The 143,809-nt window shown below is 43.9% G+C and overlaps 5 protein-coding genes across 11 annotated transcripts; 3 read left to right on the top strand and 2 right to left on the bottom strand.

The window, feature by feature from the left end:
- The first annotated feature begins 3,581 nt into the window (after nt 1–3,581).
- On the top strand, nt 3,582–19,435 carry LOC118221034 (poly [ADP-ribose] polymerase tankyrase-2). Of its 2 annotated transcripts, XM_035405624.1 has the most exons (27): nt 3,582–4,304; nt 4,707–4,931; nt 5,236–5,331; nt 5,461–5,497; nt 6,237–6,312; nt 6,873–6,967; nt 7,120–7,186; nt 7,444–7,630; nt 7,741–7,862; nt 8,285–8,376; nt 8,502–8,580; nt 9,000–9,171; nt 9,409–9,488; nt 9,710–9,855; nt 10,181–10,346; nt 10,680–10,899; nt 11,346–11,455; nt 12,239–12,427; nt 13,343–13,583; nt 14,073–14,155; nt 14,346–14,466; nt 14,863–14,960; nt 15,646–15,720; nt 16,333–16,438; nt 16,734–16,920; nt 17,665–17,821; nt 18,224–19,435. In XM_035405624.1, exons 1-27 carry the CDS (start codon nt 4,091–4,093, stop codon nt 18,284–18,286), a joined length of 3,504 nt encoding a protein of 1,167 aa, XP_035261515.1. In that variant the 5' UTR covers nt 3,582–4,090; the 3' UTR covers nt 18,287–19,435. The 2 variants fall into 2 exon arrangements, with proteins under 2 accessions (XP_035261515.1, XP_035261516.1); XM_035405625.1 differs by lacking the exon at nt 12,239–12,427 and having other exon boundaries at nt 3,584–4,304.
- A 28,282-nt stretch (nt 19,436–47,717) lies between these two features.
- LOC118220097 (D(5)-like dopamine receptor) lies at nt 47,718–50,545 on the bottom strand. Its single transcript, XM_035403713.1, has one exon. It carries the CDS (start codon nt 50,076–50,078, stop codon nt 48,732–48,734), a length of 1,347 nt encoding a protein of 448 aa, XP_035259604.1. The 5' UTR covers nt 50,079–50,545; the 3' UTR covers nt 47,718–48,731.
- Nucleotides 50,546–53,961: 3,416 nt separating this feature from the next.
- On the top strand, nt 53,962–75,634 carry tbc1d12b (TBC1 domain family, member 12b). 6 transcript variants are annotated; one of them, XM_035406351.1, is made up of 14 exons: nt 53,962–55,589; nt 61,387–61,495; nt 64,192–64,248; nt 67,077–67,198; nt 67,729–67,811; nt 68,951–69,068; nt 69,169–69,275; nt 69,808–69,888; nt 70,822–70,916; nt 71,019–71,090; nt 71,476–71,604; nt 71,804–71,913; nt 72,428–72,686; nt 74,057–75,634. In XM_035406351.1, exons 1-14 carry the CDS (start codon nt 54,244–54,246, stop codon nt 74,120–74,122), a joined length of 2,754 nt encoding a protein of 917 aa, XP_035262242.1. In that variant the 5' UTR covers nt 53,962–54,243; the 3' UTR covers nt 74,123–75,634. The 6 variants fall into 6 exon arrangements, with proteins under 6 accessions (XP_035262242.1, XP_035262241.1, XP_035262240.1 ...); XM_035406350.1 differs by having other exon boundaries at nt 64,189–64,248; XM_035406349.1 differs by having other exon boundaries at nt 61,372–61,495.
- A 619-nt stretch (nt 75,635–76,253) lies between these two features.
- On the top strand, nt 76,254–84,840 carry noc3l (NOC3-like DNA replication regulator). The gene is made up of 21 exons (XM_035406354.1): nt 76,254–76,421; nt 76,985–77,189; nt 77,294–77,420; nt 77,768–77,925; nt 78,037–78,102; nt 78,362–78,489; nt 78,967–79,128; nt 79,226–79,319; nt 79,618–79,793; nt 80,175–80,303; nt 80,512–80,643; nt 80,762–80,842; nt 81,134–81,234; nt 81,349–81,421; nt 81,592–81,655; nt 81,745–81,816; nt 82,265–82,446; nt 82,831–82,959; nt 83,300–83,397; nt 84,431–84,515; nt 84,622–84,840. Exons 1-21 carry the CDS (start codon nt 76,413–76,415, stop codon nt 84,748–84,750), a joined length of 2,400 nt encoding a protein of 799 aa, XP_035262245.1. The 5' UTR covers nt 76,254–76,412; the 3' UTR covers nt 84,751–84,840.
- A 4,044-nt stretch (nt 84,841–88,884) lies between these two features.
- Nucleotides 88,885–135,073, bottom strand: plce1 (phospholipase C, epsilon 1). The gene is made up of 35 exons (XM_035407221.1): nt 135,026–135,073; nt 128,906–129,173; nt 119,208–119,524; nt 113,588–113,733; nt 112,121–112,379; nt 111,519–111,727; nt 109,441–109,482; nt 108,302–108,935; nt 107,754–107,915; nt 107,542–107,659; nt 106,932–107,094; nt 106,087–106,209; nt 105,780–105,916; nt 105,326–105,564; nt 105,132–105,193; nt 104,824–104,989; nt 104,317–104,424; nt 104,075–104,191; nt 103,719–103,877; nt 103,431–103,560; nt 102,785–102,826; nt 100,521–100,642; nt 100,266–100,383; nt 99,679–99,810; nt 98,596–98,889; nt 97,331–97,494; nt 96,426–96,687; nt 95,583–95,701; nt 94,802–94,930; nt 94,058–94,252; nt 93,109–93,270; nt 91,642–91,686; nt 90,315–90,533; nt 89,826–89,940; nt 88,885–89,119 (listed from the first exon to the last, which is right to left on the bottom strand). The coding sequence occupies exons 1-35, from the start codon at nt 135,071–135,073 to the stop codon at nt 88,959–88,961; spliced, it is 5,886 nt and encodes a 1,961-aa protein (XP_035263112.1). The 3' UTR covers nt 88,885–88,958.
- Nucleotides 135,074–143,809: the final 8,736 nt, after the last annotated feature.

Genomic DNA, 143,809 nt, shown 5'->3' with positions numbered 1-143,809 from the left:
ATTGCAATTATATATTGTTCTATTTTATATACAATATATTTTGTAAATAAATTTAAAAAAACTTTTTTTAAATCATTTTTTTGTTGTGATACTGGTGGTTTGGCATGATAATCTATGTCCTGAAATGCTCACCAATTGATTAAATAAATGTAGAAAGCATATGAGCTTCACTGCTCTTAAACCGAGTTTCCTTTATCCCCCAGTAGCCAGTTGACAGAGTTCCAGACACGTACACTCACCGCTGTTGAATGCACTGAGAGCTGGCAGTCAGGAGAGGAGAACTCAAGTGCTGATTGGTCAAGCTGAGCATACTTCCCAGCAGGAAGTGCACTGACAGTCTGCATGCCTGTGTCACCAGATAAATGAAACATACTTCCCTTTAACCTAAGGCCTGTCTCTATGGCAATAATATGCAGTTAAACCTGTGAATAAGTTTTTCATTCTGTGAAATTTTAGGTGTAAATGGCTGTGGGGAAATGTGCAGCTGCAACAGGTGGTGCTGCCCGGAGCAGGAATGTAACTCCATTCAAGTTTGGCACAATTGAACTACTTTCATGTTTTGTGTACAATTTCATAATACAGTAACATAATAACTTATATTATATTACATCATAATAAGTAGGAAAAAATGAACGGACAATATCACATTGTGTAATACAGAAGATACATGTCTGTAAATGAATGTTTTTTAAGAGTAATAACTCACATATTCTTGAAGATTAAGTATATTCAAACAAGTTGGTTGCATAGATATAGCAGTCATAAGGATATTGTGAATGTTTTTCATTCGAAAATGTGTTTAATAGTATTTATTAATCTTTAAAGTTGTTTTCAGCATCTTATCATGCAAAATCTTTCTCGGGGGGGTCAATGCTGCCAAATGTTATAAACAATTTCCTTAGTGTGAAAGAACAATGTAAGGCGGATACAGCCTATATTGGCTTTGGTTCAGATATGTAATTTGAAGAGACTCAACCATCTCCATGTAACCTAAGGTAACTCCAGTTAACTCACAAAGTTGGTTTTAAAATGATTATCCAAATAGACTCTTGTTCCTTTGAATCAAGAATATTGTGTGAAATGTCCTAAAAGCCAATACAGAGCTGATGCCATAATATCAATGTGTTTCCTATTGTCATATCCTTGCAGTTTTAACTTCTTTTGATATTTTGGTGGTAAAATGTGCTTGATAGATCAGCTTTTAATAAAGACATTCAATGCGCAAATAGTTACACATGCAAGCACAAACACACATGCAAGCAAACACACAGTCTGTACATTTCTGTTAACACATGATCCAGGTCTGCGTCATGTATTTAACGGTATTAAAGAATGCCTGATTTGTCCAGTGTATTTTTAATGAGTTGTTGTGACATGGGCCAGAACATATGGAGCAAGTTGGCGCCTGCAGTGAGAATTCCACTCTGCTTAACTTGGCAGCTAGCCTGCCTGCGAGCGAGACCAACAAATATGGAAGTTTCAACCTTGAGATGAGTGGAAAGTTCCCAAAAGCATTTTGGATGTTGTAGTTCGCAAACAACAACAATTTAGTGTGTGATGAAAAACATCCCCTAAAATGACAAACTGTGTATTGTATGTACGTAGGAAGTTAAGTTAACTTTCAGAAATGAGTACAACCTTTGCACACCAAGCATTTGTAAACGTAGTTTGCTAACCTTTCAGTCACTAGACCTTTGTCCGACTACTACACAGTGTACACTGGATATAAAAACTATAGATAAAGAATTATGTTCCACCCATGAGTAAATAATTAAGCATGTGAATATAAATTAAATATTATAAGAGGCCACATTACTAAAGATGTGCACAAAGGTATTATAGTCAGTGTACAATTAGTATCAAATGCTTTGAAAGTGCTGTCTATATAGATTACATGTTGCCCAAATGACAATAATTGTCAATATGTCCAGTAATTATAAAGAAATGTGTACCTCAAGACTATTTTCTCAAAATTGTCTTAGAGATTGGAGTAATGAGCAACTGAAAAATGCATATCATTATGTAGATTACAGTCTGGAGAACTCACAACTAAACAGCAATTTAAAGTACAATTAAAGAAGATAACATTTCAAATCTACATGCCATAATTGAAACAGTCCATGCAAATATGTGCTAAAAACAGTTCAGAATATACCAACTCCAAGTACAATTTCACCTTTGACTACTTCAAAAATGAAATCAAACATAATCAAGATGATAAACATCATAAAATATAAGGACTGAAGTTAATGCCGTACATACACACCCTTTTGGCAAGCTTTGACCGCACTGTAAGTACAAACATGCATATGTTTGTTGCATTTTTCACAATAGGCACCTGTGGCTATAAAACCATGTTATAAATACAAACCCATAGGTAGCAGGAAACCTTTCCAGCTGTTAGTTGACTGAACATGCAATATATACAGGGGAAATGAGCCCAAGAGATTGCCATGAATGTTGGGACTGAAAGGAATTTCTTTTTTTATTTCACTGAGCTTAGACAGAAGTTTCTGGCAGGTCATCTGCTCTGCTACTGCACGGACGGATTGCATGATCAGAATCATGATGCAAAGGGGATACTGTTGGAACCTTTTTTTAAACAAGCTGCCTCTCAAAATATCCATTGAGGTTCTCCTCATTGGTGCGCTTTGGACTGAAAACAAGGGGGTGTGTACAAGGTGAAACTGACCATGACCAATCGTAGCCTTTCCTAGGTGGCATACAATAACTTTAGGGATGGCACGGTTGGGCACCACATACTCGCGCCAAACTGTGGTAGACCTGACATTGGCAAGCTGTGTTGGCGGGAAATGCGGTCAAAATTGCGTTGTGAAGGGACAGCTACAAAAATAGACTCACCTTAGAAATAAAATAGAAATGTGCCACGGAGAACAAGGTTACAGTGATAAGCTCCAAAACTGCAGTTTACCTTGGTATTTGTAGTTTTCATTAACATTTTGTACTGCAAAAAAAAATTAGCTACATGCCAGTGTCATATGTATATGTCTAAAATATACAATTAGGAAAAAATGAAAGTCTAATTAAACTTTTAATAATAAGTCATCTATATTTATTAAATAAATATAAATTGATTTATGTTGAGCAATTATTTTGAAGTAGCTCTACATAAATAAAGCAATACTTTATTTAATAAATATAGTTGACTGATGAAAAGCATAAAACAAAGTAATATTTCTAATTGTTACGAGGAGAAATATTTTCTCACTGAATTAATAGTCATACACGTCTTTACCGCCACCTGGTGTCCCAATAATCCTAACACAATTCTCAGACTATTTCCGCAACTTTTATATGTCATTAGACACTGTGCCAATTCTTCGAGCACTTCCATTGACTTTTTGTTAGTATTGATAAAAAAATTGCATTGCTCGTGATGATGATCAACATAAGTTTAATTTTCTGTATTCCATATTATTATGAATTCCTTAAAATGTTGCGTGCAGCTTTGGAGACGCCTGGATTTTTCAGATAGGCAGCTCATGACGTTCAGAAGAGCATAAAGGGACAATGCCGACCAGCATCATGTGATTAGCGAAAATACACGAGTATGTCCGATGTCTCAAAACACCGCCTCTCCTCGCTCGCAGATGGACAAGCTTTGCAGCAAAATAACCACGTGATATGAAACATATCACAATCCATCACACGGACGCTCAGGTAGGGCCTCAGATGGCTACTGCTGTTTGTGGCGAATTTGCAGTCGGTACATGATATACAGTTTTGACAAATCGTATAATGTCGTTTGCAATCTATAAATCTCTATGCACGTAATAAGTGCATAATTAAATGTTTTAGAGATTAGGTCGAATAAATAGCTGTATCTGATGTGCAGACTGGTTAACAAGCTCTCTATTTAAGGTGCTAACCATTTACATGGGGCCGTGTCGGTAGTTGTAGCCAGTTAGCTAGCCGTGCCAGGTAGGTTGCCCAGACGTCATCAGAGTAGAATTTTCGCCATGGTTTTTAAAGATCGGAGGTAAATCTGGAGACATTATTTCCTGGGCCAATTGCCACGGCTCTTGGTGTCCACTTAGCGCTCAAGATAGAAAATAGATTAAGTCCGCTGATGTCCGCCCGAAGATGCTCGGGGGTCTCGGGTGTGGGTGGAGGCGCCGTGTCTCCAGGAATTGAAGTAACCGGGGCAGGGGAGCCGACGAGGGAACTCTTCGAGGCCTGCAGGAACGGCGATTTGGAGCGAGTGAAGAAGCTGATCACCCCGGAGAATGTAAACAGCAGAGACACGGCTGGGAGGAAATCGACTCCTCTGCATTTCGCTGCAGGTAAGGCCTCTTGGTAAACAACCATTGCACTAGCGGCGGACATACAGTAACGTTTCTGTGTTAGATTGCTGTCTTGCTAACAGTAACAGTATAGTCTTTACATACCTACTGGAACGGGGTTAGCAAATAAACGAATTGTATTCATAGCATTATCTTGGTAGCAAGAGGGAGTACCCGAACAAAACTGGTAGTAAAATAGGAAGCGTTCTCTATGGCAATTTAGGGTAGGGGGATAATCCTAACAACTGTTTGCTAAATTAGCCAGATATCTTGTGGTCTTTCTAAAGATAGCTAATTGGACTAGCTATGTGTCATGACTTCCTGTTGCATGTGAAAGCACTGTGACCACCCGACTATGCTCTGCCAGGCATGTCACGGTGATAGGTGTGTTGTACTTCTCAGGCTTTGGCCGTAGGGATGTGGTGGACTACCTGCTGCAGAACGGGGCGAACGTGCATGCCCGGGATGACGGAGGGCTCATCTCCCTGCACAACGCCTGTTCATTCGGCCACGCTGAGGTGGTAAACCTGCTCCTCCACCACGGGGCTGACGCCAACTCCAGGGACAACTGGAACTACACTCCGCTTCACGAAGCTGCCATCAAGGGCAAGATCGACGTCTGCATAGGTGAATTGTCTCTCTAAGTGGGCTAAAAGTGTTGGTATTTGTGTAACCTCGTTCAAAGATTCAGCGTTGTACAGCCATAACGCCTTTTCCCCACAGCTGCTAGAAATTAATCAGTGCTTATCTTAGACTCGTCACTTAAATTGTATTAAAGCTTAAAAAACGGATATCTGTGCAGTTTGAAAAGTTGATGTGGTGGAACGGCAAATTACATTTCAGCTACCGCAAATCTGCGTATCTGGGTTTTTGGCATCAATGTTTCTCTGGGACATTGGATTGAGTCAGTCTGTTTTAATTCCTCGTGTAGTGCTGCTGCAGCATGGGGCCGAGCCAACAATCCGAAACACAGACGGAAGAACCGCTCTGGACCTGGCTGAGCCCGCCACAAAATCTGTGCTGACGGGTGAGTCAAGCAGCTGTTGGCTAAATAGGCATTTCTTTATTTTGGATGGTTCACGATGCGTTGTTACAATAATTGATTTTGAATGTTATTATCAATGCATGTAATATGTGAATGTATTTCCTCACACAGGTGAATACAGAAAAGATGACCTCCTTGAGAGTGCAAGGTACACCAAATCCTAAGTTCTGCAACTGTGTGAAGGGTACATCCAGTGGTGTTGAAACAACAGGCTGTTCACGTGTTTACTAACAGACTTGGTCACTTAAAGAGTCCCTTAACGATTCACTGTCCGGCTGACTGAGTAGCTCTAGCATTAATGAGAATGGCTTGCTGCAAAAAATATGAAATATGACGTACATAGTGTTTACAGAAGGTGAAGGGTGCTCAGTCAATTCTCGAGCACCCTGCTGTCCTCATCTACTGAGTTTTTTTAACAGTGGTACTTTATTACATAGTATGCAGGCTTATCGGGTTATGGGTACATCCTGTTGAATAGCTTCAGTGGCCTGATTACTGGTGGTTAAAATGTGGATAATTTATGTTTGATTGTAATTAACTTTGGCATTTGGTGTAACCTTTAAAAAAATACCGATAACAAACTTTTAAGGTATTGAAAATGCAATTGAAAGTGGCATGCTACAGTCATTAATTCTGTGTTTAGTCAAAGCAATTAGCTGTGTTTGAAAGCAAAATAATATTTTAAAGTAGTTTGCATCTCATTACTGGAGACTCTTTCAACCCTCACGTTTACTTTTCAAAAATGGTGCTGACAGGAGTAATTATTCCACTCCATTTTTAAATGTAAGTGCAGAAACATAATGCTTAATTTAGACGGACAATGCTGAGAGTATGAATATCAGTACTGGGAATGCTCCATTCTTCTAATGCTTATTTTCTCATTTCAGGAGTGGGAATGAAGAAAAATTGATGGCCCTTCTTACGCCCCTAAATGTTAACTGTCACGCCAGTGATGGAAGGAAGGTAATTGCCTAAATAAGCTCAATCATACAGTAGTTAAGATATTAGCTCAGCTTGCGTGTAGCTATCTCTTAAATAAATGTGTATGCTAACTTTATCGCAGCATTATAGCCGCAGTGTGTTTAAGTTGTCCCTGCTAGTTGCTATGGGGTTTGCTCACATCAAATATTTAATGTTGGAAAATCTGATATAGGCTTGCTGTGTCTTAGTAAACATTTGTATGTCTGCAACTTGTTTGTGATTTAAACTGTGCCCTGAAGTGGCATTGCGCTGAATGTTGTACTGACCAAAAGCAAGCTCTTCATCATTATTGTTTATTTGCTTGGTTGATACCCACATCACAGGCAGCTTACAGTTATTGTTTTACGCATCATCCATTTATTTTTTTTAAACTAAGCAATTCAAGTGCTACACTGACACTAACGCCTACAAGACCAGAGCCCCACCGCAACCTTCTCGGTGCTGGATTTAGTGGGACAGATAAGCGTGTAGTTTGAGGAAGGGCTGCGGCGAGCCTGTATTTGTGTGGAACGTCAGTCTGTCGTCTCCCCCGTGTTTTTCAGTCCACCCCGCTGCATCTGGCCGCCGGCTACAACCGGGTGAAGACGGTGCAGCTGCTGCTGCAGCATGGAGCCGACGTGCACGCCAAAGACAAAGGGTGAGAGAGAGAGGGAGATAAAGAGAGAGATAGAGAGAGAGAGAGGAGGAGAGAGAGAGAGAGGCCCTCTGTGCTGTGCTTGTGCTCGTCCTGTTCTCCTTTACCGCTCCCCCTTTCACCCTCCCGCCCGTAACGCCCTGCTTTCCTTTCAGTGACCTGGTGCCCCTGCACAACGCCTGCTCCTACGGACATTACGAAGTGACCGAGTTACTCGTGAAGGTGTGTTGTTATCTTTCTATGCTCAAGACTGCTAGGTCTGCACAAATGTGTTATTTGCCAGAGCCACCAGATTGTTAAACAATGCCGCTGTTCAGATTAGTATTTCATTTGCTTTTAATGATTAACACTGATTATTATACTTTTTGGTGGCATATGCTGTGTTTAACAGAATTTGATTTATTATTCCAAGGAGCAAGAAATCCCAAGTCCTATCTCTGTCTTACCAAGTATAGTATCTCTCTCTCTCTCTCTCTCAGCATGGAGCCTGCGTCAACGCCATGGACCTGTGGCAGTTCACCCCGCTGCACGAGGCCTCCTCCAAGAACCGGGTGGAGGTGTGCTCCCTGTTGCTCAGCTACGGCGCCGACCCCACCTTCCTCAACTGCCACAACAAGAGCGCCATCGACCTGGCGCCCACCGCGCCGCTGAAGGAGCGCCTGGCATGTGAGCGCCGTCCCCCCGGAGGCCCCGCTTCGGCGACAGGCCCGCAGCCGCCGCTGCCGCCGCCAAGGGCCGCCCTCACTCCTCCTCACCCTCCGCTCTCTCTTTCACAGACGAGTTCAGGGGCCACGCCCTGCTGCAGGCCGCGAGAGAGGCGGACCTCGCGCGCATGAAGAAGCACCTCTCCCTGGAGACCATCAGCTTCAGGCACCCGCACACCCACGAGACCGCACTGGTAACCTGTCGCCCTGCGTATCTACTGCGGCTCATGGGTGTTGGTTTCAAGATGGATCTGTAAACTGTATATTTGTAAACGTGTTTTAAAAAAATTATGTTTTTTGGATATTTTCATATTGAGTATAAATATGAAATATGCCATTGTCAGCATTCAGTCCATTTGCTTGTAATTTCTGGAGTAGGATGACTCATTTCAGAAATTTCTGAGCTTATTTTTAAAATTTATTTACTTTCTATGACTTCTTGATAGAAAAATACGGACTGTCCATGCATACCGATTAAATGGTTCCCTCTCACAAAATGAACGGTTGTACAGGCTAAAGGCGTAAAGATTCCTGTTTGAGCTTCTGTGCACTGCGGGATGCTGTCACTTGGTTAAATTGGATTTTTGTGTGGGCTGCTTCCCCGTTCTCTCTGCAGCACTGCGCGGCCACGTCTCCTTACCCTAAGAGGAAACAAGTGTGCGAGTTACTGCTGAGGAAAGGAGCCAATGTGAACGAGAAGACCAAAGAGTACGTAGCGCCACGCTAGCCAGAACACAGCTGTGAAAAGAGTTCATACGTTTTACCTTCGGCTCGTGTTTTTCATTAAGCGGCGCATGCGAAAATTTTTGCTACATTTTCTCTCGATTTTTCAGCTTCTTGACGCCCCTGCACCTGGCTTCCGAGAAGTCCCACAACAACGTCATCGAAGTGCTGGTGAAGCACGAGGCCAAAGTAAGTGCAGTCCAAACGGAGGGGTGGTTTGGGGCCTCACATCTGTAACCTCACATCTGTTTGTTTCCGAGCCTTTCTCCTTCTGCGGCACTTCCCAAATTTATAGGATCTCATAGCACACCGCTCTCAAAAGCAAGCGACGTAGTGACGTGTCAACAGTAGGCCCAAATGTTCTTTCCGGGTTCTAATAGAACCATATCTATTTTACTGACATTTATTTTGGCTTTTGTGAATAGGATTTGTTCATTTTTCTTCATTGAATTCTTGAATTCATTGTTCAAGTTTTAAAAATCTTTTGAAATTTATTTGAACTAAAACGATTTTTCACACCGCACGCCTGGCCTCACCTGATGGCGCAGCGGTTGGGCAACGCTGCTGTAGAGCGAGTGTCTGAGTGTCCCTCGCCTCGTCCCCCGCAGGTGAACGCCCTGGACAACCTGGGCCAGACGGCCCTGCACCGGGCGGCCCACTGCGGCCACCTCCAGACCTGCCGGCTCCTCCTGAGCTCGGGCTGCGACCCCCTCATCACGTCCCTGCAGGGCTTCTCCCCCTCGCAGCTGGGCAACGAGAGCGTCCAGGAGATCCTGCAGCGTAAGGAGCGCGTAGCGCTGTGCTACTCATTTAGTCCCAAAATTACATTCGGTATTATGTAAAGTAGGCCCCCTTCAGCAATGTAAGGAAACTTTAAAATGAAAGATCTTTATTTCCCCCCCCGCACATAAGATACAGGGTGTCAGACGGGGTGTGACGGCTGTTAATGCTTGAAAGCACTTCTCTGGCCCTCGCCGGCTCTGATTGCCGACGACGCGCATGTTTTATTCATGGCAGAGGGAGCGTTCGCCAGGAACTCGGACACCGATCGGCAGCTGCTGGAGGCCTCGAAATCTGGAGACTTGGACATCGTCAAGGTAATCAGGAGGAGGGACGCGGCTCCGCGGCTCTCGGCGTTACTCTGCATAATTAATCCGACCCCCGCGCGCATTCTGAAGGGCCAGATTAGCCCGCGAGTCCTTCCGTCGCGCCGCGCGAATGCGAGGATGAGCCGCACTACAGGAGCCGAGACGCGGAGTGGGCTCGCTGATTGAAGTGTTGAGTCTGTCGACCGTTCGCCCGGTGTCTCTTGTTTCAGCGGCTGTGCACGCTCCAGAACGTCAACTGCAGGGATGTGGAGGGGCGACAGTCCACCCCCCTGCATTTCGCGGCGGGGTACAACCGCGTGGCGGTGGTGGAGTTCCTGCTTCAGCACGGCGCGGACGTCCACGCTAAGGACAAAGGGTGAGGCTCCACCCCCCTCCCCCCACCCCCCGTATCCAGTTGGACACACAGCTGGGCTTTGCTCAGACGTTCACTGAAGCTTATTTATAAAGAAGAACTGACTGACATAAAGCTGTCATAGTAATATGAAGGCTTGGATTCCATGAAAAATGGAAAGATATTGTTCTTGTGTTATTGTATTGTTTTTCCTCCACAAACGTTGTTCAGCGGGTCAATTGGCGATTGCTGAACTTGTCAAAACATTTTGTGAAAGGGGAAAAATGATGCAAGATGAAAAAACCGTTTTGTTAAAGTAAACGTTAAGCCAACCCCTCCGCCCCCACAGCGGCCTGGTCCCCTTGCACAACGCCTGCTCCTACGGTCACTACGAGGTGGCGGAGCTGCTGGTCATTCACGGCGCCGTGGTCAACGTGGCGGACCTGTGGAAGTTCACCCCCCTGCACGAGGCCGCCGCCAAGGGGAAATACGAGATCTGCAAACTGCTGCTGCAGGTACGGCGGTCATGCCCTCCGGAAGCGCCTGGTGTGGGTTTAGTCCAGGTAGTGCTGACGGCTGAGGGCTTTGTAACTCCAGATCCTGGGCCTGGATCAATACTGTCTGTAAGAGTATTTCCCCCCCGAGAGATTCACTATGGACACTGCATTGTGTTCATTATTATTATATAAATTGCATAGCTTTGTACAAAATTGCTTTAGCCCCCATGTGATTCAATGAACTACAAAGTTGGCTGGGTGGACCGGGCACCTGCTAGGCTAACTAAGTGAAGCCGTTAGCTCGCAGTAGCAGCCGGTGAGGGCATCGCTTCACCATTTTTTCGCCCGCAGCACGGCGCCGACCCGACCAAAAAGAACCGGGACGGGAACACCCCGCTGGACCTGGTGAAGGACGGGGACACGGACATCCAGGACCTGCTGAGGGGCGACGCGGCGCTGCTGGACGCCGCCAAAAAGGGCTGCCTGGCCCGCGTCAAGAAGCTGTGCCGGCCCGACAACGTCAACTGCAGGGACACGCAGGGCCGTCACTCCACCCCGCTGCACCTGGCAGGTCAGCGCGCCCCGCCGCCCGCGGTTACCACGGCGATTCGCGCTGGTCGCCCAACCCGGCCTGCAGCTTTCTTAAAGGGCCCCTCGGTCATTCTTTGAGAAAATACTACCAAAAGGGAAATGTTAGCTTAAAGAAAAACAACCTTAAGTATGAATTCAGGCATGCAATGCCATATACTGGGTCAGTGATTGTCCAACTAAACTTCACCTGGGGCTTATATCCACCAAGGTCTCTATATAAGATTATCTATCAATGAATATGAGTGATACACATAAGCTGAAGTGTTTATTCACAACAGTCCAAACTTAACCGGTGCTTAAATTGATTGCTAAGCACGCTACAGTGCAATGTATAAGGCCAGACAGAGTGCATTCTTTCATTTTATGTTGATTAAAAAGATGCAGAACTGATTGTCGTTTAACGCGCTGTCCCTTCCCGTGTCCCAGCCGGCTATAACAACCTGGAGGTGGCGGAGTACCTGCTGCAGCACGGAGCGGAGGTCAACTCGCAGGACAAGGGGGGCCTCATCCCCCTGCACAACGCCGCCTCGTACGGGGTGAGTCCCCGTAACCCCGGGAAACGCTTCCTGGGTCACGGTCGCTACGGTAACTCCAGATACCCCGATGTGATTAGGGAGAGCAGGTTCGGAAGCTTCAGAGAGTCGTCGGTTGGGAAGACGAGCTCCGGCTCGCGTGGCGAGGGAAGGGTTAAGGATGGAGATGGAAGGAGAAGCGCGAGGACGGTAGATTGCCGCGTTCGTTTCGTGCGTCCCCCGAGGGCCCTTGAGCGGCGAGCGGGCAATCACGACCGCGGCCTTTCAGAGCCGCCCGCCGCTCCCGAAGCGGCCGATTGCGCTTCGCGCAGGACGCACGTCTCCGCCGCTCGCCTCGCGCCGCTCGTTCAGATTGCGGAGGGCCGGCGCGCGATGCTCCGCGGGGGCGGGGATTTTTACGTGGCCGGAATTTCGAGAAGGAGGGCCGGCTCTCCACGTTAGGAAGGTAGGTATTCGGGCTCCTTTCCTCTCTCCAGTCGCAGTGCTGTTTAACCCTTTCCCTTCCCGGTCACCCTGGGCGATGTGGAAAGCGTGTCTTTGGCGTGTTTTCACCTGCTGCTGTGCTTTTGACGGGCCTTTGCACATGGCACCATCGTGAATGCTTGCTGGCCGTTGGAGATGGGTGGGGGTGGTGGGGGGGGGGGGGGGTGAGCTTGGGAGCAGGGGAAAGGGTTAGTTGGGGTGGGGGGTGGGGGGTGGGGGGAGGTGGGGAAAGAAGCGTCTGGTGACTCTTGAGAAAGGAGCAGCCAACCGAGAGCAAGCGGCGTGCGTGTGTCTCGTTTCCAGCATGTGGACGTGGCGGCTTTGCTCATCAAGTACGACGCATGCGTGAACGCCACCGATAAGTGGGCGTTCACCCCGCTGCACGAGGCCGCCCAGAAGGGAAGGACCCAGCTGTGCGCCCTTCTGCTGGCGCACGGGGCCGACCCCACCCTCCGAAACCAGGAGGGCCAGTCGCCGCTGGACCTAGTGACGGTATCCATGTCCTCTCGGTGTTCTCACAGCCCCCCTCCTCCCCCCACCCCCCACCCCCCAGTCACTGTTCACCCCCTCCGCCGGATCAGGGGACGGCCTGTTCCCCACCCCCACCCCCACTCCCGCTCACAGCCAGCCGTATCAGTCCCATCGCGCGGGTGGCGGATGCATTAAACCGCTCGGCTCACGCCGCCCACGCACTGCGGCTGCGGGCGCGCTTAGCATTCAGGCTGCTGTGGATGCACTGGAACACCGCGGTCAGACTGCAGGCTGTGTCTCTGATAATACCAGTGTGTCAATAATACCAAAGAAATTATGCGCCTGCAGTTCAGTTAAGGTAATATGTTAATGGATTTACGTCTCTAAACACATTACTTTTCAGATTTTTAAGTTGACATTGTTTTCTCTGTTAAACAAATATTATGCTAATATGCTACCAATTTTACCATTATAGTAATAGTATTGCTTTAAGGTAGTTAATTGTGATTTTATCCTGTTAAAATGCTGTATGCTTGCATTCAGGTATTGAGGTAACTCCAGAGCTCTTCTCTGTGGGTGTAGCCGATGTGGTTTAATGCATCTCTGTGCCCGTTTCACGCCTCCATTCTGCTCGACATCAGCAGCCTCCGGACTGTCACATCCAGCTGAATGCGGCTTATGGCCTTTAGATGAATGCAGGGGGGATGCTGGGAATTGTAGTCCTCTAGGCCTGCTGTGGAGGTTTTTCCGCTGCTTGACGTCATGTTGCACCAGCGCATGCCAGACGCGCCCGGCTGCGTTCGGGCGTGAGGGTTTCGCACGGCATCCCGGGCGACCCCGGAGCCGGTGCATGTGACCGTCCTCCCGTCTCCGCGGAGCTCGGGTTTCCACGGCGCCGGAGGTGACGTGTCGCCTTTCTCTCCCTGCGTCTTCCAGGCCGACGACGTCCGCGCCTTGCTGACCGCGGCCATGCCCCCCTCCGCGCTGCCCTCCTGCTACAAGCCGCAGGTCATCAGCGTCTCCGCCTCCACGGGCGTGGCCCCCTCCGCCCTTTCGGCCGGCCCCGCCCCCCTGCCCTCCTCCAGCGCCATCGACAGCCAGGCGGGGGGCTTTCCGGAGCTCCTCCCCCTCCTCGCACCGTCTGGGGCCGAGGGGCCAGTCGACAAGAAAGAAGAGGGTGAGTTTCCCTCGACGCTCACTGTCACACTCCTTTTTAACCTTATGAAGAGGAGGTTTTTAGGAATGTGTTTTTCAAAGTTCTATGCCAGTGTTCTAGAACTGTAGTCAGTTACAAGTAGTGATTGTTACATCAGCAGTAGGAGGTTCAGTTAAGAACATTCTAATTCCATATTTGTGATCTTACACCATGAGGAGCTCACTTCAGGACCCCTGCTAGTTTTCATAACCACCTCAGTCAAACAGCCTTTCCAAAATGTGTTCAGGCTTGAAATACGGATGTCTGAAATGCTGCTTCCTGTCTTGATTGTGTTTTGACTGAGGTGGATACCATTTAGCTGCATGGGTGCAAAAGCAATGGTATGCCCAAGAGGTGTTCTCTGCAAAGGGCTATAAAACAGCACACTCACGGTCCCTCTGGACCATCGTTAATGTATGACTAGAGCAGTGTAACTCCAGTTTGACGCAAAGTTTATTTCTCTCTTCTCAGTTCCAGGGGTTGACTTGAGTATCAGTCAGTTCCTCCACAACCTGGGCCTGGAGCACCTTTTAGAGATCTTTGAACGAGAGCAAGTGAGTCTATATTTCAACCGCCCCTCTTTTCACGTGCAGTCATTTGTTAAAATCTGTCGGACATATCTGCGTACGCCATCTTTATTTATTTTTTATTTCTTGAGTAACCTGAATTCCTGGTATCCCATGTGGGAAAAGCTGTAGCGTGTGTAAGGAATGGGAAACTGACAGCTGAATTCTCTGTGTTCAGATCACCCTGGACGTGCTGGTGGAGATGGGACACAAAGAGCTGAAGGAGATCGGCATCAACGCCTACGGGCACCGGCACAAAATCATCAAGGGGGTGGAAAGGCTGATCGCGGGACCGCAAAGTACTAATCACAAAAAACACTAAATAATGCCGTCTTCACTTGCTGTACAAAGCACAAAATGCACCAATAATACCTTCACTTGCAAACTGTCGGTGATGATGGAGTTTTGCCTTTGGTTGCTTTTTGTGTTGTTAATAATGATATTCTGAGTTATTTCGCAAATAAAACTCTGTGATTCTTAAAAGCTAGGCTTTTGTTACTACCCATTTTCGAACTCTGAAATTCAAAGGGCACAAAGTTTTTAATAGATATATTTTTATGAGTTAGTGTAGCATGCTGGATTTGCTCTTTCGTCACATGATTTTTTTTTCACTTTTACACACCTGTAAATATATTGGGATGCGTGAAGGCCACACCTCTTTAAGCAACCATGTCCTCACATTCGATGTGCTGCAGGTCTGAACCCTTACCTAACTCTGAACACCGCTAACAGTGGAACCATTCTGATCGACCTGGCCACAGACGACAAGGAGTTCCAGTCCGTGGAAGAAGAGGTACTACCTCACCACTCCGAATCCACGATCGCTTGATCCATGATTTAGATTCACCAGCGTTTATGAACATTATCTTTGAAATAGCATATTATCTTTGAAATATCAGATAATATGCTGTTATTTTCAGCGTACTTGTGAAGTTGGAGAAGGAGGGCGTTCTTGACATTGATTGTAATAGTCTAGAACAGCGTATTTTCATATGGTAGTCTTTTAAGTCGATGGGTGTTTTTGGCCACTTTCCAAAACTGTTAAAGAGAATTTTGTTAAACCACTCCACAAGTATACCTGGAGCCCTGTTGGGCTCCTGGAAAGACTGGTATATTTGAAATGGTATAATCTTTGTGACACCGCATTTATTTTCCTGTGAGGGTTTATCTCTGAATAACTTGGTGACTTTGCCCGAGGGCACTGCGATGATGAGGAGCATATTCATCTTCAAGCCTCCACCTGCTCATCAGAGTAGATCCATCACCTGGAGCCACTAGACCATGGGTGACACAGACAGCCAAAATGCTGAGCATTTAGCTCCCTGTGGGAACATGCAAACCTATGTGGGATTTACCCCTGTGGCCAATATAACACCTGCGAATGCATGCCTTCCTTATGCCTGGCAGAAAATGCCTTTACTGCAGTAGAGCGTTGGTGGAAAAGGAGATTTTAAAATGTGTCTGTTTTTTTTTTACAGATGCAGAGCACCATCCGAGAGCACAGAGATGGCGGCCATGCGGGGGGTGTTTTTAACAGATACAACATTTTAAAGGTGTGTGGATTATTTTATTGTCAGATTTTTTTTTTTTTGCCTTGGCTTGAGTAGTAAATACACAAATGAATAGCCATATCACTTTCATACGCTGCTGTTGCCTTTTAAACTTGCCCTTTGCTCGGTGTATAGTTTGTATCTATATCACGTTCGGCCTCGTGTCACTGTGGAGCCACTGGGACCGCCTAAGAGGACCCCGCGCCATGCTGTACTGTAGACCTGAATGAGCGTGCTGTTCAAACAAAAAGCAGGAACTTGCCATAAAGAACTAATTCAAGTTCTGCTTTTTCACTGTTCTCAGAAGTTGCTTGCCAAAGTCGAGGGAGTTAGTTTTTACACAACCTGTTTAACCTGCCAAGCTTGTTTCCTGTAACTCCCAGTTGCTCTGAAGCATGAATGACCACAGGCCTATTTCCTATGGATGACCTCTTTAATCGTATCGTGGTCATACCATTTATTTATTTTTTTTTTCTAAAATTCATCGAACACACACATGCATGGGTGTAGTAGTATGGTAATTATATGCATTATTTCATAATTAAATGCCTCCAATTCAAAATTCTTCTGTCAAAATTTGCACTGAATGTGTAGTTTTTCTACCTTAATTTTCAGATACAGAAAGTGTGCAATAAGAAGATGTGGGAAAGATATACTCATCGCAGGAAGGAAGTATCTGAAGAGAATCATAATCATTCCAACGAGCGAATGCTGTTCCATGGTAAGAGTGTGTCCGCCAGTGGAGAAAGCCAGCTTCCATGTCTGGAGAACCAGTGGATCCAGAGTTTATTTCTGCCTTGACATTTCTGCCAATGTTTCTGAGCCTTGACAAAGGAATCGGCCTCAATCGTGGTTGCGCGTTGGTTTCCAAAAGTAAATAACGTACAATGTTACGTGAGGACTGGTCTGGCCCTTGTTTTCCTTCCTCTCTTACAATTTTGCTGGCTGTAATTTTTTTGTACATTAAAAGTTTTGTGCGATTCCAGAGCTGGTCTTAGCGAATCCCTGGCTTGCAGGTTCTCCGTTCGTGAACGCCATCATCCACAAGGGTTTCGACGAGAGGCACGCGTACATAGGAGGCATGTTCGGAGCCGGGATCTACTTCGCGGAGAACTCCTCGAAGAGCAATCAGTACGTCTACGGGATAGGAGGGGGCACGGGGTGCCCCCTGCACAAAGACCGCTCCTGCTACGTCTGCCAGAGGTTAGCCACGCCTCCTTTCTCTCTATTGGTCCACAGAACTGTGTTTGAATGCTTATTTATGTACCGTATTTATTGTTCCGTTTCAGATAACTGAAAATATTATTGACATTTTTGTATTGCTTTATTGATTGATTTGGAACAAGATGTTCCAGATTATGTAATATGAGTAATAATATAAGAATTTTAACTCCTGTCTCATCCAGGACAAGGTAACTAAACTTGGATGCTTAACTCAAATGAGTTTGCAGAGAACTGTGTTTTCATAATTTCCTAAGTTCTAAAAAATAAGTTTTAAATTATTCAGAAAAAAATTTCAAAGCCATTAAGCTGTTTCAAAAGAGGATAGAGGGTAAGTAAAGTTCTAAGACATGCGAAAGAACGCCCTACATATCAGGCATTCCTGCAGAACATTCTTAAAAGGCTTCATTTTGGCCATGAAAGGATTCTTTTGACTCCCTCAATGCCAAAAAAGGGAAGGAGATGCAAGAAATACAGGGCGGAAATTTAGTCCTGTGACAAGTACATGGCATGCGCATTTTCCTCTTATTTCCTTGCTATTGGATGAGAGGAGAAGTGAAAGGATCTACAGAGGCACAATGAGCCCAAAAGCTGTAAAGCACACCCTATACCCTGTTTTCTCCAGTCGTAATGCTGAGAGCACCAAGTTGCCTTGGCGTTGAGTCATTTTTCCAGGGCAGGAGAACTTGGTGTCACTGGCTCTTTGCTGTTTTGCCGTGACTGCAGGCACCTGCTGTTTTGCCGCGTGACCCTCGGAAAGTCCTTCCTCCAGTTCAGCGCCATGAAGATGGCCCACTCCCCGCCCGGGCACCACTCCGTCACTGGCAGGCCCAGCGTCAACGGACTGGCCCTGGCGGAGTACGTCATCTACAGAGGAGAACAGGTACTGGCGCCACACCGGTCACATGACCTACCGCTGTGGGGCGACATGGCTCAGGAGGTAAGAGCGGTTGTCTGGCAGTCGGAGGGTTGCCGGTTCGATCCCCCACCCTGGGTGTGTCGACGTGTCCCTGAGCAAGTTGGTGTGTGAGTGTGTGTGTGAATGGGCGAACGAGAGGCATCAATTGTAAAGCGCTTTGGATAAAAGCGCTATATAAATGCAGTCCATCCATTTACTGTGCATCTATGTGTGATTCTCAAGACATATTATGCTTCATCTGGTGACAGCTGTCACATAATGTATAGCGACTCTCTCTCTTTCACAAGGAATGAAAGTGCCGGATATGAAAGATAAGGGTGGTATTGATGGTTCTGCCATTATTTATGTTTGTGCCTTCCTTTCCAGGCCTATCCAGAATATTTGATAACGTATCAAATAATTCGACCTGAGGGGGCTGCAGATGGATAAATTCAGAGGTCAAAGGTCAGCAATCAGCTCTGGACCAACCCTGTTCAGTTTGTCACATGAGCATTATGAGATGGAACCACGGCTGTAGTTATTGCATGTGGAGATATTTATACAGTGTATAAAGTTTCTCTTTTCAATCATTTTTTTTTTTTTTTTAACTGTTTATGATTCCTTCCCCTTTCCAATTTGGCTGTATATGGAACTGCGTGATTTAATGATTTTGTGATTTTTATTTATTGTTTATTTTGTTGGCTTGTTCTAATGTCCATATTTGGAAAAGAGTGTTGTTTGCACCGTATTTGACTTCTAATTCTGTAATGGGAAAGCTGGTGGAGAGCAAAGCACAGCTAAGATTTGAATTATTTATTTTATGAAGCTGTTGTGTATATATATTTTTTGTACTAGCATGTTAATTTATTTGCCTTTGTATTATAAGAATAATACATCTTAATGTTAACTGAACAGAGTAATTTCTCCTCTGAATCAGCAGTTGAAAAGAATGAATCCCTTTTCAGCAATTGCTGAGATGAAATAGCCAGCTGTGCTGTGTTTGGTGCAGGGTCTCTCTGTGTTTGTAACCGTGGTATTTTCATTCATAATTAGATGAGGAGTGGAGAGAGAAAACAGACAGCACTCTGTTGAATGTCTTATCAGTCTGTTACGGTAACCAAGGTGATCTTATCTGCAGAAATTTGCTTGGTGAATAAGCATTGTAAATGTTTCAGAACACAGGAAAAAAAGTTAAAAAGAAATGCCTCAGACATTTTTTTCAGATTGACCCATGAAAAAAATTTGTTTTAAGTTAACAAGCTTGGAAATTGATTTTTTTATATACAGTACACTCATTTGAAGGTTGAGTTGTCTGCAGTGCAAATAATGTAGCTAACTGGTATGTGACTGACTTTTGTTATGGAAGATATTGTTGGATGCACTGTTTTGAGTTTGTCAGAAATAACGTGAACTTGACTATGGTATCATTGCAGAATGTTTCTGAAGCACTTGTTCTTTGTGCATGGTATTCCTGTCATGTTCAATCTTGTGATGTCATATATGGAAAGTATCTGTTTAACACTACTTCAGTATCGTGGTAAATTTATGGGAAATTCTCTTCAACCCCTGTGGCAACCAAATAAAAGAAATAATATATTATTTTGGTATGTATTTTTTTGTTTTGCCTCAGATATGAAAATACCGTTACTGCTGTTTGATGCTGTCTTATGATTTAAACAGACATTTCAAAAGACTTCCAAGGAACATAAATGTGTAGTTGGAAAGGCATTACTGGCCATAGTATTTTGAAGTTGAAAAAACAGAAGTTTACAGGGTACACCAAAGCTGCGGTCAGTGAAAAAATTTGACCCTACTTTGAGATGTAAGAATTCTGCTGAAATCCTGGAGGGTAAACCAGTTTCTGCTAACCTGGTTTGTATATTGTAAGAAAAAATAAGGTTCCGGACGAGAAAATCTTGGTCTTCGTAGAAACTGTCTTTATTGGCAAAATATGGCAGCAACAGAAAATACACGTAGCATGTACTCTGGGAGCATCGAAGTCAAAATGCACCCCGACTGTCTGTCTTGGCCTTCTTTTAAGCTGTTAGTTGTGATTTGATTAGTGGTACCAGTGATGATTGGTGAGTGAGATGATTAGTTTCTGTCAAGAGTCACACAATGCCTTAGCAACTCTGCTTTGTTAATCACTCCCGAGTCAGTTTCATTCACCTTTCTCCCTCTCCTGGCTGATTGTATCAATATGGCACTGTCAGTCTTTACAGTGATACTGAAGTCTTGTGAGCTGTGAACTAAGGCTTTCTTTCATCAGTGGGCCCAAGTATTGCGTTTTGGCACAACCTCTGTATTGAAGATTTGTAGTTGAACTAAAAATCTTACATATCCCCCCTTTGATGGTTTATTTGCGAACATGGACCATCACTCATTTGGATACTCTTGCGGTTAGTCCAGCAGTATGGTTTCTTGGTATGGCATAGAGCATCCTTTACTCACATGCCTCTCCGGGTACCCTCCCAGCGGGTCGCTCTCAACTGCTGATGGCCTCTGGGTGATGCCCTCATCTCGGGATACACCCCTCGCCATTGGACTATTACTGTGCCTCACACGCCTAGGTCCCATGAAAGCTTTTGCTGCCTTGTCCCAGTCACAGACCAACCACACTGTGACTTCTAATCCATTACTGACTTACAACCAGGAGAGAGAGAGAGGTAACCAAACCCGACCATGAAAGTATTCAACAAGCATAAGAAACCAATACATGTGTGAAGAAGTGGGTGTTTTGAAATGATATTTGTTGAGAGGAGATATGTGTGCTTTAAGAAAAACCTGGTGTGATGCGAATGGTGTATGATAATGCTTGCTGTGTGACAATCAGTGTAATGAGTGGTGGGGGAAAAGATGCATTTAAAACAAAAAAACAAAATGGGTGAAGGAAAAAAAAATGGACATTTGGCCAGACAGTACAGGGTGGTCATAACAGTGAAACAATGATAATGAATAAACATTGCTTTCTATGCAGTGTTGTAGATACCTGCCTTTTTTTTTTTTTTTTTTTTTTTTAATATTGATATCAATATCAATAACAAAAATAATAAAAATAATAATAAATTTTTTTTTTTTTTTTTTTTTTTTTTTTTAAATCAATAAGGTGTTTTATTTTTTTTTTTTTTTTATGATATCAATATCAATAACAAAAATAATAAAAATAATAATACTTTTTTTTTTTTTTTTTTTTTTTTTTTGGTAATTGAAATGATGATGGTGTCTTTGTACATAAATATCTGACAAGAGATTGCCTAAACCAACCAAGGTGCTTGTCTAAGACTACCACTTGAGTGAATGGTAACCTGTCGTTTCAGGATAGCACACATACAATACATTATTATGCTCTGACATAGGATGAGCAGGAAACAGATACTGACAGCTATTTTGAATGAAATTTCCCAACCAAATCCTGAGTATGCAATGTCTAAATCACCATCGTGCATTTGATAGATTAATGCCTCATCCTTTGCCTGTAACTCCTGTTGCACTTTAATGATATGGCTATCCTTTCTCTGCATCAAGGACATAAGTAAATTGTCCAGCTGAGGGAGTGCAAAATCAAATTCAGGGATGTCTTCAACAAATCCTAGTTCTTCCTCTGGTTTGGCATAAATTGTTTGCTGTGATGTATTAACATATGGGAAGAGGTAGTTTCCTATGGACCAAGATGTGCGGGGTGTAATACAAAATGATGTGGAATTGATTGGACAGGATTGCAAACTGTCATTGACATTGATGGAGAAGTGTCTGTGTGTAGTGGTAATGCATGCCTTTTGTCCGATCATAACTACTCTGGTTAGATTATTTGGGATATGAGTCAGATGTATCTCGCAGATTGTCTGGTCTGTCTGGGCTAATCCACAAAGTGGCTGTTTTCCTAGAGCATCGCATTCACAAAAGAAACCAAACGTAGTTTTATCGCAACAACCAGTATTCAAAGCTCTCCATTCCCCTGATTTCAGTTGCGCGATAAGCCTGGGTAGGTCTTTCCTTTCTTTAAGAACATTGTCCTGCAACACTCCTATGTTATCTACCTGAACGATTTTCTTAAACACTTGTTCTGGCTGAAAAATGGGTATGGAAACTGTCAAGGTCATTGCATACATCTGTCTCATGTGACACCCAAACTGATTAAGACTATTCCCCGCAGAACAGGCCCATGATTTATCATGTATGTTGTTAAAAACAGTTTCGTTCCACCATTTCAGGATCTGCATTGGTGGGATCCTTTCAGTGGATTTGGAAGGTTTCTCCCCTTGGGGAGAGAAAGGTAAATGAATTCCTTCCATCAAGGGGCCATAGTCGAGAGGGCTGTAAAATCCTGCAGGAAGAGGATGCGAAGAAACTTTGCTCATTTGTAGAAGGTAGCTGTAAGGGATGGGCAATTTGCATCTTCCCACATTGTTCAGGAAGGTCTTTAAGTTGTCCACCTTTGTTTTGAAACAATTTTTCAGGCCAAACCATTTCATGATTACTTCCTCTGTAAAAAGCGTTGATGGCATTCTCCCTGCTAACACTTCTTGTAGAATATGTGAAATCTCTTGTTGCCTAATGGATGAAAATTGTGCACAGTATAGTTCTTTTTGCATGCGGTTAAAAGCTTTCCTGGTCTTCTGAGTGATAATTGATAGTGCAGTTGCAATGGTATGGATGTTGTTTACCGTCGTCTTCTCCTCCATCAGTCCTTCCTGCAAGTACGCATCTGTTTGGAGAACTTGTGAACCAATTAATTCCTTCAATTTTCCCTCATTCTTCCTTAAAAGTTGACTGTCCATCCAGTTAGACACTCCCAACCCAGCTCCAGTTGCGCTAAGTGCACTGTCCATGAACCCCAATAATTTCCGCCCTACTGGGGTTCCCGTTGAATGTGGAGTTTGGGGCCCCTCTGCCTGTTTTTCCATTGATGACCTGGTTGCCACCGCACCATGGTACTTCAGAAACGCCGTTGTCAATAGGTCCTTGTAGATGTCAGCCACACTCTCTCCTTTGCACAGCTCATCAACATCTGGAGACCACGCTGTCAGGTTCACCAGGACTGGTACATGGACCCACTGGACGTTGTTGATCAGGATTCCAGGATATGGTCTTGTCACTATGCCTGACTGGGGAGCGGGTTGCTGTTCTGGGCATTCCTGGAGCATCGCCACTGTCATCGGCAATATCAACATTAGGACACTCCCTCGCATCTTCGTTCTTTTCCTATCTTCCTGCTTGATCTGAAAAAAATAAAAGTGTACACAAAAATCAGTGCCCACCCCCCCAACATTTAGACAGACACAAACATGACGTGCGATCAGTTATTCTCTGTTCTTTTGTAGAATTTTAACTGATCCACATGAAACCATTTGTTTGTGGTTCGTCGTGCTGTTGCCTTGTACTGGACTTTATATACAGTTTCTCCACATTTGTCAATGACTGTGTATGGGCCCTTCCAGTTAGCTGACCATGGCCCAGCATGATGGTAATTCTTTACCATTACCTCATCTCCCGGCTCAAATTTTTGCTCACTGACATGTTGGTCATAATACATTTTGTTGTATTTCTGAATCGAGCCAATCTGTTGAGCCGCTTGCTGGTACATAGCAGGTAAAGAAGAACAGAGGTTTTTCAGAAAGGTTTCAGTCGCCCATCCCTCTATCATGGGTCTCGGCACCTCTAGTAGCAGATGTTCTGGCATTCGCATTCCCCTCCCTGTCATCAATTCATGGGGGCTGTATCCTGTGCTTTTGTGAACAACCCCTCGCACAGACATCAAAATACTAGGGAGATTTTGAGCCCAATTGGTGCCATTTTCCAATACCATTTTTCTCAATGCGGTTTTGAGTGTTCTGTTTGTTCGTTCAACCCCGCCTGAAGACTGTGGATGGTGAGCTATGTGTAGTTGGTGCTTTATCCCAAGTAGTTTTGCCAAGTCTGTATGAATTTTTCCTGTGAAATGCGTGCCTCTGTCACTTTCCAGGCTAAGTGGCAGACCCCATCTACAGTAGACTTGTTCCCATAATACCCGGGCTGTGGCGGATGCGGTATCGGACTTAATTGGGAACGCCTCTATCCATTTAGTGAATGTATCTATTATGATGAGAATGTACCTGTAGCCTCCTCTAGCTGCAGGGAGTGGACCTACATAATCAATCTGCAAATTTGTCCACGGTCCTTCGGCTAGACACGTGGGCCTCAGTCGCCCTTTCCTTTTCACTGGTGATGGATTAATCTGGGCACAGGTTAAACAATTTGTGCAATAATCTTTCACATTTTTGTCAACGTCTGGCCACCAAAACATGTTTTTTAATCGGTCTTTTGTTTTTTCTATACCTAAGTGCCCCCCCTGATTGTGGATATGATACAAAATATCATTCCGCAATTCTGTGGGTGGGATCCATACTGGAATGTCATTTCCAGTGTACAACAGCATGCAATCATGGACCAGGAGTTGTGCATCAAACAGAGTCAATGGGCCCTCCAAAATTGCCTCCCCATTCTGTTTCTGCTTGATTGCTTCCCGCAAAACTGGATCCCGTTGCTGCGCAACCTTAAGGTCTGTCGGTTCCCTGACGTTTACCACAGCAACTAGTTCTGGTTCCGGTTCCAGAACATGGAATGGTCTCCCTGCTACAGCTGCTTTCTTTGCTAGCTCGTCCACAGCTAAATTACCATCTCCATGTTGGCTTACTCCTTTCTTCTGATGGGCTTTCACCTTTAATAGAGCAACCTTATGTGTACAGGACTTGGCTGCTGTCCACAAAGCCTGTATGGGTCCGACCTGTTTTAAAGGTTGGCCATCAGCGCTGGTGAAGCCCCTTTTCTGCCAAATGGGTAAATACTCAGTGAGAGAGTTAACAACAAATGCAGAGTCTGAAAAGATGTTTAAGTCTGAATCTGGAAAAACTGAAAAGGTCTGTAGGACTGCTGAAATTTCTGCTTTCTGAGCTGAGAAATGAGATGGACATCTGTAAAGGAAATCCCCATTGTCCGAATGAATCGCAAAGCCAGTATGATACTGACCATCCTGCCAATATCGGGACCCGTCCACATATACATCAATGGCTCCTTCTATAGCGCACACTTCAAAGACACTGTCCAGAGGCTGGACAGGTTTAGTGTCACAAGTGTGAGGGTCACCTTCATAGAGAAGTGTACGGGGTAACATGCATGAAGATTTGTACACAGTTTTCAAATTTTTGGAACCCAGATCCAAAGTCCATCGTGCTAATCTTGAATTAGATACTCCTTTCACTTTGCCATTCAAAAGAAGCTGAAGGGGTGTATGGGGAGTATGGAGTGTCACTTCATTAAAGCCGTAAATGTACTCGAAATGGGACATTCCCCAATGAACTGCCAAAAGGTGCCTGTTACATGAGTCAAATGCTTTCTCAACCGGAGAGAGCACACGGGAGGCATATGCAATGGGCCGCAGATTCTCCTGAACTTCCTGCAACAGAACTGCTGATAGAGCTTCCTCAGTGGCTGCGGTCTGCAAAATAAATGGCTGTGATCTGTCTGGATTACGCAATGCAGGAGCTTTAATTAGCGCATCTTTCAATTTTTCAAATGCCGTTTGATGTTCTGGACCCCAATCCAAAGCATCAGACTTTTTCTTTTTCCCCGAAAGTAAGGAGTTAAGCGGTCTGGCAATATCAGCAAAGCCTTCAATAAAGTCCCTACAAAATCCGACTATCCCCAAAAATGATCTTAAAGCTGTGACTGAAACTGGAACTGGAAGTCGCTGAATAATCTCTACCTTGTGTGGATCAGGAGTGCGCCCCCCTTTGGTAATTTTAATGCCCAAATAAGTTACTTCCGATTTGAGAAGTTGCGCTTTCTTGGGATTCAATTTGATTCCTGCTTCTTCAAGGAGGTGAAGCAGTTCTGCAAGTAAACTGACATGCTCCTCCCTTGTTGCAGTCTGCAACAATAGGTCATCAACATACTGAATGAGACATTCTGGTCTAGAAAAAGCACCTAGCACATTTGCCAAACACTGGTGGAATAATGTCGGTGAGTTAGCAAAACCTTGTGGAAGCACATTCCAAGTGTATTGGGTATTTTTAAATTTGAATGCAAATTTGTATTGGCAATCAGGATGCAGTGGGATGGACCAGAAACCATTGGAGACATCTAGGGCAGAATAATAGTTAGCTTCTGGGAGAAGGGATGCTAGAACATCAGGTGTGGCAGCTACCACAGGCGCACATGTGGGGGTGCACTTGTTGAGTTCCCTATAGTCAATACATAAACGCCATGAGTTATCCGGTTTACGTACAGGCCATATAGGAGCTAGGCATGGAGATAAGCACGGCCTAATGATACCTTGTTCAAGTAGGGAGTCAATTGCACTCTGCACATAGGGGTTTGCTTCATTCGGGTAGCTGTACTGTCTGAGAGGGGGTGGGTCCCGCCCCAGCACATTCACCTCTATGACACCCGGATCAATGCGACCACAATCATGCTTGCTTTTAGCGAAAGCCCCTCTGTGTTGTCCTAACAGGTCTGATAGCTGGGTATCATCATGTGACAACAAGCTATCCAAATCATAATCCTCTGCCTTCTTAATAGCAAACACCGCATGCACATCAGAAATTTCGACTAAATCATCCCCACTCTGAGTATTGCGCCAAATACAATTATTGCCATAATCGATTATGTATCCCCGCCTCTTCATTATGTCTGATCCCAAAATATTGCGAGCATCACCAGTTGTACTGAACCAAGCCTTAGCATTAAAAGAATCACTGCCAATTCGAAAAGCCAAACTGTCCGACTGAGAAGCAATAGACACTGTACCATCAAAACCTTCCAGAGTAATTGTATTCGTGGGATTGCGAGGGTGACTATCTGAGTGTATAATTGACAAGGAAGCACCAGAATCCACTAGCCAACTGTTGCATCGGCCTCCAACAGCAACATTTACAATTGGCCTACCATAGGTATCTCGTTCCAAAGGTGCAATGTGGTTCACGGAGGCCTGGAACCCCTATGCTGAAGCATTAGCACATTTCGATCCCATCCCCTTATTAGCTGCGCGCAATTCAGCGTTTTCGGCGCTCAGTTTTTGTAAAACCGACTGCATTTCACTGAGCTGTTTGCTAATCTCCGAATATGGAGATGTTCTTTTTAATGTTGAGTTGCATTCCCTGGCAATATGTCCTTCCTTTCCACAAGCATAACATAAAATTACCCCGTTTGGGTTAAACAAGGGGGGCCTTTCACCCCTCGCTTGTCTCACATCCTCCGGCACATAACCTTCATTTTTCCACGACACCGATTTACGAGTATGATTTGGGCGTGATGTGGTCTCGGCCAGTGCAGCCACTGGTTGCTTTCTAGATTGGTTAATGCTGAGATTCATGTTATATAGCTGTGTCATTTTTGCTACGATATCTGCGTATGCGGCATGCGAATCTATATGTAGCGCCAAAGCCCTCCGAGTATTCGAATCGCTTTGTGCAATCAATGCGGATTTGAATGCGGGATCCTGTTGTGTTAAACCAGCGATGCCACTATAAGACGAAAAGGCTTCCCATAGGCGCGCCGCATATGCGGCCGGGTGTTCAGAAGGACACATCACTACTTCCCTTATCTTTTCCCAATCCACAGCACGAGTGCCCAAAATGTCCAACAACCCCGTTTTTCTGCGTTGTTGGTTGGCCTCCCGATTTTGTATGTCCAGTGGAAGCGCACTAGCAAGAGCATGGGGTAAACAAGCAGACAAAATGACACATGCATCAACATCAGTCAATCTATGTAGGCCGACCATACGTTCCAAATTCGCAAGAAACTCTACCGGATCTCGCTTTGAGGGAACAAATGCACCAATACTTTTTACGAGAGCCTCAATCTCGCTCGGAGACAGCGGCTTTACAGTGGTTGTAGTGGTTACTCTGTTTCCCCCTTCCCCCGGTATAATAGTAGTGGTCTCGTGAACTGGCGCTACGGGGAATTTTAGGGTACGTAACGAACTGCCATCCCCCACCAGAGGTAAACCTGTATTTTGTGCGTCACTCCAAACCGCGCCGTCACTTTCCTCCCGAACCCGGTTCCCCGGAGCGTTACTATTCTTCTTATACAAGTAATCGCACGTACCTCGTACGCTTTTTAATTCTGTCTGCGTAGCATAGAGTTCACAGTGGAGCTCCTCGTTCTTTATGTGTAATTGAGCTACCTCCTTGCGCAGATCTAGCTGGATTTCGGCATTCAAATTCGCGTTAAGTTGATGGCTTTGTAACGAGGTGAGAAGCTCACCAGTTTGCTGTCGCAAATTTTCATTCTCTGCTTTGAGAGCATCCAATGTTTTATTGCCTAATTTGTAAGAAGCAAGGACGCCTTTCAAAACCATTGCAACCTTACTTTTTTTCCTAAGTCTATTGGTCGTGTTCCTATCAAATTGGAAGGCAGCCCATTCATACGGCTTTTCCTGGTTCTCTATTCCCTCCAACATATCTGATTTGCCGTGCTTAGCAATGTACTGAAGAATAAACGATTCCATTATCATAGATTCTCTCAGTTGTTCCCACTTAATAAAGAGTTAGGAAAGCACTCTCGCACCACCTCTGTGCGCCTCTATTTCCCAAAACAGCAATCGGGCTTGCTGATTCGAACCCAAAAAACAATTCCAAATACGTTACGATACGTTAATCACCGCAACCTGGTTCCGTGCGTTGAACCAAAATTAAACTTTATATTCCAGTTGCTTTAGGAATATTTTATACACCTACTGTATGGTTCAGTACCTCGAACCAACAACGCTATTCCAATTACTTTAGGAACGTATAGCTTGTCGCGTACAAATCCTAGCCACAGTCCGTCGGGCCCTATTCAGTTACTTTAGAATAGTTCGTCGATTTGCAAGCACAAAAACAGGTTCAGTACGTCGAACCAACAACTCTTATTCCAATTACTTTAGGAATGTATACAGCTTGTCGCGAACAAATCCTAGCCACAGTCCGTCGGGCCCTATTCTGTTACTTTAGAATAGTTTGTCGATTTGTAAGCACGAAACAGGCAAGTTGCGTTAGTAACTTGTTAATTCCAAACAGTTCCCTATACCCAGTACGTCGGCAATTCAGTTGCTTTAGAATTGTTGTTTTAGAGAAATGAATGGACTTAAACCCTGCAACTTCTACTGCACCTTACAAACAAAGACTACTACCAACAATTTCAGTCAGGAAACCTCCTTTCCTTGTAGGTTCTTTGAAGACGTGAAACTGAATTAAAAGTGGAAGCTGTATCACGAAAGATGATACTCACCGTATGGGAAGCTGATGTCAGGAATCTCCCCTCTTTTTTTTTCAGCTCGCGTTGGGCTGGCTCGCCAATGTAAGAAAAAATAAGGTTCCGGACGAGAAAATCTTGGTCTTCGTAGAAACTGTCTTTATTGGCAAAATATGGCAGCAACAGAAAATACACGTAGCATGTACTCTGGGAGCATCGAAGTCAAAATGCACCCCGACTGTCTGTCTTGGCCTTCTTTTAAGCTGTTAGTTGTGATTTGATTAGTGGTACCAGTGATGATTGGTGAGTGAGATGATTAGTTTCTGTCAAGAGTCACACAATGCCTTAGCAACTCTGCTTTGTTAATCACTCCCGAGTCAGTTTCATTCACCTTTCTCCCTCTCCTGGCTGATTGTATCAATATGGCACTGTCAGTCTTTACAGTGATACTGAAGTCTTGTGAGCTGTGAACTAAGGCTTTCTTTCATCAGTGGGCCCAAGTATTGCGTTTTGGCACAACCTCTGTATTGAAGATTTGTAGTTGAACTAAAAATCTTACAATATGTTAGCTGTTCTAAATCAGAACCCTGACTACTTGTGCAAGGATGAGGACAGAATCAGAAATAAACATTGAATACACATTTTTAAATCAGTTATAAACCATGTATGTTTGTATTTATCATTGTATCATTGCATTTATATAGCACTTCTCTAAATGCTCAAATTACTTTACAGTAATGAGTGGGAACTCACCTCACCTGCCACCAATGCAAATTATATGTGAAAATTATAAAACATATATGCAGATTATTATCTTCACCGAATGTCCTGGCTTAATGACCTCATTAGCTGTATGCTTGTTGGTTCAATTGTACATTAGGCCATAGAGAGATACTTCATTTTGGTACACAAGAACAGCCTAGCTGTCATTGAAGAGTCAAGAAATCTATCTTGTGAAAATGTGAATGATTTGGCATATTAAATAACCTACGAGCATACTGGCATGAAAAACTATCCTCCTTGTTATAGCTGCTCTATGGAGTGAAATAAATGGTTTTAAATCCCTACAGATGGTGCTGTTGCCTGATTTTGGGTATGTTGGGTAAGTTCAGTATTCACTCAAGCAAACTGAAAACTTGTGCTTAAAATAACTGCTGGTGGAATGTGTTTGAAGTGCAGTAATTGACCTGTACTTTTGTTTCAAAACAAAAATATTTAAAAAACAATTTAACATCATAGGGTTTTTAAAAAACAATTTAACATCATAGAGTTCAGTGTATATATTTTTGTGTGGATTGGTATTTAGAAAGGACAAGATGTATCAGAATAATTTTGGTGTGTCATAATTTGCTATGTATAGGAAGAGAGAAAGTACATTTCTAGTAGGCTTATTCTAACAACCAAATGATAATACCCATCAAATCAATGTTAAGAAGCCTGAGAAGGGCTAAGTGGCAAACAGAAAAAAAAACTGAGTTTGTCTCTGGAATATAATCTTCTGGCGTCTTGCCTGCTATTACCAGAGTTCAACACCATTTAGTGAAAGCTTAAGATGATGCCATTTTCAAAAGACTCATTTTGAAGTCTATTTAGCCGGTATGTGTTCAAGGCAATCACTCAACACTGGTGCTCTTACAAGTGGCCATTAAACTGATATGTGAAGAATGTACTTAGTAGATATAAGATATCTGTGTTTACTGTGCATTAACCAAGATACTCCATATGACTTGGAATTGCATTAACAGTATTATACAACGTAGCAATTTGGCTTCCATGTTTCCGCAAAATGGTTTGTACCCATAGATATGATATTGGCTATATTCAATAATGGACTGACATTAATGTCACTGACATATTCAGTGAGCTCCACAATGTGTATTATAAACCAAAGTGGATTAAAAAAATACCCTTAAAGAACCTGAGAGTGTTCATTTTAACCACAACTGAATTGTTACTAATCTAAAATTGTGGAGTATGGAGCCAAATCAAGAAAAAAATCATTATTGAGCTCACTGTATACGTACACTGTATAAACATACATTTATAAATACTTCAACCTATCCCAATGGGTTGCAGCATATTTTTTACGAATTATTGATAGTATACAATAGTTACCTGAATGAAGTACAAATTCCATTGATCAAGTTTGTGTGTGTTTGTGTGTGTGTGTGTGCGTGTGTAGGTGTGCGTGTGTGTGTGCGTGTATGTGTGTGCATGTTTGTTGCCACTATTACCAGGACAGCACAATCACCTTACTATAACATGATATTGCCTCATTTCCTCAAATGTTCCATTTTGCTTATATCAGCTTTGATACTACTGCTTTGAAAAAAGAGCCCAAGACATTCAACTCCTCTGTACTGCTTCTGCATGTCTTAATCCAATTTCAATTCCATTTAATTTTTACAAATTTAAGATTAACTGTGAGAGTTTGTGGTGTGTTGTTCTATCTGATACTCCTACTGAATTGCGTATTTTTCAGAAGCTAATGAGTCTCCAGTGAGACAGCCTATCCAAGCTTTATTTTTGGTGCCAATATCAACATTCCCTAATTAAATGATTTTCTAGGGTATAGTTTATATTCACTGTTCATCTGTTATATTCTGCTGTTAAATTTTCATCAGCATCTAAAATGGAATCTCTCTCTAGGTTTTAATACACATACACATTTATTTAACAAAGGAATATCAAATGCAATTTGGCATATGTAGAGGTCTCTCTCTCTCCCTCTCTCTCTCTCTCTCTCTATCTACCTATCTATCACCACACACACACACACCTGATGATGTTTGAATGGATACACAATGGTGGTATAAGCATCGTGGCTCACAACTTTTCCCTAAGTCAGAGCAGTGCTGATATTCTTGCCTCTTACTTTACCTTACCGTATTTAAAAATGTCATAGCTAAGAAGCTGAAGCTGAAGACACGCTGGTTTGCTTAGTTCTTTTTTTTCATTCTGTGAATTACAAATTCAGTTCTTTTGATTGAAGTGATATGAAGGTCACAGAAGGTTACTCATAATATATTGGCGCATCCTTTTTTTTTTTTTTACTTCTGAATCATTCATTATGACCGCATTTGACTTTGTAAATCTACTAAGCTAAGCAGATACGCATAAAAATAAATAAAAGCCTTAATTGTAACTGATTAAAATTGCAGTCAAAGCCAGGAGTGAAGAAATAAGTCATACAAGAACAATGAATATGAATGAGCAACCTTTTGCGCATTAAAGTGGTGCCAGTGGAATTTCCTGTATTCTCTATACTGCACTCACTGGTGGATGCTAACAATCTCAGTCAGGCTGTCCTGTGTATGAGCATCAGGGGGGCTATTGCAGTGGATGGTTTACAGGGACTCCTGAGTGCTTCTGCTTCCTGCTTGATTTGTGAAGCCTCCAGTGCTTTTACTGGAAGTCTCTTTTTTTGTTCATTTCACGCACCTGCTTGTTGTTTTCAGAGCTTGTGTCACCCCCTGCAGGCCATAGAGAAACCTGGACAAATCACCATCTCAGAGATTCAATGTTGCTTCCATTAATGAAACTTAGGTATATTTCTAGCATTTTTAGCAGGGCCAATTAAATTTGTTAGATATTCCCAATATAAAAGACCTATGAAAGACATGATAAGTAATCAGTGAACATAACTTGAAGTTATTTTCATGTAAATGTATATGACAGCACAGTTTAGACGGCTGTCAAAGTTACACAGATCCAATGAATGTTTCTTGTATACATAAATGTGATTATTTAACTTTATGAAAATATTTTAATCTTAATTCTAAATTAAATTGTTTTAAAGTAACTCCACTGTACATTTTTGTATACATACTAAACTACTGGTCTAGGTATCATTTCCTGTTTCACATAGGCTAATTAAATCCTTTCTTTTTTATGCACTGCATGGTTAGAGAGCTTACTTAAGATGCCATTGAGCAGGAATTATCTTGTATGCTTTCATTGCAAACCTCGCTTAGCGAACCCAGTAATAGGAGGAGCATCCCACTACAAGGACCATGCTTTTTAAAAAAATGCATGTAAATCCATTAGCAAGGAAAACACATTCAATGCATTATGACACAACCTTTACATCTCTATAGATCAGTCCTGGAGAACCAGTGCATATGCAGGCTTTTGTTTCCACCAATTACCCTGGCTAAATGAGCTAATTGGCTGTATACCCCAAGACTGGTTCATTGGTAGATTAGATCACAATAAAACATTTCACATAGGGGCACAAGAACCGTCTTTGGCATTATCATTCATTCACTTAACAAGAAATGTAGCTAAATTGTCGGTTGGTGTAAATGTTAGGGCTAATTAAATAATTAAGGCCAGAAGCTGGCATACAAACCAGAAACAGGTGTGACCCACATCGCCCGACCTCTGTTTTAGATCAATCATCCAGACGCTTTGTCTAGAAACTGTTTATAGTTCCTCTCCTGTTTGTTTTGTGCGTGCTGTGTAGGGGGCAGAGGGTACGACGCTGTGAGAACAGAATTGGCGGGTGATGCCAAAGCAAGAGGGAATTGTGATGAGCATGATGGTTTGCCCAGGTGGTGCGGCAAATCCAGGAGCTGGGAGTGAGATTGAGACTTGGAGACGTCTTGGTAAGATTAAAATGAGTTTAATCAAAAATATTTGATTAAATATTTCATTTTCATCTGTCAGAAGCACTTAAATTGTCATCAAATCATCAATCATTAAAATTTATCAAAGGTTATCATAAAAGCGGTATTTCGTGAGAAACACCAGACTGGTTTATTGTAAAAGCAGGTGTGAGAGAGTGTCTCCAGAGATAAGATCACAACTCCCCTTTATTAAGCAAACAAATGGGTCATATCACATAGAGCAGTGTTTCTCAACCCTGGTCCTGGGGACCCACTGCCCTGCATGTTTTAGATGTCTCCCTGCTCCAACACACTGATTCAAATGAATGGGTCGTTATCAGGCTTCTGCAGAGCTTGATGATGACCCATTCATTTCAATCAGGTCCCATATATGTATAACTAAACAGTGTAATTAAAATACATATATTTCAGCTTAATCATTAACCAACATTATTTCTGATTATTTCTATAATCTCCACTTCACCACAATCCTCCACAGAGTGAGGCTCCTTCTCACTTCCTGTGCCAGCATTCATAGCTGTGACAGCATTATCTGCACAATCCACTTTCAGTATTTAAATAGCCAGTAAATTCATTTCAATGTATTTAGATCATAAATAAATATAATGTCATTGTAATTGCCCATTGGAATAATTTTTTGTATGATTTGCATACATTTATTTCAAAAAATTCACATGGAGCATGCTTACTGTATCTAGGCACACATTCTGGTTGTGAAAGTCATGCTTCAAAGCGAAGTGTAAAATCTCCTAAATGTAAGGTCTGTGCTAAATGGTTGCTTTCTGATCCTTATCCGAACGGCTAATATTTGTGCTTCCAAACAATGAGAAGGGGACTTGTTGCTACACGAGAGGCACAAAGTGCAGTTTATACTCCATCACTTGATTGTTGCTTGAGTGAAATTGCAGTCACTTTCAATTGACACACAACTCAGTTTGTCACTGAGGCAGAAATGTTAGCTACAGTACCTGAACTCAAAACTGCTTCTGTTTGAGCTGCTCTAATGCATAGCCACAACAGCATAAATTCAACGCAACATAAAAATCCAAACTGTCCGCAACTGTACAAATACAGCGACAAATGTAGATTGTCTCATTTTGAATGTTTAATTTGGTTATCTAGCATGAAAAACTCACAAAAAATGCCCTTCATTAAAAAGAGGAAAACGGTTTTTCATTGAGCCCACGCATTGATAGTTGCTGCCAAACAGGGAGCCTACAGGCTCAACTAGAGACCACATAGTAGTTGCCATTAATGTTTTCACGGGTCAGTAGCAAGTGTTGCCCATTGATCACCAATGAAAGGCCTGGTTCAACTGGAACTTGCAAATAGTTTCTCTGGCTGTTAATAGAACATCCCCACACTGTCTTGCTGCAAAAAGGATCCTGTTTGATTCCAAAAAAAAATGGCAATACATTCATGAAATAACAGGGGAAAAATTTATTTACGAACTAAAGTCCAAATGCTATCGCAATATGATGAAATGATTCATCGGTGTCACCCAGTTGCTTTTATTGATTAAGCGATTGATTATTGCATTTGTGCCATCAGACACTGTACTTATTACAGCCTGGAAACAGACAAGCATTCCCCCCTCTGTTCATATAATCAGATCCACTGGCAATCCAGAATCCTCTCCAGAGACACAGCTGCTGCGCATGGACTGAATGAAATCCTCCTAATTAGGACTTTTATGTGACTGCCCAGCTAACTAGCTGTCAATAGTACAAAAACTGTCCCAAGTAATTAAACCATTTGTACTGACCACCCCTAAACCCGTGCATGAGTGCGTGCACGTGTGCGTGCGTGCACGCTTGAGGCCTGAGTTTGAACCAGGGCCTTTTAACAGTGACAGTCTGCAGAAATGGCTGCAGCCAGGGGAGGAAGCAGACCTACAGCCAAATGTGTGTGATAGATGTGAATGCTGAGGTAGATGTAATAAAGGAAATCTGCAAGTGGCTTGGAGGAAGGGTCCATAAAAGATATAAAAGTGATTGAGTGGGGAAGTTGCTTTAAAAGGGCTTGGGTTGCAGAGTTACAGCTTTGGATTTGTGATCTTTTTTGTGTGTGTGTGTTTCCTTTTGACTTAGATCAAGGCACCAGTACACTCAGATAATGAATATTTGGGATTCAAAATCTAGGGGACTAAATTCTGTAACCAGCTTCAGCCTTTTTTTCTGAGTAACAACTCTTCCCTTCGGTGAGACCATAGGAGGGTGAGAAACAGTGGGGTTTTTATCTTTGAGGTTTGACTTTATTCTTGTTTTGATATCATTAGATTCTTAGTAACGTGTTTATCTAAAGCCTAACTCCCTGAGCAAGGGGCACATATAAACTGTAGAAGCTGTAACTCGCACATATATATTTTAATGCGTGATTAGTGTATTCAAATAAACATTTGCTCATGTTTCTAATCACAATACTTGGGCTGTGAAGTCCTTCTAATAAACACTGATTTATAAAGAGGTGTGTGTTTATCTCATAACCGACAAGGGACATTAGAGATTGAGCTCCTTTGAAGTAAAGCCCTGATCTTTATACTATAGTGGACCCACAAACTTAGCACCAGTATTCCTTCCCCTACTTATAGAGCAGGCAAGATGTGTCTGATTAGGCCCCAGCGGGGACTGATAAGTTCATTTGGAGGGCTCTCTATCTTGTGTGATTTAAAGAGGAAGTTTCAGCACAAAGCTCTACTGTGAGGAAGCTAAGCTACAGACTTCCTTTCGGCCAGCTGAAGACTGCAGATCATTAATCCTTTGAAAAAACAGCGCCTCACTGTGTGTGTGTGCGTGCGTGTGCGTGTGCGTGTGCGTGTGCGTGCGTGCGTGCATTTCCTGACCTAGGCTGTACATATAGTAGCTCACAAGTGTTTCATAAATGACCAAACCAGCCTTTCAAAAAAAAAAACCCAACATAGCAATATGTGGTGTGCAGCAACCAAGGGCTCTCTTCCTTAAAACCATTGTTTTGTATTGTATAATGACCAAAACTAGATGCGTATAAAGGGAAATGGACTAGCCTTTCTCTGGTCCTCCCCTGAGCAATCATTAATTAAACATGAGCCAGGAGGAGAGGGGGAGTCCCCCTCCCCTCTTTCAAACACATAAAAGAGTGACCTGTGGAGTATTATCAGGCTTTTTGCTGTTGTTTTAAGCCCTTTGTTCTTGCCTGCCTGCCTTGATACCTTTTGGTGCGTGGTGTTGCAGGCTCTGTAGGTTTTTGATTTTTTGGGATTATCTTGGGAGAGATAAGCCGTAGTTCTTATCTGCTTTCTTTCACTTCTTTTGTGATCGTAAGTTATTTAATGTCCATGTCTATAGTATTTAGTGTAAGGGAGGTAACCCTTTGTCTTTAGATGTTTTGTAACGTTGTCTTCTAACTCAATAGAGCCTTTCATTTCAATGAAGTTATACATTCTGAACCACCAGGTTGATCCAACCGCCTATCAAAAATGTGGCAATTTAACTGATAATTGGTGTCTGATAATAATTAGCAAATTTAATTAAATATGTTTTACATTTTGTAAAAGTGCGGAGTTTTAGCACTCAATACCATTAGTTTTTCAGGGTGCCAAACATTAAAAGGTGTTAGCTGTAAAAGCTGCTGGATTCAGGAAACATAGTTTTCAACAAATCTTCACTTTCCCAACACCACAACTTACTTAACTTAACTGTGGGTATAAACTGTCTGTCGATGAACATCAACTTTTTTGCTAGTGCTTTTGAGGAGTACTGTAAATGGCTTCAGCTGTTCCTTAATCCAGTGAACAGGAAGAAATATCATCACCTCAGCATGCTTCCATAAGAGCACATATGTTACTGTTACCTCAAGTGCTTTATCACCACCCATAAAGATCCATCCCCAAATATATGACGTCCCTCAAATGCAACACGACCAAAGCATGCAAAGCACAGACAGTGCATGATTGGGCTTATGATTTTGATTTCATGCAGTATGCTATTCTGACATTACAGCAACAAAATGTATAGGTCTGTTCAGAATGTGTGAAACATAGTGTGACTATTTTCATGCCAGTGGAGCTCTTTAATAACTGGTTTTATTGGGTCTTTAGTATTATCCAGAGCAAATTACACAGATTACATTTTTGCATACAATCTGTTTGTACAGCTGGATATTTTACTACTCCAGACTAAGTACTTGCTCGAGGGGACCAGAGTAGCATCCCAGCTGGGTATTGAATCCACAACGTTCAAGTTACAATGCACACATATTATCATAATATTAATAAAATGCTAAGCTTATCTTTACCTCTTGTAATTAATTAAAATTTTCACTTGTGCTGCTATAGTCAATATAAATGCAATTTTTCTGAGAATGAGCCTACATTGTCAACATGAAATCTTTGGCATAAACATGTGCAGACCATGTTATCATGGTTGCAAATGGCTCATTTTGATGTCTTTGTTTATTTAACTGACCTCACAGTCAAGTAAAAATGCAATACTGATCTCAGTTTAGTATTATTTGAACAGGTTTATTTTAATATCCATGTTGAACCATGATTCTTCAAATCTTGACTCGGGTATTTTATTTTATTTTGCTTGAATCTTGAATATCTCTTTAGAATTTTTAGAATTTTTTTTATCTTGATGACCTGAATGTGAATAACTTTAGTTACATCCACACTGCAGGGAATTGTATGACTTGTATGGCCAGCAGAGTCCTTCACAAAGAGAGAGGTTCCAAAGAAAAATGATCAGTGTCGTTGAGAAATTTATTTTATTTTTTATTTTTTGCAATCAAGGGCTGTTGCTCCCCTACCCTATCTTATATGATTGAGTGTGATTAGGCCGCGATTGAACACTGAGAGCTTGGATTCCCATCTCCCTGCTGGCAGTCTTGTCTGTAATAACAGACTCGGCATAACCACAATGAAAAGATCAGGTGTGTATGTTTAGGAAGGAGGGGGAGGGGTCATGGCTGAAATGAGCACTGCAAAGTATGATTGTATATATAATGGTTTGGGCTTCTTAAGGAGGTTTCCATAGCTACAACCTGTAGCCAGTGATTCGCTGAAGCGAACGAGGCACGCGTGTATTGATTGAGTGATTACAGTGGAAAGTGCAACACTAAACAGATCTTTGATTTTCCTTCTGTCTCTCATGTACAGAATGCTTGTTGGCCAGCATACTTTGGATACCTCTGCGATTTTCCCAATGGAAACCCTTTGGATACAGATACAGAAATATTTCCTGTCTCTACAGAGTCACAGTTTCTGCGCTCACAGACTCATCAACAGAATCACAACATTTGCCTGTTTGAGACCAGTTTTTGGCCTCAGACACTCTTGGATAGTTTGCACAGTAATGGCACTTATTCCAAGATAATGGGTATATTATGAATCATGTGTGATGTACTATTGATTGGGACAAGTTGAATTAGATGTTAAAAGAAAAGTTTTTTGTTTTTTTTTACAATGTATGAAAATTAAATTGAAGCCATTAAGTGCAATGTCATACTTTCTTGTGGCAAACCAGTCCTTAAACAGATCAGTTTACTACCCACAGTAAGAAGCTGTCATAAAGGTGATTCAAAAATTCTTGCAATGCCAAACCAAACATTTTCTCTGGTTTAGCTCCATACCTTTTCAAAAATATATAACAAAGATACAATTTTGCTGGCAAAAAATGCTTTCTTTTAATTATGCATAAAACTCAAGGACAAATTCAGTAATAAAGTGATACGTGATAAAGTCACTATGAGAAAGGTCTCATTCTTACAGTCGTACTAAAATCCTTCAGGAGCATTTTGATGCCAGTCTTGCTGACTGCACCATTCATTAGACCCGTCCTGCCTCTTCTTTCCTGCATGCTGATTTTGGGTACGGGTCCTTCACGTTCACCTTCTCCCCTTCCTGGATCAGTCATTCTCCCCTTCTAAATGATGGATTGATTCAATATGTGTTAATCAGAGCTACTTATCATTATTTATTTTCACAGCAGTGGCCCCTTGTCCACTTCATCCCTGATTAGTGGAATCAGGTGTTCTAATGCATTGGTATTGGGGTGCAAAAAAAGCTATATCTACACCAGGCCATCTTAAAACTGGACACCCATAATTTCTGTCTTTTAAAGTCTTCTGCTGTTGGCTTTTGCTTTGACATTGCTTGAATGGGTTGCAATTGCAATTTGTGTATTACATGTCCCTCAGAATAAGGGTAATTTGGGTTAGAATCTAACTGGGGAATGTTAAGCAATATTTCAGTGGGGCTGAAAATATCACAGTTGCTGCTTCGTTACTATCATAAACATTTATGAACGTTCATTTAATGCTTACGAAGCTGCTTGTGGAGGTCTGCTTCATATAGGTCTTCTGGAGGACCATTGAAAGAAATTATTACCAATAATATTACATGTAATAAAATTCCTGCAGATCCCAGGATATGTTACTGAATGTTGTTATTCTTGATAATGGCATTGCTGTTGCTGCTGTTATTTTTGTCTTTTTTTTCTTCTTCTTTTTTTGTTTTTTTTACAATTACGTTTCATGATCAAAATAATTGTTACAATCAGAAAACTGAGCTGGAGCAGAAAATGTTTAGAGCCAGTACCTCTGCCTTCACTTAGCTTTACGCACATCAGCACAGTTTGAAATATATATCTCTACCTTTATCATCAACTGCTTTTCACTCTGTTGAACTGCACTGGCACACTAACGGCCTGCACATTTGAATGATATCGAGAGTTTAAAAAAATGTTTTGAACCCAAATGCAGTCTGTGTCCTAATTCATCAACCCAGTGCCATTGGGTCAATCATGAACGCATAAGAACAGACAGGTATTTCTAATGAAATTTTACCTGTGGATTTCTTTTACTCATTCCATCTCTTGTTCAACAAACAAACACTGGCAGGTTAGGAAATGTCATTCATTTTCCAAGAGGTTCCTGGAAACATGACAGGTTGAGACATACAAAATAGAATTTCCTAGTATCGCATTGGGAAGGGAAGGTAAGGTAGTCTTTCCCTTAGATTGTGAATTGGCATATTATCATGGAGATTACAGCTCGCATTTGTACACTGTTGAAAGCTCAATGCTCCCGTAATAATGAAGTACAATGCACATACATATGATATGTTGTAAGAGATAGTTAAATGCACACTTGTGTCATGACAGATAATTATCCTTTTATTGAGTATTCTGTAGCTGAGATAACCTCTCTAAAAAAAATAATAGAAAATGGCTCTTGTAGGGTTTATCAAGTAATAATGAACATTGATTGCACAGAACAGAATCCAGATTCCAAAAAAATAAAAATAAACCAGCGATGTTCACGGTAATTAGCATAGGACTTTCCATTATACATGTGATGACAGAATAAATAAGGATATTAATAATGCAGATCTGGTGTGATGTAATGAGTCAAAGTGCAGTAGAATAAATGTGTTTCCCCATGGCCTGCTTTGATGGAAAGGAATTGTGTTTCACAAAGTGTCTCTCTCTCTCTAGAGCCAATTTGAACTTTTGCACATGTAACATAAATCATTAAATGCATTAGTTCTGATAGTGAGACTACGCTTCACCAAACAACATCCTCCGCAATGTGAAATTAAGGCAAGAAATCAATGTCTTTCCTGGCAAAGTATAGTGTCGTTCTTTCTATTTATAAGGTTTCATGAAAAACATAACATGTTGAGGGAAAAGTGCAAACTGTGGAGGCAGATTCAATGCTGAAGTTTACAAACTAGGGAATACCAAACTACTGTATCTTTCAGAGTTGAAACTGCTTATCTCCTTTAATTAGCCTTCATTCCCTTGATCACCATCAACAGAAAAATGTGATAAAATACAAATTCTCCATTGGGAATCACTAATACAATGCTTTAAAGGAAAAAAATAGCTACACACCCATCATCTTTCAATGTCTAAATTTGAGAACTTTGGACATTGAAAGATGATGGGTGTGTAGACACAGTTGTAGAAAATGCATGATTTTCCTTTAGTATACCGTAAGGCTGAAAGCTCACCTGAGGCAACACATAGTGAAAGTATTTGAACTCTTCATGCACCAGAAAAGTTTAAGAATTTTCAAAGAAACATGCTCCTTAAACATATTTAGAGAAATAAATACTGAAAAATAAAGATTGAATTATAATTCAATTGAAAATTTTAGATTTTAATATTGGTGAAAATTTGTTTGTTATACACATCCATACACACACAAACACACACACACATACAGTGTGCAATATAACAGATAACACATGTCCACAATATTTAATTCCTTAAATCAATGTCTAAAGAATTACATGCGTAAAAGCCCTTTTAGTTTGATTAAAATGTGTGTCTACTACAGGTTGAGATATGTTGCAGTGTTATTCTAATGAGAGTCATTGTGATTTCTGTTCTGTATCCGAGAATGAAAATCATTTTTGGCATGTCATAAGTGCAAGCTTTCACCTCAAAAGATTGCACTGAGCACAATAATTTTGAAAGACTTAATAGAAACAGCACATGCTTTGTCATTACAAAGTGCAGGGCTGTGGCTATGAATTCTCAGGCCTCCCCAAAGCATATACTAAATTCACAGACCTAACGTTAATGCAATGGTTGTAAAGTGCACAAGGTAACACCTCGTTCCCATGTGTACTTGTGCGATCTGAGGTATGAAAAACTGCTTTAAAAATCCATTTAGGCTTAGATGCTTTCAAACCTCCTTACTACACAATAATTGTAATGATGAGCCAGAACAGTGGGTCTCCTGTGGCTTGTTATCGCACTTGAACATTGAAATTCTGGATTCTGTCTCTGGCAGATTAATGTTCTGTCAGCGACCTGAGAGGGCTGTTGCATTGCTATTCCGTGTTTTCTGGCTTTCCCTTGGATTCGCCATTAGTGCGATGAGTGGCAATTGTTGAAATAACCGCTTGCTGCCACAATCATGTTCTGACTAGAATGTATTTTCCGTGACACATGGAAAGAGATTATTTGTGTCTGGGTATGAGTTTCACATCTATTTACATTTAAGCTCAGGCCCTGCATTCTCAAGCATTTGATTCTGAAGCATTTCTGAAATATTTACTGAGCTTCTCTGTGTGTTCTCAAGTCAGAAATAAAAATTTAAATGTATCCCTTTTCATGCTGTTCAAACAACGAAGTGGGAAAAATGTTTTTGTAAAACATTTATGTCCATTTTTCTCCACAGTTTGTCTTTTGTAAATAATTTGTAAATAAATGTTTTTGGGTTGACAAATTGTGTTTTCTTTTTATTATAATAAGTGGGTTGTGCTGACTTAAACTCAAATTATAGGTATTTAAGGTTCATCTTAAATTATTATTATTAATGTTAATGTTAACTGTTAATGCACCCCTCGTACCGCATAATTGAAGGAAACCAATGGTTCACTTCTGAGGTAGATACAGTAACTCAGAAATGCAGAGACATATTTAATTAGCAAACACCACTATACTAGCCTTTACCAATGGAGCTGTCACAACAAATTTCATCCCCCTACAAATTTGTAGGGGCGTTGAAATTTGTTGTGATAGACCCACCCAAAGCAGAATGATGTCTTTTGAAAGAGTGACGTATACTTTATGCCATCAACTGCAACATGACTATTATGTGTAAGTAATGAATCCACAGACATGATGGCAGTTTCTGGTATACGAACACTCAGACATTACTGTAAGAACTGAGCCTTTACGAAGCAACTGAGCCTTTGTTCCCGGGATGACCTGGGGTTTATCAAATTCTCCAGTGCATCTGTGACCCTCTCGCGCACATCAGCTGTTCGGTCAGGAAGTGTCCTGCTTTTCAGCTCTCTCAGTCCGCGGGAGAAGTACTCTAACAGACACACTCCTCTTTAAAGTGTTGAGATCGAGCTCGTGTTTTGGTGCTTTGATCTGTGAAGATGAAAAGCCCACCCATGTAAAGCAAGAGAGGGAAAAGGTATCCCTTTCCACCCCAGGTGTCTAAAAGCAAAAAATAATAATAAAGTAAACTAAATGTATACACACACAAGTTTTAAATATAGGATCATTGTTTACAGTGTTATTAATAAATCCTATTTTTTTTACAGTGGTGTATTATAACATATGAATATGATGTATCACAGGAGTCATGAGATTATTTCAATAAATATGGGATGTTAGAACAGTTAAATTGTTATTTGTTTTGGAATGCTATAGCTATTCTGAAAAGAATCATTAATTAAAATGTACACTTATCACTAAAATGATCCAGTTACTGCTTTAGGAGTAGTTTGCTGGGGAACATCAGTTCATTTAATATTATAGCTGATTCAATTTGCTGAGTTCTAGGAAAACTGATAAATAGTGATTGTGCATTAGTGTAGGAACAAATTATGTTTATTTTCAGATAATGAGTTTAGGGAGCAAATTAATTAGTGGGAATAAAATGCATCCTTGTTGGATTTTTTGGATGTAAGCCATACAAGCAAACAGTGCTATTCTTGTTAGCTGTAGCCTGATTAATACCCCCCAAACACACAAATACACACACACTCAATTCCAGTTTAGACCACCTGGCATGTTCCCCCTGACAGAGACCTTCAGTTGAATGAAAGAGACAGGGGAATAGAAATGATGCATAGCATAGCTTTGGTAAGGCAGGAGGAGACAAGGTTAGTAACTCACCATGTAATTTTGAGAGGAAGAGGATTGGTGACTTGATGTTCAAGGTGGTTTCAAGGTTTTGAAATTATACCGAACCCTCCTGGTGAACTGAATTCATAAACATGCATGTGACTTGAATTGCCAGTTGTACTGTTTGAGTCAGTGCCACCTTATCCAATGACAGGAGCAGAGCAGTTGAAGCAGATGTACTTTTCCAATGTACTTTAAATCAGGTTCAGAGTACAAGTCAGTGATGATTCTTACCTTGGGGGCCATAGTGAACTAGAGGTGAGCTAGCACCTAGATCGGGCTTGACTCTAGGGCACAGCCTACCTCATACCTGCTACCTCATACACATGCTTTTATTGACTTAAATACTCAGGGGTCTTCATATATTCCAGCCTTGGATTAACTCTTATTCTGTTTTTATGCACATAAAGAGAGATTAGACATCAAATCTCCCTGACATAAAGGAAATAAAGAAAACAATGTTTCACAATGCATTGTATGATTACTGGAATGGGATGAAATGATAAAATGAATAAAGTTTTACAAGCTAATGCATGTGTAATCAAGCCTCATTGTCCACTAAGCACAGAATCTAAAAGTTCTCTAGAATATAAAATGAGCTGGCCTTTCTACTTGTCAGAAACTGGGATAGGAATGATGGAGAAATACAAAGAAAGCAAATTTGAAGAAAGGACGTTTTGCACATGGTCAGACTTCATTGTTCTGAAATGAAGTGGCAAGCAGAGCACGACATTGAAAATTAAACTAGATGGGATATGATGCTCTACAACTGACAGTCGGATTCGTTAATAATTTACATCAATAATAAACTTAAATATCGGCGATGTCTTTTGACATCTCTATTTCAGTGGTCTCCAACCCTGGTCCTAGAGAGCTACAGGGTCTGCTGGTTTTCATAGTGACTCTGCACTTCATGAATCAATTAGAGCAGTTGATTACACAGTTAACTCAACTCACCTGGTGTCTTGGGTCTCAATTGGGTGCTGATTTTAAGGTGAAAACAAAAACCAGGGCTGGAGACCACTGATCTATTTTAATCTAATGACGGTAGGCTGGAACACACTTGTAAGGCTGGCGCTGACATTATGGCACTGATTCTGAAGGGCAGATTTTAGAACGCTTAACATTGACGCCCTCTTCTCATTGATCGCCTTTGTTTGTTTGTCTGTTTGTTTGTTTACCTGACCCACACAGGCAGCTCCTCCCAGCCCCCTCCCCCTGCCCTCCCTCAGCTGCTGGCTGTGAGCGGGAGCTGGCACCTGTTTCCACACTGGTCCGCTCTTAAACGCTGAGCCACTTATGCCAGCAATTATCGCTAATTAGACTATTTCAGTTCGGCCGTCTAAAACATGAAAGGCTTCAAGTGACATTTTTATCTTTTATTTTCTTTGACGCAACAGTCACTCCTGATCAACATTAAAAGCGTGAGTGATATGTCTGCACATGCTTTGCAGGGTTCTGCACAGTTGCCATAGCCAGGAATATTATTTGAAGTGCCTGGATGTCTTTCCTTTGTTTTCGGAAGGATTGTTGTCCCTTACTTGTTCTTTTGTGTGTAAGATCAGAAAGGTCTGAATGCGCTACCGTTTTCTCAATGGCCGTGCTTTGTCCTGCCTGATTCACATTCAAAGCCTCCAAATCTGAGCTATTTATTCTCTTGTGGAGCACTCTATAAGAGAGAACACAAACAGAATTCTGCTGTAAAATAAACTATAACAAAAATATCAGACAGTTTCAGCTAATGCAAATAATAACTAAAATTTATGATGTTGAATAGCATAGCACACATTAAATTCCCTCTCATTTAATCTATGTAAAGAGGACCACGAAACCTGGATTAAAATCATTCATTTTGAAATGTTACCCTGATTTACTATACAGTTCAATGAACACTCTGGAAAATTGTGTTACGTTAAAGAGCATTAGTGAGACACAGGCAGGCTGGACATCAATCAGGTAGTGCAATGTCATCGTTCCATACAGTACTTCAAAACTGATCGATCAAAAAATAATACACCCATTGAACATGTGACTTTGTGCGCATATAACATCAGTCTTAGATTTTTAGTATCCTGGTTCTCAATCTCTGATCTTGATTCATGTCCACAGTATTGCAATTCTCGTGACAGTTCAGTCCGCCTGTCTATGCCTCGAAACCCCTGCAGCTAATAAACAATGCAGCAGCACAACTTGTCAGCGATTTTCTCAAATATGCACACAGGAGCATAGCAAGGCCCACTGAAAGAATATTGCTCTGGATCCGCCTTTTTTAATAAATCAAATTGAATTTTTTTAGCAGTGGGTCCCCAAGATATGGCCCCTAGAATTGTTATAGCCTTTCACCCCGCTAGCAACGGACCTGCATGCAGAAGTCACACCCCTCCTCATTTCATTTAATTAGCTGACTGTTACTGCGCGCATTAAGTTTAAAACCATTGGTGCCAGCCTACAGGGCATTTAATGTAACAGCACCACCATACTGCAGCTCAATCTTCAAACCCTGCATCTAGCCAGATCTCTGCACTCCACAAGGAAGTCCAGGACATTTTATTTTGAGTTCAAATACATACTTAAACTAAAAGTTGAGATATTTGAGGATTACACTGACGACACATATTTCCAATGTGGCTGACAACACGAGGAAATCCTATCTAAGTGCAGGTTACCTGGATTCAGCCTGTTAGTTCTGTCATAGCATTAAAAAAACTTGGTGGAGCTTTAACTTGTTCTGTTTATGTTGCCCACTAGGTATTTTGAGTATATGGTATGTCATTGTGAAGCCAAAAGCACATTTTTAAATTTTGTGGACAATAACGTTTCCATTCTGTTCTTATATTCTTATTTGGTTGTAACTGTCATCCCAAACCTTTTATGCAACATCCTTAAGACAAATTGGGAGACCAGCCAAGCAGCTAGCCATTGCTTATCATCACTCAGCTCAGCCATTGGGCCATAGGAATACACCAAATGGGATAACGAGGGCAATATTTGACCAATCAGCATGAAGACTAACTCTTAGCCTCAGGTAGCACTGGCACAGTCAAGCTTCTGTTCCAGTCCAGTCTATTGCTTTAGCACTGCTTACCACACTTCAGGCCTAAGATCATGTCTACAAAAAACAGATTCCCTTTGTGTTCAGACAAGCCACTTTCTCTGGGCGAGGTAGTTTTGTTCAACTACAAATTACAGTATGGTTTTTTGCCTGCTGAGTTCCGTGGTTATTTCTGGAAAAGGTCCTTGCACTCCTCTCACAGTGGTTTAAACCTGCTTATTTTCATTTTCAAGTAGATTCATGTCATTGAAAATTTTAAAAATTAATTTTTTAATGCATTAAAAAGCATTATTCAAATGCATTTCATGAATGACAGTCTGAATTTTCTGTATCTAAAAAAAGGCACTGAGAGAATCATGAAAAATGTCTCAGATTTATTTATGAGATGAAAGGACACAGCATTACATTCTTATCCAGATCAAGGAGCCTATCTGCAACAGTGTGAGAAGTATCAAGGCCAATGTAAATTTCAAAATCCCCACTCCAACGTCCAACAAGATTTAAAAATATATTTTTTTAAAGGGAGCCCTAATACATCCATATCCACTCAATACATCTTCATAAATAATCTGAAAAGTACATATGAGTGACAGGATACATTACGAAATGATAAATACATTATAGTGTCGATCAGACAAACATACAACATTCATCTATATTTCAAAACTGATGAACTATTATTCTTCCGACATGCTCTTATACAAAAGTACGGTTTAAACGCTATTACGTTTTGGTATATGGGCTATCACTAGATAATTGTAAACTGCGCTATTATACCGATGTACGCTGTAAATGTTTACTGAAATGCAAATGATGCATTTGAAATCTGACTGGTAATGAACAAATTAATCAGTGGTCACACCGATAGTCTACTATAGGTTAAATTTTACTGGAAGTACATAGTCTCACATAGGTTATATAATTATTTTACGAAATTATTAACAGGTTTACCTGGTAATAAATACTTTCGTGAATTTTAGAAAACAATCAGTTCTCAGATAAAATAGGTCATAGTGTGTAGTTCCTATGCGTAATTTGTGGTTTACATTTTAAGGGCTGATTTTGAAGGACAATTGAAATACTGTGCAAACAAACTACCAGGAGTAAAACTGATTAGAACAGCACCTTTCCCTGCTGTAGACATTGATCCTTTGTAATTAAATTAAGCAACTCTGTTTTAAAACTTTGTTCTAGGTGATAACATAGTTAGATTAGCTTTTATGCATGCTGCTTGAAATTAAGCAGCGTATGATAATATGATAATACTGAAATGGATTGTCATACATCTAGCAATGAAATGTTTTGTTTAGATTAAAAGCTCCTTAAAATTTATGGCAATTAACACTTAGGAAATGTTCGCGAGGTAAAAACCACTAATCCCCTATCTGACCAGGAATTGCATAACATTCGTTGGCTCCAGTCGTGGTAAACGGCATCATATCCAGGGAAATTTCTGCTTCACATTCAAACTGGACGATTGCCGGGAGAAGCAGGTTCCTGTGATTACGGGACGCGTTTGAAATGACAGAAACTTTATCAAAGGGTAAGTCCACGTCTTCCCCGTTGTTGGGTACTACCGAAGGAAGCTGGGCGGTAGTGAAGGCAATGGGTGCGTCTTTCTGCAACGTAGTGTCGTGGTGGTACGACACTAACTCATTGCTGAAATTAACAGCTTCAACAGGAGCACTGGAGCAGAACCTGTTGCAACCCAGTATGGTTGAAAATGCTTTCCTGAAATCAGCGTTAAAGGCGTATATGACTGGATTTAATGAAGAATTGGCCCAACCGAACCATACGAAAATGTTAAAAGTACTGTCACTTACACACAGAGGGTCCCCAATTTCACCAATGTCACAGAAAGGTACCATGCAGTTCAACACGAAAAAAGGCAGCCAGCAAAACACAAACACGCCCATGATGATCGAAAGCGTCTTCAGAACTTTAGTTTCCTTTTTAAATGTTGTTTTGAGAGAGTTCTCATTAGCGCAGTCACTTGGGTGTTGGTGACTCTGTGCTTGCTCCACGGCTCGTTCTAAGGAAGATATTCGTCTGATTTGTGTTTGGGCGATTCTGTAAATCCTTGTATAGGTGCCAATCATTATCACAACAGGAATATAAAAACTTATCAACGACGATGATATCGCATAGGTACTATTCAAGCTTGCGTTGCAGTCCTCAGTGTGGTTGCTGCTGTTATCATCTGCGTAGTCCTCCTCCGCTTTATGCCAGTTCAGTTGGACAGGTATGAAAGAGATGAGTATTGACAAAGTCCACGCTACACCGATCATGATAAAAGCAACTCTTTGTGTCATCTTACGTTCATATCTAAAGGGGCTTGCAATGGCCCAGTATCGGTCCACACTGATGATACAAAGATTTAGAATAGATGCAGTGGAGCACATGATGTCAAAAGCTATCCACGTCTCACAAAATTTGCCAAAGAGCCAATACCCAGCCACCTCCGAGACAGCTTTCCAAGGCATCACAAGAACTGCCACAAATAGGTCTGACACTGCCAGAGAAATTACAAAAAAGTTGGTTACTTTAGATCTCAAGTGCCTGAATTTAATAACGGCAGCGCACACCAGCGTGTTTCCTAATAAAGTGGAGACAATCAGAAGAAACAGAACGCAACCTGTCAGCGCGCGGATGCTGAGTCCAGTGCTGTCCGCTTCAGTACCTTCCGCAAAAACATGACTTTCGTTTGTAAAGTTTTCCATGAGTAGACTTGTTTTAGAAATGCTTTGATTCAACACTTACATGACTTAGGCCTATACATGTAATATATGATTTGGTAGCCGTTAAATCCATTGCCATACCTTTATGCAAGTCGATAAATTGTGAATTTACATGGTTTTGGTTTTAGTGGATGTTGTCTATCTCCCCGCACGTATTTTAAATACGTAGTTTCTTAATAAACCTCGCTACTTTCACCATGTAGTCCAAAGATCAAGGATAAGCTTTAGATAGGCAAATAAATAATCTGCAACAATGTCTGTTTTCTCTTCGTTTTTTACCCTCCGCGATTTGGGCGCTGCATCGGTGTGACTATGCACTGAAAGTGCCAATCCTCCCTTTTGTGAAGACAGTGGCGCATGATTGGTTTCAATTTTTCAATAATCCAGAATTCCGCCGAATAGGGACTCTCGGTGCCTGGTCGTACCAAAGCAGAAACGCTAAGAGTTAGACACCAACGTTTTGACAAGGCAACAGGTGCTGATTCCTCTTTGCAATTTAACCGTTGGCTATTTTTCCGTGCTCCGTTTTTGTTTGCACATCTCTCTTGTCTCGGGCACGTTTAAGCAAAAAAGCACCGCGTTTGTTCTTGATTGGCAGCTCAGTTCGACTGAAACTGTTAAGTTTGAGCTTTGTTGCGAGGAAAGAATCATTGCCTCAAAAATGTGTTTGTGATATATTGGTTATTGATTTTGCTCGTTTATCAATTTAAATGATTGACCCCAATACTATGTACATTCGAGGCCTGGCACTTGTTTGTGCATGTAAAGAATATATGTGTCGAAAGTTGGTGTTTTGAACTAAGCTTTTACGAGCGCTTTAACAATTAATCTAACGTACTGCGTGTCAGGGTACTCAGCAGTGAAACCATGATATATGAACCACCTTTTATTTAACAGACTTTAAACATAACCTACCGTTTAAATATGTGCGCCCTGTGGCAATAACAATTCTTTCTTTTCCTTTTGCTGAAACTGGTGTTATTTAAACATATAGGTTCAGGTGGTGAAGGCTGATTTGCATAAAAACCATTACTAGCGTGCGCTGCACATGTGAAAAATGAAGTGTGGAGAATTGCCTTTTGGATAACAGATGAGAACAGATTGTGCAATAATCTTTCCATTAATTGACAAATTCAGTAGCCTATAGGGATACTAGGCCTGATTTTAATGTGTGTGCTGTTCTCTTAAAAACAGTTTAAATTAATGCAGGGCCTTTGCACTGAATTCCATTGGCAAGCGACTGTTAGTTTACCTCCACATAGCATAGGCCAGAAATTCAATGCAAGAATATCTCTTATTCCAATTTTTTTGATCGCGCAATGAGACTTCACACGTGTTTTCACACGCTCTCACTGAGCAATGAGCATAATTGTAGATGTCAAGTTAAACTCCCTTTTTGTTTTGATGAGGCAATAATTGCACCAAATCTTTTTAATGCTGGCACCATTTCACATGTGTGATAGAATGCCCTCTACTGACGGTTTCGTGTATTCTTCATTAGGCTACCTTAATATTGTTGACCTAGGCTTGGGAGAGAACCCCCTCCCCTTCACAACCAGGAGCCTGTTCGTGTTCCTGTCAACACGGACTATTGTTCCTTTTTGTGAGGGTTGTATGTTAATCGATTATAGCTACAAGTAAAATATTCGTTTTTCAGCACTAGTTCTTTGTATTGTTTTATTTCTTCCCGAAGCAATAAAAGGCAGTTATTGATCCTGAATGTGATAATGTACAGTGCCCTCTATAACGTTTGAGACAAACACATCTTTTTATTTGTCTCTGTACTCCATAATTTTAGATTTGTAATAAAACAATTCACATTTGGTCATTTAAGGGCACCATAATGTTTGAGTCATATTAATGTTATATAAAGGAAAGTAGTCATGTTTAGTACTTTGTTGAATATCCTTTGCATGCAATGGCTGCTTGAAGTCTGTGGGCCAGAGATATCACCAGGAGCAGAGTATCTTCTCTGGTGATGCACTGCCAGGCATGTACTGCAGCCATCTTCAGCTCCTGCTTCTTTTGGATGCTAGTTGCCTTAAGTTTACTCTTCAGCATATGAAATGCATGTTCAATTAGATTCAGACCAGGTGAGTGACTTGTCCAATCAAAAATGTCCAATTTTTTGGCTTTGAAAAATTTCTTTATCGCTTTAGCAGTATGTTTGGGATATTTGTCTTCCTGTAGAATGAAGTGTCACAGTTACATCATCAAGGAAGACAAGTGAGCCAGGACCTGCAGCAGCCATACATGCCCAAATATCCCCTCCCCCTCCCCCACCACCACCACCGCCATCTTTCACAGATTAGTATACTTTAGATCTTGGACAATTCATTTTGGCCACCTTGCTCTTGCAATCACTCGATACAACTGAATCTTGTTCTCATCTGTCCATAAGACTTTTTTTTCCAGAACTTAGCAGGCTTTTTCAGGTATTTGTAAGCATATTGTAACCTGGCTGTTTTCATCTTGCAGTGCAGCCTCGGTAGTTCTGTTTGTGCAATCTTCTGCTGACAGTAGTCACTTACACATCCACACCTTCCTCCTGAAGAGTGTTCCGCCTTCTGATCTGTCAGACAGGTGTTCAGGGTTTTTTTTCTTCATTATGATAAGAATTATTTGATTATCAGCTGTAGAGCTTTTCTGTGGCTATCAGGCCCTTTGCAATTACTGCGCTTATTGAGCTCTCTTTCCTCTTAATAATACTCCAAACAGTTGATTTTGGTTAGCCTGTAAGGTTTTTTTCTTATTTCTCAGCTTCATAATAGCTTCATTGACTTTCACTGGAAAAACACAGGTCCTTATGTTTACAGATGCCAATAACAGCAAATAAATGAATAAATGAATAATAAATCTCTTCATAATGCCATATAAAAATATCCCACACCAAATAAATAAATCTGCTGGCTTTTGTACATCTATTGGAGTCAGGTGATCACAAATAATTTAGGAAATATTCAATATCATACATGAAAAGAATGTAAATGTGGATAAGAGCAAGATACATTTACATTTAAATAGTAAGGGAGCACAATGCCCCTTTGAAAGCTAACAACATTGATTAAGGTCCCACACAATAGAATTCAGGTCATCACATTTAGGTGCATTATTTGGGCTTTGGTGACGATTCAATGCTGCTTCAGTAATCTAGTATGTGGACTGGGTTAGTCAGCTCCATTGAAAAGGATAGCACGTGCAAATTATTTAAATATTTATGAATCCAGTAGGCAAAAATACATAGGTTGCATTCTTTAGAAAGTTCACCTGCATGGATTGCATGTGACTGAAAGAGATCAGGTGGCATGTCTATGTCATGATGAGTTTGGCCAACCTTAAGTACAGAGAAAGAAGAACCTAACATAGCCTATCATTGTTTTGGACTGAGCAACGTGTTCTGTTGTTTGTATAGCCTTCTGTAGGACTTAACCTTTTAAACTATATCTAGACTGAATGTACAAGAGGTTAAAAAAATAAGCCAATACCAGAATGGATATAAATAACACAAATTGATAATAATTTGTGACAAATTATGCAAATACATTTCAGACATGTTTTGGTCAAACTGAAAGCGTTGGTTATACATCACAAGCCATATACCAAGCCGCAATGTACAGCGACAGTAGCGTCTTGCAATTACCTGCAGTAAACTGAGCACATTTAAACTGCGTAACAATTCACAAATCGCTCTAGAAGGCGTGTGCTATGGAAAAAAACAAAAGAAAAACAAAAAACAAAATAGTACGTCACTGAAATGCAACGCTAATTGCAATTCCATTCCGTTGTAGATGTAATAGCTCAATTTGGACAGCAGATGTCACTTCAACTCATTCTTCCTGTCCAGCAAGACCAAGCATGTAGACGTCATCGACATTTCAAAATGGCTTCCGTCCGTGGCAGACGTTGGGGTGGCTGCCGGTGGATTTAATAACAAACCTTCATGGAAATCGGTTTTACTGTTGCTTATGTTTAGCTTGTATTAGCGTCTATATAGTTGTTGTCCGGTACTTCGATATAATAAAGTAAATATAGACTGTAAAATGTTAACTAACGTATTTTACAAGCAAGGAGAGAGAAGATCCCAGCTATCCGAGGCGACACAGCTGCAGCGTTTTTGTTGTGGATCTGTGCTAGGACTGTGAATGAAATGGAAAAAGCAGAAAATGGAGCTTCACAACCGGCTTTGTCTATCGATGTCAACGAAAACGAGGAAACAAGCAAGTCGTACTCTGCATTATCTGATTGCAAAACAGACGCACCGTCCCGTCTGTTGAGAGCCAGCAAAAACCAAGCATTAGCAGAGGATAATAGAAAGTCAGGTCAGACAGGGAAAGGATATGTTTGTCTTGTGAACAGGAGGAATGTAAACGTAGACGCGACTGTGTTGCCATCCCTGTGCGGTGGAGCCGGGGATAGGAAGATGCTTGATTTCGTTACAGACTGTCTTCCTAGTGAGATTAAAGATAACGGTGTCATTTCAGAGCTGTGTAGTAATGCCATACTGAACGGATTTCCTGAGTCATCAGGAGAGGTAATGGTTGGATCAAAAGCTGGAGGAGGGGGAATGGAGGGAACTCCATCCTGCTCGGCCGGCGTAACCACCGGTCAGCAAGAAATGATGAACGGGATGCTGCTGCTAGACGGAATTTCACATGGGATTGGGGGCACGGATTCTAACTCTGACAACCTGGACGAGAGATACTCCAAATCTGAGCCAGAGGCGCGGCCCACCGCTTTTTCTTCATTTGCATGCGATGGAAAACATCAGCAGAACTGCACTTGTACGGCCTCGCCGCCCGCAGACGTAACGCCGTCTAATTGGGGGACAGACTGTGTTCAACAAGGTGCTTACGACACCGACTCTGTTCCGCAAACTGTGGACCGATCCATATTTGTTTCCAAAACACCAGATGCTCCTGAAAAGGAGGCGAAGGCAACAAATGGTGGACTACTCATAGTAAACACAGCCGTGGAAAATGTACAGACTCTTGCGGCTAACCCGCAAAGTAAAGACATTTCTTTGTCACCAGCCTGTTGTAAAGGTGCCAGTGAGGAATTCGAGCCTGGTAAAAACACGCACACTACACTAGTGAGCGAAGAGAATGTGTCTGATTTTGATTCGTCTGAACCCAATGCCAGCAATTTATCACTGAGCCCATCGTACCCCGAAGACGACAAAATACACGGTTTGGGAAATGGTGGGGAGCAGGGCAAGGGCGGTCCCTCTAGGCCCCTAACTCTTAGAACGCACCCGAACACCACCGTCTCTCTGAGCTGTGACTCCACTCCACTGAGTCCGGAGGATGGCGAGATATTCGGGGCCGACGCGCAACATGACCTACGGTTCATGGATGTCAGTCTAAGTTCCAGAAACACATTTGAGGCCAGTCGTCGTCAAAGTGCTCCCGACAACATCCCGGATGGTGTGAACGTAGAATCTTCAGACCAGGGGCTTAAATCCAAAAAACAGGGCATCTCGGATTTTTTCGGCAGGTAATAAAAACAGTAATTTTCATTGTCATTCCAACTAACAAGCAGATATTTGTCATGTCAAAATCTTATAGAGAAACTAAGCTGAGTGGTGCTTTTTTTTTTAAAGTACCCGTAATCCTGTCGTTAATGCAGTGACTGAGGGTAGAAGGCAATGCACAGCACAACAGTTTTACAAGGCTAGACGGTGCCAGGCTGACCTGCGGTCTAACACGGTGGTTTCTGTGGTTGAGATATTGATTCATTTCGCGCAATTTAGGCTTTTTGATGCTGAGAAAACACAGTCGTTCGATTAATATGACTGATTAATATTATGATGAAACTTGAGGTGGCATTCATGTACACAGTATAAAGGTAAAACTCAGCCGTATTCTTATCAGACAGACAGGCCTTCTTTATTTTTTAAAAAGCTAGGCTAGAGGCATACCTTTTCACTGAATTTACATAAAGGAAGTAGAGTAAGAGGTGAAAGTTCATGCCAAGTGGCCAAGTTTGCAGGAACTTGGATTGTTTTCAACAACTTTGGACTCCAACTTTGGTCATTTATAACCATTTCATATTCCCCATATTCATGTTGTGAAAGCTGAAGCTACAATATTGCTGGTGCGCTTTATGCTAAAACTACGTACAGTTCAACAAGGCTGCACTGTCCATTATTTGTATTTTTCTGTGCTTTGACCTGTTTGCAATGTATTTCTGTAGTGTTTTGTAATATTTTGTGTATGCAGCTATTCTGATTTGCACCTGTTTTGGATCCTGAAGCAGATTGAACTGTGCTGTTTTACAGACTTAGGCTAAGTGTTCTGATCATTGTAAGTTTATACAAGATGATCAATCTTGTTGCATTTGGCTGTACTGTCATATGATACAGTTCCTTTGTGGGCATGTATTAGAAATATGCTTCAGGAAGAAAAATCAGTGATTAAGCTAGGCCTGCATGCATAATGTGATTTATTTATTGCAACTGAGAAATGACTTTGCCCTAAATCCTTCGAATGGTACTCACTTGTGCAGAACGAAGCAGACTTATGATTTTCTCTGAATGAAGTGGCTCAAAGGGGTGTGCCGGAGGGCTAACTGACCGAAACAGATCAGAGATTAATGACCTAAGCTTGTATGCTGTCTGTGCAGTAGGTCACAGGAAATTAGGTTGTTTGGTGGTGTGGTGTCTTAATAATTTTCAATCTTTGCTGAAACCACTCTGACTCTTAAAGTCCTGTAGTTTTTCCTTGCTTTATTGAATTCACGATAAATTAGGATGTTTTGTATTTGCGGTATGGTTTTGGTTGATATATATAGCTTGTATGATAATATTGTAAATAATTATTGAAGTGATTATTATAATTATTGTTATTGTGAAAATATTAGAATTATTTTTTCATTTGTCAATGTATGTGCCTTCCTCTTGGGGACTGAACTGTTTTTCGTGTTTATCGTAGACCGCTTGGAAGGAAAGTTTTAATGTTCTCTCTCCCTCACCACCAAGGTCAAAGCGTCCCGCGTTGTTTTCAACAGGCTGCCCACTGACGCATTACAGTCGTCTAGCCCGAGATAACAATTTGGCGTCCCGCGTTGGAGCCCGAACGGGGATCGCAGGCTTACAGATTTTCTGTCCTTTTCTTTCAAAGAGATATACAGCTGTTTGGCTGGAGTCAGTCTCTTGCCTCTTCTGGTCGTAGATCATTAGAAAAATGTTAATGTTCCGCATCCCCCTGGAGCTACAGACAGTGCTGAAGATCCGGAGCCCCAAAACCTCTCCTTTAGTTCGTAACTCTGGTGCTGTGGTCGTCGTGACGGGGGGGTGATGGCTCGGCCATCTTTCTGTCGGCTCTTGTAACTGCGCACGAGTTCTGCCGATGTCAGCATTATGCTTAACGGGTGTCACCTTTTCCGTGGAATAGCTAGCGCGCGGCTGTGGAACAGATTAACCGCAGGGCTGTTTTTACTCCATAGCACCGCATTCCGAAGCCTCCCAGAGTTCAGAGGGAACGTCGACCAATCCCACCTTTTCCTGGCTTCCAGCATTAGACACGGTCATAAGTCACATCACGTGCCTGCGTTATATTATCACTGTCTGATTTCTGTTGCCATGGAAATGCCGCTTATAATATGTCTGACAGTGATGACATTAGATGCATTTTCCTTTCTTTGGAGGAATTCTGGCAATATAGGCATATCTATTTCATATAGCCTATATATATTATACTTAATATTTTTGTGTTGGCGGCCTGCCTACATATTCAGACTTTCAATCACGAGCCTCTAAAACTATTTGTTATTTTGGCTTAGGCTAACACAGATGACCGGTATTATTGTGTGATGTTATTTGTCTGAGGAAACGCCAGATGCTTGCTTAGTACATGACATCTTTAGGTTGCTGCTGAGAGACATTTTGGAAAGCAGTTCATTTGTCAGGATTCTTCCTAGTGTTTTTAAATTGTAGACTATATCGCCCAGAATACTCTTCTCTGAAGTTTTCCTGATTTATTTGACCATCGGAAAGAATTTGTCATGGAAAAAAATGGACACCTGGAGGTGGTTATGGTTTTCTGGGTTCAATTTCGCAGAAAGGCTCCTAAAGAAAACCATAGTACCCACAATGCAAATGATGATGAAGCTACCCTGTTCTTTGGTTTGGCAGCTGTTTCTAGGCAGATGTGTTGCTTGTCCGGGCCCCTGGTATACACTGGACTCTTTCCATGAAGCTTTCTCAGAGTTCAGTTCAGTGTATCTTACACTTTCTGCCAACTGTTTTTCTACTACCAACAAAGAGACATCACTACTGCCAGATGTCTCCAGACTGCTTGAGTTGGTCTTTTTTCATATAGAGTGAATATGACTTGTGTAACTGTCTTCATTTAAAAATATAATATGCTTGATATGTTAAATTCAGGAAGCTTCCTTTGCTTTTTTTAAAACCTTCCTTTAGCTTCTGTTAACATTCTTTCAATATCATATGACATCAGACTTGCAGCCTCTTGTTCAGCCTGAAAGAAATATATCAAACGAACAACTTCTAAGTTATTGAGAATAAGAAGAGGACTGAGAATAATTAAATGCCGTTTAATGCTTGAGGAACTGCATAGGCTAGTTATTTCTTTTTTTTGTCTGAAGTCGCCCTAACTGAATATAACCGCAGCGCTGTCCTTTTAAAATATTTGCTGACTTATTTGATGGCTTCAGTTCTCGACTCGTCTTTTGTCAGCAAGCCGTAAATGGGTCACGGATATGCAGTGGAAAAAATGACCAGGCAAAGAGGAAGAATCGTCAATTATTCACACCGCGCGGCGGTGTGCCTGTGGATTTTGTTTTCTTCAGAAGGATGTGTAAAACTGTACTGAAAGTGAAGCGCCGTCTCCCGCTCTCTCATTTTTGTGGAGCAGTTTGTGTAATGTGTTCGTGTGTCCGGACCAGGAAGAAACATTAATAGGCTAGCTGATGGAATAGCTAAGGACCGGTTCCAATCTGCAGAAGAGTTACTGTTTACTCTTTCCTTCGTTAAATATTTAGCGAAAGCCGTAGCAAATTGGAAACGGAGCCAGCTGACGTGAACCCTTTTGAGCTGGAGACGGTTGACATTGCCAGCTAGACACCAGTTTCCATTGCCTTCCTTCTCTGGAATCGGCAGCGCGTAGCCTAATTTTCTCACGAGGAGCCGTTGCAGCTAAAAGGCAACTTTCCCAATTGCCAGTAAAGAAGTGCCTGACGCCACAACATTTTTCAGGAAGTGAAACTTTAAAAACCACCCCTGTTTCTGTGACGATCTTATCTGCCACTCAAAAACACATTCCTTTTTCCTTTCTTGCACGGATTCATTCCTTTGTAGTGCTAATTTTCGAGATTGTGCTGTAGTCATCTTGGTAATGATCAACACAGAGGCAACTTGCGTTCACTGTGCTCCACTTTGTTGTGGACGGTTAGGCCTGCATCTGCAATGCTGACGTGCAGTAATTTTGGGGACATTGCTTCATATGGGTTGAAGTTTACGAGAGGAGACTCTCTGTCTGAAAACACTGTGCAGCGCAGTTGCCTTTGTGTTTACTTGGAGTGCTATGAAGTCATTTTATCTGGTGAAAGTGAGGAGAACAGTATGTCTGCTTTGATGTGAAGGGCAGAGAGGGGATTTGCGGTGAGGAGCGGTGGAGGACCCGCTTCACACACCCGAGACAAAGCTGCAGTTCCACGGCCGTTTGAAAGTGTCTCAGATTTTCGGAGTGACAGGAACCAAGTTTCGCCCAACCTCAAGTTGAGGTGCCCCCGAAAAATTCAGCATCAGAAGTTGTGAAAGTGGCCGGCAGCCTCTTTAAAAAGAGCAAAATGTTTATCACGTAAGCTACGTATTGCACATCTGTGCTTGTTTGTTTCTGAGGTGGCTGTAATGATGCCTGTATAAAAGCAGACATGATAACGTCCAGTAAGAAGCAGACAGGAATGACTTTTTCCTCTTTGAAAGCCAACCTTTGGTCTTGAACCTTGTCATCTTATTGAAGTTTAGGATATTAGTGCAGTGAGTCTCAATCATATTGGAGTGTAGGATATGGTGCAATGATTCTCAGGGTTTAAGGGATTAAAAGTGTTTACACTCCTGTATCGTCAGTCCTGGATTTGAATTCATTCTCAGGAGTGAGAGAGTCGAGATTGATCAGATTCAGTAAAATGTTGCAGGACCACAGAACGTAATGCAGTTTTTCCAAAAGCTGTTTTTTTCCAATTTCAGTATGGGGGTGGGTGGTTTTAAAAAGCATCTTTTCCCAAGAGCAAGTGTGGGAATGAGAGGAATTCCAGGTTTGGAGTTTGGTGTGGTGGCCTAATATAGAAACACGCAGGTGATGAAGTGTGCGTGTAGCTGAGGGGGCGCGGCCCTCTCCTGTGTGCGAGTGACCTGTCATTAGTGACGAAGCAGTGAGCATCCTGTTCTGCTGTATCTAGGACATGGAGAACTGTTAGCGGTGAGGACATCACCATTCTTTCCAATGAAAAAGAGGACATTGCTAAAGAAGAACGCCTGTTTATTTTCTGTTTCCTAGTGAGGCAGCTTATATGAATATTAGCTAAAAGGCTATTTATCATCAAACCAGAGGCCAAAATAATTGCGAGAAGATATTTTCTGAACGTCAGGACTTGTGTCCTATAGAAATCTGACCCCATGCAAAATTAATCTGATAAAATGATAGAATGTGGCCACCAGAGCAAGAGGAAGAAACGTTTATGTCAGTTATTTTATGTAGCCTACATTTACCTAAGAAGGATACATGTTTGCTCATATTAAACCGTTGTAGGTTATGAAATTGACCTTGGTTACGAGGAGAACTTTGCACTGAATTGAACTGAACGATGCCCAAGGTGATGAATGTTGCTGAATCTGGCGGATGTGTCAGTAACGGCGGTGTACAGTGGATACTCTCTGCATTAGCCAGACTGACACATAGAGGACATTTGACTGCTCGTACAGCGGCACCTCAGACTCAGTGGAAAAATGTTTTGGAATAATTTGTTTCCCTCTATTCTAAATCGTGTTCTCTCAGCCCTGGGTGCTGGTCTGCCTCGCAGATTTTAAAAAATATATATTTTTGGCATATGTCAGTCCAGCATCCCTGTCCTCTCTGCCTTAATGCGGCATCCCAAAAACCGGACAGAAGTTTAAACAGATTCAGACCCTTTTCCACTGCTGGCCCTATCCCTACACCCTGCTGAAAGCTCACCCCTCCCCGCACTCTCTCTCCCACTCCCCCCACACCCTCCCCCCACCCCCTTCCCCCCCCGGTCCCCGTTTGTATCTCACCAGGAGCTTGTTTTCCAGGAAGTCGAAGGAACAGAAGCTCCCGTCGCAGAGCGTACCGGGCTGGAAGCTGTTCGGGAAAGTGCCGCTCCGTGAGAACCCGCAGAAAGACTCCCGGACCATCCAGCAGGTTGGTTTTGCCGCTCCGGGACCCGGAGTAGGGCCCTTTAAGACCGTGAGACGGGCGTGTCCATATCATCTTTAGCGCACCCCTGGCTTGTGCAGAATACTCTGCTCTGCTTTATCACGTGGGGCCTTGGGAGTACCATAACTGTGATGTCACTTATGGATCTGTCTGTCGCATATACTGTTGGTGAGGCCTCTGTCTCTTCAAGAGCTTTTGCAGTGAAGAGGCTTTCGGTTCAGGGCGAGCGAAGGCCTGGTTTCAGGGGAAGCTGGCTGGCTCCAGTGTGAGTCAGCTGCAACCCCTGGGGTGGGGGGTATGTGCCTCAGTCACCCAGTACAAACCCAGCAGCGCTGAGCACCTAGCGTCGTGCTAAGCACCTAGCGCCGCGCTAAGCACCTAGCGTCGCATTAATCGTCTCGCATCGCTGCCATCCTCACGAGCAACGAAGCAGTTGAATTTCCCCAGTGCTCTCTTCTCAAGGCAACACAGGAAGGCTATTCGATTTCAAGATGGCTAGGGAAAAAATGAAGACATTCCACACCCATCTGTTACACGCCTGCATAGCCACGAGGCACTTGGACGCACACTTGCGGCCTGTATTAAATTTACATTTGTCCTTAACTTTGACTTGGAAGTTAATGCGAGCGTTACAAACTGTATTTGTGTATGAAAAAATGCAGATTTGCATTTAGTTGCAAGTCAAAGTTAAGCGAATGTTAAATTGAATCCAAATCCGGGATGCGAATGGATTTTTTCTGAGTGAGGTCGTTTGCTCTCTGACGGCTGAGCTTCTCCAAGGCACTACTGGAGAGAAGCAGCTGGCTCTGAGTGCTGCCCATATATGGGCAGTGAGGAAATGAATGAAAAAACAGCGTGAGCTGTTGAAAGGGGAAGCTGACAGACTCTCTCTTTGGGAGGTTTAATCAGTCCCGCTGAGGAGCTGGAGGTGCTGGTGAAGGCTGTCATGTTGCAGGCGCGCGTTGTTGCCGGGCCTGCCGAGGGCGTGGCCCTGGTTCGTGCGTGGCGAGGCGCCAGCTGAGGCAGGAATGGGGTCAGGTGGCAGAGGCTCCTCCCCCGGCTGGCCTGTTGCCGCAGCTGGTTGGACGCTCGCCCCGCCCCTTCTCAGCAGGAAGTCAGCTCGGCCGGGTTGCATCCCAGCGGCATGGGGCTTCCTTCCTGTCTGATGCTTCCTGTTCCCTGACCCTCTCTCTGCTGCCCTGCACATACACGCTCAAACATACATGCACACGCACACACATACACACACACTTACACACATATACACAACGCACCCACACATGCGCACACGCGCGCGCACACACACACACACACACACATCCTTCCACACACACACACAGCACACACCCTTCCACACACACACACACACACACACACACACACACATATCACACATCCTTCCACTGCAGATGGGAGTTAACCCACGACTTCATAGCTCAAAGGCGAAACGCGGAGACATGGATCCACGCCGCAGGGAGATCATTAGGCACCGGGAGCGCGTATGGCTCCTGTACACTCAGAGAGGCTTTGATGGCAGCAGGTTTCTGTGCAGGATTAGCAGAGCCCGGTAGCTCGGCCTTACAGCACACAACCTTCCACTGCAATTAGCCGTGCACACGCACCGCAATTAGCGAGCGACACGGCTCGTTACGCCCGCCGTGACTCACGGTTCGTCCTCCTCTGGCGGGGGAGCGGAGGAGGCTCCTCGGCGTGTGCTTTATGAGCCCATTCGTATTCCCGCATCTTTAGATACAGGGGTGCGGAATTGTATCCATAGGCGCATCCCAGCGACGCTCACTGTGGGTTCGGGAGCGCACAGAGAAACGCGCCTGCTGCTCTCCTCACTGTCTTGCGCGCTTCGCTCAGCTGCGCAGTCGCAGCTGGGGTGTGACCCGTGCGCGCGCGGCTGCTGCAGGCAGCCCTGAGGCAGCCGCAGGCCCGGCAGAGCCGTTGTTGCGCAGTGAGGCCGGGGCGAGCGGTGATCCGGGGGCGAGCTAGCGGTTAGCCGTACGCCACCCCGCTGGGCTGCCGGCCACGGTCGGCACTGGCACAGTCAGGCCTGACACTCCGGGGCATATTAATACACCGAATAACAGCGTCAGCAGTGTGTTCAGCCCTGCAGCTCACAAGCTACATTTTATGGATTCAAACCCGTTTCCCCTTAGTCAGTAATCCTCTGAACAGTGGCCTCTTCCCTGTGCTGAGACTACATTAGCGGGGTGTGTGCACAGCGGTGGGGTATAGCGAGCTTGGCTGGTAATCCCGCTGTTTGAATGAGCGGTATATGAAACCCGCTAGCTGCGCGAGTCCACCCGGCATCCGCTAAGCAAATAACCGACGCGGCTAATAAAAAATGCTACGCGCTGCCGGCGGGGGAGCTGGAATGTGATCTTTACCGCCGTTAACTCAAAGCTACGGCGCTAATCCGCTACTGGGTCAAATAACTGGGTTGGCTACTGCGGCACATACCACTCACACCACCGCCTTCTGCTCCCCAGGGTGTAGGGGCTCAAGTGGGGGGGGGGGGTGTGGGCCTGTACCGAGGTGGCGGATGTGTAATTTTAAGGGCACTGTAATTTTCTCTCAGGCAGGGGGCGCTGGTTTTAGGCGGGGCTAGCCTGAGCTCACCGCCGCCCCCCCCCCACTGACTGAGTGCGTGCTTGTCTGTCTTCCCCCAGCAGGAGAGTAACCCGGGCAATCTTACGTCCGTGTCCACACCCAACCTCTTAAGCGCAGGGGTATGGAACTTCTCTTTTTTTTCCAGTCACCTTTTTTTTTTTTCTTCCTCTCAAACCTCCAGCCTCCTCTCTTGCATGGGAAACCCGCCTAGCGCTCATCTCCACTAGCTCGCCGGGCCCGTGTCCGCGCCTCTCACGCTCATAGACGCTTCAGAACGCCATGGCGCTAACATCCAGCGGAAACCGCATGCTGCCGTACCGGGGGGGGAGGGGGGGTAGAGGACAGCGGGTCACCCTGTCCGCTCGCGCTCTCTCTCTCTCTCGCGCGCATTGTCATGCGGGGGGTGGGGGGTGGGGTCCTCGCCTGTTAAGCGCGAGGACGCGCTCATGTATCGTGACTAACCCTTCACCCGCTGACGTTTCGCACGCTATATGCTGTGGCCTGGGACGGTGGCCATTTTAATGCAAACATATTGCTCAGGAATCATTCTGGTCTCATATTAAAATGGGCTTTGTTTATACAGGCATGCACAGTTAGGTTTTAGACAGACACTGTTATTAGTGTTACTCATACCTCAGTAAGTCAGTAAATGCAGGCTACATTGGACTGTGCTTGTCAAACAAGTTATTTTTACTTCCTAAATGGAAAGAATAGACCTAAGATGATTTATTATGGCTTATTCCAATAGTAATATTTTCAAATCACATTTGGGATTTTGTGTATGATGCTGCATAATTAAAATAATTGAGACTTATTAATACATTTTATTAGAGGCGTATTAAAGATTGCTCAGAGTGCAGTGACAAGCGACAGTTGTAATGTGGATGTTTGGCTGTAGTCGGTCCTTTTTGTGCTGACTAGATATTGCATGCGCCTCAAAGTGTCTGCAGTGTAGTTACATTTCATAATACTGGTTTCTTGGACGAGTGGTTAATATTTCATTACTTTTTGCAGATAGAATTCTTTTGTGATCTTTGAGGGGAAAAAATACTGTCTCGTTTCTAACTATTTGGCTCAGAGATGTAGATTATGTAACACTCATTATGTTATTGTCGTGGTCTGTTTTTCATGCCACGGCTTGGTTAAGTTGATGAGTTTTGGCATGTTTACTCGTCCACTGTCAGAAAGGCGGTCTGCTTATTAAAAAAGGTCTGGTAATACTGAAGGCGAAGGTCAGAGAGCAGCAGTCTAGGTCAGCCGCTAGAGCAGCTTTGCTTTGCTTGTTTTAGGACCCTTTTCCATGAAGCTGTCGCTGGTGATAAACGTCCGTTGCCGCTTCGCTTAAAATGCCATTGTTCTTCAAGCAACAGAACCCTAGAAATATCTCCACAGAGGTGGAGCTCAGGGCCAGCTTTAGGTGGTCACGTTTCACAGAGAGCCCGCTGTAGCAACAGCCAATCGCATCTCACGCCTCCCTGGCCATCGTATAGCGTAACTGTTATAGCGTCTGGTCACCCGCGGCGACGGAAGAGACAGACGGCTCTTCGTGCTCGCCCCTGCCAGTCACCCACCCACCCTCACCTCATCCCACCCCCACCTCATCGCACCCATCGAGACCTGCAACCGCGCCCATAAGTCTCACCGTATCGCCCATCAAGTACAATGTGCCCATTTAGGGGCCTTGGTGTGTCCAGTGTCCCGCACTGTGAAAGGTGGCCGTTGTGTCCCTTGCATTCGGACCCAACGACGAATGAGCGTGCGCTAACTGTAAGCAACAGCTGACACCGAGGCCTCTCGAGTACAGTGGCATGTCATCAGTGTCCACTTCCTGCAGTCCACTGTAAGTCACTGTGCCCATTATGAGTGACCGTTGAAGCCTGCCAGATATGTAGGATTAGTCACTAGCCGCTTAGCATTACTCACTTGTACAAACACAGCCCTTCCAATGTTGTAAGCTTAGTCTCCGTCGGTGTGTAACTGTATAGCCACGGCAGGAATTTTAGAGGACAGACGATCCCTTCACAGCGACGGAAATGTGAGATGATCGCTTAAGAATGGAAGAATTTCCCCAGAGTGTATAAGCTTCGGCCCCTGTGTCAAGCGACTGTCTGCAGCCGTACAAAAAAAAAGGGGAGATGTTTTCACGAAACGTGGCCTTGATAAGGAATGTTGTGGAAATTGAGAAATCGGCTCTTTGGATTTGTCAGTGGTGAAGACGGCTGAGTTAGGTGTTCCGCTCCTGGGTTACGCGGGGAGTGTAAGGAGAAAAACAGGACGCTCGATTGCATACGCAGCACACCCTTCTCAGAACGTTCTTTATTTTAAAGCCAGTCAGAGCCGCGGTTTCATGGGACTTTATGGTGCCTGTTGGGAAGATGAAGGGGAACGCTGTAATTACCCTGTGACTCATCGCCTAAGCGCCTTGTCCGTGAAACTAACAGGCGAGCGGTTTATCTCCGCTCCTCAGGCCCGGCCTTGAAATGGAGTTTATGTTCGGCTCGAGGCTCCTTCAGCCTCCCTGCCCGCTGACATTTTGCGTTTGAGAGGAAACATCAAAAACGCAGGAAGTAGAGACCGCTATACGCCTACCCCCTCTCCTCCCCACCCCCCCAGAAACGGATTCCAGAGACTGTTTTCTCAGGAGCGCTCACTTCTACAGACAGGGTCAGGAATAAAGCACACAATACTCTCTCCATGTTCTATATTTGTTCCAGGCTGCTGGTTGTATTGCCTTGTGATTTCCCTCAGGCTTGTCAGCTGTTGCGCATTGGCTTGTGTGGGGGCGGGCGGGGTGGGGGGGGGCTCTGAATGCAGCGTTCCCTGTAAAACGCGAACCCGCAGATTTACGGGGCCGCGCCTCACAGACCCTGCGTTTCCAGCCGACGGGGGCGGGGGGAGTCTCACCCGCCTGTCTTTCTTTCTGTTTTTCGGTGGCTTGCCCGTTCAGGAGTACGAGGCGCGGACGGGGAAGGCCCCCAACCCCCTGTCCAAGGCTCCGGCGGGGCGGCGCAAGAACCTGGAGTTCGAGCCCCTCTCCACCACCGCGCTCATCCTGGAGAACCGCCCGGCGTGAGTACACCCCCCCGCGTGGAAACGGCGCCCCCCAGAGGCGCTTCCCAGAAAACCGCTCCGCTGGTTTTAAATCCACATGACTGTTCATCTGAGCACCGTCTGGTCGGAACGCCCTGACATGTATTCTTTAAGAAGGAGTGAATAAATAAATGTGACCGGGGCAGGTTTTCCCGATTCAACCTTGGGGACTCCACGTCTGCTGCTCCCCCTCCTGGCCAGCCGGGGAATTCATAAAATATGAATAAATGGTGAAATGTGAGACCGCAGTCTGAACTGCATTCGCTCAAAAGCTGGTGCAGCTGCAGGGCTCTCCCCTATGGTCTTCGTGAGTGACAGGTTTCATGGCTCCACCTTCCTGTCCGGTGTAGTTAGGGGTTTTATGAATGGCAGGTTTTATGGCTCCGCCTTCCTTCCCAGTATAGTTAGGGGTTTTATGAGTGACAGGTTTCATGTCTCTGCCTTCCTGCCTTGTGTGGTTAGTTAAGGGCGGTCTCTCACCGCGTTCCCGCCCTGGTTTTCGTCCACAGAAACCTCCCGGCAAAGTCAGCGGAGGAGGCCCAGCGCCACCGCCAGGAGTACGACGAGATGGTGGCCGAGGCCAAGAAGAGAGGTGGGTTCTGGGTAACGCCGCGGTCTGTGACACTGACCGGTTACACTGTCCCCAGAGGACTCCCCTGAGTGGGGGGGGGGGTGGTATGTGAGTCCACAATCCCTCCATGAGAGTTTGAAAAATATGATTCCAGTGGGAATTGCACGTTTTTCAACCAATCATGGAGGGCCTATGGATTGCTATGACAACACCTACCCTTCCTTGCTTTATTCAGTCTATGATTCAGTTTCTTTATTCAGTTCCTTTTTTGATGGTTCAGTGACCTGAGGAACCCTGGCCAGTTCACACTTACCCTACCTGTGGTGTGACAAAGCCCATTACTGTGGGAACATATGATGCACCTAGAGTCAGACCTGTGATGTCTGTGCTGTAGGGCTATTAGTGTTTGGAGAGAGCACCTTGTTCTCCTTGAGCAAAGACGGCTAATTGTTGTAAATATAGCTCAGTTTAGCTTGGTGTCGGAGATTCACTACGTGTGCTGGTTAATTCCCACTCTGAATGAATCAGGTTTGAGCTAGTAGCTGATGATCTTTATTTGGCACCTGCATGTGCTGTAAAGACAAATAGTTTGTGAAGGGTGTTACTGATAAAGTAAACTTTAAATATTTTGTCAATATTTGCCCTTGAACATGCTTCGCTCTTCAAATACATGGCCATGGCTCTCGTGAACAGTATTGGATAGCAGTTTGTACTAGTGAAATGTGAAGCTGCTAAAATGTATGCTAATTACAGACATACCTTATCTCTGCTTCTGCTAGAACACATTTCCTGCGACCACCGTTTTCCCCCATCTAACCCGATTAACTGAGAGCTCAAACAGAACTAAACCCAGAAATGGCAAGGGGGGGGGGGGTGTCCCTTGGGCTAGGTTTTACAAACACTGCCTTAATGGAAGCTCAAGGAGAACAGTAGTGGAAATAAGTTAAAGGTCATCTTTGCACTGGTATCAGGAAGGGTTGTTAATGCATGTGGTAATGGGCATCATGTGGTGAAGTGGAGACCTTTGGGGTTGTCAGCAGCAGGCTTGGCAGGGTGCTGGGCACTCTCTAGGAGGGTAGGCAAAATGCCATGTGTAGATGGGCTGCGTGGCTCCTGACGTACTTATGTAAGCGTTTGAAAGGGGTCCTCCTCTTCCTCAGAGATGAAAGAGGCCCAGAGGAAGAAGAAGCAGATGAAGGAGCGGTTTAAACAGGAGGAGATCATCGCCAACTCCATGGTGATCTGGAACACCGAGATCCTCCCCAACTGGGAGAGCATGTGAGTACCCCCCCCCCAGAAAGCGGCCCATGAGTGGGACGGAGGTCCTGGGGTGGGACGTCCCGCTGAACGTGCCTGTTCTCTCCCCCCCCCACCCCAGGCGAAACACTCGCCGGGTGAGGGACCTGTGGTGGCAGGGCCTTCCGCCGAGCGTCAGGGGGAAGGTGTGGAGCCTGGCCATCGGAAACGAGCTCAACATAACGCACGGTACGGCCGCTCGCCCCAGCCTGCAGGGGGCGCTACGGCTACAGGACCTGCTGAACACTACAACAGCATGAGGAACATTCAATTCAGATCAAATTACGGTTCAACAAAATAACTAGATGCCAGAGTAGTGCAAGCAATTATTGGCTCAAACAGGAATGGAGAACATAGTATTTTATAACAATACATGCTAAGCTGTTCCAATGCCACTAAGGACCACTTAAAAGGCCAGCTATTTCAGTCAATGGCCTTTGCTGTGTTATCTTTTGTTACTCTTCAGAACACACAACTGGTGATTGGTTAGATGTGCTGCATGCAAACAGGGCTGGAAATAACGTATACATGTAGAAGTGCCTATCTATCTATCTCTGTATATCTATCTCCCTTTTATACGTTCTGAAAGGAACCGTGTGTAATTTCTGGCTGTGTGCTGAACAAACAGCCTCTCCGCAGAGAATGTGTAAGAGGACACCGCGCGCGGGGGGTTAGCGTCGCGCGGAGAATGTGTAAACTTCCCTTCCTCTTTCCTCCGCAGAGCTGTACGAAATATTCCTCTCCCGGGCCAAGGAGCGATGGAGGTGCCTGAGCGAGACCAGCTCGGAGACCGAGGCGGAGGGTACGTGCTGATCCCCCCCCCCACAGTTAACCGCGACGCATCGCTGAGCGACTCACGACGCAAAAAGCTCCGCATTCCACGGGCTCCTCCGCCCCGCCGTCGGACCGGTTCTCCTTCCCGCACACACTTTTATTTTCTCCACTTCCTCAAACGGACCGCTGTTATTTCCTGTTTTTCGTGCCCGTTTAAAGCGCGGCGGCGCAGCGGGGTTTGGCTGAACTGCTCCGAGTGCAGACCGCCTCCTCGTTTTACACACGCGCCAGCAGCTTTAGTTACGTTTGTTTGTCGGCTGCTGCGCTTCATGTGCGAGGGCCTGTTTCTTACATTAGCCGAGAAGCCTGCCTGTAGCCGGAGCTAAAGTATGGCCCCTGTCCCTGTAGCCTGTAAACGCTCAGAGCTCCCTCAGACATCTGCAGTTAATCTGTAGCTCTCTGTTTTTGCCAATTACAAGGGAACCTCGGGACCGTTATGCAACCAAACAAAGATTCACCGCGTGTCTCTTAGCGGGCAACGTTGGCCTGGTTTTGATACGCTGATTTATGTTTAAATATGTTGGAAAATAGCATTATGTACAACTGAATCAAACCAAGGTTTTTTTTTCAACACAATATGGGTCGTTTGTGTTGTCTTAAGTACACTACAAATGTAACATTTTGTTGTGAAGTATTGTTTCAATAATATTAGCAAGAACTTGAAATGAATCTGAAAACCGAATTGGCCACAAGTGTACGACCCCGCATTTAAAAAGCAATCTCAGCACGGTCTCAGCCTCTTCTGGGAATCCCCACTTTCATGATTCACAATCCCCTTCCTGTGTGTTGCCGTGGCAATGGACTGCATAATCTGCGCTCGTTAACAGGGCCCGATTCTGCTGTTCAGATTCTGTTCCCTTTACGCCAGGCGACTGTTTATTTCCCTCTCTTCTTCTTTCAGATTCCGGGGCTTCGCTCGCAGACAGGGAGTCCAGCTTGGATCTGATCAAGCTGGATATATCGCGCACTTTCCCCTCCCTCTTCATATTTCAGAAGGTACTGCGCGGCTCCTCCTCTAGGTGGCGCCCTTTGTGCGTTGGGGTGAGAGAGCTGTGCCCAGTACTGATGCCCCTCTCTCTCTCTCTCTCTCTCTGCCAGGGCGGGCCCTACCACGACCTCCTGCACAGCGTGCTGGGAGCCTACACCTGCTACAGACCTGACGTGGGATACGTGAGTATCTTGACACTTTCGAGGAGGTCAGAGGTCAAGTGCAACAAGTACCAAACTCTTCCCTTTACTTTGAATTAACGTCATCACAACGTAGCGGACGATGGCAATGACGGAAAGCGATGATGTCATTAGCGATGCATGCATGACAGTTTTGCTGAAAACTGTTATGAACGAATCCAACGCACTCAACATTTTTTGGGCTGGGTCCATTTGTTAATCCTTCATTGCAGTGGAATGTTTCCAAATAAATATAAAAGTATGGTGGAGGATGGCTGGGGGAGAGACTGAAGGATCATGGGATAGATTATGAGGTAAAATACAGTACCAGAGGAGGGGTTATTGTCCTGTATGTCGCAAATGCCGACAGATCTTTCCTTTGCTTCAGGTTCAGGGCATGTCTTTCATCGCCGCCGTTCTCATCCTGAACCTGGAAGAAGCCGACGCCTTCATAGCCTTCGCCAACCTCCTCAACAAGCCTTGCCAGATGGCCTTCTTCCGAGTGGATCACGACTTGGTAATGCGGAATCGCGTCTTCCGGATTCGCAGTCACAAGGCAGCTCCACAGAGTATTAACCCTTCATCCCCCAGAGCTCGGAGGCCTAAAGGAGGAGCTCATCCTCCAGGGCCGGGATGCTAACGTGCTGTCTGCGCTAGCTCGGAGGATGTAAGCGGACGAGGGAAAAGTTGTAACCGAGCGCTTTCTTTTGTGGCAGATGCTGAAGTACTTTGCCGCGTTTGAAGTGTTCTTTGAAGAAAACCTCCCCAGGCTGTTCAGTCACTTCCAGAGCTACAGCCTCACCCCCGATCTCTATCTCATTGACTGGTGAGTGGATACGGAGCGTGCGAAGGGCTGAGTGGAGGAGGAATTTTAAAGCGGCGCAGGGGTCGGCTGGGTCAGCGCGTGTGGCCTGAGCTGCATGGCAGTCACGCTGCGTTTAACGCAGACGGACTCTGCCTAGCGGGACCATGCGTGTCCACATGCCTCTGCACTGAGTAATGCTACCACAGCTGCGCTTTGTAACCCACCTGTGTGTGTCTGTGTGTGTGCGCGCTTGTGTGTGTGTGTGTGTGTGTGCTTGTGTGTGTGTCTATGTGCCTGTGTGTGTGTGTGTGTGTGTCTGTGTGTGCCTGTGCTTGTGTGTGTGTCTGTGTGTACCTGTGTGTGTGTGTGTGCTTGTGTGTGTGTCTATGTGTGCCTGTGTGTGTGTGCTTATGTGTGTGTGTGTGCTTGCGTGTGTGTCTATGTGTGCCTGTGTGTGTGTGCTTGTGTGTGTGTCTATGTGTGCCTGTGTGTGTGTGTGTGTGTGTGCGCTTGTGTGTGTATTGTGCGTGTGCAGGATCTTCACCCTGTACAGCAAGTCCCTGCCCCTGGACCTGGCGTGCCGCGTGTGGGACGTGTTCTGCCGGGACGGGGAGGAGTACCTGTTCCGCACGGGCCTGGGCATCCTGCGCCTGTACGAGGAGGTGCTGCTGCAGATGGACTTCATCCACATCGCGCAGTTCCTGACGCGGCTGCCCGAGGACATGGCCTGCGAGCGGCTCTTCAGCTGCATCGCCGCCGTGCAGATGGTCTGCAGCAACAAGAAGTGGGCGCAGGTGGGCCCCCCTCCCGCCCCCCCCCCCCCCGAAATCCCTCTCAGCTCGCTGAAGCAGCTGTGAAGCCTCCAAGCACTCGTAGCATATTAGCCCCTTATGAAAGACCCCCTGCAATGCCCTGGTCACAATAGAGGGTAATTAGTGGCTGCTTCCTGCAACAGAGTCCTAAACATTGAGAAGTTACCATGTCAACACCCCAGCCCATTTAGCATGAGTCTCTAACTGGCTGCAAACTGGGAGCAGTCACTCAGTCCTGAATAGGGTGTTGTTCAGAACGGAGTCTAAAAATGGTTTTGACTGAAAGCATCATGGATTTGTTCCCCGAGTATGTGTTTTGTCTGGCATCCAGTTACTCAGCATTACACAGAGGCCACATTGCATGAAATGACCACAAAAATGCATTTCATGATAAATTAAATTATGACTGTTATCATTTTAATTTAAAAGAACTTTCAGTTTAAATTAGTTGCTTTTGGCTTATAAGGGCTTGTGACCCAGTTTTCTTCTAAAACAGTTTTCAAAAAAGGCTCGCTTTGTACTTTTAATTTTATCATCCTTTTTTTTAAAAACTGCACTTCCACACTTGAGGTTCTGTGGTCAAATATAGTTAAAGCACATTACTCTCTGGGGCTTGCAGTCTCTGGCTGAACATTTAGTTGTAAGCACTTCATGTGCCAGTTTTTAAAAACTGGTTTCATTGCAATTAATTTCAACCGGGTTCAGGGGCTGCAGTTTGTACCACTCTCTAAAACAACTCATGCAATTAAAAAATAACACTGCACTGTTCCTCTGATCATTCACAGCTGTATTGAAGAAGCCATGAAGACAAAGACAAGTGTAACTTAGAAATGTGCTTGCTTTAAAGAGCATGGAGAGTGTAGGTGTGAAAGTTGGAATATATATACATGTAGCGCATGTTCTTCCTATTCAACAGATTCCGTTACTATTCTGTGGTTCAGCGTTGAAGCTTTTCTGTTCCCATTTTGGGAATTTGCAAATGGAAAAATTCCTCACAGATGTCATGCAGAAAGCTGTACAGTATGTGCATAAAATGTGACAGGGCTGCAACATTATTCCAATAGGAAACAGTAGTACTGAGTACAGTCTGGATTTTCTAGTCCATTCTCAACTTTTCCAGATGGTTCAAGGAATGTGCCTTAATTTTTTTTTTCCTCGAGTACATGACAGATTTTTGATTTTCTAAGGACTGTTATACAGTATGTATGTATTATAGGCACGCACAGCACCACCTACAGGATTAATGTATGATCGCCATAAATCAATAAAATAACATCTCCGTGGTCCCTGTATGGATGCGTACAGATTCTATGTACAGATACTGAACTGTCTCGCGCTTTTCTTTTCCACAGGTATTTGCTGCGCTGATGAAGGACAAGGACATGGACAAGAACAATAGCCCAGCGCTTAAAAGCTAATGACTTAGCCGTCATACGCCGGGGGCAGCATAAATAACAGTCGCATAGTTCTCTTCCTCTGAAGATTCCATGTTCAAGACAGCCGCAACGGAGGATAAGCAATGGCAACCATGAAATAATTTTCACTACAGATCTGTGAAGCAATACTTGAAGACTGAAGCCTATATCACCATCGCCAGTATTACTGAAGTGAGAGTTTCTGCGGGTTTAAAGAACACGCGGATGTTGGGAGCTGTGAAAAGGGGAGTCTTTTTTTTTTTTTAAAGAAAAGACGGGGGATAATTGAGCCTAAGTGTCAGTATCACCAGCCCAAAGTATGCTTTAACTTAAAAAAAACACTTACATCTTACGCTGATGATGTACTCCTGTGGATTTATTAAGAATAACAATAATAACAATAAAGTAACTTATATGGGGAAATAAATCCCTCCAATAAATTGACATACCAGCAAATACATGGACTTTTGACGGACCAATCCCATAAGAGCATTAATCTTATTTTAAAATGTTTGAATATGTATTAAGATTGCACCAAAATTGTATACCAATGTTGTATCCAAGGCTATGATAACATGCTTATTAACTTGCACTGCACTTGAGATCCAAACAAAGGGATGTTTACTATCCTTATAAACACTATCCATGATATGAAATGAGATGAAATGAACTGCTTTTGTTGTCGAGAGTGCTAACTGCCAGTTAACTGGACGTGCAGTCCCCTTTTCAATTATATATGAGATAAGCTGAGATATGACTTTAAAAAAAGAAGAAAAAAAAGAAAGGAAACAATTTGGAAGATGATTCTTTTTACTACTTCAGATTTAGTTTGCGCAAGTGGAATTGTTCTACAGAAACGGATGTTCATGAAGTGCAATAGAGAACTCGGAGTGGCATGTGGAATTTTAGTCTTTAACTATATAAAAGCCGGTCCATGTTTTGCTTTTCTGAGTAGAAGTGACAGTTTTTTGCTTTGGTGAGGTGTGCTACAAATGAACATGTTACACGTACAGCTTTGACAGTGTGTTTAGAAAAGGTTTTCAGCATTCACGGTATAAATTATTTTTATGCTTAGTGTGTGGTAAAAGATACAGTACTCAGTTACTTTTTAAAGATTTCGTCATCTTTATGCAGCATAACACCCATCTAGAGCCATCTTTATATGCAGACATATGGTTAGTGTATTTGTCTTATTTGTATGTTGAATCTGTATTTTATTTTACCGTACTTGACCACATACATATTCATGTTGGAATTTTGTCAAGTCTATTTTCTCTTTTTATGGAAAGTTGTATTTAGCTTGGCAATACTTCTCCCTTTGTATCTTAATTTTAATTTATACATTGAATCATTTAGTCTGCATTTTTCTATTTCTACTCTTACTCTCTATTGTACAGTTTTCATACTGACAACAGGTACTGTATAATAAAATCAATTGTAAATAAATGAAATATCTCATTGATATAAGACCAATAGTGACAACTTCCATGTGTAAATAAATCTCAGAAGCAGAAACTGTTGGACAATGATTTTGTTGTGTGCATCGATGCACATGTCTGGATGTGTGTTTTCATCAACATAATCATACTGTAGGCTACACTACTGTAGACATTTGTTACAATCGCACAATGAGTGAACACTTTTTTTTTGTTCTGGGGTAACAGCCAATAAATAAACTATTCTGGAACATGAAGTAGCAAAATGAGGCAAAAAATGCAGGCATTATAACAGCCTTCATTGTCTTCACAGCAAATCTTTAGAAAATTTCTTGGACATTTTCTTTTTGCATTTGCAGCAAGAACGTGATGCTGTAGGCTGCATTCTGCCACGTGCACTGACAATAGCCTCATAGTAGGTGAATAAAGTAGTCCATGCATTTATGAAATCAAGAATTGGACCATATGATGCAGTGCACTTACCTGGATTCGTACCATTTATTTTAAGCGGGGCTGACAACATGCGATGTATTAAAGTGGACTATGGTGTTATCGCATATGCATATATGAGTCGGTTGCAGTGGATTGTTGTCTGGGGCCCCGTGAAGAGACACTCGAGCCACTACGAGGCAGTGTTTCAGAATTCAGCCTGACATCCAAACAGCAGAAACGATTCTACGCCAAGCGCATGACTGTTTCTGCCACTTCCGGCCATGCGCAGGAACACACGTGTTTGAGTAGTAGCTAACTGGTGAAATATGCTATTGATTTGATAGTTTGGTGTATGTCACTCATGGAACTCAAGAATTATTATAGATCGTAATAATATTTAACTAAGGAAGTGCAGTTAATTAAAGATGGGACCGGTAAGTGATCGTCAAGTGACTTTTCTTTATTTAACTTGCGGTCAGCAGCTTGCTTCTTAAAGTTAGCTATCTTGGAAGAAATATTAGCTACAGGAGATACCAAATAGATGCATAGGCATTAGGTACTTTACATTTGAAATTAGCAAGCGTGAGCTAGTACCTGTATTTTATAATTATAGAGATTCCGTAAGATTTTTTAAATACTTAGCTAGCTAGTATTGTTTTAGCAAGCATTAACTTAAATTCTGATGGCAGACAGAGTAGTTAACCGGCTTGCAGAGCTCAGTTAAAAGGGCTAATATGAGCATGCAACTAACTGTATCTACTGTCTTTTAGGTTGTTCGTCCCTCTTATGTAACAGTTTTCTGTGTAACGTTATACATCTTTTTTTTTACTTGCGTGTGTTGTAGACCGTATATTCCTCGAAAAGGTACACATTTTAATGAGCAAGAACTGTAAAAATAAGCGTCCAGAAACGTTTACATCTATATGGACTCGCCTTTTTACTAACGTTGTAGGTGTAATTAACAACATGCCAACTAACATCTTTTTTCCGTTAACAGCCGAGGAGTAAGAAGAGAACGCCAAGCTTTCGTAAGCTGCTGAAAACAAGCAACTTAAAACTTGAAAACAAATCGAGGAACCGTCAGTTCAAGCAGCAAAGCACTGCCAAAAAGTACCGGAAAGAACAAAAGAAAGTCCGGCAAGCTCTCAAAGATGCATCCAGCAGGACACCAGCGCCCCTGGAGCGATACAAGAAAAAGCCAGGTTTCTATGTATATATATGCTCTTTTAGCCTCAAGTCGTTCGTGAAAAGTCACTTTCTTTGCAAACCTGTGTGCCATTCTGATCTATCCATCTATACTATGCAGAGGAGGAAGAGGATGAGGAAGAGTTTGAGGAGTCCCTCCCAGTGGACATGATGGATGAAGATGACCTGGAACAGATGAAGGCTATGGCTCAGAAAGCCTCCTTTGTCACCAGAGACCTCTCCTCCTGGTACTAGTTCCTCTTTATGTCATCCCACTCAAAAATCCTAGTGTGGGGGAAGGGGGCGTTACCTGCAGCTGTATGAGATTCAGCCCCAAGTACTTAAGTAATAACACCATTTAATAGTAACTTTAACATTTCCTGTTCTACTGCTTGTCGTGTGTTTTTGTAGATGAGGCCAGATTGTATTTGTTGAATGAGTCCCATAATTCCTGCCATGTACATTGCTGTTTGTGATCTGTACAAGGCTGTGTTCAATACTTGGTAAATAAACACTGCAGATGGAACTCCTCCCAGTCATCATTTCACCAACAGTGAAAGTTAATGGTTGATCCTCTCTAAATTTATGTGTGTAGTGAGCCCGTACATGCCAAAAAGCGCAAGTCGGACAACGCCGTGCAGTCGTATGAGAAGATGCCACGGAAGATGCAGAAGCAGGAGGAGAAGGAAGTTATTCACCTCCTGCCAATCAAAGACAAAACCGGCCTCATCCCTCAGACCATGGAGAAACCAGGTGCTCAACTCAGCTGGGAGAGAGATGCTTGCTTGCGTGCCTTATTTAATTTCAGAATACAATAAATGCATGTTTGTTCTAGGATACTTATCACTTTTTTTAATTTTTCAGTTGTGCAGAAGGTAGAGGAAGAGGAGGAAGAGGAAGAGCCAGCAGAGGACGATGGTTCACAGAAAGGTAATTGTGTAAATTTGCAACCACCATTTGTCAGTGTTTCTGTTCCCTGAAACTCTGGTATGTGTGGAGTTCAAAAACAACCCACAGGGCAAAGAAAGCACCCTTTTGGAATAATCTTCAGGTTTTGAACTGATGCTTTTTCAAGACATTCATTAGATTTATCATCAGGTTCCCAAACCCAATGCCGATGGTTTACATGTTGAACGGCTCAAGCCCTGTGTTATGTGATGTAATCCCGGCTGATGGTGTCTGTCTGCAGCGTTTGAGCCGAACATGTCTGCTCTGAGCCCCCAGCAGCAGCTGCAGCTGCGCAGGCAGAAGCTGGAGGACAGGAAACTGCGCATTGCTGGCTTGGGCTCAGCCATCCTGTCCGACCCCACAAACAACGTAAGTCGGTGCTCGACGGCGCTCCTGTTTCTCACAACTGTCTCACTGAAAGTGAAGCTTCGGCTGCAGTGATGTCACTACACAAGGTCAGAGCTGTTGAGTGTGTCTGCTCAGTTCTTATTTTTAAGGATTCTTTATTTTAATTCTTGTTTGATTCAATAAGATCTAAAGAAATGCACAGAAAGACATCAGTGTTTCAGTGCACAGAAATGCTGTGATTCACTCTTAAATACATACTGTATATCTATGGTAAGACTACCCACCCCTAGTTCTGGCAACAGTGCCTACAGCCCTTGTTTCAAGACAAAAAATATAATACATCTTTTTCAAATAGCTGTTATTTAAATTGAAGCAATATGGCTGCCTCTTGTTTTGGCCACTTAAAGAGTGCTGGGAAACATGCTGTTTTGGTTTTATAACATCAGGTTAGTGGTCCTGCTCTGTGGTGAAGCTTTTCTGGGTCTTTCTGCGTTTTAGATTAAAAAGCTGAAGGAGCTTCGGTCCATGCTGATGGAAACGGACCCCTGTGTCGCGGTGACAGTGAGGAAGCTGGTCATGGTCTCCCTGATGGAGGTTTTCAAGGACATCGTCCCCGCCTACAGAATCCGGCCACTGACGGAGGCAGAAAAGGCTACCAAGGTAAACCTTCGAAGGTAAAGCCTTGGAATGCTGAGTCGTTTCCATGACCACCTCTGACCCTCTGAGTCATGTTGGATTTCTTCCTGCTTGCTTCCAGGTGAAAAAAGAAACTCAGCAGCTGCGGGAGTTTGAAGAAGGCCTGGTCAGTCAGTACAAATTCTACCTGGAGAACCTGGAGCAAACCATAAAAGGTAATAGGCTGGAGCCTGATGTGTAGGCCTGTTTAAGAATTAAGCTTCTTTCAGATGGTGCGATTGTGTTACATTTCATCAAAATAAGGAACAGCACAAAATAGTGATATTGTTCCTTGTCTGGTCTGTGATTTTGAGAGAACTGGTAAACTGTTGGTTTTCTCTCTTTTGGGCAGTAATTTTGAATGCAGTGATAATTATTATTTTGTTTGTTCCCCAGTCCTAGCTGAACGTTGAGTTAGAACTCTCAGTTTGCGCTGAACGCGTACATGCCAGTAAACCATGCTATCATTTGCAGACTGGAAGCAGAAGAAGAGGAAGAAGAGCGAGGCCGTCTCACTGCAGTCCTATAAGGGCTTGGCCGAGGTGGCTATCCGGTGCACCTGTGAGCTGCTGGTGGCTCTCACCCACTTCAACTTTCACAACAACATCATAGTCATGCTGGTGCCCCTCATGAACGACCCGTGCAAGAAGGTGCGCCCACAAAATGTTCACGGGGAATGCAAGGGATCAGCCAAAATGGTGTAGACAGTGTGTGGAGTTGGGGTCCAAAACTGGAGGGTCTGACCAGGTCATAGGTTTGAGACCAAGGTGTAATACTTGAAGGCTGTACATAAGCATGATGAGCTAAAATATATGTTGCAAGCTTCATTCGAAACTGTTTTCCAGAATTTTATTTCTTGTTTTTCACAGTATAATTTTTACATTTAACAGAATTCTGTAGCTAACCCTCTGAATTTAGAATGTATTTGACAGTATATTAGTTGGTATCCTTCATATAGCTTGGCAGCATTGTGAAACAGTTGGCACAATGTCATTAAAAATCTGTTGTATTGTCGTCCCTCTGTCTGGTAGGTGTCTGAAATGTCTTGTGACGCTGTGCGGAAGATGCTCAAGCAGGACAAACTGGGCCACGCCTCCTTAGGACTGGTGAAAGTCATTTCTGGGCTGGTCAAGAGCCGGAATTATGATGTCAGACCAGAGGTAGCTGTCCCTTTGCATGTCTTTAGGAAACTTCTTTTTGTAATTGGAAGTAGGAAAAAATGTATATTTCAGTTCAGATTTCCAATTTTGTTTGCCATTGGGTATACAATACGACATATGATATGTTCAGTTATGCAATGGCACCATGACGTTCTCCAGGCATCTGGGTTTTTTAAATTGAATGCATGGTGTCTCCCCCGCATGACAGGTACTGAAGACCCTTCTGTGCCTGAGGATAAAGGAAGTGGAAGTTAAGAAAGATGCAGAGGCTGTCGCTCCCAAAAAGAAATTCATGACCTTTAAGGAGAAGAGGAAGAACCTATCGAGAATGCAGAGGAAGGTGTGTGTGTGTGTGTGTGTGTGTGTGTGTGTGTGTGTGTGTGTGTATCAGGTTGTCTCTGTGTATAACTGTCTAGGCAAAATTGGACATTAATTAATCTCCTCTTCCTTGCTATTAGTGGAAGAAAGCAGAAGAGAAACTTGAGAAGGAGCTCCTGGAGGCCGAGGCTTCAGAAAGTAAAGAAAAGAAGCTGAAGTTGGTGAGTGACGATTAGCTGCCAGTTACACGGACTGTAATGAACTAGCTTCAGATTCTACTGGCAATAGGCTTCAGAATCATTCTGTTTTAGATGTTAATGAACTGTTGGACATCTCATCATGCCTTTATTCCAGCTTCATTTTTCCGTTTAGTATTCCTGTCTTTTCACCTGACAGTAGCCACATACTTTTAATACATCTCTCACTACTGATGCTGGTGTGTATATCTTTGTTTGTATTTTATCTTTGTATTTTATCATTTTCAAACAAGTGTGTTTCTGTCTCTCCTGCAGCACACAGAGACGCTGAACATCGTGTTCCTGATTTACTTCAGGATACTGAAGAAAGCCCAGAAGTCTGTGCTTCTGCCCTGCGTTTTAGAAGGCCTTGCAAAGTAAGGGGGAGTGGGGGGCTGGCAGGAGGCTCTGGGCCCAGTTTTGGGGTGTCATCACTTCACTTCCTGGTCTCTGAATCCGTATTAACACATACTATTTATTCTTAATTTAAGGTTCGCCCACCTCATAAATCTGGAGTTCTTTGACGATTTGTTAACGGTGCTGCATAATCTAATTGAATCAGCGGTGAGTGAATCTTGAGTTTTCAGAATTACTCCAAATGCAGTTTGGACTCTTTAATATGTACTAGTCGCCTTGACAGAAGGTACAAAGCCTTTTAATGGAGTTATCCACAGTGGAGTGCTGTAGTTCATGTGGGTGTGTGTGATAGAGTGATTATTTTTCTTTCTGTTTAGGACCTGTCTTACCGGGAGAGCCTCCACTGTATTCAGACATCCTTCACTATCCTCTCCGGTCAAGGTCAGTCACAGACGGTCTTTCATTCTCTTTGTTCTGTGAAGCCTCTTTTGAGATTGTGTGTAACTGACTTCTTTGCTGTGTGAATTCAGGTGATGTCCTTAACATCGACCCCTTAAAGTTCTACACCCACCTGTACAAAACGCTCTTCCTCCTGCACGCAGGTAAGCTATTTTCTGCATTTTCTCTGTCGATTCAGGTGAAGAAAAGTTGCCTGCTTTGGCACAAACTATCCTGCTGTAGTTATGACTGTCCAGTATATTACTGCTGTCATACAGAAACATTGTATGTCTTTCTGTGCTCAAATTAAAACTATTCATCTGGCTCAACTAATCATAAATGTCTCGTAACACACCTAGTACAGTGGGTTCAGTCGAAAACCCTGTGTGACCAAACCATAGTGTCTTGTCTTGGTAAATTTAAATGTTTTATTTTATAATGCTTTATTTCATTTAAATTTTTTGCTGTTCCTGGGAATTCCAATTTCTGCATGTGCAAATTTTTTGCATTGCACAGACTGTATTTTTGGCGTGAGTTGACTGAAAAGTGATACTGTACCTTGATTGGGACCGTGGAGTCATTTGCGGTGTCTATGGTGCGGTCTGCCCGCAGGAGCGTCGAACGACGACATCGCCATCGTTCTGCAGTGCCTGGACGTCATGCTGCTGAAGCGCAGGAAGCAGGTCACCCTGCAGAGGGCGCTGGCCTTCATAAAGCGACTGAGCACGCTCAGTCTGCACGTGATGCCCAACTCCAGCGTGGGCATCCTGGCAGCCAATAGGATGCTGATGCATGTAAGTAAAGCTGACTGCCACCTTGATTAGAAATTTGCATCACAGTCCCACTAAAGGGTTTTAGAATTCTGAATTCTGTCTGATGTTTCGGTATACTAATAAAACTGGTATTTCCAAATAGCGTTTAGTTATTACTCTTGGGTGCTTTATGTGGTGTTTTATAAAGCTATGCTGCATTATAGAGCTCTCCTGTGGAATCTTGTGATGTAAATATGTCTGAAGTGTGTCTGGTGATGGTTTATTTGGCTCTTTATCATAGTCTGAAATCCTTTTTTTTTTTTACATCTTTTGAATGTTTTGACACTTGAGCAGTATCTCTTATTAGATTGAGTGCCCTAAGTGTGGCATCACATTTTACACTACTGAGACAATGTCTCTTTTCAGACGTTCCCTAAGTGTGACATCCTGCTGGATAACGAGGCGCAGGGCAGTGGGGTGTACCTGCCTGAGCTGGACCAGCCTGAGTACTGCAACCCTCACAACACCGCCCTGTGGGAGCTGCACGCCATCAAGGTGGGCTAGACCACACATGCACAGACACACACTCACATATATACACACACACACACACCCAATCACGTACACACGCGTGCAAACACACACACACACACACACACACACCATTCACTGCATACTCACACTGTGAACAGAAGCATGTCTGGGATATATGTCTAGTGCCCTGATCTCCTCTTCAGTAGTATATTTTAACAGCAATTGTAAATACTAATGAACAGTAGTTCGGAGTCCATTCTCCCATGTGTCATGTGTTTCGGATGTGAGCTTTTCTTTCTGTACCTCGGGAGCGTTTAGTGAAGCTGAACGCTGCCGTGGCGTCTGTGGTTGTGTGTTACAGAGGCACTACCACCCGGTGGTGAGGAGGTTTGCTGCTCACCTGATGGCAGGAGCTCCCAGTGAGGGGTCTGGAGCTCTCAGTACAGAGCTCAGCAGGAGGTGAGGGAGGAGCACCGGAGAAACACTAAATTCAGCACACCAACGCTCTTACACTGCCATAGGGGGTACCATAGGGAGTGTGCTTATAGGAACTGACAACATTTCAGGATGAGCAGTATTTATATGTGCACTGTGATATATTTTTGTTTCAAACTAGGGTAAGAATGTGGAAAATGCTGTTGAAAACTGTCCGGGTATATGGTCAATCATCAAGCAGATTATATTGAAATTATTGGAAACTACTGGCAATACAGTAATTAAATAAATTTCATATTATAAAAAATACATTTTATAGTACAATCATTATATAAAGTGGCATATATTTCTGTGCCAATTCAGGTGGTGAAATGGAATGGATCCCAGGAGTAATCTAATAAGGCACCCATTTAGAAGATGAATGCTTAAGATGTGGAAAGGAGGGTGTAATAGAGGTTATACGTGTGCTGAAGGGACTCCCGTCCAACAGAATGCTGTTGCCGTGGGATACCCAGCTCTGTCTCAGTGCGACAGCTGTGGTGCTGGGGGTGCTGGGGGGGCGGGGGGGGGCACGCAAGCCGCATGCATAACCACCCTAAAATAGACACCCTGTTGTCTGAGCTGACCAGAGATAAAAGGAATTGAAGGATACTGAGCACTTTGTTAGCTGGGCCTGTGAGGACATTTTATATTCCAGTTAGGTTCCCTCGTTTTATTTTGGCTGCCAGCTGCAGGGTTAGCAGGAAAACAGTCCTGTCTTTCTGGTAATCACTACTGCATTCACAAAGACGAGGTGCAGTGATTTATGTTCTGAATGATTTGTATTGCAAATACTGAGCACACAATACTACACATTTTTTCTGGATGAAGACTGACCGGATAATCCTAAATAGAAGTAACAAGTCAGTGGAACACCTTTGTTTTGTATACCTTTTTCAAGATGAATTCCTTTTTGTTTTACATATGTAGCAGGGCTAAGTATACTTGATGAGAAACCTGTGTGATGTGTGATTTATACAGTGATAAAGTGCAGCATGTTAAATTCTCAACTCCGCAGGTCACCAGTAGAGCTGTTTGAAGATTACAGCACAGAGGACATGACATTCAACCCACCAGTGTCAGCACCAGCCACAAAGAAAAAGGTATCTTTTTCCCTGTCGGGACAGAACGATCTGTTTGATCACTTATCTGAAATGTGACTCTCTCACTCAACCTCTTTTTGAACACCGTTCTCTTCCTGTGTTTCAGGATCATTTCACAATAGGCCACGCGTTGCTGGACACCGATTTAAAGAAACGGATAGACGATATTCTCGGAGCAGAAACTCCCGCTCCGGGGTTGGACTTCGCTGCACACCGAAGCCAGGACCACACGTAAAGGAAACCAGATCTAAAAATCAGGGGAATATGTACCCAAATGTAATTTTTTTAAAACCCTCATGTGAGTAAATTCCTGTTTATGTGCTCAGTCTGTTGTCTGATTTCATTTGTAGGCTTTTTTCCTTTTATAACTGTTTCTCTTGTTTTCACAGTGTCAGAGACCACCAGGTACAGGTGTGGTGTGTGTACCTGTGTACTTAGGTTCAAAAATGGAAGCAATATACAGCTTTTCTTCTTGGTAAAAATGGAGGTGAACATAGGCACAGGCTTTCAAATATGTTTCCTGTCATGCACTTTTAAAAGGAAATGTTTTCCTTTTGTTCTATGGTTTTGAACTTTTTCATGCCTCCCATGTCCTGCAGATATCAACATAGCAGGAAATACTGAATATTAGCTGCACTAAAAAGAAAACAGGGCTTTCGATTCTAGTGTGGCTATGGCACTATGATATTTCTGTTGGGCAAGGGTCCAGTGTCATGAAACTGCCTTAGCTCCACAGGAATCTGTTCAGTAACATTACGAAGCTGTAGGGGTCGCCACTGGGGTGCCAAATTGTGATTGCTATTACTTGCAACAAAAGGGTGACCCAAATTCATAAACTGACCTTCTCTGTGGGGTGGGAGGGGAAAGGAACTGAACCCAATACGCAAACCCTGCCTCTGCTCTCCGTCCCCTTGGTAACAGGCTACAGTGCTTTTCTTCAGAGCGCTACAGTACAGTCTTGGGGGGAAGGGGTTATCCCGTGCCTGAAGATTACGACACTGGATACTGCGATTACTGCATACCAGCATGACCGCTATGATAAACACTAAGCCCCAGTTTTGCTTATTTACTCCCATGATTATTTGCTAAAAGAACCGGTTTCTTGCAATCTGACCTGCTCTGATAAGAGCCCTCTGTTCAGAGTCATGTGCCCCCAACACCCAAACCAAAATAAAAATAAAATGAACCATAATTCCAGACATGCTTTATGCATTGATAACTTTACATTCTGTGAGGAACAGCTGACTGAATGAGCATTCTGAGAGAAAGTACTGATATCTATTTATTTTAGTAATGCGATACAATAAATTCATATATTTCAAGTCAACAGAGAAAGTAGTCAAATGACGGTCACATGAGCACATGAACTCAACATGTCAATATAAAGAAATAAGTGGTAAAGACTCTTAAAGAGATTTAAGTTACCAGGTGGACTTTCTTCTCTCCTAGTACATAATGGGCTGCATGTATGCAAAATAAAACAAATGCACTTGAATGTATTTAATTTACAAAAGAGTAACGGTATGGCATCTCTAAATCTAAGTTTTAAAAAAAATGGCTATATATCAAACAAGTGAACAAAAATGATGGATTTGGAAATTAAAAAGAACTGTCAGCAATAATATCACCAATAAAACAACAAACTACTTTGATAAAGACATTCATGAAGCTGACCATGGATTTTATACATGTGCACTGTTAAAAAAAAAAAAAGATAAGCAATGGGCTGAAAAGATTCATCCCAAAAATAAATTAAATACATTCATTAATTTTAAATAGTTTTTCTACAGTTATACTAAACATTTTAAAAAGCTATATACACATCTGACTATAGGATACCTAGCCAGCCAGGGCTACAACATTGAATAAATTAAAATTGGCATCCAAATACATGAAGAAAACCTTAAACTTAGGACAGAGCTCAACAGTAAATGTAAAATGTACAGCTGAGCTGTACGTGTTTTATTACAATGAAAACAGGTCAACCACCAACAAACAGAAACACAACAGCTTAAAGGATCAAACTGGTACAGTTTGGGCCATGAAGGTTTGAAAAATATACTCTATGAAATTGAACTCTATAAACATTTAAAAAGCAGACCTGCAGTGGGAAATTCAAATTCAAATTTTTAGAACTATCAGGAGGGCAAACTACCCAATCCTCGACATAGGAACTGTTGCAGTGTGCTAAAAATCCAAACTAGAACCCACACTTTCTGTTTTTCAAAACGGAATTAAACCTAATAAACAATGTAATGCCCCTAAAACATTTAATCAAGTGATTTGTACCAGAATAATTAGGCACAAGTGCATGGCAGTAAATCTGATGCCTAAGAGGGGGAAATAAAAACTTAACCTGCATTGCAGATAATCATGCATTTAAAAACAAGCCAATGCATGAACAAAACAAAATGTTTAAAAAATGACCAGGAGTGTCAGGTGTGTAACAGTATGTTTAAGTGCTGGTCCACTAGGGCCAGGGTTTTTCAGGCCTTGGAGTTAAATTAGCAACTGACTTACACCACCACCACTTATCTAGATTACAGCTTAATTCAAATAACAAAATTCTAACAAGTGATGGAAAAATACGCCCGTAAACCCTGTTGTCCTCTGTGACTAGAACCTCTAGCCATCATGAACAAGAAAAGAACAGAGTTCTGAGTGTGGTAAGATTATAAAATAACACAAATGAAAGCAATTAAAATTGCACTTCACAAAAACAACAAATAAAAACAGCTGAAGCTATTTATGGGTCAATTTCCTGTCATCAGATCAAGGAAAAGCAAAGTGACTATCAAATAATACATGCAGCTTTCATCCATTAAATGCACTTAAGAGATCATGAGCAGGCTACTAAAATAAATATCCTAAAGGCAGTCAAATCTTTAATTCACTTATCTCATTAATCTTCTAAATCTTCAGCGAATAACTTATGGCTACAAAATAACTAAATAGTACCACTGCATGCCACACATTCTTTCTGTTGGCGACTTTTCAGTGGTTATTTAAGGCAGTAATAAAATCAGTAAGATGGGGATGCCACAATGTCTCAGTAAGAACGAAAAGCCCTAATGGGGGTTGGGTTAAGCTTTCAGCTGTCCTCGTCTTGAAAATATATATCATTAAAAAAATATATAAAAAATAAATGGAAATTTTAAAAAATAAACGGCTATGCTCATAATGGCTTTTCCTTCAGAGGTCAGACCTAACCCGATAGTTTAGACAGATCTAGCCTGGAGAGCTTAGGTCTGAGCTGTTATTATCTAACCATAACCGCGAGTCTGTACTCACTGGACACTACAGACATCACCCTTCTGGGGTAGTCTGAATCGGCCAAGGCTCCTTGAGTTACCTCTCTATGAATGCCAACTCACATCTCGAGGCCTAAAGTTAAAATCTGAGAGAGATAAGCCTCTCCCCCAGTCAGCTAGCTGTCCTGTAGTACACTAAGCGGCATGCAGTGTGTAAATTAGTCACTGACTTGTGACTAATTTACACACTGCAAAGAGGGGAACATGAATACACTTGGCTATAAAACTCCCTGTGCTGGTACAGGTAAAATAACCCTAACTCTCAAACCCATAGCACAGTTGCAAATGGAGGGAAAAAATAAAAAGCCGTTGTATTCTGATGAGGAGACGGAAATTACAGACTGAACTTAACTTTTCACGATGAAATCATTTACTCGCCAAATGAGCAGCATTAACTTATGGAGAGAGTAGTGTGAATATTGATTGGTACCGTTATGAATCTGTGCACCTCTCATAAATGCTTCACAATGCATACCGCCATAACCGAGCAAAAATCTATTCTGTGGAAATCAATACAAACATTTAGAGCAAAAGCCGTTAACACTGGTAGCTTGAATGAAACCAAAGAAATAATCAGAGCAACAGAACTGTCCTTTCAGTACCCAAACGCCAAAGTGCAAAAAACGTTACGAATGAACAAAGAAATACACAAACATGTATCTGGTACAGTACTCTTAAAAACAAGAACACAAACAAAGGGGATTCAAACAAGCCAGCTTGTTGACCACCTTCTCGACGTCCTCGTTGCTGATTGGAGGGAGCGGAGATGGACAGAGCGCTTCCTCCTGACCAACCACAAGAACTCCTCCCCGTGAGCCTGACCCACTGAAGCAAACGCTCAGCCGGCCTGAGCAGAGAGAACGGTCAGGCTTTCCCACGTTAGCACGAACGCTCCTCGTCTGGGAGGGACACAAACAAGCGGAGTCTTTCAGAGCGACTCGGCCAGTTCCGCGGTCCCGTTGACCGAGACGCCCCCAAACCGTACTAGGGGTGGCCGGAGCGGCCGCCGACCGTCCTATCCCACCGCCGGGAGACTGGAGCCAATGGGGGGGGGGGGGGGGGGGGGGAGGACGATCCTAAATAAGCGTGTTCCTCAGGTGGCGCTTAGCATGCGCTGTCTGGGAACCGGGGCTCATTTTGGCAGTTTCCAGTTTCGCAGCAGGGGGAAAGACCAGGGGGACGAGGCGGGGCCGCGGGGGCGGGGCCCGTGTCGGGCGGGGTCACCGCCCAGGAGTCTCTCTGCCTCCATCATGCCTTCTGCCATCCAGGCTTTGAGTCCATTAGGAAAACGTCCTACAGATGGGCAGTGACACTACAGCATGAACGCACAGTGTCATTACACACATACTAACACACCTGCATGCACAAACAAACAAACACACAGACCACAAAGAGCTGTAATATTTTAAAAGTGCATAAATATTACATAAAAATCCACTTAACATGTTTCTTTTCTCAAAAGATCAATTAATCAAACCACAACAAAATTTATATTCAACTGGAGAATGCAGTGCAGCACATTACAACAAGGCTAAATCTGAATCAGGAACAATAAACATTGAGTGGTCTGGGATATGAAGTGCAGAGAATATCCCTTTTTATCCAGCTATTAACTGCACTTCAATAGCCCGTATACCCATTAGTATTATAAGTATCTGTGGTCCGGTATAATAAACATCCCATGAGCTCAGTAGTTCTATGCCAGATGTTAATTGTTACATGGCTATCAAACAATTACATTTCATTTCAGAAGACAGGCTCTCAAACAGGATTAAAATGGTAACCAATGTTAATGCAATGCAACGGCAGTTCTGTCACCACCACCCCTCCCTCCCTCCATCCCCACCCCGCCACCCCTCCCTCCCCCCTCCCAGAGTGCAGAATGTAAGAAGCGTGAGCCGTACCTTCCGGGGGGGGGGGCACTGCATGCACACACTCCGGAGCCCCTACTCAGACGCTTCACTCAAGTGCAAGCTGCATGCGGCGCGCTCGTCCTTACTGTGCGCGCTCTCCGCGGGGGGCTGCGCCCCGCCCGAAACGCTGCGGCTGCGGCCCGTCAGCTTCTTCAGCTCGCTGGCGAAGGAGATGCCCTTCCGCTTGTCCTCGCGGGCCGTCTGGGAACCACGCCAAAACGCACAGCCACATCTCACTGCTCTTTTACCTCCTTACAGCGTGGTGACTTACAAACAACAGTCAATTTACTATAGCTCTAACTGCAGCCTACCCAAGAACACACTAAGGCTTCTGGTGTCACTGTTCTTCTTCGACTCAAACCCTCATCACCAAAAACCAAAGTAATCATCTCTACACACAATGCTATCCAAGTATAAAATGGTGTGCAGGCATGAGTAGACATACATGCCCAACATGACATCCTCCATGGTAGATATAAGAACCTGAACCTGAGCCTGCTCCTTAAGCTTAAGGATGAAGCCAATCCCTCACCCACGCCTGCTCCTTCAGTTTAGGGATGAAGCCAATCCCTCACCTGAACCTGCTCCTTCAGCTTGAGGATGAACTTCCCCGCTCCTCTCCACTTGGTTTGGGCCTGGAACACGCACTCGTGGTCGAAGAGGATGCGCTGGAGGGGTTTGCCCGTGGACGCCTTCTTGTTGGTGGTCTCCTTGGAAACCTCCTCCATGAGGACGTAGTCGCCGGGGTTGGGGTTGCTCAGGATGCTGCAGGAGTACTTGGCCTTGCTTAGAGTCTGCAAAAGACATGGCTAACGTTACTCATAGGGCCCTAATGGTGGCACGCAAATTCCTATGGCGGCTATCCAGTTGGGATTTAAAACAGTAAATGCTGGCAATTGGCGGACAGAGAAAATAACTGAAACAAAGCAAAAAGAGTAAATATTTCTCATTGAAATAGTTAACTGTGATTTGGATTTTGTCTCAATCTGTTGTTTTGAGTTCAGCATAATTTGTGATCAAACATATTTTGGGATACATGTTTTAAAATTAGACTTTCATTATTTCAACCCACGTTAAAGTACAGAATCAGCAACAAAATTAGGTCATATTTGTTGAGATTGAGCAAATATTTTCAGAGATATGACTGAATATTGTAATTTTTGTAAAACAGTTTAGAGAATACTGGCTTTAAAGATTTTGTGGAGAATTTTGCACTTTCTCATCATAAAATCAGAGGCATAAAGTCAGGGTCACAAAGTGGAAGTCCTGCCAAGTGTTTTTTTTCCACCCATCAGCCAGCTGATTTCACTAATTAGTTCTACCTCCTGGCTGAAGAATTCTCATAATTAAAAAATCCAGGTGATTGGAACAAAATACTGGGGAGGACTTTTACTTTCTGAACCTGAATTTTCCACCTCTGGATAAAATATACCCTCAAAATGGGAATTATTGTATGAAATTGTTATATTTGTGTAGTGCTTGTTAAGATTTTGTAATATGTTTGATTAGGATAGTGTTTCAACCATAAATTAACCTCTGATTTAGCTATAAAACCTTTGAAAAATCCTTTTTCATTCTTCCACTTCCCTAATTATTTTTCCATTACTCTTGACAGTGACAACTGCTCTTCCAGTTGAACTACTGTATATAACAATAATGCTTAAATGAGTTCCCCTACAGCCCTTGACAAGTACTTACTTTTTGCCAAGTCGCTATCCCACAGTACCTTGCTTAAGATTGCTAGCAGGAAATGGCTGCCCGTTGTCTCTTTTGACTGCACACAAACTAATTTACATCTGAACCTTGGAGGACCAATGGACTTGCTGTATATCTCAAAGTTGCTGATAACGCTTGTTCTTCTGCTTACGCTTATCAAGCAGGACAAAAGGCACACGACCATACCGTTTCAAATGCTGGTGGAGTTGATTCAAGGTGTTTGCATGCATGCTGTGTAAGAAAATAATACGGATCATTATTTGGGATATAAAACAGAATCGAGTCCAGCTTATATTTAAGAGGCTGATTAAGTAGCTATACTATGCAGCTAACCATCATAAAAATAAAACGCAAAAAATCTTTCCCAATCCATTCTTCATTTAGCCGACATTCTGATCTTTTATCTAGCAACACAAAACAAAAACAATACTAAGTCATATCACACTATTTGGGACTACGCATTACAGTAAGCCCCACACAGATTGCAGGAATTTGGCTGTTTTATGCCATGATTTTTCTGCCCCAGATTGTGGCCAGTTTCTTAGGTTGTAAAGGGTCGTCGGACATCTTGGCTCATGCGGTGTGCCAGAGTCTTACATCCGCCAACTTGTGTAGTTGTCGGCTCCAACAAAGTACTTGCACTGTCAAAATTTTTTAAACTTTATTGTGTAGTGTGGTTGCTGCTACAAGCCGATCCCATTATATTATAATGTAGATAGCCCATTATTCTAATATAGATTTTAATTATCTAGTATGTTTCCATTTTACAGTAGGTGGTTTAAAAATATATGTAACTATAACAACAATGGGAATACCCATTCTGTCCAGGAATTTTGTTTTAATCATTATTTCTGAGTTTGATTTATTTGAACGCTCAAAGTCATAAAGGTAACATAACTACCCAATTCCCTAGTTTCTGAGGTGCATCATAAGTGAATATTGTGAAGTTTCTGGAAAGATTATTTCAAGTGCTCTTTGAAGGATAGACAGCCCATACTGTCCTCTCCTTTCCAGCCACAAACAGGTCCATACCCTTTCTTCTCCTTTGTTTTCGCCAAAACACTGGCAACCTTACAGCTATACCTTCTTGTTCTTTTGACCCATGCAAGCCAGTCATAGAGTGTGAAGAGAAAACTTATGGAAATCACAAATCTGGCCAGACCGATAATGAGATTTTAATTTGGTCACCATGCACGTGTTACATGTAATAACTGTAAAAGACTGAATCTGTCATACGCATGTCTGTTTGGGAAAGCCTTAATATATTTTTTACATCTGTCGGATACCTGAGGACCAACTACCGGAATTGAACAAAACTTCACATATTAATTTAGAAATTTAGGTGAATGGTAGACTTTATCTTCAGCGATGTGATTCCGGTATTAACATATTTTTGACCAGATAGTGATTCTGCAACAATTCTCGCCTCTCCTGCGAATCGGCTGAGTGCGAGGCATGTCTTTCAAGCTTGCGTCAGGCCACATTTTAAACATAACAGGACAATAAAACAGTGCAAGACATCAATATAAGGCTATAAAACATCATTATAAAACTCAGTTTAGATCACGTCAGTATAAAGCAGTTAACACTGCGTCGGTAAGATAGCGTAGGCTAAGATGAAGTGGCTTTGCGACCGGGAGCAGGCTTGCTCACCTGCTGGATGATGTCCTGGGCAGTGCTGTAGCGTGGGGCTTTGATGACGGTGTGCGGCTGCTCTGGGGACACGTCGTGCACCTGAACGAAGAAGGTGTCTTCCTCCGTGCTGCTGGTCACCTCCTCCACCCCCTCTGACACAGAGTTCTTTTCATTCAGGTTCTGAAAGGAGGCATACAAACACTGACCATCCGAATCTCTGCACGTCACTGAATTTTACTGGTCTTCAGAGCGCTGGTGCCCCCTGCAGGTACCTGTATATCGCCTGGCAACATCACTATGCAGAACAGTTCACTGTAATACATTTCTACATTTTATTTTAATAATAGCTTTATTTGTATAGCACCCTGCAGCTCAAAGGGCTTAACAGGGTGTTAATGTACTAATATACCTGTATTGACCATAACTGACAAAATTGTTTCTAATTTAAGTATGGCTATATAAGCAAAATTGAAAATGTATGTCATTTGTTCATTTTACCTTGAACAAGGCTTGAACAGACCCATGAGAATATAACTCCTTCTAAGCAGATTTGAATTTTCAAGGAAATATACCAATAAATTACATACAATTCTTAATCTGTAAATATTGGTAGTCCAAATGAAAGCACTGATGTTTCCACTATTTTACAGTTTTGTAATGAGCATAAATGAACCAGCAGGGTGCGCTCTATGAATACAATCAAGCAAAAAGGAAAACATTTTGTATATAGACCATTATCTACATTATTTACATGAAATTATATTTTATTAGTTTAGTTTTAATAATTATTACAGTTTGTAAAAAATGTCCAATTGCGCTTTATATGACGGTATGGACATTAGAGTCATTCTAAAGATTCATGTGCCATGAAATGTTATGTAAATCTTTTGTCTTTAGACAGTACGCTGCAAGAGATGTAATTTTTCATGTGAAAATATGGAAGTTGGTGATGGCACTCAGAATGTACCTCTTCTTTGGTTTTTAGGCAAATCCTTCCCACGTAGCCCTCATCCGGAGTCCAGCTGCTGATCACTGTCAGGATCTCCTCCTCCGGCGCTAGGGGGCGCTGTTGGGGCGGCTTCTTGGTATCGCTCCTCTCTTTTGACAGGCTCAGCTTCTCCTCTGACAGGTAATAGTCCGACACAGGGGAGGAGGGCAGCAACTGGGGGTGGGGGTCAGAGTCTGAATCAGTGTATTTGCCATGACATCATTGGCAAAAGAATACATACAATCTATATTACTGTTATCGAATATAAAATGCACAGCACATTTTAAATCTTTTCTTTTTTTTAACCCATCTGTGTCCTTTATGAAGTAAAGTTGCACAGTAAAGTATGTGTGAGACCCAGTAGACTGCTTAAATAATTCTAAACAGGTCTAAACCATGTGATCGAATCTGAGCGGCTCTAAATGCTCAAATCTAAACAGTGATCCAGTTTGAGCTGGTCTAAAACAGCACAAACAGGCCTGGGATGAGTCCTAAACTGAGTGATCTGGTGTAGGCAGGTATGATATTGTGTTATGATGTGGGTGGGTATGATTTGTGCTAAGGTGTGTGGGGTATGATTTGTGCTAGGATATTGTGCTATGATATTGTGCTGTGGTGTGGAGAGGTATGGTTTGTGCTATGATACTGTGCTGTGGTGTGGAGAGGTATTATTTGTGTTATGATATTGTTCTTTGTCGTAGGCAGCGGCGAGCAGGGACTCACAGTGGACAGGAGCTGCCGGGCGGTGGTCTTCTCACTCACGCACACCACAGTGAAGGGCTCTGGGCCCGGGGCTCCATGAACCGTGACCCTGGACTGAGCCGCAGCCCGACGCTCGTCTGTGCCGAACAGCTGAAAACACAACGGGAAGCGCAGAGCTCTAATGCGTGCCTCCATTCGCCAGCGGACAAAAAGGCCCTTTTACAATACTGAAAATACCACAAGTTTTTTTTTTAACAAACCCACAACTTCCTGGCACTATGCAGCCTCGCAGTCAATTGAAATGCATCGTTTCATTTTTGTCCGACCGTAAGCAGTCATTTGACATCTTATCTGCCTTAGGCAAGTCTAGGAATTTGTGACTAATTCGGGTTAAACATGCATTTTAAAAACTTGACTGTCATTATTACTTGAAAATGACAACAGTATAGCGCAAATCTAAATGAATGTCCTGTTCATTTCTAATCACTACTATAAAAGTCAAAGACAGATATAGTGGAAAAATAAGCACAATCGGGGGATTGTGACTTTTACATTGAAAATGTGAGCATTTTCTGGTGCACAAAGCTTTTTCTGGCATGCCAAAGGCAGACTGAGATTATATACGCAAGACCTAAATCTACGCTCAAGTGAGCGCCAGAAAAAGCTATTTTCAGTGCCACACTTCTTCAATAAATAAACAGTCCAAGATTGCTCCCTCCCATTTCCCTGAGCTAAAACCCTAATTGCCTCAGGGCGGGGCGCATGCTGATACTGGTTACCGGAGCGACTGCCGAACACTCACCACAGAAGCGGGTATGGAGTTTCCGGAAGGGCTTTCCTCAGTTCTCCGGCTGTAAATGAACAGGCTGGACACCTCCAGGGCCTCGTTGTGCTGGTTTCTCAGCCCCAGGTGTCTGTACCCTGAAACGGCAGCAACGTCACACATTCCACCTGCTGCTGAAAACGTCAGGCAACAAGAAGCAATGCATTTCTGCGCTATGGGTTCCCAGATTCGGAGGCCAGCCAGAGAGAAAAAACAGAGAGAAAGACCGACAGAAACCAAAACAAAACAAAACTGTAATCAAACTGCATTATGAGCCATTTGTGTGCCTCAACCACACCAGACTGTTTGTACACAGTCCACAGATGTAAGGACTAGTACAAGTCACACTGCTGTTGCAGGCTGTATAATTCAGATGGACAATCATTTTAATGCAAATGGTAGGAACTATAAACCTTGAGCAAAGCCACAGTCTGCTTTGTGTGATGCTTCTGCCCAGTAACTAATCTTTATAGCCCAAAAGGTTTTTCTGTAAATATTCTAAGTTGATTTTAAATGGTAAATGTTAGTACGTTGGTATTTTCATAGTAAATACATCTCATTACAGCAAAAAAATGACAATGTTCACTGTACAGGGTCTAAAGAACCTTAGTGATAAGCAGCAGGTATTTAGGGCTTTCATTTTAATTCCCTAGTTGCATCTGGAACAGCACTGCTTCAATGGGACACGGGAAGAACATGCTTGGTGCTGGGCGGCTTGGAATCAAGCATGGTAACGGAAGCGCGGTATTCACGATCAGCAGTGGCCGATCACACGTGAAGAGCAGCCGGAACCTTCCGGAGGGTCGCGTGCGTGACGCTCACCTGCTTTGAGGGCTTTGATGGGGAGGATCCTCTGGGCGGTGACCTGCGAGCTGTTGTTCTCCACCACGGCGAGGCGCAGGAAGGCCATGTCCTCAAAGTAGACCTGGAACAGGAAGTGCTCGCTCCACATGGGGTTGAGGGTGTTCCGGTGGATGGGCTTGGTGCGGAAGTGGCAGCTGTCCACCGGCATGCCCAGGACGTCCACCTCCACGCAGGGGCTGCCCGTGGTGTTTCCGGGACACACGTTCTGGCCCGACACGATCTGCGAGGCGGAGACAGCCGATGTCACGTTCACAAGCCCGACACGTCCCCGTTAAATTCCCCAGGCTGCTGTGTGCATGTTATGCTCATTAGCCTGTAGTGTGCTTGTCATATTTACTGACCTGCTATGTGCAAGTCATATTCACACGCTCTTAACTCTCATGTTCTATCCACTGCTCTGTTACACCCTGTTATGTTCACTGGTGTGCTACGCCAGGGTCGTGTTCACTGGCCCGCCCTAACAATGTTCTGATCACTAGTTTGTTATGATGTTGTATTCACAGATGGGAAATGTCCATGAGTAAAATAAATATTATATATATATACATATATATATAACCAAGTCAGTGAAAGAAAGGGACACTGATACATTACGGCTCATCTGTCTCTGAGTAAATCTCAACAGGCCACTGTTTTATGAAGGTTAAAACGTCCCTGTGTTTACACACGGGGGCTTTTACAGCTCCCGGGCATTAGCATCCCTACTTCTTCAACCGGGCAGACCGCTTTCATCCGTCAGCTTGAGACCATCAAAGACGAATGAGACGGAGGCATTAAGCCCTTAATGATAGAGGTTCTGTGGAGGGGGGACCTCGTGTTTTTGGACCACACAAACCCTCGCCCCGACGGGCGCTTCCGCTCACCGTCAGGGAGAAGAGCGAGGGGCTCATGCTCTCCACGTCCCGCTCCAGGGGGCAGAAGTTCCGGTAGAGGGGGCAGTTCCTGTCCCACAGCACGGGCGGCTTGAGCACATAGCCGCAGCCCCCGTTGGCTTCGAACACGGCCGCGTTCAGCTGCATGGGCAGGTCTGGGGCAGAAACGGCAGAGACATGTCAATGAGCCTCTTCCCTCAGCACACACAAAGCACCTCTCTACTACACCATCCTACCATTCTGCCGTTCTATGACACTTATGCCCTGTTCACAGGGAGAGAACACACAAAGAACCTCTCTACTACACTATCCCACCATTCTACCATTCTACAGGACGCTTAGACCTGTTCACAGGGAGAGAACACACAAATAACCTCTCTACTATACCATCCTACCATTCTACCATTCTACATGACACTTAGACCTGTTCACAGGGAGAGAACACACAAAGCACCTCTCTAATATACCATTCTACCATTCCACATGACACGTATGCCCTGTTCACAGGGAGAGAACACACAAAGCACCCCCCTACTATACCATCCTACCATTCTACATGACACGTATGCCCTGTTCACAAGGACAGCACACACATACGGTACGTGGCTCCTTAACACCAGTAAACATCAGGAGAGATTGAAACTGGTTTTTTGTTGCCAATGTAAATCAGAGATTGTATGGTGCAATTGACCATACAATCTGTGTCTACATTGTGGTGTCAACAAGGCCGATGTCAGTGGAGCAATAAAATTCAATGAACCTGAAAACACAGGGTGGCTAACCCAGGATGAGTAATCCACAAGATTACAATGGCATCCAATTCATCTGATAAAGAGCCCTGAGTCTAAATCCATTGGAGGCCCAGTTATGCTTTGCATTATCTTCAGTTTGGCTTGGGAATGTTGTACTGTCCACTTGGGAAAGTTGTACCGTCACTTGGGAAAAGGGTCAGCTATTCATGTTTATGCTTTCAAGCTCTTGAAAACTGAGAAAAAAAACCAAGAACGTTCTAGTTCTCAAACACACTGCAGCCATGTTGTTTCCAGTATCTGTTCCATTAAAGCCAATAAGTAAACCTAAGAAAAGCCTACTATGACTTCAAGTCCTTCTCAGCCACAGTTACACTGCTACATTGGACTGCGTTACACCTTCTATGTGAGTACTGTGATTAAATGGTGACTCTTCTCTCCTGCGTGTCATGTAACAAGCCTGTGTTGAACATTCAGGAAGAAGAGCGGGCGGAGGCCGCCGCTCACCGTCGGTCTGGTAGTTGAGCGCCACCAGCTGGATGCCGTGGAGCCAGAAGGTGAGCGGGTTGGGGTTGGCGGAGTCGATGCGCGTGGCGGCGGGGTAGGTGCGCAGGAGCTGGCCGGCGGTGTGCTGGATCAGCTTCTGCGAGTAGCGGCGGCAGAGCCGCTTGGCCGCGTTCTCGTTGACCGAGGAGATGTGGTAGCAGCGCGGCGTGCGGATGATGGCGCTCAGGGAGGCGCCGGTGCTCAGCAGCGGCGACGTCTGCTCCTCCCAGCTCAGCCGCATGCCTTCTAAGGAACCTGCGGGGGGGGTGGGGGGTGGGGGGTGTTAGACATTTTCGGCGTTAGCACCCCAAGACGTCCCTCGTGGGAGCAGCTCTCTCACAAAGTGCTGATTTACCAAGATAATTATCTCTGGCTGGAGTTTATCAGTGACAATAAAACCAAATACAATACAAACAAACTGCAAGACAGAGAAGGCTCTGCAAGAAGTCCAGCACTATTACACACTATTGCATTTCAATATATTATAGTACTATCACACAGTGCGGCATTTCAATACACTGAAGTACTATTGCACAGTATTACATTTCATTACATTACATTGCAATAACTTTGCAGACACAGTTATCCTGAGAGATAAAAAGTACAGAGCATCAGTGTTATTCTCAGGAATATAAAAGTGTGACTGATATCAGCAAGAAGGCATAGAAGGTCCATTTATAATCAAGAATTATTAAGTTAGTTGAGCAAACCAACAATTAGCACGGTAAACAAAACTCAAAACCACAACTTTTACACAGATATGACTATAACATTTCATAGCAACAGCATGTTTTTTATTATTTTGTAAAAATAAATAAATAAACAAAGCAGTCATTTAGAAACTGTGCTTGAGATGTGATTCAGAGACCGTTTATTCAAGTTCACCAGGCCGCGGTTCTGAAAGTGAAAGCAAGGGGGTGGATGGTGAGAATGATTTCCTCATCCGAGTGATCTGGGACATTTTCCCATAAGGCCTGTGTGTGTGTGTGTTCCCCCTCCCAGCACATCTGCGCACAATAGACCGGAGCGCCGATCTGACTTTACCTTTCCCTGGGGCACGGACCAGCGTCACTGTCTCCCCGGGGCTGCTTTTACCAGGATTGGTGCCAAAGATGGATTTCCTGCTCTTACGATCTTTCCCTCTGCCAGAGCCCGACGGAGTCAGGGTGGAAAGGCCTGATTCCCACACACACACACGCACGCGCACACACACACACGTAAACACAAACACACACACGCGCACACACACACACACACACACACGCACACACACACACACACAGACAAACAGACACCCACACAGGCATCAACACAGACGCACACACACACACATATACACAGACACACACAGTAAAAGACATGAGGTCAGGGCCATTATAGCAATACACCACTTTTTCCATTTGCTCACGTTTTATGTTTTTTATTTGGCTTTTTTTCATGGGAATTCTAGACATTTCAGCTGACACCTGACATCTGAGGGCTTCTTACTTGCTTTCATATGTCACAGTTATCTATTTATTTACTTAATTTTAAAGTGCTTTGTCATAAGAAATACACAACCATAGACCTTAATTGCCCCAGAGAAACAGAATTACAAGCTGCACCAAAGCAACAGAAGACAAGGTACAGACCTGGGAACTTGACAGCTTGGCAGTATATGATCAAATCAGAGAGTTCCTGAGCTATCTGTCGGCTCTCTTTCTTGTTCTGGGGAAGATAAAACTCCTCCCCCAGCTCCATATCAAAAATCTGTACAGCAAAGACAAGAAAATATGTGTCAGATCCACATGCCGGACTTCTGATGTGTGTGTCTTGGAGAAGAGAGCTGCCCTGAAATAACAATTGCTTGCAGAGAACTGGGCATCACCCAGCTGAGTCATACGCACCTTCCCTTTGCTCTGAGTGGAGCTGTCTGCTTTCTTCATCCTCTTCGGCATCTCGTCGTTGGACTCGTACTGGAGCTTGTCGCTGGATGATTTCCCCTCTGGCCGATCGTCCAGGATATTATCTACAAGAACACATTTTGGGAATGTTTTGGTCAGGTGAATGTCTTGTAGAAGAATGCGTTAAATTTACAAACGGTACATGAACAGCACTAAAAGATGGTAAATGTATACTATAAAGCTGTACAATGGTGGACACCACTTTGTCAGGGGAACAAAAAAAGTTCTGCTTTTCATTTGCACATACGGTACATAGCTTTGTCTGGCCAGCCTCTTGTTGGAGACAGAGATGGATGGGAGTCTAAGAGCTTTAGTTCAGCAATAATGTAGCAGTTTGTCCCCTAGTGAAAAATAACAGTGACCTTGACATTACAGGAACACAGAGGACTCAAGCCTCACTTTCCATGCACGCCCACCACCACAGCGTCAAACATATGACCATGGATGACAGAATCACTGTCAAAGCAGATATTTGCTGAGTGACTATGCGCATTGCATCAGTATCGCTGCAGCATTCTTTATAATAATAATTTCCATCTCATATATTTATTGTTTTTCATAAATCTGACCAACTATCTGTTCTAAGGGCCATCGGGGTAGGCGTCCATACTGTATTTGTTTTCGTATCTCACAAAGCTCTGGTTACATAGGATGGAGGCTTTTCCCAGGAGAGGGTTGGAAACATTTGGTTTCTGCAAAAGGAGCACAGGGCCTGAGAAACCAGATGTCTTTGTTTTTTCCTGGTGAGCCATCGCCACTAGCAAGGTCGAGACCTTTTCAAACACAGCGCTGATGGGGGTGGCGTGTTTACACTACACTGCCCAGTGTGTATCTAAAACAGATTGGAGGAGAAAGGCAAACACTGTGTAACCAACCCGCACTTTTGCCTAGGTGATGCCAAGTCTCTCACCCCATCTCTTCAAAGGCCTGATATAAAACAGGTTCTTTTCCTTTTAGTGCCATCATACACACACTTCCACGGCAAGCCAACTTTCCGCTCTATTAATACTGCTAATATTTATATCAATTAATATTGAATGAGATGTTATATACAGTATATAAATAGGCTTTTGTTAATAAATAGGCTTTTATACACTACATGACCAAAAGTATGTGGACACTGGAAAATCACACCCATATGTGCTTGTTGAACATCTCATTCCAAAACCATGGGCATTAATACGGAGCTGGTCCACCCTTTGCTGCTATAACAGCCTCCACGCTTCTGGGAGGGCTTTCCACTGGATTTTGGAACATGGTTGCAGGGATTTGCTTCCATTCAGCTACAAGAGCATTAGTGAGGCTGGGCACCGATGTTGGGTGATAAGGCGTGGCTCGTAGTCTGCATTCCAATTCATCCCAAAAATGTTCGATGGGGTCGAGGTCATGGCTCTGTGCAGGCCAGTCAAGTTCTTCCACAACAAACTCGGCAAACCATTGCATTATGGACCTGTGCATGAGGGCATTGTCATGATGAAACAGGAAAGGGGCTTCCTCAAACTGATGTCACAAAGTTGGAAGCACACAGTTTTCTAGAATGTCATTGTATATTGTAGCATTAAGATTTCCCTTCACTGGAACTAAGGGGCCAAGCCCAAACCATGAACGACAGCCCCAGACCATTATTCCTCCTTCACCAACTTTACAAATGGCACTATGCATTCGGGAAGGTAGCGTTCTCCTGGCATTTGCCAAAGCCAGATTTGTCCATCAGACTGAAGCCTGATTCATCACTCCAGAAAACTTGTTTCCATGATTTTTATGCGCTACGCGCTTCAGCACTCGGCAGTTCCGTTCTGTGAGCTTGTGTGGCCTACCGCTTTGTGGCTGAGATGTTGTTGCTCTAGCAGGGCAGAAATCTGACGAACTGACTTGCTGGAAAGGTGGTATCCTACGATACTGCCACATTAAGTGTCACTGAGCTCTTCAGTACGACCCATTCTACTGTCAATGTTTGTCTATGGAGATATCGTGTCTAATCTAGATTTTATGCACCTGCTAGCAATGGTTGTGGCTGAAGTAGCCAAACCCACTAATTAGAAGGATGTCCACATACTTTTGGCTACGTAGTATATATATTAACCGCACAATACAGGCTGATTCATGCATGGTGGTTAATGGCACACAACAGGCACCCACAACATGAGACCACTGCACGTATGGAGCAACATGCAAAGAAACCGCCTGACACAGAGTGCTGCTTTTACCTTCCTGTCCACAAGGGGCAGTAGTGGCAGTGAGGACGTCAGCTAAAGAGGAACAGTCAGATAGGGAGTAAGAGCAGAAAGAACCGCAGATGCACCAGTATACCAACAAAGTGAACCCACTTCATTGGAGGTTTTACGTCCATGGCGTTAAAAGTAAAAAGCAGGAAAGAGAAAGTTAATAACACATTTGACTTCACTTCAGAGGGCAAAGCCATGTAGCGTAAATGATCTGAAATTCTACAGCGAGGAGACCAAAGTTCCTCCTGCCGTTTACATCAATTACATGGAAATCAAATAATGCTGAAGAATCATGCTTTGCACGAAGCTCACAGAAACCTATTATATGGTCGACACTGCTCTTTATCTACTGATATAAAAGAGAGCTTGACACCAATTTATTTCAGAAGCCTTTAGTGGTAACTTGCTACAATGGATTCCAACAACAGTGTCCCCTTTTAGTTTGGTATCAATACCATAAATACAGAGCTTTGCCTTTTGTTAAAAAGCAAGTGGGTTAGTTGGAGTGTTGAAGAGTGCAGTAAATTAAGGCCCTTTCTCTAATCTGGGTTAAGACGTGGCTTGGAACAAATTGACATTAAACGGTCAGAGCACTAGGGGTGTGTGGAGAAGAGTTATTGTCACCCACCATCAGAAAGGGACTCGTAGTCATAGTCATACTCATCTTCCTCCTCCTCCTCATCCTCATTGTTGCCAGGGGAACTGCTGGCCGAGGTGCCGTTGCTAGCCTGCGCCTGCATGTGGGCCAGCTGGTGTGCCTGTTTACATGGGAAACAGTGATGTCAGAGGAGCCGGAATGGCCGTCCGGGCGGCTCTTAAGAGTGCCGGCGGAACGTTAGCCACGCTCGCCTGAGCTGGATCAACACGGGAGCGTGATAAGGGGCTGCCGTTGATCCTCCACTCTGGGCCACATCACCTTCTGTTTGAGAATGTCCACGGGGGCCTGGTGCGCTTTCAGCTTCTTGTTCTTTAAGAGGATCTTGCCCCTCAGCTGCAGAGGGGAGGGGAGCAGGGGGTCATCGGAGAAATCGCTCTCGAACAGGAACTTCGTCACTAGCTTGTCCCCAAACACCGTCTTCAAAGAAGAAAGGAAAACAAGCAAAAAGCAAAACTGATGGGAATCTGCACGAGCACAAATAGCCGGGCCAAATGCGATGATCGTTATTGCTGCAATTATACAACATCAAAGCTGGATAGGACGATATGGGGGGAAAAAAAGAAAATACAAGAAACAATCAAAATATTTTTGCTGTCTCAGCCCATCGAGCGTACCTTGAAGATTTCTGCCATTTTCCGTTGCTGGGGCAAGGAGCAGTGGTTTTCAATGGATAGAATGACAGGCATGTCAGAATTGACGAATGCTGTCCGGTTAATGGCCTCCACAACATCCTGCAAGAAAACACAGGCCCAAAGTGAGGGGAAAAAAATGCATTTGTGAACTGCGTGTTCCAAACTCTAAAAAACTTTGAATCTCCTATCAGACAAAAGGACACAGTGCCAGCATGGACAGCCACCTTGAAGGGGATCTTGGTAGTCAGGGTGTGACCGTGGTAAATAATGGGCATCCCATCATCTCCGTCCCAGCAGTCCAGCTCCACACTCCTGCAGCCCAGAAGCAGCACCTGAGGGGGAGCCAACAACCTGTTATTATCCAAAACTAAAAATGAGAGGAACCATGGAGATACCCGCTATCATTTACTGAGGTATCTCTGCTGCCAAAAACTCCCAACACAAAAAGACATTGGAATCAAAACAGTATGGCATTTAGAATAACAGAAGAAGCCTGCATGGTTCCAAAACCATCAAGTCCCAGGGGAGTTTGGAAGCATGCTCAAAGGGGTTAGACAAATCAGCTCTTGCAAAGCTGCTCTTATTTTCCAGAGCGACTGCAGCCGATCTTAAGGAAACATGACCATTTTGGAAGGGTGACATTGCCTGGAGCTCAGAAGCTACTGAGAGGCCGTGGGGTACAGAGTGACTCCATCCATGAATGCAAAATCCAGGCAGCCCGGCTTCCTCACCTGGCTGTAGAGCTCCACGGAGGACTCTCCCTTCAGCTGGTGACCCGTGAGGTACGTGTTGTGTGAGGAGGCGATGTAATAATAGGACAGTGGGTACTGAAGGTCTTCTTCATCCACCTGAGACTCCTCGCATTTGGACGCAAAGTTGTCCTTGTCCATCAAAAACCTGCAGAGAGATTTTGAAACAAATTTGGTGAAAATCCACAGCATTCTCAAAAACAATAGTACCCCCTTAATACGCAGACACAGACACACACACACATATGGTATCATTTCATAATCATTTCATCACTCAAAACTATACCAACCTTGCAAAACCCTCAAAAGACATCCAGCCCATCTGGCGCATGCTCACAGATGGCTCAAATTTCTGAAAGAAAAGTGAATAAACAAAAATACAAGAGACTTATATGATGAACTAAAATAGCTATCGCAGGTACGAGAAAGATAGGAGAGATATTGAGAATGACGGCGGCCTGCTGGGTAACGTAGTTCTTCCCACCTGGATGATGCTGAGGATCTCATCATAGGTGAGGTGCTCCCCCTGGCAGTTGACAAGGAAGTCATTGAGCTGCAGGATGTCCATGCCCAGAACCCCCAGGGAGGCACTCTCCACGCCCGTGCCATTGGTCACAATGCTGGCCGCCGCAATGGCATCCGAGATCTGCTTCTGGTTGTCCGACATCTGCTGCCTGGTCCGGATGAAGAGGCCCAAGTCAGAGCCGTTGCGTGTCAGGAGGTCTGTGGATTAAAAACAGGCAGCCTTACATGCCTCATTCCATCTGCCAAAGTCCACTGTCATCCTCCACAATGCGTGAACCTAATGGCACGCAAAACATTTAAAGTATCAGAAGGACCAACACAGTTATGTCGGCTTAGCAAACTCTGGTAGAATTTTGCCCTGGATATAAGACAGTAAAGCACAGGCAGGGATAGGGGAAGGGACGGGTACGCACCAAGGTCAGGCTGCAGCCCGGTGACCTTGTCATCAATTCTCAGGTTTGTGTAGAGGGGAGCAGATTCTTGGGCAGAGCGGCTACAGGGCACAGCGTAAGCATCAAACAAGTCCTTAAGGTCCTTCCGGCTTCGAATGCTGCAGATCCAAGAGAGGCAACATTTACCACGCGTGATTAAAGACTGACTTACATACAACCATTCCTCACTTTACATTCATCACCAACTAACTGAATCACTGAGACAGCATAAAGGTGCTATGCATGTAGTCCATAACTGTAAATGGCTAAGGAAGATAAGATGAAATACCTGAAGGACTTGAAGAGCTCCACGAACTCGGTGAAGCTCATGATGCTGTCGGAGATCATGAAGTTCTGAAAGCCCCTGAGGCAGCCCTTCCCCCGCCCGTGCCAGCTACGGCTGCTCCAGGCCCTAGAGGGAGAGGAACAGGACACAGGCGAAACATCACTCGTGATGGCGGGAACTCGCCGGGAGACACGGATCACGCTCTCAAACACCTGCGGCCTGTTTGCGGACAGGGCTCTCGACGTTCAAGTGCCATCTTTTATGATCCAACAGAAATGTTCCCGAGGTTCAAATGGTGCAGGCAAAAAGCCGGCTTGCATCTCTGAGTTGTTCTCTCATGTGGAGCCTGGCTCCATACAAATGAAAGGGATAGGCTGGGAGTTTGAAGTGTAAATAAGCTGCGTGTCATGTCGTAAAATATCAAATAATCAAAATCAACACTAATGGGTTTAGTAATAGACGCTTTTTAACTTTCTCCGAAAGGTAGTGCCTTTTGATCATTCTTTTTTATATGTGTAAGTCCATTTTGGTCATTCTTTTTCATACGTATAAGAACCCAGATCCAAAGAGTACGCTTTATTGCCAGTTTCTTTTTCCATTCAAAAGAAGAGTTCCAATAGTATGTCTTCTTTTCAAAATATGAAACATTTGAGTCACTGAGAGGAAAAAAGTCAAAGTTGAGTCAAAGCTGGATTTTGGCTCAACATTCCTCTCAAACGGTCATGTGGACCCTGATTTTTTTGCAGAGACAGTGAATGAGACAGTGGAGATACAGTGACTATGAAACCCATAGGAGGATTCAGGTGTGAATATGAGACCTGTAGGAGGACTCCGGGGTGATGGCTTACCCTGTCTGAGGTTTGGAGCCGGAGGGCAGGATGGGGGAGGAGAGTGGCCGGGCGGGGGTGGAGGAGCACATGCTGGAGGAGGAGGAGGAGGAGCCACTGGGGGACTGGCCTTTACTAGCCGACAAGGACAGGGGTCCGGGGAGGCCCAGGGCACTGCCATCTTCTAGAGAGAAATGCACGAGTACACGTGAGTATACCCTGAGCAAACTGAAAAATATAATGTAGCACACTATGATCATGACTGGATGAACCAGTTTGAAGAGAATGTCACATATGTTCTCCTGTGAACATGGGCTACTTTTTTCTTTTTTCTTAAATATGATGAAAAAACTAACATCCTCAACTACTGTACCACAATTATTTCCCAATAGATTAGGCCTCAGACAAAATGAACAAAGAGACACTTGTGTATTTTTCCCAGGAATGAGAAAGCTTCTTGAGCCCAGCATTGCTTAGACTTCAATCCTGTGTAATCCAATGTGAAGTCCAGTTGGTTCGTTTTTGTTTAATCTGATGAACAGAGCACCAAATAAGAGAAAAGCTAAGAGCATTAGATTAGTAAATTCAGATAGGTACTCTTCCCTGGGAGGACAGTGTTGAGGCGACTCACCCTGCTCCTCCGGATCCACGCTGTCGGTGGGGTCCGACCCGCTCCGGCCCAGGGACTCCTTACAGCTCCTGGTCTTCCGCGACACCATTTCATCGTCCGTGGCGTCCCCGCTGTCACCCTGCGGGAACCACGTGGAGCGCGCTCAGTGGGATCCATGACACACACAAATCAAGCAAGCGGCAGAAAAGGGTTCCGGGTTAAAGGTTCCTTACCCTCATGAGGGCCTTCTTCTTTTTCTTGGTGGTGTTAATTCCCAGGGGGCTGTTCTTCTGCGCGCCGGGCTTCTCCGTGCTTGAAGTGCCCATGTTCCAGCGACGGCCTCCGAACAGCTCTATGGCCTGGGCCAGCGTCGGGCCCTCATACCTGCAGTCCTCCTGTAAGCACCAACACTACTCTGTCACCAGTCTGAAAATGGGAATTCCTGTGCATTTGATTTGTTTATTGTTTCACCATTCACCAGTGGGAGGCTGGGTGGTGGTTCAGGGGTGGGTTGCGGGGGAGAAAACCATATACAATTTAGGGCTACAGGGGTGACATACCCACACGTAAAAAACGCACCTTTTACATGGGATGATGGTAAGCAATCATGAAACGAAAACCAAGCACCACAAGTTTAGAATATTTTCTGGAAGATACTCTCAAAATGCCCCCCAGTGGGTGTGACTGGAATGTACAGGTTCTGCTGTTCATGGAAAAAAAAGTCATTGATGTGCTTTCTACAACTGAAGGTACAGTACACAAACCAATCTAAAATGAGTACCTGATAGATGCTAATATACTGTCTCCTCAGCCACTGAAGCCTCTGGTCAGGAAACCTCTTCATTTTCCTCACCGCGCTGACGAGCTCTTTCAGCCCGTCGTACAGCATGCGGGCTGTGAACTTGGGGGCCACAAAGTGCAGGAGCTTGTTGTCGGTTGTGTTGAGGCCGTAGAGCAGGGTGATCCCGTTCTCCTCCTGGGTCATGTTGCACAGCTTGTTCTGCAGGCACACGGCGTGGATGTCCACTGCCGGGTGGCCCATGAAGACGGCCTTCACGACGGAAATGTCCAGAAAGCCCTCTGTCAGGCCGTTGAGCACCACCTGCCCGAAGTACTGGGGCTTGCAGTTGCTGAGGCCGCTGCTCTGGGGCCGGGCCCAGGTCAGGAAGCAGTTGTCGGGCTGCAGCCGCAGGAAGCAGCGGGCCGTCAGGTGGGACTCCTGGTCGAAGTGGATGACGGTGGACCCCTGCAGGAGAAACTGGTGGACATCGGCCTGGATGGAGAGCACGTACCAGGGGATGAGCTCCGTCCCGTGGGTGAAGGCCTTCTGCGTCTCCTCCACCCCCTGGAACTCCACCTCCTTGGCCTGTTCTGACAAATCTCCATCTGAGTCCGAGAGGTCCCCCACTATGAACCTGAGGGCCAATCAGGAAAAGCTTTGGTCAAGGAGAAAATCACAGGTAGTCCTAATGGCCAATCAAGAAAGACTAGTCAAGCAGAGAAACACAGACGCTCCTAAGGGTCAACCAGAAAAGGTTTTAGTCAAGCAAGGAAAAAAAGATGACCCAGAGGGCCAATCAGGAAAGATACTGGTCAAGCATTGATACACAGAAGAATGCATGCAACTTTTGAACAAAAACCAAGTGAGCTTGGAAGTGCTGTCTTCAGTCTTAACAACAATGGGGTTACCAGTAGGTGAAATTACATCAGCCATGATAAAATCCCAAAAAACCTCCTCATAAGCAAATTACTCTCACTCAGCAAGCACCTGTATGCACACTTGTATGCAAGTGTACTTCTGCAGTAGCCAAAAAGGTACATGCAAGAAAGGCATTTTCAGTACAGCACTGTATTTTTTATTTCTCAAAAAAAAAAACCAAAGCAATGCAGCTATGGAGCCCAGAAACTCAACAGACTTACAAGACGTGGCTTGAATCGGATGTTTTCCTGACAGGGAGTGAACTATGATGGAAGGATGAGGAAGAAAGGTGAAGAGAGGAGTCAGAAAAGTGTCAAGATTAAAACATCAGGAAGATGCAAGAAAGGCAGCCAGAGGAGCTTGGCAGGAAGCTTGGCTCTCCGGAGTAACTTCTCTAGAACTTATCGGAGCCCCCAAAATAACCAGCACTGGATACAAAGAGCAGCACAGACCCTGAGAAGTTCCAGAGTGAACCGGACACTAATTAATAACGGACCCAAAGGCCTCCTGACACATCGTGTGTAAAACACTGAGGACAAACAGAGCTCCATTTCAGCTTTTGGAACCTACAAACCTCTGGGAAACCCATTTCTCATCATTTCATTAATAAAAACAACATCTAGTCCAACTTTTCCTGTTTACATTTCTCATAATTACTTCATAAGTTTCTGTGTTGCAGCTTGTTTGAGAGGAACACTGTGCTAAATTTGGCTTGATGGATTCAGACAAAAATATAATTGTGAATTCCAAAGACAAAATCTTGATTGTGGTGGAGTTTTTTTTATTTAGCTTTCTTGATTCTGTATCCCTTAAAATTATAGCATGAAAGTGTTAAAACAATTTTTAATTATTTCAATGGCTTAAGAAATGACTTGGAAGTGGAGGCAATTAAGGGTATTAGCAACACTGCAGCATGGATGACCAAAGGTTAGTTTGATTTAATGACGTACAGACGGGGCAGCGAGGTTGCACGTCCAGCTGAAGCACTCGTTCTCAGTGCCTCTCCTCATCATCTTGAATCAAATCCGGACTGTTCTGGCGCAGACTGCGGGCAGCAACCTTTCAGGTCGGTACGTGATTGGCCACGGGGTTTGTTCAGCAGGATAACCCCCCCCCGCCCCCCACCTCATCTGGCAAGAGCGGCTCCTCCGGTCGATCGAGCACCTGCTGCGAATGCAATCTTCCAGCACAATGACTGCACCGCTCGGCTGGGTGCACTGAAAAGTGGTGGGCGGCTACACGCGTTTCAGAGGACACGTGCCTGTCCAGAGTGCTCTCCTCTCTCCCGAATTGATTGGCCATTCCAACGACGGGATAACCAGACAAGCAATTTACCTCAAGCAGGAGTTTGAAGCGAGTCTTCGGCCCACCCGACATGGCGTGACGAGCGCCTCAACACTCCTTTAATAACCTTGCCTCCGATCCGTCCAGGAGACCTCAGCTAATTGGTTCTCTGCTGGTTCTCTGCTGAGAACAGGTCTCACGGCAGTGTCCCCCCACCCCAGCTTCAATCAAACGTGCTAAACCGAGAATGAAAGAAATGAAAGTGCCACGAGGTTGAAGGCTAGCAGTCTGACTCAGAGCGCTTCAGCCCAGCCAAGGTCCATTTGCGCACGTGGCATCCAAGGGACGTACCTTACAGCATGGCACTCTGTGCTATCTCTGTGAATCGCCGGCCTCTGTCACACTGAAACAAGCAGAGAGCCCTTGCTCCATTCATTTACTACCAATGTAACAAGTATTATTATTTTTTTTTTTTGGTTTGATTTAATCTTCCCAAGACGGATGAGTGTTATTATACCAACGCTGTGTGCAACAGGCTCATGTCCTTATTTATGGCCTCATTAGCTTTTCGCAGTAAAGTCACAGTTGACTTGGAAGAGAAGGAGAGCAGATGGAGACGGAAGGGCAGTGCTGTCGTGCAGTGTGTAACTGTCAGGGACAGGCAGTTCCTTACTCCCCTGTCAGTGCTGAGTAATTCAGGGGTCCATGTCTCAGGACAGGCCAACTGGATTGATGAAGAACGGCCGCTGGTTTAACTACGCTGTTCTTTTAAATGGCTGACAAACCGTTTCCACTGAAATTTTTTTTTTTTTGCTAGAGCTCATAGAAAAGGCACACAAAATGGACCGATTAAACAAACTAGCTTCCCGAAAATACTAGCGAGAGCTCACAAATATGCGTTAGACTCGATACAGGAAGCCAGCTTCAAACAGAGTCTTAAAAAAAACTAAGCATGAAGCATCGTTAAGTATCGCAATTTGACATGAAAATGAAGGAAATACAGAAAGAATCTTACTGGTTCCTGCTCCTCTCTTTGAAGGAGTTCTTGCGGGAGGAGGTGCCCTCGCGCCCGCTGTCCTCCCCCTCCTCCGACTCCAGGCTGCGGTTGCAGCTGCGGATGGTCTGCAGGATATTGCTGACCGTGGCCTCCTTCTCGGGGTTGTTGAGGCCGTCCTTCCCCGCCCGCTGCAGGAAGTTGTCCTGGCCGTTGTAGTCTGTGACAAACTGCAGAGCACAGGCGTCTCAGTCGGCGCCGGGCCAGGCCAGGCCAGGCCAGACCAGGCCAGGGCAAGCAAGGTCAGGAGCGAGGCCAGCGCTCTCAGAATGCTTCCCGGCATGAAACACCAGAGAAAAACACCAGGCTCTCGGTCGACCACTAGCATAAATAATCAGCATTAGGGTCGTGGTGGTATTGGACCTACACATTAAATTATAAACATAAACAGCAAGCGAGGGTCAAGGAGGATACACAGTGCATTAAAATTTAAGGTAAACAACATGTAGTATATGAATTTTCATGACATAAGTTGCTAGTCTTGCCTACCGTCTTGCCTACAGTTTGGAAACCTCTAGGCTAGGAAAATGACATGGGCCGTAAGAAACGGGCGCCGGCCTTACCTCGATGGAGTCCTCCTGGGCGTCGAATTTGGGGCGGAGGCTGATCAAGCTGGCGGAGCCGTCCAGAGCGTCGCTGAGCTCCTTGAGGAAGACGCCGCAGAAGGGCACCACCTTGCAGCCGGGGATGTTGAGGGCGCGGTTCACCATCTTTCGGTACTCGGACGAGGACTCGTGCTGCGCCATGGCGTCCTTCAGGTTGCGCATGGTCTCGATGTCCGACTGGTCCATGAACTGCCACATCTTCAGCACCTTACGGGACCTGGCCAAACAGGCGTTCAACCCCGTCACTGAACCCTGCCCTCAAACATCAGGCAACGTGAGACTCTCTATTGCCATGGACTGACACCGACTCCTACAGTACATGCCACCACAGATCTCTAAACAGCACACAAAAAATAACGGAATCATGATCCCAGTGGATAGATAGAGTTTATACAGCCAAGAGAGTTGAGCAGAACGCAGTAGACAAGCAAAGCGCTTCCTGACGGCTTCCATTTCCTCTCTCGCAACCGTACTTCATGCCAAATTAGATAAACACAATAACTCTCCCGGGTTACCATGGCTAATGTTTACTCTGAAGCAGTTGTGTGAATGAACAAAAAAAAAGAAAAAGAGAAAGAAGTGGACCGGACCACTGGAAAAGCCAGCAATGGCTTCCTTGCATTTCAGCCCTCCACGGTAATTGCCGCAGATCCATAATTCAGACTTGAATAAAGTACAACATTCAGACACCGCTGTGCCCCTGCCAGCGGCCGCGGAAGATCAAAGTGCCAGCGTTAATGCGCAGCGCTGCAATGCGATCTGCTGCGGAGCCTACTGTTCCCTTTTAGTGGAGCTATGCAGGGCCCCCAGCTCCGCGTCGCCCTGCCAAGAACTCCATCACTGCCCTCCTACAGAGGCTCTCTGAGCCCTGCTAAGAACCCCACAGCAGAGTTACAGTCATCTTGGAACCTTGCTTACCCTGGCACAAAAAATACTGTACAGAAAAGCACTTTATAAAGAAAATGCAACATTGTTAATGTTGTTGTTGTTGATGATGTCATTGTTGTTGTTACTGTTATTCTGGCTTTCTACATAGTTGAACTTGCCCAGATCTTCACCTGACCCTGCCGATGACTGAAAAGGCATTGTGTTGCAGCACAGTCATCCTGGACTTTACCAAACTCCACTGTAGAGAGGGAGCTGCTTTTAAGGTTGCCCGCGCAAAACTTCATTACACCGCCTCAGCACCCCCCCCCCCCCCGCGCGACCTGGTCATGACCCGTTTAAGCACTCCATCAGAACCTCGTAGATTTCCCTAAGCTTTACCAGATTCCTATCTGAGCTGTGCCAAGAACTCCATCGAAGGAAACTGAAGCTGCCCTGAGCACTGCCTGATCCTGCCAAGTATACCATCAAAGCCTCCGCAGATTCCCCGAGGCTTACCAAGAAGCCCATAACAATGTTACGGTCATCCTGATCCCCCACCTGAGGCCGGCCAAGAATTCCATCACGGCGTTGTAGTTGCCCATGTTCCAGCAGCACTTGGCGACGTGGACCAGGTGGGAGAAGACCTCACGCTTTTCTTCCATGGAGCCAGCTGTCAGGATCAGCCAGGTTACCCAGGAGCTCACCTGGAGGTCACACAAGCCAAGAATCAGCCCACAGCCCTGGGACTCAAGTGTACTTGAACACAGCTGAACAGAGCCAAAAATATATTTTATAGACTGCGGATACCTATAGAGGGCGCCTTAAAAAAAGGTTGTGTAAATAAAATATAAACCCTGGTTTGAAAGATTTATATCCTGAAATCCTGAGCATAAGGGGATAGTAAAACACTGGTTTGGAAAACAAGTTACAGAACATTTGGATCCTTTGAAATATATGAAATACCAGTTTAAGACCATTTTCCCAGAGTTACAGCAGACACAAAACTACTTTTCTGTTGTCCTGTGTCTTCTGAACACAGACTGACCGACACACACACACACACATGCACACACACACACACATACAGACACACATGCACACACAACATACATGAAATATAAGGTTCTCATTGAATTGCTACATCCATTTGTGTGTATAATCCTGTTTAAATAGCTCCTTTGTTCCTGCTAAGGAAAATCACAGGTTAGTAGTTCAGTGTTCTACAGTGACTTGGGGGGATAACATACTTATGGCAGCCACTGCATTTAACACATCCAAATAAAAAGTATTTTCCCCTAACCAAATCAATGCGGAACCGAAAATATTATTATTATCATTTTTTTTTTTTAATGAAAAAGAGTGCTGGGCGGGTGGGGGGTGGGGGGGTAGTACTCATATCAAGTATCCACTCTGGCAAGGGAGACACTTGCTTGGAATAAAAATGCTGGAGAAAATTGAGATTTTACTGAAGCAACAAAACAAAGCAATTCCAATGAAAACAAATTAAACATAAATGAAAACACTTATGTGTAATTTAAAGCAGATAATTTAAAAATCAACCTGGTAGCATTATGTAAGCCCTTAGCAATGGACACCACATCACTGCCAATATTTGAATGCTCTGCCCTTTCCTGACCCAAGCACTCTCATGGATTCCGTAATGAAAATATTGTTTTATTGGGCTCCTGAGTGTTTCAGACAGTAATGCATTCTCCATCAGTGCAGAACAAACCCTAAAGCTGAGATATCACAGGTCTGAGCCTCAGAATAGCCCACCAGGAGCACGATGGGTTAAATTTGCGTTCTACAGGTTGCTGCTGCATGGATAACAGTCAGCAACATGCCATACACTAACAGGCTGTTTCCTCCACTCCAAGTGGTGCTAGCTCTCCTGTAGTACTGTGGGAACTGTCGTAAGAAAACTAGCAGCTCATGGATTAGTGTGCCAGAGGTATGCATCTACTTCAGCTGTAGTGCTCTTAATGTGGGGTAAGGGTGACAGAACAATAACTCAAGAGCCACACTGGGCAAAATTGGGGAGAAAAATTAGGAAGGACAAATAAAATATTTTAGAAAATGAAAACTTGTCAATTTCTCCCTGGTTAAGCGAAAAACAGAATACTTTCCCCTCGCTTATGTGTTCAGTGTTAACATGATAAATAAGTCACATTACTGAACACAAAACATTGGCCAAGAGCAGGAACGAATATTTGCCCGCTGTTGTAAAGCGGCTAAGATGCGATACAGAAACAATTAGATTACGCAAAGAGTTCCACAGATTCCCAAGAGTGAGTAGGACAGTCCAACTTGTGTCATCTCTCTGGCATTCTTCTGGCGAGCCCACCGCACTAGGATTACATACACGGAGACATGTCAGCTGGCTTGTGCTGGGAAGGGGGAAACAAACTTCCCAGATATCAGTTTACAAGGTTATGCAAGAGGGCCAAAACCTCCATGAGATGAACATCAGAGACCAGAAACACAGAGAAAACAATATCGGTGACGTCGTTTTATTCGTGGTCCAAAAAAATGAGGGAAAAAAAAAAAAAAAAGAAAGCCTTGATGCGGCATCACTTGAATGGTTTGATGGTTTATGCAACTGGCCCTGCACTGCACCGCACACACCCAACCACCCACCTCAACCCCCCACGCAATAACAGGGAAAATGGCCAGCAGCAACCATGTCATCAGGGGATGCATTTATCACAGTGCAACATTTTAAGAGTCAGCACAAACAGACAAGGGGTGATCAGACAATGCTCGCCCACATCCATCATCCTGGGGTCTGAACGGAGACGGACAGAATACCAACAGGGCTTCAGCGCCCAGGATTATCACCAGCTTTCCACGACTTTTAACACCAGCTAAAAAGGCACTGCAGTACATTGCGCCATTCCCTTTTTTGTCATTTCTCGCCGTGTTCAAATGCAGCAGTAGCCAGCGTGGATTAGCCAACGTGGATTAGCGTACATACTTGGCAAGGGGATGGAAGCTCCTGAATCCACGTCCCAGAAACTGTTGTGCTTATTTAGGTGCCAGCGGTATTAATAGGAGCAGGAGACATGTCTGCAGTCTGACATGGATAACACAGGGCTTCATTAACCTGGTGAAGGTATGACATCACCATGTTTGCCCTGATCCTGGTTACATACAAAATGTCCCAGCAGGGAGAGGTTTTTTTAAACACCCTGCTTTAGACCGCCTGGTGCCGAGAGTGCATGCCAGCCACCTGTGATCTTTTCATGGAGTGAAACAGTGCAAGAGAGGCACGCAACTAAACGGATTTTGAAGGAATTAAGACAAGAACGGGCTTCCCAACATTGAAATAGAAACCATACCGCCAAGTATTTTTGTTACGAAACTAAAAATTCTGGACTATTTATAGATGTTCCCTCACAAAGGGTGACCGAGCACATAAAGTGTCAGTACAGTGCAGAAGAGTAGAGACAGTGGTGTTCACGTTGCAAAGAGGCACCTGTACAGTCCCGCATGAACACTACTAAATCACTAGAAGTGCCCAGAATCAAATCCTCTGCTCCCCCCACCCCCATTTGAACTATCTCATAATTTTTGAGTAATTAGTTCTAAAAAAAAATAAATAAACCAGAGAAAGCACCATAAATACTAGAGCAGAGCCCACCAGACAGAGGAATTATTTTCCTATAGGATTATTGCACCTTTGGTCTGATTTCATGGGCTAGAAATTCCAAACAGACGTGGAATCTACTGTCAAGATGCTCTGGATAAGAGCAAGGGTAACCGTGGCTAATTTAAAAAAAACTAATTAACATATGACATAATGTAGTCAGACACCGCAGTCAAAACTGCTGCTGCATGTGTTTGTCCATGTGGAATGTTTGTGTCATTACAATCCTGTCATGTGTAAAATGTATTATGTACGGTGTCTGAGAAAGAAACTGTCCAATACCTCAAAAAAAAACTGTTAAAAAAAGGCTTCTAAAAGTACATGGTTAGCTTCCTGACGTAATTGTTGTATGATGAATTTTGGCTGAAAGCTGTGTTTTCCAGTCTTCATTGGAAGTGCACTTTTCAATTCACACCTATTATTACGGACACCTTTCTATCACTGGTGATGGAGTGACATGGGCTAGCTCCATGGTTACGCTCCAGGTGTCCAGGTTTCTGTCAATTTCTGTTGTGGGCACAGAGATGTCCATCTCTGGTTCTGAGTTTATGCAAAATGGCATTTCAGAAATGGCTACCGCTTCTCTCTAAACGAAAATCAGCGTTCATGAAACATTGAAAATGGTCAGCACCAATTTTTTTGTGTCTCATATACAAAAAAAACCATAATAGCAAAAAATCGTTTGGCTGCCTGTGAATATTTTTAATTACTGTGAATATCACTCCATGCCTCTTAACAAAGGTCAGTAATCCAATCAAACAGACAGCTTTATGTCATGGCGTCATATAATTACAGTTTAATGTGCAGCACTCGATGCTAAAAACCACCTAGAGCGTGTCAATAACCATGCCAGCCAAATAAATCAGAGTACGGTTATTAATTCAGGATGGAACTTTCGTTCCACAGGTGACATTAATTCTCCAGCCATGTCTCCATCAGCAAGATTCTGACTCAACTCACTCATTGTCTTCTCTCTACAATCTCTACCATATGGGTATGATGGGCTACAGATGAGTGAATGACTGAGGTAAATGGACTAGTGAAAGCTACCAATCAGAGACAAAGATAATGAGAACAAGATGGACTGAACACCAAGGGACATTCGTAATAAATAATGATGCAACCATGTAATCGCTATCAAATTATGATCCCCGAAGATCAATGATGTAACGCAACATCTGACAACAAAATGGTGCTTGGATCAAAATTTATATGAACGGCCTGCTTAACATTTGCAAATCAAAGAGCGATTAAAACAGACCGAGCTGACTTTGACAGCATGAGGCTGGGGAATTTGTTTCGGTTAATTAAGTTCAGCGCTGCCTCCCAAAACACTTTGCAAAATTATCCATAATATTATTATGTGAAATTACCATAACGATATGAGTTGTTCAATGGCTTTTGTGGTTTGGTGGTTGCATGTTTGTGTACATTTCTTATTTACTTTGAGATCACAAATTGTATTTACCCAACAGTATGGGCTGATCGTGTGGTATTATATAGCTATGTGATTGGCTGAGGAGAAAAACAACTAAGAAACCAATACAAGTTTGAGATTCAGTAATTTCTCATTATGTCAATGCAATTTGCTTGCAATTAATATCCTATAATAGATAAGCAGGCAAGTGTGCACTAAAATAAGCTTCATGTCATGAGCAGTTTAAGGCTCTTCACAACAACCTGTCCCCGATCATTTGGTCTACTGGCGGTCACAGACCTATGATGTCATCTCCAATTACGGCATATATTACAAATAACAAATACTTCCAGCTCTGTTCCATCATTGATGAACAAAACTGTTTATATCATTTTAAAAATACATTTCAATATTCTCACAAACAAAAGCAACACAGGGGCTTCTGCAGTACACGTTTTAGCCAAAAAGACTAATTTCGTGGAAACAGTTAGGCTACACCAAGGAATCAAAAACATAACTGTGCTGCAATTCAATTTCAAAACCTTTGTACTGAGGAAAACTATAAAAGGTTTCCTTGCTAATTAAAGATCTACTATGTCAAAAATGTGCACTATTCTGTACAGCCATTGACAGTCAAAAACAAAATCAATGAAAGAATCACTGGAATAACTAGGAGAGTTCATTTTCATCAACTTAATGAAAAACTATTTTTCCATTTCTCATTCACCACTATGAAGTGATGTTGGCACACGTCCATTTCATCTCCCTTTCAACTCTAAAAGGCAGGCCGGCCTTGATAGCACGAGGCTGTTTAGCACTGGCTGATGCCGTGACCTTTCGACCGGCCCGGGCAGAAGTTCTGCTCGCGTTCTCAAAGCTGGACCGCAAATATCCCGCCACTGCAAAAACCATTCACACAGCCTGACGCCAAGGCTAACCTCGCACGTATTCATGCCCAATCAAGGGATACAACGCCTTCACCGAATGGCATTATGTTACATGTGGATCAGGAAAAGTGTCTCTTTTTTTTTTTTTTTTTTAGAAAGGAGAAGCGCGCAGGACACGCTTTTAAGAGCGTGGGTTCGGGCTACGCGCGGAACCTCGTCCTCCCTCACCTCGTTGAAGCGGGTGACCAGGTCCTCCACGCCGTTGCGGCGGCTGCTCTGGGTGGGCATGGTGGGGGCGGACAGGGAGGCCTTGAGGTGCGGGTGGCGCTTGTGGCACTCGGGCGTGCCCAGGTCGCGGGTGAGGAAGCAGAGGTAGTCGAGGGGGAAGACGCGCTGGTACAGCTGCTGCTCCTGCTCCGTCAGGATGCTGGCGATCTCCTCGGGGAACTGCACCAGGTGCTGCAGGTCCGCCAGCTCCTTGCTGATGCCCGCCACGCTGACGGGCATGACGTTGGACGCCGCCACTGCGCCGCACAGCTGGCGTTCTGCGGGCAGACAAGCATAGGGGCATGTCAGCAGAGCATGTGACAAATGTGCAGGACTGTTGCGTACAACGTGTCTATGACATACATGGCTAACATGAATACTCGCTAATATTTAAGGATGTGTCTAATTTGTATGTACTAATGTACGTATGTATGTACTTATCTATGTACGTATACATGCATGTATGTGTATACACACACACTTCAAATGTTCCCATGAAAACTACTAATGTCACATGTACTGTAGCTCTCAAGTCATAGTCAGTGGTCACCCAAAATAAAATACTTGAGTCTGATCCAAGTCCAGGCTTTCAAGACATAAAACCCGTGCATCTGCGGCTAACTGCAAGCGCAAACCAAACGCAGCAGGGGAGTCGGGAGCGGGTCTGACTACGCTTAAATCTGACGTCCTGACGTGCGTGCGCGAGCAGTGTTTTCGTGTCCCGACTGCTGGGCTCCTCATCTCGGGTCATCCGAGGAGAACAGTGTGTGCAGGAGCCACGCTGGGATGGTGAGATAGATGCTAATATGGAGGACGTCAGTCAACAAACTCGCCATTCAGAAGTTCTGAGTTCCCCTGCGGATGTAAGAAAGGAGGCTGCAGTTGCTAGCATACTGTTCAAGAAAGGAATGGTGTTCATAAAGTCTTTACACTCTATATAGAATTTTGTCTATACTCTCTACTAGTTTACTGAGAAATGTAGTGTGAAAGTGTGGATTTAGAGGCAACACAGAATATGTGAACTGCTGTGTAGCTGAGAAGGGCAATACTCAGGCAACACAAGTGTCATAAATTAAGGAAACGGAAATTGAAAATTGAATTATGGGCAGTGAGTGGCGTGAGGAGCACTGGACTTTGGATCTTCAGGTTAGTGCTGCAAATCCCAGGTGGGTTTCTGTGGTACCCTTAAGCAAGGCTATTTACTCCCCTCCCCTGAGAATCCAGATGGACAAGTGCTGACATTCAATGCAGCAAAGCACAGAAGTACTGCCCTATAAGCTCGGATATACCAAGTGAACAAAAAGCAGAATGCTCTTTATTTATTTATGTCAAATGAGAAACACCCCATGTGGATGTAAACCGTGCATGGGTGAAAAGTGAAAAACTGCAATAACAGGCCATGCACATGGAGAACTTGGGCTGTTCAATAATACACCTGAGACTTTTTCAAAATGAAGGCTTAAAAGTTTTTTTTAAGTATATTTTTTTCATTTGAATAAACAAAATGTTAAAAATAACCTTCATTTATTGATATTACATTACATTATTGGCATTTGGCATATGCTCTTATCCAGAGCGACTAATAATAAAAACACAAGGGAAGGCCAGGAATCAGTGAAATAGCTCCACAGAGAAGGAAATAACACATTAAGAGGAAAAAAGGGCTAAATGCTAGACTCTAGCTGATAACTTGTCAAATATCCTGACAAACATTGGCTACTAAAATTATACAAGCAAAAAGCCAATAGCAACAGTGATATGCAATGTTTTACTGATATCTGAAAAAAGGTCTCTATTTATTTATCTTTATTGCAATTTACAGGTCTGGATAAATTAGCAATAACATGGTAAAAATGTGGTCAAGCTAAATTACCTTAACCTCTCCAGAGTTTCTGGCTCATTGCACAGAAACAAAGGACTAAGTAACACTTCTACTGAAACAGAGATAATGAAGCCTTGCTATAAAGCAATACCTATCTTTATTTCCACCAACGAATAGGGTAGGGATAGAGAGATAGGGAAATTAACCGTGATAAACATGCAGGCTGCACATGCAGTCCAGAAATTCCCAGGTGGAGGTGACAACAGTTTTAAATACCCAGAATCTTCATTTCAGCTAATCCTTCATTAACTGCCTATGGAAGGCCCACAGACAGAATTAGCATTCATTATCCAAGGATGATAAGGTTCATCTCCTAATGTCGGCCCTACTCTCATGAGAAAAAAACTATACAAAATTGGTCACCAGGAGCACTGTTAACTATAAAGAAATAAAAATGGAGAACAGACTGCCAGTTTCACATTTCAATTGAAAGCCATGTCAAAATGTTGTCTAATGAAAAATGAAAAAGTGTTGTACTGTTGTCTAATGAAAAATAAAGTGGTGTCCCTCTGCAACAATGGGACAACAATGGGATGGAAGCTTCTAGAATTCTATCAAATTACCATTCTGAAACTGACCAGGGAAGAGGCTTTAATAATCTGAAATACCTGACGCCAGGATTACTGACAGACTCCCCCCACCCCCCACCCCAACAGCACAAGGCATAAATCTTTGGAATAAATAGCAAATAAGGAGATTGCTCTGAGCACTAGTATCAGTACCTCTGCCTCTTAATTCAATGAATTCAAGCGCTAGAAGAAGAGAGACACAGCACGCCCGCATCAGCTGCACCTAATCCGTCACCGTAATCGACGCGCTGCTTGCCATGCACCTGCTCAATCCACGGAGTTCCAGAGTGTTCCGTCCAGCCGCTGGGCCTCCAGCACAGTTTAAACAGATTTTTGACAATATCAAACAATAAAAAGATGAACGGCTGTAGTTTGCTTATGAAAATGTAACAGATGGCCTAAAAGCTCCTCGCTGTATTGTGTGCCACCTTTTGATGTAAAACAAATCGCCTAGGTGAAAAAAATATTTCAAAATTCATTATGCTGCAAATAACACGCTCTAAAAAAGGTCTCCATCTGATCTTTATTTATTTCCTGCTCTAAATGCATGAAGCAGAAACAAAAGGGGATACTCGACTTTATTTTCATTGCTAATTTCACCGAAAATCCTGCTTCCCCGTTAACAAACCTACCTGACCACACTTCCTCTGGTGCGTCACATTGCGTCCTCAGACACACTTCCTCTGTCTCAAAGGGTCTTTTCACAGAGCTCACTGCCCCGAAACCAGACAGGCAGCGGGGTACTGAAAGATTTTGGAGATTAAATTGTTATTCTGATGAATAGAGGGGAGCATCAGTTCTGATGACTCACTGGAGAGGCCACTTCGCAAGGGGGCACCTGCCATTGTATTGGAATAATCATTACGGTCTAGTCAGAGCCTTCGTCAAAACAAACACAGGGCACGCAGCCCCCTTGGTCAGCCATGCAGCGAATGGCTGAAGGGGCTCGGCTTTGTGACAGTGCCGAGGAGAGATGCTCTCGCACATCAGCATAAAGATAAAACTGTAAAGCTTTCGACAGCTACAATGTGTGCTACTGTTTGAGTAAGTTCTCTATCCTAGCAAATAACCTTGAGCATGTGTGTGTGTGTGTGCGTGTGTGTGTGTGTGTGTGTATGTGTGTTTATGTGTGTGTGTTTTTGTGCCTGTCTGTTTACATGATGACAGGCAGATATATAGGGACTAGCACTAGCACTTATATGTGTACACATGTTAAATAATGCAAAATTACCTCCTGAAAGGCTAGTACCAACAGAAGCCACATACTGTGATTCCTAACATTCAGTCCACTTTGCTTCAGATGACCTCTTGGTAGCCAAATTAAAAGACATTCGTATCATTTTACTCCAACAGAAATAGGCACGGTTATGATTCATTACAATTCTGCATGTGCAAGGCATATAAATACATGTACAGGGCTTACAACACAACTGTCACTCAGTCACAGAGACCATTTACTACAACTAACGTTCAGATGAGTAACTGTACAATCCCACAACTCCACACCCCAAACACGCACTTGGATCCGAGTTCAGAAAATTGCTGAATCTTTTTCAAAAGCAGCGCAGACACATCTAATGAAGTTGCCAGCTTCCCAGCCACGTAAGAGTGAACCAAAAACCACAAAGCTAAAGGCGATGCCTTCGTTTCGGTTCCTTTCGGCACTCAGACCGACGTGAAGCTGTGCTGCCGCTGTGCTGCCGTCCCTCAGCGCAAGGTGCCTTACCTCCAGTATCCCGCTAACGAGAAATAGCCGCGGAAATCAGTTCACAGAACGCGCCAGCGAGGGGAAGGAACGGAGAAGGGAAAGCTGCGCTATCTACTTTGTGAGAGAAATAAACGACACGTTTCAAGGACGCGCAGAGCCCGCGGGGGGGGTGGGGGGGGGAAGAGAGGTAAGAGAGAAGTGCGCACTCACTGATGAGCCGGTAGTCCATCCTCTGAGAGTGCTTCATTTGGCGACAGGACGGAGGAGCCGGGGCATCCGGCGACGCACACTTGTCCGCGCGGGGGTCTAACTGGCAGGCAGCAGTCGCCGAGCTCTGCGCTGCCGGGAGCTGACGCGCTGCATAACTAACGTCCGCGCTCGAGCGCTGCCGTTGGATCCCGAACCAGCCCCCCCCACCGCCCCCCCTCACCACCCCCCACCCCTACCCCCCCCACCACCACCACGCTGCGAGGTCGGGTTACCCGCAGATGAAAGCGGCAGTCAGAGCCGCTCCACAGAGAGGAAATCAGGCATCTAAATATTCGCTCCTGGCCTTTTAAGGCCCAGAGAGAAGGTTTGCAGGGAAAATGCCTTCTGAAAGGGACGAGGTCGCCGTCTAATGAGCGCGGGGTTGCTACAGTCCAAAGAGGGTCCCAAATGACCTTTCGCCATTGTGCTCTTTCAGTAAACGATGACGAACGACTCCCTGGATATTATACCGGCATTACCAGCGTTTGTGTTATCAGGCTCGTCGCGAATGAGGGAGGATTGTGTATACGAACCCTTTGAGCGGTGCGTGTGAAATGAGGCAGCAAAAAAAAGACACTGGAAATTTAACAACAATGACGCAAGATGGCAACATTAAAAATTCATCAACTATTTTCTTAAATGCAATGCACTAAAATCTGGTGTTAAAATTTAATAGCGAAGGCTTTTGTCTGAGTTCAAAACATCACCATCCAAAAACCACACTCCAAAGTACAGCACAATCCAAATATATGCATAAGTCAGAGCTGAAAACACTCACCTTCTACCTGAAAAAGTTTTAGCTTCTCAACTGAGTGCAACCGCAATATAAAAAAATGCAATCATGTTACTTGATCTGCAGAATGCACTCCATCAATAGATTCCACGTTGGGAGAAATTCAGCAGACATTACTTTACCTCAACTCTCTCACTCCAACAACCTGACTCTGTACAGAATGAGGAAACATTACACGCTGCCGACAATTTATTCATCTTCTCCCCGCCTCCACCAAAAAAAAAAAAAAAAAACCCTACAGGAGCTTTATAACCGGACTAAGCAAAGACAAGAACAGTGCTATTGTTTGCCAGCACATGCTCTTTCTCAAAACAAACCGCACGTTGTCCGACAGGACAGTATTTTAGGAGTACCCTCGGCGGCTGCCAAAAGGCAACATAAACATCAATGGAGTCCGGAGCTTGTGCAGTGCAGAGCCCTTCGACAGCGAGCTTCGCTGTTTGACATGGTCCGAACAAGCTAGTTTGTCAAACGATTGCCGTTCCCTTCTCCAGCCTGGCTAACAGTTGTGTCCTGAGGAGGTATTCAAAGCACGCGAGCTTAACCTTGACCCTGCCGCACACGCCGGCTTCCTCCAGCCTACCAGTATTTAGCTTTGCTGCACCTTTGCTTTACACAATAAGTGAGAAGAGCTTATGCGGACCCTGCTGCACATCTCAGAGTCGTCCTGCCATTAATGAATTCAGCTAAAAGCCTGGCACTGAGGCAGGTGGGATTGGATAGCCAGAGCAGCCCTTGAAAATGTATTTCTCTGAAGTGTTTATGTGTAATTAATTACATCTTTTAACCCTCCTGTTCTGTTCATTTTTTAGGTACAGCAAAAATGTTCCCGGGTCAATCCCCATACAGGGGGGGTTTGCAAATACATGAAATGAACAATTTTCATTTAAAATGTTGATTACACTAATTAAGGCCAGTAGAAGAAGTTTCATACTGAAAAAATAATTTTAAGTATTTTTCCTAGATTTTCAAACTTTAAAAAGGGTCAATTTGACCCGCAACATAACAGGAGGGTTAACCTCTTTGTATCCCATTTTTTATTTTCTCCGGATTTGTAATTAGACATATTCATTTCAGCCACTCTTTGGGAGAATTGAAAGCAAAAATTTTTTAAAAGCCAACGTCTCTTGGCTGAGAGCCTTCATCAGGGCAACTGTGAGGTAGTCGGACACAATGTTCCCATTTTTCCACTAAAGTGGCAGTAAATTTTGTATTCAGTTCTCTGTCCTGTTTCATGGCCTCTGGTAGAACTGTAACACAGCACCAGAACATTATTTGTTCTCCACTTTTGGAAGACCTCACTGTTTTAATGGGCTGGTCCAATCTTCCGTCAATTTGGGATAGTGCAGACAAGCGCACACCTCATCCGAAGTGCACGCTGCAAATGACCACTTCTTTTACTGCAGTCCACCCATTTCTTTTTTATTTACTTCAAGAACTGGTAACCACGGGCTGCTGGGTGGCTCATCCTGTTAAGGCATTGTTCTCATGCATGGATGGGCAATGCACAACAGGCTCTTGCATCACCCATCAATAGGAGGACTTCAACTGGCCTAAAGTGCAGGTGTCCAGCTCCAGTCCAGGAGGTCCACAGTGCCTGCTGGTATAACTCCAGTCGTGGAGGGCCACAGTGTCTGCTGGTTTACTCCAGTTCTGAAGGGCCACAGTGTCTGCTGGTTTACTCCAGTTCTGAAGGGCCACAGTGTCTGCTGGTCTGCTGCTTCGTTGGCAGCTGATTGAAAGGAAACCACAAACACCCGCAGACACTGCGGCCCCCTTGGGATCCTGGCCGAGAGGAAAAATATTAAAATTACCTATATCGTCATTCACCTTTGACCCCAGCTGGTTGTTTGTCCGCCGAGCTGCACTTGAAGTGTATTCTATTGCCCAATGTTGATGTAGGCCGAACCTGTGAACAGTGGCATGGCTAACATCACATCCTCCAGAGGAAAGTGGCAGTGGGGGTGGATTGGCGGAGAGACACAGGTGTTGCAAAAGATGAAGGTTCCTTTCTGGGGTGGACAGACTTCCTCAACAAAGGAGTAATACAGCATTATCTTCGATGCACTACAGAGAACAGCAATGCAAGTCCTATTCGTAAAGTAGACTTGCCTCTACTTCAAAGTAAATCATATAAGCTGTTTCAGGTTGTTTTATAGTGTTATGTTTCAGGCTGTGTTTTCGTCATCTGTGTCAAAGGTCAAATTTTAAAAAAATGACAGAAGCTTAACAGCATGAAACAAAATGGAAAGAATGAACATGACTTCAAATGGCACACCTTAAATTATTAGGAACAGGTTGTGGGTAAGAGCATACAACGTAAATTCCATCTAATTCCAAACATCTGAAGTAGCCTACAGTGCATCTATCAAAAGCAGTTTATCTTTTTACATCTCAGCCGGGTCTGGCTAATGTTTTTTTTTTTTACTGGATGTTGCACAATGAGGAACGCACACCCTGTTTACATTAGGCCGCCTCACACCCATCCCTGTGAAGCCGTTCGGCGTGGGCTCGGAGAAAAATGCTCCCCATCCGTTTAGAAAGAAGGAATGCTCCTCGCCTCTGACTGCTGGTAATATCTGGACTGCGGGGAAGGCGGGGGGCGGCGGCGAGTCGTCCTGCCGAGCCGAGCGGCGGACGCCGGGTCACGTGGCCCTCTTTTCCAGATTGGTTTTAATAGAGGACGGGGCTTGATTCACACCGGCTCATTGTCATGCTGAACAGCGCAGGGGAGGGGACGGCAAGGTCGTATTCTGATGAGAGATCGGCCACCGAAATTTACGCAACCCGGGATCTGATTAGCAGACAGCAATCAAGCGGAGCACTCGTCCTCTCATCACAGAAGCAGCGGCCTCTTTCAAGTGCACATTAAATCTGAATTTACTTCCAAAAATCTTGAGGAGAGAGTGAAAGAGAGCTGTCGACAATCATAAGGCAAAGTTCCTGAAGTGGGTAAACATGCCACTCCCACCAAACGTCAATCTCAAGCTTCACAAGGTCAACAAGACCTTGGATTTGCCCGTAAACACAGGAAACAAATTAATGCTGCAATTTTAGAAGTATCAAAAGAATACTCTCTTCCTGAACACCCGAGTGAAAATTGGTCCGTTTTTGCTAAAAGAGAGGAAAAGATGTCCATTGAAGGCCAAACACGCGGCTGATAGCCAATCGGTGCCTTTAATCAAGCGGTATAAATAATTCAACAATTCAAAGGAAACGCATCGCACAGACTCTCACATGTATGAATAAAAAATAAACGTGATTAGCACAGCGTAGGATGGAGAGGCGGACATGGAAGAGATGAAAACCACAAGCCCGTCTTCCCACAAACACCGAAATGGGAACACAAGTGGACCTGTGGGAAAATGGCATGGGAAGCTACTGGGAGGGAAAATCCATAATGGGAATCCATCACAACCCCCCAACCCACCCCCCCCTCCCATTCAATATCTATATTAGAACTAACCACAGTTACAGTAGCCGTACCGTACCAATAAGAACTGACTTTTCCCAGTATAAACACATGAAATACAAAACCCACATAATAGGTAAAGGGTTAAATTTATTCATGAAATGACGAAAAGTGCACTGAAATGTTTCATGCTCTTCGTTACTGCGGTGTTGCTTTCATTGTGAAGTCAATGAGTCAAGTTAAAATTTGATGTGAACTGCAGGAAGACAAGCTTTTCACTGCCATAAATTTGCCTGCGCTCATTAACGCCTCCGGTCATAACATACTTTTTAAACCAATTTATGGTTGTAAAATGTGGCATATGAGCGTATTTTTAAAACATCCCCCAAGACCCAAAAATGGAACAGTTATTAACACAGAGTAACGACTAATTATCTGTGTCTTTAATCAAAGGTACTGTGAAAAAAAAGCCAGTGAAGTTTCTTTTCATTCACACCTTCACTCCATTACACATCACTGTCCTGGCTACTCTAATACAGCTTGGATTTATTTCAGTCATATCAATTTTTTTGCAATCCATACCCTACTAGGGTACAATTCCATTAGCACTGGAGAGCCGAACCACAGCCCTGTCTGGAAATGCCTTGTAGTTACACAGCCTGGGTATGGTCAGAAAAGGTGAATTCTGCTGATGTCATGCATTAATCATTCAGATATTTTTTATAGCAGATAGGGGAGTGTGAAACAAGATTAACTGAGCGTCTGTTTGTGCAGCACCAAACGCAAACAGAGGAGCCTAGGAGCGGAGATATAACCAACTGCCTATCACATTCCAAACAGGACCTAGCAAAAACCAGCTCACATTGTACCAACTTACAGTAAAAACCACAAGGGTTTGAAGGAAACAAAGAAATACAGTTAAAGTGACCACCGAATAGAACGGGAAACTAAGACCAAGAAACCAAAACAAACAGGAACAGGTACGCTAGCAGGAAGAGCCCGCGGGCGGGGACTGGCACGGACGAGGACCGGCGCGGCGTGCCCACCTTTGAGCATGGCCCTGCCCGTGGAGCCCACGGCGACGCCGGGGAGTCCGCTGCGGGCGCCGACGGACGCGGTGGCCTCGAGCAGCGCCCCGGCGAGGAGGGCGGAGACGGCGGTTCTCTGCAGGGAGGCGCGGAGGCTAGCCGGCCGCTCGCAGGCGCATGACCGCGCGTCCCACCAACACGTTCGCCGCCAGCCGGACGCAGCGGAGGCCAGGAGCTTCCTGGATGGGTGCAGCAGGTCCTCTTCAATGCTCAGCACATAGTGGATCTGCCCACACACACACACACACACACACACACACTGTCAGACAACTCAGCAACCACAGGGATTCAGATTTCTAGGACGCTGTGGCCTGAACTTTTTTCTTTTGACCCATTATACAGTTAAATAAACTGAGCATCATGTGTGCTGAGGGGGAAGGGAGGTTTAGTCATAGATATTACAGGGTATTAAGGATCAGTACAAAATTGCAAAGCATTTGAAAGGTTAAAGAGGTTAAAGTGACAGCTCATCATATATACAGCGGGTTGCACAGAGGGTTGGTAATAGGGGTTGTCTTTATAGATCACAATATTTAATTATACGTCTACAGAAAGCATATGCGTACAGTATTAGGTAAGCACATGCGTACATTCTCTGGACCACGAGCAATGTATTACATTTTATATTGCTAAACTGTAACATTTGCTGAAAGTGCATTTAGCACAGCAGCTGTCATGGAAACAAAGTGAAACCTGTGATAAAAACCTTGACACAATCACACCCAAATGACCCCTAGAGACCTGAAAACATACACATGAACAAAACATCTTCTGCTGCAATTTTGTGTAATTGGTCACTTTCCTTCCTTCCTGTTGACCCTTCTACAAGCAGTTAGCTGATTGGCTAGCGTTTTTGTCTTGCCAAAAGGGGCATGGAGGTAACTCTGCTGACCTAATCAAACAGGCAGGGTTATGTGACAGACAGAGCCAGCTTTAGACTTTAGCCAGCATCTTGTGCTCACCAGGGGGATCATTAATTACTATAGGTGGCACATAGTCTGCATGTTTGCGTGATGCCTAAGGCTCTTGTTTGATACTAGGTCGAAAAGGAAGTGTGTACACTGTTGGTTGGTCCATCCATAACACCATTACTAACAAAGTGGTTTCAACTGGCACAATTTCCCAATCAGCAAAACTTAGCTTAACTGATTTCCAGGGGTAGCCTGCAAAGTGGTACAGCTGCCAAACTGCTTAAAATTACACAAACATCGCATCATTTTAATCAGCTGAAAGGGTTCAGCCAATTCAGACAAAATATTACAAACAAGGATCAAAAGCCAAGCAGTGCATGCTCATAAGGCTCACTGCATTTTAATAAGGCTCTCCAATTACCCGCTCACAAAAAGAAGGTGCATTCTCCTTTTTTCTTTGTTGAAGGGGGAGGCATTTGCATGTTCCAAACCATGGAAATGTCAAAACCATTAAAAACCACAGTTCTCTTTCACCGAGACGACCCAATTCATTCATTTTTAATGCTTTCGGCATGTCAGAAAGTAAAATGGAGCCACCTCGAATGCTCTTTCCAAAAACACAGCACGATATGGCTCCAGCACGTGCGTTACTTTACACGGCCTGTCCTCTGCCACAAATACACTGAACAGCCAGTTATCACTGATAGTAACATCATGTGCTGCTCCCGGCTGCCTCGATTGCCACCAAATTCTCTATATTCTTTCCCTCAACACACTGGACAGTCATTGCATTTTCAGTTACTCGTTGCATTTACAGTTTCTAAGCAACCAACTCACCACAGTTTATATGGAAAATAACAGCCACAGAATCAGAAATACAACTCAGACGGCCCCTCAGTATATTGTTCAGAAGCGAAATCCTTGGGTCCGATAGCAGACCCAGAGATCTGTGATGCCACGCATGAGGATCATACAGTGTAGTCCATAAGCGTTTGGACAGCGACACATTTTTGTTGTTTTGGCTCGGTACTCCAGCACATTGGATTTGACACGAAACAATGAACAGAAGGTTAAAGTGCAGGCTCAGCTTTAATTTGCACCCATTTACATCCATATTGAGTGATACGTGTACCAATTACAGCCCTAAAATGGGGGGACTATGTAGGCTATAAAAAGGGCAGTAAATCCTATACGGATCACCTGATATGGATGTAAATACCCTCAAATTAAAGCCGACAGGCTGAACTTTAACCTTATATTCACTGTTTCATTTCAAGTCCAATGTACTGGAGCACAGAGCCAAAAGTACAAAAATTGTGTTGCTGTCCAAATGCTGCCCAAATACGGACTGCACTGTATTCCCAACCAGGATCTTTAATAGAGAAATTCCTTATACAGGCTACAGATGTGACACGTGTTTTAGCTGGTTGACACTAAACAACACAAGAATACTGTCGTTTTTCAAAACTTGGTCATGTGCACTAATGACTATTAGGCTAACCAAAGGACTGTCTGTCATTGAAATTTTCACTAATATTTCTCCAAACCAGAAAACTTGTGAAGAGAATATGGACATCAAGAGGTATCATAGGATTAATTACAGATTCCCTGCCCAAACCTCTCAATAGCTCTCTGGGACCACACAGTTTAGTTCAAATCAATCAGACACCTGGTGCACAAAGTGCATTTGCAGGAATCTGGTTGAAAAACTACACACATTAATACTTTGTCTGCCCACAAAGCCATGTACATCACTATTGGCCTGTGCAATGCACAATGTTTTAACTGAATATATCTAAATAGCTGGAATGGTCAAACAAATTTAAGTTAAGTTTGAACTCTTGAATATTTTTAATAACTAAAGTTAATTTTCGACTTGATGACTATACTGTAATGTCACGAAAAGGAGAGAAAATAAATATTCAGATGAATGCAGTTCAATTACCCTTGTATAAGAAAACGTGCAGCACAGTATTAGTATAAATGTCTGCTAGGAGAATGAGAGAAGAATAAACAACAAAAAAACAGTGTCCGACGCCTGAGACATCATTTTCACCTGAAAGAGAAAAGATAAATTCATGAAGAGCACTCCAAAGTGTTATCTTCGACAATTTCCTAAGAAGCATCTCAAAGCCGTTTCAAGGCCGAAATGAAAAAGGCGAGAACAGAAAAGAATGGAAGATGTAGGTCAACCTGTCCTGATATTCAGACACTACAATCGCTTTTTTTTCCCCCCACTTCTTTTTTACCCCATCCGGCTCTATAGGGAAGAGCAATCAGGCGGCCATTACTGACCCTAACAGCAGTCCTGACAGACACTAATTCAGTGCTTGGAAAGCCCATGTCCGCCATCAGAGAAGTTCTACCGAGATTCTACAAAAGTGCTCCACCACTGCGAGTCAGGTCTGAGCAGTAAAGCAGCCACATCACCCCGCGTCCTTCTCCTCTTATTTCTCTAATGCACTTCTGAGGTAACTTGGACGTCCTTCAAATCCGAAGCTGCAGCCGTCAAAATCTTAAAGGGGAACCACAGACACGGAAATAATTCTGTATCACAACGCAAAGTCACTGCAATGAAACGGCTGGGCTTACCAGACGTTGCCACCAAACAGAGACAGAATGCAAGGTTGATTTTCATGAATATTTAAAAAAATAGTCAAATTTAAAACCATCATAGAGATGAAGAATTCATAGTCCATATGAGATAGCCTACAGCAATCAGATTTAACATGCCAACAGGGTTCAAACCAATACAGCACTCCAATCAGGAAATATGTGGCTTCCATGAAATAGACGCGTGACTCGTGTTTCTTTCAACATAAATGTGTCAGTAACTTTCAACACTTGTTCATTACATTTGATGCCACTTGATGTTAGGGTTTCCAGGAAAATATATTATGAAAAATAAAATTGACATAAATAGAGTAATTCATTGTACAGATTCTTGAAGGTTTATTGCATAAACAATTTAAAATAAATAAATAAATAACACATTTCCGGGTGGTTCATGCGTCCAGTTAACAGAGAACTCTCTGACCTCCATGCCCACAAGCTACAGTTTGTGAATTTTTATCCTTAATTAGAAGATTATTGCCGAAGCAAGAGGACACATGCTTCTCAATAAAGCTCAATGATGCTTTGCAAGTCAATCCTTTCAGGTTTACACTCACAGGAGCTGGTTGAACAGCTGCATTAGTCTCTGCAATAGGGAAAACTGGTTTCCATGGAAATTAAATAAAAGAAAAAATCAGACGAGCCTGACATTTGAAAAACCGATAAAGAAACAGCCTATTTACTGGCTCAAGGTTCATAAACACAAATCACCTCTTGCAGGACCTTAGAGAAATATTGTACCCAAGCTACACAAATTTAAAAGTTTGATGTCCTTCATGCCTTCAGATTGAACTGTATGGTCCATTTCAGTAAACAGTAATAAATTGCAATGTTGTCTGCATGGTACTTGTGACACAGAAGACTGTGGACAGTTTTATGTGTTAGAAGACACAGGCAATTTCTGTAAACCATCTGCAAACCTAAACACAATGTAATGTTGCCAAAAGCAAGGTTGGTTTAAAAAATATCAAAAACGTACAATCATTTAAAAGACATACTGCATACATTTACTATACAAAATATTATCCACTACCTTATTTTGAAGGTAGAAACACATACCAGTGGAACACTGCAGACTGACTAATAAACACGCAAAGCAAAAACAAAGATGAACAACATTTTTCATTGTTGTGTTTCTCGTTATTGCATGATATGAAATTCTTTACAAATGGATGTGTGAACTTACAACTGGAGCCGCCACCTGTGCCTCGAGTAGCTCCTAGTGCGACTGTTACTCCCCTAATAAATTCATGAGCCAGTGAATATTTTCCAGAAAAAAGGAGAGGAAGCACTGACTGGAGGAGAGGTATATTTCTCAGCTTGAGCCAGTGGATGACTGGAGTATCCAGGGGAGGAATTGATATGACAGTAACCCTAGGAACACTGGCTGAACTAAATCCACCCAACCCAATTCCAGCTGTGGCACTGCAGACCCTTGGTAATATGCTGTAAAACCGATGAACACATTCGCTTTAACTTGTACAGACAATCATTTCTGAATAAAAGCAAAATCCCAATATTTAAAGCTTTTCTTTCATGTGTCTCACCAGGAAGAAACTCGACAGAAAGTCCACAAAAGGCCTTTCCACTTACTGGAGTGTGTTCAGAGATAATTGCTCTTTTCATGGGATGGGTTTCCTGTTTTCAGAGTGATCAAAATCAGTTTACGGTTGTCAGATTTTAAACTCTACCCAAGGGACAAAAAGCAACGAGACAGCACGTTCAGAAACGCCCCCCCTCGAAACTAACAAAGTTACAAAACCATAACCTTGTGTTCCCTTTCCGGTAAAGAGCACAAACATGTAAGCTAACAAATCAAGTATACGAGCAGGTAGGCTGCAAACGGCGGCCATTTGAAGACAATCCAAGCGCTTCACGGTCTGCTTTCTTGCCAGACTGCTCCCTTTTATCGATTTTATTCGAGCCAAGATTTTATGGGGTGTAATCCCATTGCGATGAAGCGAGGCGGGACAGGAGACAGATCGGCAGAGCCCGTAAACAGACGCTAATTTCACCGCTCGAACGGCGCGGGCGGGAGACGGCCGGTGAACGCGGGCCGTTATTGAAACCGGCGACGGGGACAGCTCGCCGCGTCTGGCCCCCCCCGGGACGCCCAGCGCGCCCATCGGCACGGGTTCCAGAAATCACAGGCAGACCGGTCGCACCGGTCAAGATTAAAGGAAGCTCGAAAAGCGGAAACGGCCAAGTTAATTTGGGCCAACGTGACAATTTCAAACTGTGTGATCTTGCAGGACGCCAGTTGTGAATGTATGTTCTTGCGTTTAAATGGTATGGGTATTAAGGTGCGACAAAAGAGAGGCAATAACACAGGATTACAGGGCTGAAACTTTTTTTTTGTTGCTGTGGATCTGTGGATGAATGATTGAATGATTAGCAATGTAGTTTTTCATGTCAATTATATCTCAATCGTCAATTCCTGTATAAAATTAGGCATGTTTTGCCAGTGAAAGCCGTCCATATGAAATGCCTGTACTGCTGGTAAATAATCGGCACAATGAAGAGATCCTCATGGGCCCTAAAGGGTGGAGATTACCGGACCGGCCGAGCCAAGGACTCTGGCTCCAGAGGGCATGCCGTTCATGTTCCCGAACCTCGGCGGAGCGCGGGACGGACCGCTCGTCGCCCGCCGGTGTCCCTGGAACCCGAGACGCTCTTTAGAGCGACGCGGCGGGGCTCAGGGGCTGCAGACGCGCAGGAGCGCCGGGAATGCGCCGCCTTTGACGTCCGCCGAGCAGCTGCGTACGGCGCATGGCACGCGAGATCACGTGGACCCCCTGCGGGGACGAAAAGCCCCACACCGGGGCTGCTAAACCCTCTTCCTGGAGATCCACAGGCCTGTAGGTTTTCATCTAAACCCTAATTTTGCACACCTGATTCTATTAGTTAGCAGCTCAACGAGATCTCTAGCTGTTGAATGAATTGTGCTTTGTTAGGGTTGGAGTGGAAACCTACAGGACGGTAGATCTCCAGGAACAGGGCTGGGCAGCCCTGCTCAGAAGAGTTCAAACAAGCGGCTACTTGCGGTACAGTATCAGCATGTCTGGAAACCATCTGCTGTAGGCATGTAGGGCAGTTCTGCGTTTCAGACATAAGGCCATAAACCTGAATGCATAGTAGTTACATATACATAACTGAGGAATGCTACATTCATTTTTAATTACTATTGTAATTCAGGATATTCTGCTGTATGTTCATAGCCCATAGACTATATATGGTGTTTTCATCTTTTTGTGCATGTTACTAGTGCCGCAAAAAATATTAAATGCCTTTAAAATTTCACTTTACTTATTATTATTCCAAAATATGTTGCACACAGAATTACAACCAAGTACAAGCTACTACTACAATTTGAGACCTAAAACTTAACATCAGTTTATTTCAAGATTCTCCAAAACATGGATTACTTGATTTTTCAGGAAGGTTAACTTTCTCCTTTGGATTTATGACTGCTTCCTGACAGAGGACTTGCGGGCACTATCCTGTCTGCCATGTTGCACAACACACCACCATCCTGGTGCCTGCCAGTCGGAGAGAACTGCATCCCAATTTATTATCACATTAAATCATACAGTAAGGAAGGGCCTACGCTGTCACGCAGCGAGCATGTCAACCATCTTTTCCCGACATTAATTAGGCCAGAGCAGCCTTTCACAGGCTGACTCAGTGCACTGCTCTTCCGATATGGAAGCGACCTGCAGATCATTCTAGCATTCCGGGCCCCGGGTCATGTGACCAAAACAGCCCGCAGCTGTCTCAGCCACGCAACGAAGAAGTGCTTGGCCCATGAGCTGGGATGTTTGTGTGGGGAAGTGGCACAAGCATGGTGGTCTAGGGTTACAGGGTTTTTCATTTTTTCTTTTTAGGTGGGTGGGTCAAAGAGCAGTGCATGCCATATAGGCTAGTAATTCAAAGATTCTAATTAGGCTATTTCCAGTGGAGTTTCTTGATCACATGCTAAGTCATTTACAGTACACATGTCATTAAAATAGCTAATCTTCACATTATAATTTGAGAAGAGCAGCCCTAAAAAAAAAAGTCTTCACTGTTCACCGGGGACAATCTACTGAATTTGTTGAAATTCCAGGATTTAGGGGTTTCAAATAGGTTTTTTAATGTATTTATACACATCTACAGTTCTTCTCACTGCAGTAGTTTTATTTCTAAATTATTGCTTGAATCCATTCTTACTTATCTAGAAACTGTGTCTTGTTACATGTGTTTTGCCATTTGAATTGTTTTTATTTGCTTAGTAGCCATTTTCTCTTTTTAGAGCTGTTGCTAAAATGCATTCTTTGTGGTTTGAGAGAAGGAACTGACAAGCTCAGATTGGCTGAATAGACCCTCTGCGGACAAGAATAGGCCAATGTTCCAATACAGGTTCAAAGAGAGAAACTGCATGAACCTTAGCACACAAAAGTGTGCTAGTGGAGTGGCTATATATAAAACTGGCACAAACTGAATGAGGGTTCAAAGCAGGTTTCGGATGAGCAAATGTAGCACACGGTAGTGCTAATTACCTTAATTCAGTACCTGGCTAAGAAAAGATACGTAGAATAGATGCAGGATAATCAACAAAAGTTAAATGGTTCTAACCATTAGCAGTGCCATAACAGCTTGGTGTTACTTGAAATCCAAAGATAGGATACTAATGGACAAATCAGGGCAATAACATCACACACCAGGGGAGCCGGCTTAAGCTACTTCCCTGGAGTCAACAGAAATGGGTTTCAGAAATCTGCTGCTTGCATTTTGCTTCACTATAAACTGGGGCTGATTTATGCTACCTGTCATTTGTAATAATAATAATAATAATAATAATAATTTAAAATCAAATAAATTTTAATTTAATTTTGGATCTGCAATCCACACTACTGTACCTTAATCATAACCCAGCTGTCAACACACAATCAAGAAGATCATCAATAAAGATATTAATGAATCCCCCAAATGTTACCAGATCTCTGAATCCCTAAACTGCAAACCCAGCAGTTTGCTGTGTGCGATGGCTCTCTCTCTCTCTCTCTCTCTCTCTCTCTCTCTCTCCGCCGAGCCTGACGTGATTAACCTGCTCTGTGGAGACAGGGCTGGAGGGAGGCCGTGCTTTACTGTAGCCGGCTCCGAGACTCGCTGTCCCGCTGGCTGATGGCTGCTTTAAATTAAGCATTCGGGTAAAGCAACAGAGCGCGCCGAGACGAAATGATCACAATGCAGGCCTCGCGCACATAGCGTTCCCGCTGATAGAAGCCAGGCCAGCAGGGGCAGCAGCTCATGCAGACAGATCAGGGTAGGAGGGGTACTGGCTGGGCCATGGTTTCCGTAAGGGCTCCAGGGGCTAAGTGACAGAGGCTCCAGTCTCTCCTCCCCCTCCCACACTCAACGCCCCCAAATGGAACTCAAGGAAGCTGCTACAGTACAAGGGTCCTAATATGAAATATTCACCCCCAAGACACATAATCAAGACTACTCTTCTGATCCCCTGCACTGTCCAACTATACAGATGCCTGAAAGTATGAAAAACTCACTTCATTTTCACAGTGTTACCTCATTCTCAGATAATCGTTTACGACATGGTTCAAATTACAGCAGGGACAAAGTTTGTTTCAAATACAAAAATACATTAATCCAACACATTCATAACCCCAGGTGACCTTAGAAGATTACTTAAACCGAAGAGATGTTTTCCATTGCAGTCTTTGCCAGCACACACAGCTGCTTAAGGTCTTGTGTCTCTTTAAAGCAACAACAAAAGAAAAAAAAAAATTTATTCTTTAAAAAAAAAAAAAAAAAACTTGGCCTTTAATCTTAAGGGATCCGTCAAACAGGCTTGGTTACATGCTGTAGTTCGAATGCAAGGTTTGGTGTAGTGTGGATAAATCTGTAAAATATCCTTAACCCTCATCACTAAAAAACAAATCTCTGCTAATCAAAAACAGCATTCTTGTCTGCACTCAGCAATGGTTCATCAACTGGAATCCACATCATTCTATGGGCAACCAGCTGCTAGCATCAGGGCACATAAAATGCCGTCTGATCTCTTTTTCACAAGGCAATGTTTCTTGCTTACTTGTACATCTGGGGTATTTCACATCTGACTAAATGTTTTACATCCAGGCCAGCTCCACTCTCTTACCCAGACAGGGCTGGCTCGAGCTTATCAAATATCAATTAATATTGTTCAGACAGGCCGATACCTGAATACTTCTGCTGTTGGAGACCTCGAGCAAACAAAACTGGGCATGAGAACAGCTTTCTGAAGGAATTAAAAACATTTTGCCTCTAAAGGTACAAAAACATTACAATACTTCATTACTATCAAAGAAAAAAACTGAAAGAATTGAATGTCAGGTCGACTGAATGTTTTGGCAACAAACACTAGTGTCAAGTTAGCTAGCAGGGAAAAGTTATGAGGATCCAAGGTGGCAGTTTAGCACCGCTTTTCATTTTTTTCATTTTAGCACCGCTTTGTGAGTTTGATGCTCTAAAATCATCAACTCATGATCTCTTGTGGTCTTTAGACTTCATGTCCCATAAATCAAAACTGTTATATCTGTTATGTCACGGTGCACTTAGAAAAAGACCCCAGAAAAGTCTGTTTGCTACTGTATAAGCTTGTCAGCTGTTCACTTGAAATCACCTTTCAACTTATGTAGTGGAATGTGCATCTTTTGTTGTGTGGTCCCTGAATGCGTGCCAACGCAAATTCCGAGCGCTCTGGATGCTCACTAGGTGATGTCACGTACTTAATCAGCATACCTGACACCCTCCAGCCGCATCATTGGCTAACGCCACTGCAGAGTGATTACAGAGACACATTCTTTTCCTGTGTGCTTTAGAAAGCGGGAAATGACACCATCAACGGCAGATGATGAAATGCGAAAGTTAACTATGAAAAGTCCTCTGATTTAGTACGTGGTGAAAGCTGAAATTTAACTGTGTGAACAGAACATTTCACTGGTTCACCTCATTCTCTTTTCAGCACAGCCGCGGTGGGACAAGAAACACGACAAACCCGTGGCTGAAAATAATGTTATTTTTCCCAGTTCACCTCTCCACCTCCTCTTTCTCTGTCTCTCTGCACCTGGGAGGGAAGCTGGGGGAACATTTTGAAGAGCGGTGCTTGTAATAACTTGGCTGAAGGTCTGCCTATAGAGCATGGAGTGTCTGAAGTGTAACTGGCACCTCAGCACTGCCTCTAATTTCCCGGCCTACCTGGAGGTCCGCACCGTCACCGGAGCCTCAGGTCTGAGCCGCGAGCAGCCTGCAACGCCCAGAGGCTTTAGCAGAAAACAGAACGTGATGTCTTTTGGGGCTACCGCGAAGCCCTACTGTTCTTCCCATTATCACCGCCCTGCCATAGTCTACTGCAGGGAAGGAATGTCCGTCTGTTACGCCTGTAGGTCTTCAAACGGGGGGTTTCCAAAACAAGCCGGTCCAGTTTCGAGCAGGTGGACAGCAAACCTCATCAGTGAGGCGTGCCTAGCCCTGCAGCCACGGTCAGTGCTATTACATAACACCGCAGGGCTACACACTGTCTGCTGAAACACTGCATTGTGGCCCTTTCCTTAATTCATAAGAAGAAAAGAGGGGCGCGTTCCCACATATCGAGAGGCCTGCGGAGGGAACTGAATAAGGACTAACCTACTCTTTCTCTCAGTCTCACTGCGGCGAGACCACTGACAGTCTGGTCAAAAAGCATTGGAAAGACCTCCGCCACGTCTGGCAGCGTTTCCTAAACAAACGTCAGGCTTATAGAATCATTACATGTTCTTTGCAAGTCATCGCGGTATCATTTATCTTGCAACTGTAGGTTTTCTGCCCAGATAAAACAGACACCATATTACACATTAAATATTACACATTTGACTACCATCCGCATACGCAGTAATTCACCACCAGATATAAGCTATATAACTCAAACGGGGCATATCAATCAAAATTATGCCAACTCAGTTGGCCTATAGGCTACTAGGAATATGAGCCAATAAATTTTCTTTGCTTCTGTGCCAAACAAAGACTTCACTTTTCACCCAGATAAAAGATCAGGCTGCTGCAGTAATCCACTACGCAGTAATTCACTGCATGAATCTAATGCCATGAATTTTGCTTAGATTAGATTGGCACACACTTTGTAGGCCTGCACTTTTGCATCTTGTCATTTACAAGTGAAATTCACAGGCGTTCACTTTCAAAGTATCATTTTGTCAATTCACTGCACTGTACATTATCTTTTGAAAACAGTGTTCTTCAGAAAGATGAATGGCTTTAATGTTCCGCGGATAAAATAGCCCGATGTACTGCCGTCAGTTTGAACGAAACGGGACTGCACTCTAGTGTACGCGTGTGCTTTTATAGCAGGCAAATCCTGCAGAATTATCAGAACAGCGGTGCATTTTCTAAAGGAGAGCGGAGCAAAGTGCTTTCGATCTTAAGCTGAAGGTTAAACCTGGTGCAGTGCGTTTCACGGCGACGGTGCTGCAAGGTCAACAGACATCTCCGTTCACCTTCCGCGGGTCTCTGTTCGGGTCCGACGGCCCCCCGCTCGCTCGCTCGCTCGAGTCCAGACGCAGTGCCCCGGCGCAGAGAGACAAAAACCCCACGCGTATGGGGCGAGCACCTAGCCCCCATGCGAACAGAGAAAACATACCCGTTCGCTCAATAACAAGCCAGGTTGTTAACAAGCAACTTGTTCCTCAATGTAAGCCCCAAATCCGGCAAAGATTACAGAGCAAAGGAATGAGCGAAAGACCCTGCCAGCCTCAGACAGCGGTCAGGGCGAGAGCCCCACGCTTCAGGTGCAGGTGAGTGGAGCGTACCTGTGCAGACGCAGTCTCTCTCTCCAGCCCAGGTGCGGTACAGAGGCAATGCAGCGCAGGGCTCTCACACAGCCTCTCCAGCTGCAGCCAGGAGAGCTCTGTGCCAGGTCATAATCTCCCGTTGAATTTCACATGGAGTCCTTTTCACTGTGTTCCAGAGCTCCCCACTCCCCATACACACACACACACACACACACACACACACAACTGCGAGGCTGCTCATTTTCTGCAGCCCAGACTTAAGAGATTCTGCGTGTGTGTGTGTGTGTGTGTGTGTGTGTGTGTGTGTGTGCGCGTGTTTGTGTGTTCGCATGTGTGTGCGGGTGTGAAGGCATGTGTTAACACTTTTATGTGCACGCACGTGCATGTGAGTGTGTGTGTGTGTGTGTGTGTGTGTGTGTGTATGTGAAGGTATGTGTTAACACTTGTATGTGTGCTTGCACGTGCATGCGAGTGTGCGTGCGCACAAGCACGTGTGCAAGTATGTACACCTGAGAAAGAGTGTGAGTCTGTGTCTGTCAGTGTACATCTGAGTGTGCACGTGTGTGTGTGTGTGTGCATGCCTGAGCATATACAGTGTGAGTACAGACCTCAATGTTTTTACCTCTGTGTGTGTTTTCTGTGTGTGTTTTTTTGTGCAATTTTCATTACTCTACTTTTATAGTGGTCCTAAAGCCATGGGAAACAATCCAGGTTGAGGTGGCCCCGCGCTGGAACCCTTCGGACCGCGTTTAATCACAGAGCCGAGAGCGGCGGGCGAGGCACGCCAGGGCGAAGGGCTGGAACCCATTACGCAGCGCGGGCCGCGCCAGGCCCCTGCGTGACCGCGTTATCTCGCCATCCACTACGCTGATGTCACACATATTTCCTGCACGCCGCTGCTTCAGCGAGTCCGACGGTCCCGAGCGAGCTGTTATGAGAAGCGCGCGGTTACGAGAAGCGGGCGATACCGCGCGCGAGGCTAACGTCGAAACGTCTCGCTTCGCGCGAGTCGCCTCGCCGTTGTCCTGCGTGTTTACCGAGCACTTCGGTTTACTGGGAGAAGCTCTCTTTCTGCGATACTGGATAAATGTTCAAGTTTGTCTGCTCTTGTTTGTTCTCCTTGGACTGACTTCATCGCGTTGAGCATTTTACTTTTGGTGAGAAAATAGTCCATCTCAAGGTAGTAGACAACAGCACCTTGAGGAATGGATTGCTTTACCACTGAAGGACAGACTAAACCTGTTTTGCACAGGCCTACAGCCACTTAATAGAGAGCTACTCAATAAATGAGCACAAAAATATCTAATAAAGAGATTTCTTTCAACCATACACACAGAGACGTAACTGAGGTGGGCATATACAATGATGTTAACCAACACGGATCATAAAGGTAGCCTGTGTATTTCTAAAACTGTGTATTAAACCAATGAATGTGTAGTCTAGTAGTAAAAAAGGACACCCGAACTATAAATATTTAATAGACTGTTGTGATTTTGCCAATATATTGCAGTGCAGAGACGAATGTGTTCTCATATTGTGGGCTTCTCATATTGTGGCTATTCCGTTCAACAGTTCAAATTTCTCTCGAGGGAACATCAAGACACAGAGATTAAAAATAGAAGCGCCTTCTACGGACCACTCCGTATGACACAACATCCTCTACATATCACACGAACATGGTCACTTGGATTCTAGGCACATCCCAGGAAAAGTACCTGGTTGGACACCCAAAAATACAAAATAAAGACATGCAAAGTATGGCCCACTAGCTTGGAGTGAAACTGTGGTGTGTACTTCCAAAATAAGACTTTCTCTGGGGTTAAATTTCACAAAAGCACACAAGTACAGAAGGTTTCTGAAGAAAGACTGGAATTATTTTTGAGTTGCAATTTACAGCGTATACGAATAAATGTTTGATAGACTATTTACTATTTTTCAAACCTGTCCCCTGGTACATTCTCAGTAGCATAACTGTTAATTGACTTTCAAAGAAATCTGTATAAAACTAGAAAAGGCTTTGGAAGAAAAAATACAGTAGCAATAGAATGTCACCAACAACATTCAAAAACTCATAGAAAACAGCAAAGAAACACCCAATCAAAAGTGTTCGATAAAATAAATATGAAATAAAAATATACATCCAGTACATGAACAGCCTAAAATCCAAAACGACTGCACTTACTGTGACAAGGGCCAACTGTCAAGCAGGGTCCAGAAGAGAAAGCAATTTAAAACAAGTTAGTGGCTCCTTTAAAATCCTTCCCAGCTGAAGAGCAGGGATCCCAGCAGAGAGGAGGTGGGACAGCTGAGAAGGGGTAGAAGGGAGTGAGGGATCTGAGGGAGAGTTTTGGGAGGGCTCCCCTTATTTGGCCATGAGGCAACGAGTAATGGGACAAAAAGGAAGAGATCTTATCGGCGCACAAAGACCCCTCCAGGAACAGAGGCTCTCTCCGCGGTTCTCAAGCATCCCCGCGCAGTCCAGACAGCGGCCCGTCAAAGACGCTTCTCTCAGAAACCGTTTG

This window comes from Anguilla anguilla, chromosome 2, assembly GCF_013347855.1.
Source record: "Anguilla anguilla isolate fAngAng1 chromosome 2, fAngAng1.pri, whole genome shotgun sequence".
Taxonomy (NCBI): Eukaryota; Metazoa; Chordata; class Actinopteri; order Anguilliformes; family Anguillidae; genus Anguilla; species Anguilla anguilla.
Note: the sequence above shows the minus strand (reverse complement) of the source record. Positions and strands in the feature narration are given on the sequence as shown.

What these genes read in the sequence shown, in the direction of transcription:
- LOC118221034 (XM_035405624.1), top strand. Translation starts at nt 4,091, where the DNA reads ATGTCCGCCCGAAGATGCTCGGGGGTCTCGGGTGTGGGTGGAGGCGCC. An exon ending in GACCTCCTTGAGAGTGCAAG is followed by an intron (nt 5,498 to 6,236) that starts GTACACCAAATC and finishes TTCTCATTTCAG; the next exon opens with GAGTGGGAATGAAGAAAAAT. An exon ending in GCTGATCGCGGGACCGCAAA is followed by an intron (nt 14,467 to 14,862) that starts GTACTAATCACA and finishes GATGTGCTGCAG; the next exon opens with GTCTGAACCCTTACCTAACT.
- LOC118220097 (XM_035403713.1), bottom strand. Translation starts at nt 50,078, where the DNA reads ATGGAAAACTTTACAAACGAAAGTCATGTTTTTGCGGAAGGTACTGAA.
- tbc1d12b (XM_035406348.1), top strand. Translation starts at nt 54,244, where the DNA reads ATGGAAAAAGCAGAAAATGGAGCTTCACAACCGGCTTTGTCTATCGAT. An exon ending in ACAGACCTGACGTGGGATAC is followed by an intron (nt 71,091 to 71,475) that starts GTGAGTATCTTG and finishes CCTTTGCTTCAG; the next exon opens with GTTCAGGGCATGTCTTTCAT. An exon ending in GATCTCTATCTCATTGACTG is followed by an intron (nt 71,914 to 72,427) that starts GTGAGTGGATAC and finishes GTGCGTGTGCAG; the next exon opens with GATCTTCACCCTGTACAGCA.
- noc3l (XM_035406354.1), top strand. An exon ending in ATTATGATGTCAGACCAGAG is followed by an intron (nt 80,304 to 80,511) that starts GTAGCTGTCCCT and finishes CCCGCATGACAG; the next exon opens with GTACTGAAGACCCTTCTGTG. An exon ending in CACCAGCCACAAAGAAAAAG is followed by an intron (nt 84,516 to 84,621) that starts GTATCTTTTTCC and finishes CCTGTGTTTCAG; the next exon opens with GATCATTTCACAATAGGCCA.
- plce1 (XM_035407221.1), bottom strand. Translation starts at nt 135,073, where the DNA reads ATGAACGGCATGCCCTCTGGAGCCAGAGTCCTTGGCTCGGCCGGTCCG. An exon ending in AAAGAGAGGAGCAGGAACCA is followed by an intron (nt 109,483 to 111,518) that starts GTAAGATTCTTT and finishes CTTCCATCATAG; the next exon opens with TTCACTCCCTGTCAGGAAAA. An exon ending in CGTGGATCCGGAGGAGCAGG is followed by an intron (nt 107,095 to 107,541) that starts GTGAGTCGCCTC and finishes ATTTCTCTCTAG; the next exon opens with AAGATGGCAGTGCCCTGGGC.